Source organism: Aythya marila, assembly GCF_965140915.1.
Source record: "Aythya marila genome assembly, chromosome: 12".
NCBI classification, from domain to species: Eukaryota; Metazoa; Chordata; class Aves; order Anseriformes; family Anatidae; genus Aythya; species Aythya marila.
This window is the reverse complement of record NC_139053.1, coordinates 5,667,907-5,787,907: the sequence shown is the minus strand read 5'-3', so window position 1 is coordinate 5,787,907 and position 120,001 is coordinate 5,667,907. Positions and strand designations below refer to the sequence as shown.

Genomic DNA, 120,001 nt, shown 5'->3' with positions numbered 1-120,001 from the left:
TAAACAAGGGGAGCCCGCTGCATGCTGCCCTAGTTTCTGATGCAGCTGGGTTCTAAAATACGTGACTGAACTCGACGTTTCTCCCTTCTCTAGGAAACTCAAATCTTGTGTTGTTTTTCAGGTAGTGGTCAATTCACACAAGAACCCTTCAGCCATGGAAACCACCAATACCTTTTTCAGCCCAGAAGATGTGGCTTTATTTACGTGTTCCTCCATGCCCTCCCTCCCTCCTTATTCCCCCTCTCACAAAGCAGCAAGAAGGCTGAACATCACTAATGTCTGCAGTACACACTGTAAATGATTCAATAAAATATCATTCATCATGTCAATGGAGTAGTTCCCACTACGGGACTCGGTTCTTTATCTCCTGCTGTTTTAAGAATAAATTACAGAATTACAGCCCCCAGCATCAGCAATTTACGCAAATCTCTACTGGACCGTCCCCCACCCCCTCACTCTGGGTCCCTGAGAAGGGCAGACCTTCTGACAATAAACCACTGTTATCAGTTTTCAGAAACTTGGCTTATGAACCTGTGATGAGACAGACTTGAATTAATTTTAGATGATACTCCTAGACCATGAAAGGCCTCCACGTCTAAGTATTTCCTTGTTTTGTTCCTCCTTCCGTCACAGTGGGGAGCTGCAGCTTCCGAGCTGAGCTCGTAGGGAGGTGGCACTCCTCTGGTACACAGCTGCACATCACAGAGCACAGAACAACTCGGACATCTGCAAAGTGGGGTTGGACAACGATGAGGGAAACAGCCTCATGTTTTTTCATCTCCTGGTGACTTGAATAAGAAACTATTTTTCCTGCAAAATGCAAGAAAGGGGTAGCAAATCTTGAGGCCAAACAACAATGGCAGTGATGCACAGGCTGTAGCTGTACTGACTCCACACAGTGAAGACTAACTCAAACTTCTGAAGAGTGGCTAACATTTACCTCCTGAGAAATTAGGGGGACCCCCAGACAAGGCAGGACAGATAACAAGCAAGGTCTGACGTCCCAACAAGGCAGGTCCAAGATGACAAACTCTCAGAAGTACTACCGCAGGGAGAAACATCAACAGAAGGCTTCCTTCCAGTATTCCCCCTGGGACTGTCCCAGCACAGCCAGTTCTCCTGCTACGTCTAATGTCTTTTTGTCAGTGTGCAGAATGTTAGCAGGAGTCTTCCAGCATTTGATGTTTTACAAAAGCAAGTCTCAGTGAACGAAGACCAATGATTACGTGAAAATTTTCAGCTTCCGTTTGAAAAGGACAACGTGCTCCCCTCACAACTCTCATACGCTCATAACGAAAAAACAGAAATTACAACTTATTTAGGTTATAACTGCTGACGCATTGAAAAAACAAAGCAGTCTATGTACACTTTTTCTAGAACCAGGATTTAGAAGGCCTCCCTTAGAGCGGCAAAAAGCTGAACTGTAGACAAGCCACTTGATTTACTTGAGAGGTGTGTTAGATCAAACAACATGAAGCAGAGTTGCTGACAACAGTTACCACGTCAAAAGCTGTTCTGAGAACTGAAACAAGCTTGACGACATGCTCTAAGTATTGGTGAGCACTGGTGAAAGATTCTGACCCCAAATCTGACATCCAGTTCCCATGTATTTTCCAAACCAGCCTGCCTTACATGCAGAAGTGACAGAAGAAGGGGGTAGGCACAAGAGACATTACCTGGAACAGTACTAGCTGCACCAGTGCAATTATTCTCTTTTGCAAATCCCAGCATGACCCCAACACCCTGCAAACATACAGATGTGAAATTTGAAGTGTTCATCAACTGCAGCAGTGCAAATCCCACATTACACTGACACAGTTTGCTTATGTTAAGATATGGGTATAGTAGAACTAGGTCGGAAACTGTTTACACAGATAAATGGGTATATAAAAATACTAAACAACACATTGAGAGCAATTTACTTGGACAAAATATAACAAAAAGGACAGGAATTTGTCTGGGATGGCCTGTTAACAGCCTTATAGCTCAAATCAATGTATCCAGATGGGTTTTCAAAAAAACTTGAGCACAAGAAATTAAATACTGTTCCTCCATCCTCTGTTCCTTGGAAATCTCATTGAAGATAGATCTATTCATATTTTACTTTACAGACTAAGATGACTGAATTACAAGTTTACAGGATTATGAATATGCATTATTTTTTATTTACTCAAGTCTGTGACAGTTCTCTAATTGGCCTGTTAGAAATAAATGAAAAAATATTATTAGGGTTTCTGCAGAACTTTAAAGGAGAAAAGAAATGGATGAGAACATGAGAGCAAAGCACATACACATTTTTATCACCTGTGTAGACAGTTGAAAAAGTAGAAGCTTAGAAAGGATACATGTGATCTAGAGACAAAATTCAGAGTGGAATAAATAAGAAGGATACCACAATTCAAGTTCAGTGACACGTTAAAAACAAGAAGGCACTTGACAACCAGGAGACAATCTGCGTTCCGAAGAAGTGTCTGTACTCTGTAGGAAAAAAATGAAAAATAGTTAAGTGCTGTGTACAAAATTAAAATATATGGTAAATACATAAAGGAGTAATGCAGGGTTTTGAAAAGCAAGATTCAGAAAGGTAGTCCACTCCCAACACGCTGACCCAGGAACATTAGATGCGTTCTCATTTCTAACCAGAACCTAGACTACGTACTCCTTCCACAGCAACTCAAGGGCTGCAACAGCAGCCCATTTTGCTTGTAAGACAACAGAATATAGGAAATGGATTCAAACCAATCCCCAGAAAAAATATACAAAAGTAAAATATTTGTCTGTTGAAAAAAAAACACAAAACACAACACACATCCTAAGCTTGATTTTTTTTTTTTTAAGGCCTTAAGAGTAATTTCAGTTTCATCTATAACGCTGAGACTTACCTTTTGCTGCTCTGAGATGCACGTTTAATCATTACACAGCATTATTTTCATATATTGAGGCTGACATCATGGGTAGTCAAAGAATATGTTTAATAAAAAATAATTAAACTTCCATTTGCTCTATAGAACATCATAGAAAGTAATTCAATAAATTACAAATGACTTTTTAAGACGCTTGTTCAACTACAGAAAGCAAATTCAGACTACACAGAACACAACTGGCAAATATTGCAAATGTCCAAAAGAAAAACTGGACTAAGACTTGGATCATGAAGCCTGAAACAAGGGATAGAAATACAAGGCAATAACAGCTAAGGTTCTTTTAGTAACTACCAACACACACTTTATCATCACCTTGGATATCCTTTTAATTTTAACTTCAGTATTAGTGTAATTCTACTGAGGTTTCCTTATAACCCTTAACTTTATACAACCGTATTTGCATATAGTCTAGCTGATAGTGGGACATTTTTCCCCTTCTGGTTCAAACTGATTAAAAATAAACCCAATACATTATGTTCAAGTCTGTACCAGACTTCATTACTTGAAACTGTAATTGCCTTATTACATAGAAAGAATCACTAGAATGGTAACCAAACTCACTTGAGCATAATTAGGAAAATACTTTATTTCATAAATCTGATATAAATTAGGTTTTAGCCACAAGATTTAGGATTTCTTTTGTGGGGTAAGGGTGGGAAGTGATGGTATTGTTGACATAATCCATCAGCAAACTAAGTTAATAACTGTTTGTAGAACTTTGGCTATTTCATAGATGCATCCTAGTTAAATAAAAGTGCTATATTACAAAGGGCAAAATATTAAATATGCAATACTTTTTTCTTGTCTTTCCTTTTTTTTTTTTTTTTTTTTTTTCCATGATGAAGAATTGCTACCCCCTTCTCTTGGCAGTTTTTAATTTTCACTATTGCTAAGACACTGCATGAAGGGCCAAAAATCAGAATACTATTTGGGAAAATATGTAACCAGCACAATCCAAATGGTACTTGTATAGCTGTGTAATTACATGTAATACTGCTTCTAATCATGGGGTTATTTTGCACATAGAAACTTATATTTCATTGGTAAAGTTCTCGGTAAAAAAAAAAAACAACACAGTTGTTTTACTGTACAAGCAAGCAACAGAACTATATCAAAATATACAGTTTTTGTTTTTATTTTTAAATTTATCCCTTTGTAAAGCTTTTTCAATGACTTCTACTAGTACCTGTATCTATTTTCTCTTAACACTTGCCTTTTCTTGGACTGCAAATGATGGAACTAAGGTCAATTGAAATCTCAGTCAGTTCAGATCTTCTGTAAATGTGAATCTGGGCCTCTACTGTGTCAGAGTAATAGCAGCTTAAGAAGGAGGAGGGATCAGATCACACATCAAATATTTAGACAGATTTTATATAGTAAAGGGTTCTAAGGTTTTGGACTTCAACAGATGCTTTATGCCCTGTTACTGTTGTTTCTAGGAATAATTTATCTTCCTTACTATTCAAAGTGCTTTTTCTTTAGTGGGTAACTCAGCATAACATATGAAGTGATATCCCAATAATGATTTGGGGTAATATTTAATATTTAGTCAGATTTAAATCTGCAGAGAAGTTTAAACTCAAAAGGAGTTCAAAACTATCTATACTTTATTTACCATTATTAACTGGTAACTCCAGGAGGTTTTATGACATAAAACACAAATAGAAATCTACACAAACAAAGCAAACAAACAATTTTTACATGAAGTATGCAGTGTTGAAAGGTCTTTTCAGTGGCACTTTATGACAGTTTGCCTCTTCTGAGTCTTGGGGAAACTACTCCTCATTTGGGGACTTTTAATTCTGCGGAGGGAGCCCAAAACTTTGCAAGGTGTAAACTAAATAGATCTATATGGTGCCAAGTAGCATGAGATAAGACAGTTTTTGTTGTTATTTCCCCCTTACTGCTGTCACAGAACAGTTGTAATGATGGGGGAAAAAAAAACACCAACAGTCATAGCTCAGCTCAGATTTTAACATGATATACAGGATGTCTTTAGAAAACAAAACAAAACCTGAAAACAAGTAATAGAAACCAATGTAAACTTCCTAAACTAACTCAGCTGAGGTAACAGGTAGCCAGTTTAATTGGCTGATTGGGAAAAATTTATCTTTTTAAACACACTTGTACCTGAATTGGAAACAGCAGTGCATCACAACACTAGAGCATTTTCATGTAATTAAAGCAATGGATGGTGATGTAGATTCTACAGCTTTCATGACATTCATTAGCTGCCCAAATTATTGCTGAGTTTTGATCTGTAAATTATAAGTGTCAAGGAGGCTGTAAAACTATATTCAAATTAAATCAATAATATGCATAAAGTATTCTGTGTTCACTGCAAATATATTAAATATACAGCTCTTACTTGAGCATTATTTTCATAAAATTAACCCCCCAACAAAATTATAATGCCTTTTGTTGTAATTTTACACCATTGTGTATTTGATAGTACGTACAAGTTCAGAAACTTATGAACTTCAAGAAATATTACATGCAAAACGTCTCTGAAAGCAGTTTGCACTTCTAAACAAATACTGAAATGTTCGGTCAGTAAATCATTGATGCACTCAACACTGGGTTATTTACAATGAAATAATTAAAGAATAAATTCAAAATCAGTTCATAATTTAAGTGCAGAGTCTGGGGTCAGTCTTCATCACTAGAATCTGAATCCTCAGATGAAGATGATGTACTATCAGATCCAGATGAAGCATCTGCTTTCTCTGAACCCTCATCTGTGCTGTTTTCGTTGTGAGAGCTTGGCTCTGTTCCCCCTTTGTCTTCCTGATCTCTAACCCTAGAATTTTCCTCCTTTTCTTCTGTGGGCTTGGCTGAGCCCGTGTCATTACTTTCACTGTCCTGTACATCAAAAATATTAGACTGAGACAAAGCTGGGTTATGAAGATTAAGGCCTGGAGTGAGAAGCATCCCTGGATAAAATATGTTGGACAAAAGTAATGGGTTAAGAGAGAGAGGATTGGCAGCTGCAGCAGCAGAGGATGTCGAAGGAGAGCTCAAAACAGAGTTTTCACCACCAGTATCTGTATTTTGGTCTTCTGTCCTTTCTTTCTTTATATCCGCCTCTTTTGAATCGTTTCCCTTTTTATCCTCTGAAATAGACTCCGTAGACTTGGTTAGAAGTCCTCTCATGCCCAGCAGGTTTGGTAATCCAGCCATCCCTGACAGCAGCATGGGGAACATGGCGGCCATGTTCTTGGCGTCTCCTCCAGCAGTTAGGCCAGCCGGCATTCCCATTAGGCCCGCCGTTACTTGCAGCGACTGCAGGTTTTGCAGGTTTTGTTGTAAGGCCTGGAGACTAGGCAGATCCACTCCCGGCAGCAATCCGTTAGCTAGCAGAGGGTTAACCGACACGCTCGCAGCAGTGGCAGCGGCTGCAGCTGCTGTTGCCTTAGCAATCTCACTTTTCGGGCGCCTTCCCCTCCGGCTTACTTCTTCCCGCACAACAGGCCCAGTGAGAATACGGTCAAACATAACTTCTGGGAGAAATCCCTGCAAGAAACATTGTGTATCATCAGTGTTTTGATAGCATAAAGATCCAGAAGTAAAACCCCACAAGCATACAGTAATGGTGGCAAAGATGATTCCAGTACGCTGGCACAGCAGCTCCATCTCTAGACCACTCACTGGAATTTATGGTGGCTTTGTGCTATCACATCTCAAACATCCGAAGTGCCATTTCTACAGCCAGGTCTAAGCAGGTGTCTTCTCAGACCCATTGCTAACTCATCTTCAGACGTTCGCACATCAACCCGAATACAGCTAATTAGAGGAGCACTCATTTCAAGACCTAAAACATAGCACTGCTTTGCAATATTATCACATTCTAATCACTTAGTTTGATACCACTTAATTAAAAAAAAAAAAACAGTTAAGGTTAAATATAGACGTGTGACTGCACACAGACCAATCTCCAAGTCCTTTTTATTATTGCCTGTATCTATTTAATGTCTTTATATTTCATCTTATCCATAAACTTAAGAATAAAGACTCACTTTCAATTCTATTAAAATGGGATTCAGACCACTTCTTTTTAAGGCTTGCATACTATTTACTTCACCTCTGCAAGCCCTCATTTATGAGATGAAGTCACAGCATTATAGCACCTTCAACCAAATCTCTAATTTGGGGTTGCCAGTTACTGTCCCTTCTCTTCCGCCTACTCACAGCTGTGCCAGCAAACCACTTTAAGGAACCAAGCTGGCTGAAAAAAAAGCTAATACTGACTCATACTCCACATTTAATATAATTTAATACCAGAAATGAAACCTTGCCTTCCCCCCTACGTCACAGATATCTCATTTTGCCAATACTCACAGACTGTTTTACAACATCTCCCCATTCAGGAGCCACTCCATACTCTGGATTTTCTTTCAAGAACCTGCACAAATCCTTCAGAGGGGGAGCAAATGCACCCCCCACCTGAGAAACAGAACAGAGAAGTTAGTGAATATTTCTCTTCTGATAAGAAAAAAAGGCAACAACCATAACTGACACTGTTTCATTTTTGTCTTTCATAGAACAACACACATATAGTCTTACAATTATCAGTAAGTATAGCATAGCGTTTAATTGATTTCTGTCGGTATATGTGAGACACTCCTGATTTGTTCTCAACCTAAGCCCTAACTCCTCCATTACACTCACATGCCACAACTTCAGTATCTAACATTCATTCTACGCTAAACATCAGGAAATTATTTAGACATGTAACAAAGCAAAGAGCAACACTATGAATAGAAAATAGTGAACAAGTAATAGCAAGTTTGTAGTTATAATCTCATTTGTTCACCTTTTCATCTATTCACTAGATCACTCTTATCTCAGTCTGCTTCTAAAATACTTCCATTGGGAGGCTCTGTTTCTCTTGTGAAGTTCATGTATTTTTTCCATGCAAAGAAGGTAATTTTTGAGTTACGACTGCTAGACAGCATGTCTTAATAAAATCATATAAGCAAGGAAGCAAGCTTTCAAATTAACCAGAAGTATTACTCAGATCTATATTATTTTGTGATTCTATTCTGTGATCCAGAAAGAAAGAAGAAATGGCTGAAAGAGAGGGGAAAGACTTGCAGTATCTATTCAGCTTTGTCTATAAACTGCAGCTTAAATTCACATTTCCTAGGCTACTTATGGTCCTCCCACCCCATGTTACTAAATATGTAATTCAGAAAAGAAAATGAGAGAATATTTTGGAGAGTTCAGTGATGCAGGTAAGTCAGGGGCAGGTTATAACTGGGGAAACTGAGTAATAAGGTAACAGAGGAAGACCGCCTCAACTTGGGTGCGGAAAAGAAAAAAGCCATCATGAAAACATAGGCTCTTACAGCAAGCAAAGACCAAATCCCTCATTTGTCAGTAATCAACTTTGAAGATTCCTCAGGGCACAGCTTACTATAGAGAAGTGTTTTTCAAGAGACTAGCAACCATAGAGGTTCCTCTTCAGAGCAGCTATCCCAATGCATGGAAAGGATTAAAGACCCAAGTTCTGCCTCACTTTCCTCTACAAACACACAAAGCTTCTGACCTTAATGGCAGCATTAAAATAATAACAACAATAAAAAAACTGCTTTCCTTGCAACTACTCTCTAACAGAAACTGGCAGCAACACAGAGAAAATGCTCTAGAAGGTGATGCAATCAACACCTCGAAGACTCTCCCTGGATTGCTGCTTTAATACTACACTGACATTCAGAGACACCATCCCAAGAATCTAAATTCATTCCATAAATAACAGGAATGTTCTATATGCTTTTCTTGAGTATGGCCCTTTTGCCTTCCCCAAAGCACATTCAAGTGCATTACATCTTTTGAACTTTGACCATATATTCATATATCTGAAAACTTGTATTCAGCATCTGGCTTCCCATCTTCCACTGTTCAAATTTTAGACCAAAAAACCCAACAACCACTACTTTTGACCCCCTGATCAAAACCTAGCAATTTTATGTACAATGCATATATGCTGGTGACCCATAAAGGTTGAATGGCAGAGATAACAACAAAAATAAAGAAAAAATGCAAAATGATCCAGTACACAGGATTTAAGCAATACCAATGGGCAAGATGCTATGAGAGATGCACTACCAATCTATTTTTAATCTTTTTGAAACGCAATCATGTAAAAATGATATGGCATGCCCAGAATTTAGAATTTCTGAGAATGCTGTTATTTGATTAGAACATACAAAGAATTACACTAAAAAAAGTCAAATTTAAAAACAGGTCCTTTTTAAAAGCATTGTCTTTGCTGCTAGTCTTCAAGTAGATTAAAATTATACAGAGACTAAAAACTTTCCCTGAAAAAGTTTCTGTAACAAGTCCGACAGTTAAACTGAAATAGTGAGGTACAAAGAGTCATTTTTACAACAGAACAAAAGATTTCAGTGGCCATGCTTCTGTGTTAGTCAGTGGCACAAATACTACAATATATTGAGTGTTCAATTCACTCTCAACCACAAGGTAAGTTCCTAGCAGTATCTTGTATGTTTTCATAGTCATAAAATGCTTACTAGAAGATTGTGATCTATGTTCTTGTTCTGCGCCAAACCCCTATCAGAAAACCTTTAATTTGTACACGAAGTTACACCTGATAAAATACTAGACTTCGTTTCAGATAACTTTTAATTTGGGGAGCATATAAATGAGAAGAGCAATATGAATACCTTTCTTGCATTTCTTCTATTTATGAGCTGAACACGTTCTTCACCAGTCAAACTATTAACATCCAGTTTATTAGGGTTTCGACAACGATGTCTTTTTTGTTTGGGCCTCCCATCATGCAGCTGCGTCCTCTATTATAAAGAAATTACAAAGCCAATTATGTTTCTGATATAACTGTTTCAAAAAGTGGTAAAAATTACTTTCAGAAACATGTTAACATCAGTATTCATTTACAAATCACAACTATGTAATGAGAAGACCAAGAAACAGCTTCTATCCATTGTTTGTTTTAATATTTTTTTCAGTTTTCATCAGTGTGTTAACTAGCACAGATGCTGTTTCTTTTTGTATTATAACATCTTTCTGAAGAAATAAGGCTGTTATTCAAGATGTCATAAATAAGGCTTCTGGCATTCTGTTCAACATTAACAAATCTGAATTCAGAAGTAACTTGAGAAAAATCACGCCTACATGAAGATCACTACCATACCCTGTAACGCAGATAGGGGATACATCCCACAGTAAAGTCTAACCCCTCTTGCACATCACTAACTATGCTGCTACATGTTTTCAGCTCCCATAATTTCTCATATTACCATGATACCATTTAGCTAATTAGGTTTCTTATCTTAGATAATTTTGTAAATCCTATGTACAACTATACAAATATCAAATCTCTTTGTTTAGTATTACTTTTCTTAGCAATTACATTTGGAAGGAAGGGAAATAAATGAAAGGCTTGTAGAGCTCAAATGTGTAAGAAAAACCAGACATTTTCCTTCCTAAACAACAAAAAAGAACAAAGAAAGAAAGAGTAATTCCATGAAACATGCAGTACCAATTGAAATGTATTTTATGAGAAATGTTTTGCTGTTTCACTGAAGTAGAGCTGAAAGGAATACTCACAGGAATACAAGCTCCTAAATCTTCAACATAGCCGGGATGTTCTTTCAGCCACCTTTCTAAATCTTTCCTTTTGGGGGCATCATCACCTGCAAGCCTTGTTCCATCTTTTAGGTTAATTACAGGAACTGGACTCTCTGCATCAAGCATGCCTTGTGACTGCGTGTAGGTGAGCGCTGGGTTTATTCCTGCAGCAACTTGGCAGGAGTTAATACCTGGATTAACCTGGAGAAATTCGAAACATTCGACTAAGTTCTCCATAGAAGGCAAACCATCACAATTATTTCATGTATGATACAATGAAGGCCACAGTCCTGCAGATCATTACGCACAAACTCAAGGACTCGGGGAGACTAATTAGGTGCATAAAGATAAGCTCCCTTTAAATCCCTGTAAGATCAGGTCCCGTAACACATGAACGTGTGTAACATCAGAAGGTGTTGCTAAGACAAATATCAAGTTTTTTAATAATACATTGTTAATCAAAACAGCTTATCAAAACTAGATTTTTTTTTTTAAATTGTAATGTTTCTAATATTTTAGTAAAACTCCACCAGTTCTTATTGGTGTAGTTATACGCATCCAGTGAATAGTTTCAGAAAAAAACAGCCGTGTAATAAATTTTTCACTGAATGTTGACAACCAGTTACACTCAGGTAAGGAATTAACAGTAATCTAGGCCTTATTTTGGATACATAATGGAGTTTACTTACATGGTTAGGCTGCTTATTTCTATTTAAAAAGAGGACATCAACTCCTTCCACATTCTTTCTTCTTCCCCTTCTCTTTTTGACTGCAGGCTGACTGTCGACTATCACTCCGTTGGCGCTGGCTGTTATGTGACTGGAAGTACCTAATGAAATTACACAGCAAAATTCATGTCGATGCTTAAATTGTTCATAAGAAGAAACACTTCAATTTTATTTCCTTTTTTTCTTTTAATTCTGAAGTTGTGCTAGTGCAGATAATTTCTACATGTAATATATTTAGCAGAAAATGAAAGCTAAGGATGGTATTTTCAAAGGAGATGTTTTCATATGCATAAGCATGCAATCAATTACAGCCATTTGATCAGAATCTGGCCTAATGCAAGCACCCAATTCTAATACTACAAATATTTTAATCCAAATTTTAACTGCTAAATTCAAATGCTTTTTAAATTAGCCACATACACTTACTGTTATGAAAATAAGCTATGAGGTTTTGGCTGTAAGCCACAAACCTTCTTCTAGACTATTGTCTTCCACTGTTTCATTACATGAGACACAGGCAAGAATATGAAGAGTGCAAAGACAACACAGGCATAAGTCTAGAATTCTTCATCTTTACTTCCAAACTAGTTGTAATAAGCTGTAATTTGAACTCATTATTTACAGTGGAGACTGATGAGCTTTATAATTACTACGATCTTCTTGTGGGGGTGTTTAAAATGCAAGATGGCATCCTTCTAATAAATGAATTTTACAATTAACTGACACTGTGAGAGTACTCACAGTCTGATATCCTAACTCAGGTGCCCAGATTCCCTAACACACTGCACAGAATTCCCCTAAATAGCAGTTTAGAGCAAAAAACACTGCCAACATCTCTCTCCACTGCCTATATACATGGAGTTTAACAGAAGAACATGGAAGAAAAGATTTATTACTAATCCTCATGTCCTCCGACATTTAGGAATTCACAGTATATACCCGATTCAGGAAGTGATTTGGGGAAGTTGACGAGGCTGGTTTCTGAAGCGTTCTGGAGTTCACGTAGCCGAGCCAGGTATTGCTGCTGTCCCAATGCACCTTCCTCGCTTTCAAATGGCCTTTTCTGAGACAGTCCCTGCTTCTGAAAAGTCAATTTCAAACCACCTTCCTGTTAAATAAATCCCAGGGTTAGAAGAGTCTCTTCTGAAGCAGAACGACTACTTCATAATCAGGATTTTTGTTGTATGAGTTTCAGTTTGTATGAGAATACAAACGGTTACTCCAGAGGAGTTAATGAAGAACAAAAAACTTACATTAGACCTTAAAACTAGTCTTGATTCTCCTCCATGTAAAGGAAACTGACTGGAAATTTTGTGGAATTGCCTCTAAGAATATAGATTATATAACATCTTCATATAACATCCTAATTGAAAAATCTAGACACTAAACAGCTGCCTACCTGATAATATCCTAAACAAGTAACAAATCCAATTGCAAGAAAAAAGTTTTGTATATTTTTTACATGCTACCAACAGGTCACAAAATATAGATAAGAAAAACGTTTGAAGCTTCTAGCCTACATTCTAGCTTGAAAACATGCCTGTAATTCTCTAAAAGGCCATGAAAAAAAAACTAGTTGCTGAATAGGATATGCTGAAATGTTCAAAAAAGCCAAACAGAAATACTGTTTATTAAATCCGTTTTTTAAGGAAATGCGTAAAACAGGCTGTCTGAAGAAGCAATATAACAGCAAAATTTCAACTCAAAGAGCGAAATAGTGGTGATTCCCCTCCAGAGTTTTATGAAAACTAAAACCAACAATGAAAAAAACCCAAAAACCTCAGAAGAAGCAGACCCAAATACCCACAAACAAGTGTGTGAAGGAAGTGAGAATAAGAGCAGGCAGCCACTTGCAGGTAAAGCATGCCGCACACCGCAATCGCAATCAGGTCCTAGGGCAATAAAAATAAACATACGTCATTGATTTTCACTGTAAACTCCTTTTCTCGTACATGCTTCTTCACCTTTGACATCTGTGGTGACTGATCATATTCTTCTTTAACACCTGCAAGAGGGGGTGTTGGTGCACTGGGCTCACTGTAATCTGCAGCTGCACCCGGACTATCCAGAAGCTTGGTTGTGTAGAAAGATGCCACCGTATTGCTGTCATAGTTCCTTCTTGCTGAAGGCCATTTACCTTTCAACACTGTTTGACAAATACTATCGAGCCGGTTAATCATAACTCGATCCTAAAAACCAGAGAAAGTATTTTTGTAAGTGTAATGCTTAGTAACACTGCATACATTACATTTATGTAGTATGCAACAAACTGCTCTGCGAACTTCCTAACTATGAACCAAATCACATGGATCTTCTCTCTGACTATTGAAAAACAGCAAAAAAGCACATAACTCTCAAATGCAAAAAATATATTGTGGAAGACCGAAAAGCAAACAATCAACCACAGAATTTAAATTAGTTATGTCAGTCATAGGAATTTGGACACAACTAAAAAGCTTGAAACTATCCAGAACTTATTTCAAATAAGATGAATTTGCAGTCCATTAGTACAATTATCTTTCCACATATACTGGACTGTTTCAACATACAGAGTCACACAGTAAAACTTCTAACACGAGAGCTGTATTAGATCACTGCCTCACCCAGTCTATACTTCAGCACAACTTCAGGCTTTTACTAGGATTTTACAATGTAGCGGGAGGTGTCTGATATCCCCAAATAAAATAGTTTCTAACATGTAGCATAAATGATTTCTTGCTCTACTTTTGACATACTTTTGAACTTCTCTAAGGAATACAATCACTGACTTAAAATTCAAATACCTGATCATTTATCTCATCTACATCCAACATATGATTTCTTTCACATTCTGCTTCCCAAGTGAATGTTTTCTCATGTACAGATACAGCTCTACAACTGATGCGTAAACTGCTTAACTGCAGTTTTACTATAATTTACCCTGAAGTCAATTGTTTCCCCCCCCCCCCAAGATCTTCTGTGATGTGTTGTTAGCATATTTAATTGAATAGTAATGTATGTCACAGCCCACCTTCCTGTTTAACCTTGATTTTCAAAGTAGTACGATAAACTTGCCTTTGGCCAATAGGATGCTGCCAACATGTAGCCACCTTGTAGGAGGTAACTGGAATTTGGTGTCCCATTGTTCAGCTGGAAACTGTCCTGCGTCTCATCTTGCGTTGTACTCAGAGAAGCTACACTTTCTTCATCATATGCTTTTATATGAGCGGTTCCTTCTGCTAAATAAAACCACTAATATCACTTGATGTTGTAAGTTAAAAAATAGGCTCACAGTAAGAGGCTCAGGTAAACAACACATAAAGCAACGTTCAAAGAAAGTCCAAACTCCAAATTACACTGAACAATTAATTTATTAATTTGCAAGTTTTTTCAGTGTGACTGATGACCCTTTTCTAGGCATGTAAGTTCCATATGTATATATATATATATGTGTGTGTGTGTGTGTGTGTGTGTATATATATATATATATATATATATATATATTTCTGTTAACTTTTTGAGAGCTTAACATGCCAAATTTGAGATATTTGAAAATGGGCATGCTACACAGTAAGCTGATAGGAAGTCCTTTTTTACTTTAAAATTAGTACTTTGTTTTACAGGTAAACATATTAAAATACAGGATTAGATTGAAAAGAAAGGTATCTATTACCAGAGTGTGGCAAATCTATTGGGATACTACTTTTAAAAGTAGTATGCCATTTCATTTACTATATGGAACATTGGATGTTCTAATTTACTCATTCATATTGAAAATGCACTTCTGCATAATTGTAATTTTATTTACTTACTTATTTTAAATCATTGATTTCCCCCCTCTCCCCCACCAGTCAGTGTGTCCCCTGACTTTCTTATATTTCTCTCTTCATCTTTATTTTACTTTTGCTTCCATCTCACAATAGAGTTTCACTATGTTATAGGGAAACAGTCAAACTGGAAAAAAGGTGCTGCCTTACAAGGAAATACTACGTCAGCAAAACAAGCAGGATAATTCTACTGAACTCGTATCTGTCCTTAGCTATAGCTATGTATTCAGTGACTTGATATTATTTTACTCTCTCAAACTATGTTTCAAATATGGAAAGTACACCAAAGGTTCCGCCATACAATATATGATGCAAAAACTGGGCCTACAACTGAAAGCACAGATGAATTTCAAGAGAAGCTTTCCAGCATTTGCCAATCTCTTCAATACCAAGTTACAGTAAAATAGCCACAGAAAGAATTTAAGATTTTGCACATCTGAGGATGGCACAATTACTTGCATAAACAGACTGAGCTGGCAGAAAGCAAGACTAATATTTTGACTTGCAGCACATGTTATGGTATCCACCATCTAGAACTGAAGATCGAAGTCATGTAACCTTTCTTTTCTCTCACTGCTTTTATTTTTTTCATACAGCTGTTTCCTTTGAACATGTCCTCCCACTGCTACAGGGAGCAGCATCTTAATTATTTTGCCTAAGAGGCATTTAACTTGCCCACTTTTCCCAGTATATTAACCCTAAGGGTTCTAGCTGTCATTTCCAAAGAACAACAGGATCTATCTGATTAAATATTTTCTTTTGAGGTATCAGGAGAATAGTCAGCTTATTTAGTCATGCTGTAATGCCACAGCTTAACTTCATTCTCTTCTCTTTTCTATTACCATTTATTATCACAGAGCAGAGAAATATTTCCACATTCTGAGTCTGAACAAGGCAAAAGTCGAGTCCAAGTCAGAGTATCTAAAAGTAAGGAATGTTTCAAATAATGATTGGTTGGCTTAGTGCACATTTCAAATCACTTCACTGATCAGAGGCTTTTGTTTTTACTTTGAACCTTCCAGAAGTGTCTCTACGGGTTCTTGGGTCCTATACTCTATAATCACTGCAGTTTTGAAGTATGTATTTAAGTGTTGGAAATTTTTCAGCGCAAGTACACTGCTTGACCACCTCGAGCTTTCAAGAAAAAGCAGCTTACATCACAAACTTGTACACTTGTAGATTTCCTGAAAGAACAGTGAGGAAGCTACATATGCAGGAGAGCAAGGCTGAAAAAAAAAAAAAAAAAAAAAAAAAAAAAAGGCAAGCAAAACCAACTACCTCATCCAAAGCACTGATAAGAAGCAAAGCAAAAAGCTCTCTTGAATTTTTTCTGACTCGCTTCAGATCAAGCAAAACTTTTCTGGGATTCAATAATCTTTTTTGGACATTCTTCCATTATGAATAAATTTGTTCAATTTAAAAGTTGTATTTCAGAAATAAGACTAACAACATACCACGTTTTTGTGCCTCCTCTTCATCACTATCACTCTCTTCAGACGATGATGATGATGAGGACGATGAGGAGGATGATGAAGATGATGAGGATGAAGATGCTGAAGAACAAGATGAAGATGAAGAAGAACTAGAGCCTGATCGAGAGTGTGAACAAGATGAGGAAGACGAAGAGGATGACGAAGATGACCTGGAAGAACAGGATGATCTATCTGAGTCAGAGTCTGAGTCAGAGCTAGAGTCAGATCCTCTTTTGCTGACTCTCTGTTTTTTGGAAGCTGGGTTTGGAGTTAGAGGCTCTGTCCTTGCTGCCACCATGCGCCTGTCTGTTTCAGTCTTCACACTAGGTCTGTGGTCTGTATTTTGTACTGGTGTGCCGTTTTTTGGACTCAGAGGTTCAGATTTCATTATCGTCTGTGTCTCCTCTGTAGACATAGATTCCTCTCCAGAAGACTGAGCATCCTCTTTCAGATTTTCATTTTTCACTTTTGCATCCTCGAGAGCATTCACTTTAGCATCTGGCAATCTTGACTGCGGTGTAAGAGGAGAAGCAGCTAATGCCATCTGGTACTGATGCAAGAGCGGAGTAGAAGTCCTTGAGAGCGCCACTTTGTTCTGACTATAGTTCCTCTGGGCAGACATAAATGACAGTTCAGGATCACGAAGGATATGATAATCTGTCCTGCTAACTCCATGTTTAGCAGCTCCAATAAGCAAATCCCTGTCGTGAGTCCCACACTCCCACCAGACAGGTAAGTCTGGGTTTGGCTGACATAGCTTTAGTCGCTCAAACAGCTGGGGGTGTCTAAGGGCCTGTTCTCGCACCTTCCTTAGGAGCTCGATGCGATACAAAGTCCGGGAAGCACGCTCCTCTGTAATCGGTTGGATAAAAATGTTCGGGTCTACGAGTTCTGTTTTAAAACAAAACAAAAAGATGAGAATCTGGCAAAAAAAAAAAAAAAAAAAAAAAAAAAAAAAAAAAAAAAGCGCAAAAAACAACCACTGCAAAGCAATACTAGAAGTAGATGGCTTCAATCAGTTATGTTCCCCCATTACAAGCTTATAATTTTACGCTTCACTTAAGATCTTTACTTATTTTCTTTACCCCCATTTTTATTTCAGAATACATGAACAAAGAAGGCAATAATCAAGAAAAACACTTTAAATAAAAAGTAAAGAGAAAACTAAAGATAAAAATATATACACCCACCTTCTTTTGAGGGGAGACGACAGACCCTCCTGCACATTGACATAAAAGCATACAGGTACTTTTCTAAGCTCTCATCAGTTTTCTTATGTAGCCTAGCCATTGCTCTAAATTTGGTCCAATCAAATCGTCCCCGTTCCGGATCAAATACCACTCCAAATGTGGACACAACTCTGTAGAAATCAGCTTCTTCTCTTCTTGTCCACCTTCATGACCAAACAAACAAAAAAAAACAAACAAAAAAACACTTTAATTTTCTTCACTATATCATGTGGCTAGCAATTACTTCTCTCTAAATATATTTTAAATAAGTATGCATAAACATTTGCATTTCTATAATGCATATACCTTTGCTGTCTTTCTATCTTAGCAGCCATCTTTGGGTTTAGAGCAGCTTCTTCGTATGGAGGCTGCATCATACTAGTTTGTATTGGGAATGCTGGCTGGATCTGCTGGGCCTGCCTATTTTTACTGGTTCGTTGATAAGCTGTTATTAGGCGTCGAAGACGTGTTGTTAAGGCAGACTGGGTGGGCCAATAGATTTTGTCTCCTTCCATCATTTGTCCATCTATATTAAGACAAAATCACAGAAAAAATAAATAAATTAATCGTTGCTCGTCTCCATGGGTCTACACAAGGCAATGTCAACAAGTTTTAGTTAAGTCAGGGGAATTAAGCAACCAAAAATAAGGTGCAGATTTCAAGTTCTATCTATTTACCTCCATCTGCTATTACCAAATCACCCGGAGATGAAACATCGTCCTGTAGAAAAACAAAAGTGAAACAAAATAAATGTATCCTTCTCCAAGGATTTAGGTAAAATGCACTTCTTGTAGACAATTTACAAATAATGACAAAGAACAAGAGTAACGTGAGTTTTGGACAGGCAGCTAACAAGGCACACAACACAATTACACAGTAAATTGCTCCTGTTCCCCACCCCCTACTGCAGAGAAACAGGGAGTAAGGTCTATCAATTTTGAAAAACACAGAAAAATGTCATTATTTGCTCAAGAAAAAGATGGAAACACATTATAACATTTAACACATTTTAAGTGTGTTAAAAATAGCTATTAATAGATGGCTGTTATACCTCTATGTCATCTTTAAACAATGCTGGTGCTGGTTTATATTCCGGATCTTCTACGTCCCTGTTAAAGTTTTAACACAAAACACATTTTAACAACATTTAGGAAGACCTTACACTCTTTCAAATCAAGCAAAACCCATTTCAATTTAGTTACATACACTGTGTTTAATTTTATATTTGAAACAAGGAAAATATTTCATAACAACTTTTGCTTGAATCCTGCCCCCCCTCCCATTTACTGTCTCACTCATATTCTTTATCAGCACAGTTGCTAATATCATTGATGAAGCAATGAGTAAAGAAGTTATCTCTTTCAGAAGTTATCCAGTAATACTCGAAGTGATCTACTGGTGTCACTGGTTAACTACACATGAAAACACATCAAGGTGGCCAACCTAAAATCAAATTAAATAGATCTGTGCTATTCAGCCTCTGAAGGCTTGTACACTTCAGCATTTATTATTTCTTAAGTAGCAGCACAATGCACAATCCCTTTAACATAAAGTTGATGCATTTCTCCCTTAAACGTGAAATCCCAGATAATTAAATTTTGTCACACTTCTAATTCTGCTCAAAGTATTGTTCTTCACAACAATGACATCAAACTAGCATAAAGCTAGTTAAGAGGAGAACAAAGTACAACACACACAAATTGAGTCTTGTTTACTTTAAGTCCTTAAAACATTCATGCTCCATTTGAAGCACTCCTACCCATCAATATAATCATTTGCTCTCTGCTCAGCAGCAACCGCTTTATCATCTGGCTTGCCAACCCTTTCCAAGAAGCACAGTGCTGGGTCTGCTCTGATAGTGTTGTATTTTTCATAACCTATAAAAAAGTGGCACAGAGTCATCTTTTAAAGTAAACTATAAAAGAAAAGATGGTAGAAGTTGATATTGAGGGATGGGGAAGTACATATGCAGTCATTCATATTACTCACCATGTTTAAAAACTCCAATTAGAAGGGATTTATCTGCATCTGCATCCCACCACTCAGCAGGAACTTCTGAGTGATCTGGCTCAGGGACCCAAACATCAATTTCACTAAGGAGAATCACCAACAGCATCGACATCAGTAATATTCAGAGGCAGAAGTACATTTTAAATTTGGAATTTGTACGTTATGGAAGGTTTTCAAACTCCTCTCTTCAAAGACCCATGTACCATATTCCATGTCCAACAAAACAATTCAGAGATTATTTTGAAGGTTGTAAAGATTCTTTGGATATAAACTTTTTTTTTTAAAAGCACTTTGGTAATTAAAAGCAAGTAACAGTTAACTAATGTAGGACTATGCTACTAAGAGGTACATAAGCTACACAATACAGTATTAAACAGCAATACAAGACAGATAGCTTGGTATTTTGTATTTGGCAGAGACCAGTAACAGGGAAAGAATACAAAAACAGAAGGAGAATACAATATTCTCTTTGAATTCTGCCAATTTCTAGCAGTTTGTGTTTACCAACCTTAGTAAAACCAAATATTACCTGCTTTTGTGTTTAATAGCACGAGATGGACTACTCCATACATGTTTATAACAGCTTTCTGAACCCAACTCAAAGTTCCTATTTACTGCAAATTCTTGCAGCCATGAGCTCAAGGATTCTCACACAGAAATTCTTCCATAAAAAAATTAATGGAACTTGCAGCACTTAACTAAAGTGTGCATAAAGAAGCAAGGAAAACCTGCCAATTAGGATGTCAAACATATTTCATCTTTCACTTACTTTCTCATTCTATTTGTTTTTAATAATTTCATATAGCTAGATTCCTAAATAGGAATCAAGACTTCCTGTGTCAAGTAAATACAAAGTGTTTTGTTAACGTGGCAAATAAAAACATGTTTTCCTCACAACCTAAAAATAGAAATATTTGCTTGCAACATCTTTTATTTGGGTTTAAGACTTCCGAATTTTCATTTAATAGATTTACATCTAAGATAAACAGGCAAAAACCCTCTGTATAGTTCACCTGGCATCAATTCCTTCGAACACCTTTTGGAATTCATTACCAATGACTTCTTGTTTTAGGTAATACAGCATTCTTACTCGAAGCAAGACCCTAAAGAAAAAAAAGGTTAGATATATTAGTACTTTAAAAGCTTTCATTATTTTGTGTGACATCAGAAGGTTTACAAGCCGTTTTCCTAAAACATGCTTCCTTCAGTTATGAGAGGAGATAACCTCCAATTCAAGTCACGCTGCACTTTTTTATTGCTACTGTTTCATTGCAAAATACCTTTCAAATCCTAGAGAAAGACCAGAGCCAGCAGAATACTCACTTGCTTTATAAATTACTGCTAAGAGCAAATTTCTATTTCCCTCTTCCTACGTGGAAGATTCCCTTAAAAAGATTCCAACAGGCTGACAATAAACATCTTTCACATCCCTTTTCATTCCTCCTCACTTCAAATTTAGTTCATGACCTCAATGGTCCATGCTTTATCTCAATTTTTGTCTATAGTTGCCTGAAGTTTTCAAGCAGAGTATGACAAGCTTTGTTATAAAGAAATGCTTTATCTAAAATAACCTTGTTCATCGTTGTGAATAAGCTTTCAACAAGCAAGCCAGCTCAGATTCTCAGAAGCCTAGAAACAATACCAGGTTAGGAAAAAAAAAAAAAAAAAAGATTTAGGAGCAACAACTTCAGCACTTTCAATTTCTTTGCTAAGTGCTCTCAAGTTCCTTAGTCTTTGGCTGCTACAAGGCTCCAAAAACATGCTAGCAAGATTCTCTCTCTCTCAGGCCCCCAGCTTTGCAATGTACGAACATACAGTTTATTTAAAAAGGATAATAAGGTTATTTTTAATACAAAATATTCATTTCGCCTCATAGTATAATACAGCCCATTTGTCCTAATCAAACACACACCATGAAAACTTGTTTTTTCATAGCAACACACCAAGTACTTCCAAGTCTAAGACAACAAGGAATTAGAAGAAAAAAAATCTTTACATCAGAAGCAAAAAATATTCACACTCAACTACTGCTTACTTGTTGCAGTGGTGTTTTATGTGCTTTTTGTATCCTTCATCTTGCAACAGATGTTCTGGATTGTATTTTCGAAGCCATTCTGCTTTGTGTATGTCAAAAGTGCTAGCCTGGGTCTTCACCTTTTTTCCTTTTCTTCCTCTAGGCACAGGGGCTGATAGGCCTATATAATTTAAAATAATACAATAACAGCAACAGGTAGGTACAGAACCTGTGATATTTATAGCTACCAAATCCTATACCAGTATTGTGACCTACTAGAAAATACACCAGCCTTCCAGCTTGTGAATACAAGTTTTGTTTTGTTTGGTCTGTTAGAGCATCTCTGAACTACATTTCACAAGCTAGGGACAAAGCAGGAGATGGAGACAGAGACAAGAGCATGTTGTCACCTATATTGAAACAAAATAGGTTCTTACGAACCAAAATGAAAAAAAGCTTTAATACAGTATACCAACCCATTTGGTTAAGCAATCAAAAAACAAAGTGAAGCAGAAATGACACTTTTTCCATCAGTTGAATTAAATGGAGCTTACTCCAGATACCTATTTCAAGTAGCACGCTTTCAGAATTTTTAGCTGCTTTTATCCCATTGTCACTGGCATGCATATGTGAAGCTTTTTAACCACAAAACCACTTTGGTCCTTACCAAGGTGATTCTGCAGCTCTCGTGTTTGCCCATCTTCTGTTGGGGTAATGAGATCCCATATAAAACTTTTTATTTTCTCATCCCCTCTGTAGTGAACAAGACAGTAGGCTAAGAGAGCTCGGCAAATTATCTCCACATCCTGCTCATTTAGCTGTCTCTTGAAGCGACCATGTGACAAAATCTCTCTCCAGCGACCCCACCTAGTCCAAAGAGAATCACAGGTTAGCATGTAAAAGTGAAACACTGCAGCAGGTTTATTTTATAAAAAGAAATACTAAAAATTTTAGAGAAATTCTATTTTTTCCTTCCATTTAAATTACTGAGTGGAAATATGAAAGTAACATTTCCAACAAGACTACCCATTTAAAATGGTTTTAAACAAAAACTACATGTTTAGAAAAAAAAAGATCATTTTAGGCACAAAGCTCACTGGAACTCAATGATAACATGCAGTCATTTATCTTTTCAGGTGGATGAAAAGAACACCTAAGACTTTATTTATAAAATCACAACATCTGATATAAGAATGCTTAAAATGACTGGTTAGATTTTCAGTTCCTATTCAAACCTCACGGAAGTGCAAGATGTTCTGCAATCACGAACAAGACAGTTACCAATCCGTTCATTAGCTTATTTTAGAAATCTATGTATACAGTTTTAAGCCTGCCTGCAGTCCTTACAGTAATTTTTTTTTTTTTTTTTTTTTTTTACAAAGACTACTTGAGTGCCCATATAAGATATGTCTACCCTTCCCTGAAGAAAGCTTTTTACCTGTTTTCTTTAATATTTCTTCAACTGCAAATTGTCAGAAGGATTTATACAGGGCACATGATTATATCAAATTTATTCATAAAATAAATTCAAATTTTAAATAAAATCTCTCTATAGACACACCAGGTTATTGCAAGTTTAATCTAAAACTTGTATGTAGTTCATTTTAGCAGAACAAACAACAAAGAGGGTAGCAATTAAAACAATAAAAGCATAATAAAGATTTAAATGAGCTCCTTTAAATGTAGGGGGGAGGGAAAAAGGCAAAAATGCTATGAATGCCATCAGTACATGCTTATTCGATATTGCAATATGTATAAATATGTATACATATTGCAATACTGCAATATGTATAAATATTGCCATTTACGTTCCCATACCCAAAAGCCCCCAAAAGACCAAGGTGAATCTTAGTCTTGCTACAAAAGCAAACACCTAAAATTACAGTTGTGTGATTAGGTATATTTTACTATTCCTTAGAATTTCTGCAAAAAGTAATTCATCTTAAAATGCTTAGGATCACATCCAATGGATACGTTAAGGAAGCCATATATACAGTGTCTATGCACTATAAAAATACCTGTTTATTAACTGGTCAGGATCTGTACTTCAACAATGTAAGTTTCCCCATAAATACAATTTAGTACATGGAAAAACAATTGCTTTTTTCCCCCCTCTTTTCTCTCTTTATTTGTTTAAATTTAATTTTATTTTTTTCCTAGAACAAAGAAGGATGTACACCATACCCATAGACCAGTAGGTTTTTTTCCACCCGAAAGCACTCTGTTCTTCCATATCCATTGGAACGGTCACACGGCCTGCGGAGTTTCGGTTTATCCTCACCCTCGCTTTCCACTTCAGACAATTCAGCCAGCTCATCTTTTGTAGCACTGAAGGGCCTTGTTTGTTTTCTAATTCTTGGGGTATCAATAACCAGGCTGTTCTGCAAAATTTCCAGCAAACCATATCAGAAAAACAGTTGGAAAGTTTTCTGTAAATAGCTTGCTTTAGTTCAAAAAGGAACAACCTCTGTCTAATGTCATTAATAGGTCTTTTGCAAAGACATCATGGAAAACACCTGTAAAGCATGTAAAAACATTTTGTAGTATTTAAGGCAACAACAAGAAAAAAAGGATTTCATGCAACGATGCCAGCACACTACTTAAAAGCCATATTGAACATTTCATCTGAGCTGAATACTTCCACAGACTATGTATGACATAGCCTCTATCAGTAAAAAAGGGTTAATGAAACCTTTTTAGAGCTGACTTCATAGGAATGTCTTTGCATGTAAGTCACGACTTCCAGTATTGTAAAACCAGTAATTACAACTCTGTCTGCTGTTTTGCAGATTCCAGAACAGTTACAGCCAAAGAAACAAGGCAATCAGAACAATTACACACTTTCAATCTTTTCCAGGACTTCAACAAAAAATCAAAACCGCCCAAACCAAGGCCAAGTGCCGGGTCCTGCACCTGGGGCGCAATAACCCCAAGCAGAGCTACAGGCTGGGAGAGGAATGGTTGGAAAGCTGCCAGGCAGAGAAGGACCTGGGAGTGATGGTGGATAGTCAGCTGAATATGAGCCAGCAGTGTGCTCAGGTGGCCAAGAAGGCCAACGGCATCCTGGCTTGTATCAGGAACAGTGTGACCAGCAGGGCTAGGGAGGTGATCGTCCCCCTGGACTCAGCTCTGGTGAGGCCGCACCTCGAGTACTGTGTTCAGTTTTGGGCCCCTCGCTGCAAGAAGGACATGGAGGTGCTTGAGCGGGTGCAGAGAAGGGCGACGAAGCTGGTGAGGGGCCTGGAGAACAAGTCCTACGAGGAGCGGCTGAGGAAGCTGGGCTTGTTCAGCCTGGAGAAGAGGAGGCTCAGGGGCGACCTTATTGCTCTCTATAGGTACCTTCAAGGAGGCTGTAGCAAGGTGGGGGTTGGTCTGTTCTCCCACGTGCCTGGTGACAGGACGAGGGGGAATGGGCTTAAGTTGAGCCAGGGGAGTTTTAGGTTAGATGTTAGGAAGAACTTCTTCACTGAAAGGGTTGTGAGGCATTGGAACAGGCTGCCCAGGGAAGTGGTGGAGTCACCATCCCTGGAAGTCTTTAAAAGACGTTTAGATGTAGAGCTTAGGGATATGGTTTAGTGGGGATTGTTAGCGTTATGTAGAGGTTGGACGCAATGATCTTGAGGTCTCTTCCAACCTAGAAATTCTGTGATTCTGTGAAACTCTTTTAGGACAACAGGGAAATAAGAAATACTAAAGCTATCTGCTGGTTGATTATCCACACAAAGTAACCATCACACAAACTCTGGTTCATAGATATATTAAACAAAGAAGCACCAAAAATTTATATTGCTTTCTCAGACTTCAACAGCAAGCACATACATGGAAAAAATGATACAATATGAGAGAAATACTTACTCGGCCACTGATGGCATCTATATCTATTTCTGCTTTTTTAGCCCATTTCTGCCAAAAGTTGGGATCATCTAGTGAAATATCAGTCCTGTTTCCAGATGCAACAAAGCTAGCCTGTAAATAAAATATAATTATATATCTTACCAACAGCATTCATGAGAAGTTTGTAGAGTTGAATGCATCAGTGCGACATAACTTTATTCGATCAAAATCTCCCGAGCAGTTCTAAGCCTTTAGAAGTTACTAATGGTGCAAAGTAACTCAAAGTTCTCCTCCCCCTTCATTTTTTAAATTCATACCCATAATATATCAGAAAAATCTAATGAACTTTTATGCACCATCAGGGGAGAACTACATTAAGCAGCAAGATTATTCTGCTTCCGAGTCTGAATCTAAATTACTTGAATGGAAAAAAATAGAATCGTTTGAAGAGGCTTATCAGCATTTGGGGATTTCATCTCATGAAAAAGTACCCGCTTGAGGGAGATTTCAAAGGAGTACTTAAACTACCAACAATCAAAGCTTGAAAGCATGGAATAAGCTTAATTTCAGAAGGCCTTAAAAAAAACAACAATACACCACTTTTTGGGAAAAAAAAAAAAAAGAAGTAAATAAAGTTTTCTAATGCTTGTGATGAAAAGACAGTCATGATCATGTTCCGTAACTGGTTACATATCGCATCTTTAGAAAGTTTTTTTTTTTTTTAACTTAACTCACAAATAAGCAAGATATAAGAGATCCTCAATAAATGTGCATTTCAAAATAGTACATACACATCAGCTTAAATAGTTTTCTGTTTAACATCTTTTTTAAATGTAACAATCGCATTACTGCATTAGTGAAGGACACGTGCTCCAAGCTTGATTATACTACCTGAGACTTTTTTTCTAAATTTATCTTAATTTATATTTGTTCAGGTTCATTTTTACAAGTTTGGAAGTTAAAGGATTCAAGTTTATTCTTCATTCTTCTTGTCCAATTTTCCAGCACAGGTTTTTGGATCCCACGAAATTACTGTTTTTCCTATACCCACCACAAATTAGAAACAGAGTTTGTCCTTTTTTTTTTTTTTTTTACAGTGTTACTCTTAAGGCCTTATATTCTTATTCTTCCCTCCCCCACTTTATTCCTTTTATCTTTACTCCTAAAATATATATGTATTATTTGACTTTTCAAAACTCTTACCAAAAAAGATCAGATTCAAACTATAACCCATGTATAAATAGATTTAGAGTAAGCCTAACTATCTGTAATCTTATTAAAAAATTGTCTTATATTCATTTTCCCTTGCTCTTCATATATCTGAATATGAATTAATCTATAAACTGAAGTCTTTTAATATTCTTGGTTACTGCAGCCCATTATGTCCTTCAAGTCCCCTTTTCCAAAGCAGAACACACAACTTTCATCTTTGTTTTGTGTCTGGCATTTAGTCAAGGTGTATGTGTAAATTGGATTTTGCTACATGCACATGCTAATAATATAAATATGTACCTAACATACCTAACAAAAAATGTACCTAACATACAAATGCACATACAAAAGTCATCTGCTTTTATCCAAGTATAAATTTTTATAACATTCAATTAAGTTTACAGGCCTATGCTGTCAAAGAAAAACTTGCTGCTTCTGTACCTTGGCAAATGTGGAGCCCCTTCCTTCTGATTCAATTGTGATAGTTTTAGTACGGCGCTGCAAAATTTGATCGATGTCTTCCTCACAGAATTTAGAGCCTTCATCTTCTTCATCCATTATGGCACCATATGCACCTCTTCGGAGCAAGTCTTCAATTTCTTTTTTCGAGAGTTGTTGGATCTGAGTAAATAAAATGGGTGTTAAAAAAAATAATAGAAAAGATCTCCAAAAGTAATTCTTTCTTTCTTTCCTTCTTTCCTTCTTTCTTTCTTTCCCTTTCCAGTCTTTCTACAACCTAACAGGGTCTTGTAACTTCTGAATTTAAAATCTTTATTATTGAAGATGGAGATAAATTTAGTTAACCGCTAAAGTAATTTGCGGTCTTTGCAGTACCCACTTATACATGCACCTGTCTCTAGTTTTGGCTAGTCTCAATACTGGGATGAATATAAGGTTTAAAAACCTACCCTTTAACGCTAGATGTAAATCTCACCTTATATTGAAGTAACACTTTATATTGATACAGGAAGATAAAAGGAAAACAAGAAAGAAATTTTCCCTTTGTTTAACTTTGACATTGTTTACCTTAAGAGGCACAAAATCAAGGAAGACTTACCAGAATGACTGCTACGTTATTACTGAAATAACTTGTAAATTATTTCAACTATTCTTATCTTACATCAGAAAACGTAGATTACAAAATCAAAAGGAAAATTATGTCAGGAAGCAAGTCTACATACACCACCAACACTGTTTTCTCTTCCGCTCATACTCTGTAAGACAGCCTTATCGAGTCCCAGTTTCAGGCTTGCTCGGTCAAACATCTCTCTTTCGTATGAGTTACGAGTTATCAGTCTGTAGACCTTCACTGCTTTGTTCTGACCAATCCTGTGACAACGGGCTTGAGCCTTTTGAATGAAGGGAGAACAGTAAGAATTTAGATCGATCTAGGAATAATGTAAGATTAAGAAAATATGAACTTAAATAGAAGTCATGTGCCTATAGTTTTTCCAAAATCAGAGTAATAAGAAAAATGCAGATGAATGTGCTACTGAATGGTATTTATCTCCCAGTAGCACTAGACAAAAAAGACATGCTAACCCCAAAGTTATCTGATCTCCAGATACAAACTCTAAAAAGTTGTGACTTGAGAATGCTATTTCAGCATTCATTCCTAAATTTGATTAGTTCACTGTTCCATTATATGAATTTGTTCATTTCTATATGTTAAGTTTAAATAGAACAGTTCTATTTCTGTAAACAGTTACTCAATATATGCAGAATCTAGCCCCACTGCTGTCTCAGGTTTCATAGTGTCATCAAAATCTTAAAGATTTATAAACTCGCTGACTTAGTTTTCTTGTATTGGGCATTTAATCAGTTTGAAAGAAAAAGTTAGAACCGAACCTGAACATTTAAATGTGATACACGTGAACAACAGAGACTGAACATTCTGAGAGACCAAGTTTAATTTAATTCTATCAACCAAGTTTAATGTCTTCCATCTCAATATTAAACAAATTTACCTGCAGATCATTTTGAGGATTCCAGTCAGAATCAAAAATTATACACGTATCTGCTGCAGTCAAATTGATGCCCAAACCACCAGCTCTGGTGCACAGAAGGAACACAAAGCGATCGGAATCTGGTTTGCTGAACCGGTCAATTGCAGCTTGCCTGAGGTTACCTCGTACTCGTCCATCAATTCGTTCATATAAATATCTGGAAATTGTCACACACACAGATCACTACAAAGTTTTTCATAGTTTAAATGGGGATTAGAACAAATCTGCCTGCATATTTATTCTTTACAGTGAATAAAAGGTCACAAACTTTGATTACCAGAAATCAGGACAGAGCACGGTAGTACTAATATACATCAGGAAGTCCTAACAGCAAATATTTTAAGAGATGCTCTTCGCCCATTACAGCAAGTACCTGACTATACATACCTGGAAACATACATGTATGTTATCACGGCATTTAGTTGCACTAAAAGACACCACAAACTCAAGGCTACTGGGGGCACCTAGAAGTTTTTCCCATCCTACTCTTGGATCTCAGCCTGTGGCCACAGAAGCAGGCAGTGTACTTCTGTATTACACACCAACTTGTCTGAGCACAGGAAGGGTAACCAAGTAACCAGCACAAAGGAATACTTAGTGAGCTGGCATTCAGCAAACTGCACATCGATTCTGGCAAGACCAAGAGAAATAGAACAAAAAGGACTTCACAGCACCTCTCACTATCTTTTATCAAGGCATCAATGAATCTATGACTACTTAAACTAAAAGTGGCAAAATCAGAAGCCCAAAGTGTAATTCCCGCTTCCGTTACCTTTGATAATTACCAAGACCCCTGTAAAACTTTGGAAATGAAACAGACCCTCTCTGTCTTGCTTAAAAAGGGAGCAAATACTTCTAAACGTACATAGGGTAAGATGCCAAGTGTGTATCTAGTTAAAAAGCTTCACAACCATTTTTCTTTTAATCAGCCATAAAATGGGACAGCAGATAATCCACAGGACCACAGGCTATTTGGCAGGCAGCCATCTCCTACAGTCATGAATTCTGGTAAGTCTAATCACGTGTGCACTCTAACATTTCTAATCAAACAGCAGCATAAAGCGAGATGCAGCTTCTGTGGATATCAGAAGATTGTACCTGTACCTATCATGCACCAATCTAAATCTTGCCAGATAGTTATAAAAAATGAATAGTTTCATACTGGATTGTAAGCGCCACTATGAAGTTACAATTAGTGTACTGAAGTGAACACACACAAAATACAAAACGTTAAGCTCAGTTCGAGTAACTACATTCATGAAACAAAAAGCACAGAATCGTGTAATTTATATACAATTAAGATAAAAAGAGATACTAGTAATCTACAAACAATTTCCAATATACGTTCCAGTATTGCACTGCATGAAGGCATGTCTATTCTTTTGTTAGATGTTAACACTGTATTACTGTGCAGTTTACTGACAGATACACATTTTAAAATAGTATTTAATTTCTAACAAATAACCAGAACCTTTTTCATTTTTCAGGTTGATATAGCAGCTACTGGTTGTAGCTGAGTTTAAGGGCAGATTTTACATGCTAAGGCTTTATGTATAGTACTTAGTCATGTACATCTGTAAGTGCTTAGTTTCAGTGGAGTCGACAGTATAACCAAAGGGTGCTATTACACACGACAACACAAGGCCATCTAAGGAGCTGCATTATGTCTGGCAGTAAACAAACTGGCTTTCCGTTCTGCTGCAAAATTCAAAGCAGTACTAATTTAGGCAAGATAGGAAGCCCATTTTTCACATTAATAAAGAAATTAAACCTCCAGTTATTTCCTAGTTTGTAGTAAGGAATTGTGCTACCCATATCTGGTCCAAGTTCAGCATGATGTAAAGAACATATTATATGCTTCCTGGAGGCTGGATGGGCAGTGTTGAGCTTGAATTTGGTTGGTTTCCGATAAGTACCAACAGTGTGGATATATGTTAAAGAATGTTTAATAGAAAAAGCAACAAACTGAAGGTTTACTCAACCAGCTTCCGTTTCTCTGTGAATTTGTCCAGCTGTTGCTGAACCACAACAACGTCCAAAAATATGTCCACTGACATCAATATACTACAAAGACACAGCATGAAGTATCTTACCTTTTATGTATAAGGTAATCCTCCAAAATATCAAGGCATCGCACCATTTGAGAGAAGATAAGGACCTTGTGGCCTCCGGCTTTCATTTTTGGAAGAAGTTTATCAATAAGAACTAATTTCCCAGCAGACTGGATCATTGCTTGTAGATGGAAGTCAGGGGCACTTGGGCTGTAAGTTTCTTTAAACTCTCCAAGGATTTTCTCTTCAGCACCTATCAAAGAATAAATCTGTGTCTACCAGCATACCTACACAAATATCTCCATATACATAGAAGAATAAGTTACCAAAATCAATGCTTGTACTAATCAAAGTTCCCTGATTAGCCAAGGCTGGAGACAGAACAGAGTTCTGGATGGATCTCAAGTCTAACAAGATTTATTTCTATGCTCTTTGAAAAGAAGTCTTGTATTTTTAAGCAGAACACAGAAAAAAATATCTAAAATTAGATGAATAACCCCAAATTGCAAAATCAAAAATACAACTCCAAGTGTTGTGTAAAAAAGTAATTTAAAAAACCAAAACAAGTCCATTTACCTCTGTAATATTTCAAGTGGGACATGAGTCTTAAGAACAGTATTTTGAAAACCTTTTTTAAAGTCCCACTATGTTTGAAAACATAGCAAAAACATTAAGAACTTAAGGTGTATTTTCTTGCAAGCGGGAAAAAACATCTAAAATGAGCAACAAAAGCAACAAACACCAAAACAGACTGTATCTATTGCAAGTAGTAAAACTTCAAAAGTTCGCTTTAGAAGCATTCATTCATACTGCTTTTAAAGTCAAGTAACACTTTCATAAGGTAATCAGTTCTAAATGTTCTGTGGAATTGTACAAAACAACAAGCTCACATTTCACGTCTCAAATATGCAACTGCCTCACAGCTTTGCCTTACATCTGTCAAATAACATTTCCTCCTAACCCAGTACTTCATAAGTCTGATAAAAATTTTAAAGATTGCCAGCAAAAGTTGTTATATAATTCCAATAAAAGTAGAAAAGTATATACCTTTGATGAGATAAGGATGATTACAACATTTTCTGAGTTCCATCATAGTGTTAACCAGATTTGGTACATTTGCTTGCCCTGCTCCTTTGGATAAGAAAGCGAAATTTTTCTCTAGAATTGCTCGATAATATTTCTTCTGAATATTAGTTAGTTCTACTTCAATTATAGTTTCCTCCTTAGGAGCCAGCTTTTTTTCTACATCTTCTTTTAACCGTCTGAGCATCATGGGTTTCAGGATAGCTTGTAGTTTCTGAACCTGAATGAATCAAGTTTGTCGGGGAAAAAAAATTGAACTCAGCATCACTTTTCATTTCTGGACTTATATATTCTATCTGGAAGATATTTCATAGTCTCATTTTTAAACTTTAAATTACTAAAGAAATGTTTGATGTACTTCAAAAAAGAAAGGGGTATCTTTTTAGCATTTGTTTGCAAACTGTCCACAAAGCCAGAAAACTTCAGGTTTTATTATTCTCCCTGTTTACTTCCTATACTTATAAAATCAATCTAAAAATGTAAACACAGTTCTTTAACATTAACTGAAATTCTGCAATTTATACTCTGCTTTCAAATTTATCAGTGTTTTTCCCCAAAAATATTAAGCTCTAACTAAATTCCCAATAAACATAAATGACATCTGAGAAATATTTTTAAATTGTGATTTTTTTTTCAGAATGTCCCTAACACACCGTCTTGACATGTTTAATAACTTCAAAATAGTATACTTAACTACATTCTTCTGCCTGCATGATTTAGGAATATTATATGCATGACAAAAAAACAACTGATATGTTACATAGGAAGGGGCAAGGGGAGAAGCAATAATGGTTCCTATACAAAACAAGAGTCTCTCCTACAAATCACCCATTCAGATACTGAAACTCAAACCAAACTAATTCAATTTCCAATACCTGTTCCTCTGTTTTAAGGTCTCCAAATTCTTGCATGAAGGTAGATTCAGCAGGGAAACGCAATGGTTCAAGAAAATGAAGGAGACTAAATAATTCTTCTACTGTGTTCTGCAGTGGTGTGCCAGTTAGCAGCACTTTATGCTCCTATAAAAGGAAACAAAAAAGTCTCATAACTTAAGTGCAAACACTTGCTAGAATTTTTTTTTTTGTCAAGTCTGACTGTCATAACTTCAAATGACCAGCTCTGCGTGTCACTAAGTACAAAGGTAATACAGATAAAAGAATCCATAGAAGAAGAATGGTATTTTCAAATAGCTTTTCTTTAAATCTGTCTTTCTTCATGTGTAATGAATGACTGAATACTTCAACTTTTCCCTGTACTATTCACCCATATAATCCCCTCTCTTCATACTACAGAAAATATACACTTAAGATTCATTGTAGTGTTTTTAAAATCTTCCACTGTATCAAGCAAAATCTGAACTACAGTATTAGAAAACGACTATACCTTAATAAATAACAGGAATTTATTCCTAGCATTGCTTGCTTTTATTGTTAACTAACTTGTTTTTTTAAAAAAGCTATAAGGTAGTTTAAACATTAATTAATGTAAAAACATTTGCATTAAAAACATTTTAGTATTACAAACACCATCTTAAATGAAGTCAGCATTGTAATCTAAACAGGGTATAGAATAGGATCATCAGGAATAGACTGCTTACAGTTAGAGCTTTTCACGCTTTCTTTTCCATCAGAAACATACCAGTATCAGGTTTCAAAAATACAGGCAGCATTCAAAGAGAGCATCAGGAACAGGTATTTCCATAGAAAGACTGCTCAAGGCCTCTTTTTGACAGATAAGCAAGCTTGTGATTTATCATCATATCGTACATAACTATTTGTACAGGAAACAAATAGAATCAAACAACAGAAGTAAAATAAAGTTACTCACAAGGTTCATTAATTTTAGTCCTTCCAAGAGTTTGCAATTTTTATTCTTCAGCCTGTGTGCTTCATCAATTATAACGCATCGCCATTCAATTGCATTTAGCTCTGGACAGCCACCAAGAATCATTTCGAAGGTTGTGATAATGGCTTGGAATCGGTAGGTACCTCGAACAATACGTCCCTGTAGAGATTCATCAACACAAAACTTATATTATCTCGAACCTACTCATTTCAAAGAATTTGTCGCTGAAATCTTATCCAAAGCCAGACATTAGTTCTTACATTATAGATAAATGTGTATGGGATGACAAAATGTTCTAACACTGCAATTAATACTAACAATTATTCACCACCAGGAATTCAATATTGTCTAGCCAACAGTCATGTTCTAACCACTTCAAAATTACTGATATAGCCCATATAATAAAAACATCTTCTCAGGTGTTTGTTGACAATACTACATTTCTGAATCTGTGAAAATCTGAAAGACTCTCTAACAGAAAAAAACAGTCAGTAAAAATATGGCAGCAATACATTTAACTGTCACACAGTTACGTAATAAAAATATCAGCTAACAACTAAACAAACACCTTTTATCTAGTTTGCTTTACTCCACTGGTCTGATAAAGAATACGGAAAGCCTTCGATAAGACAGTTAGTATAAAGTAACTCCCTAGAGAAACAAGACTTAATTTTAGTATCTAATATCTAGGACTGCTTTAAAAAAAAGGTTTCCAGCCTTATCAATTTCACAGAACTGCCTTGTTTTTTTAAAAATAAATTGTTTGTCTATGCAGAATACATAGACAAGGAAAAAAACTGTTAAAAAGTCAGATTTCAGGTCTTTTTTCTTATCAATTAACGTAAAGTAATTAAGACAGAAAAGCAAACTGTACATGGGCAAGGCTAGTTTACAGTAGGGAAAGGAAATTAACAGCTACATAAAGGCAACAGAGCTTAATCGGCTGTATTTTTGTTCATACTGCTCTTCACATTAAGGGCCCAACTGCAACCATCTGCATACACTTTAATCTCCACACGTGTATCAGCATCACTGTTATTCAATTGCAAAATCACTCAGCATACTGAAACAACATATATCTTGCTGCAACCACTTTCACAAAACTTACTCAGTAAGCATATGTTAAAGATTTAGGCAAGCAAAAAGCTTTAAAATGCATCATGGGGCGTACAATGACTTTCTCAGTCTATGTACAGATAATGTAAAACGTACTTTTCATTCCTACTACCTGAGGCAGTCTTTGGGTTAGATAGTTAATGCAAGCAACATTACAATACCTGGGAGTCCCTGAAGTACATTTCGTACTGCTGAATCATCTGCCTGCTGATCATACTTCCATGATACACTACAACATTAAGGTCAGTCCACGTGCGGAATTCTCTTTCCCAATTTGTTATAGTGGAAAGCGGAGCTATGATCAGAAAAGGCCCTCTTATACCAGACAGGAGGATTTCATAGAGGAATGTAATTGACTGAATGGTTTTGCCAAGACCCATTTCATCCGCTAAAATGCAATTTCGCCTGAAAGTAAAATATATTTATTTGTTATTAAGGTCAAAGAAAGTGCAGTATTCAAGCTATTATTCAAATGGATAAAAATATAAAAGCAAAGCTCAACTATACCAGTTTAAAACAATAGTCAAAATCAAAGTACTGCAGAAGATGCTCCTAAATGTTCCCTGTTTAAGGGCAAAGAATATATTTGGCACAAAAAACCACAAGCTTTCAGTTCCATTTAGCACTGGCAAAACCATAGGAATGGAATGTTCTGTGACATTCTCCTAGAAAATTACTCCAAATATTCTTCTGGGACCGTATCTGTCCCAATTAAAGGAATTTAAATTAATTGGATTTCCTATATGTGTGTTCACCTTGACAAGTCTGCTAGAAATCAGTGAAGATTCCATAATAGTCACAGATGGCAAGTATCCCAGCTACCCTCACATTAACAGAGGATATCCTAACAGCACAGCCAAACTTCCCCCACGTTTCCCAAACTCAGACAGATGCATATAACCAAATTACTATGCAAAGAACCACTAGCTGCTCACCCTCAGCCATGTATTCCAACCCTTCACTGTTTGCATAGGTGCTCATACTGCTATAGAGTGCCTTACACAGAGCTTAAGGCAATTTTTTTTTTTGCACATCATAGAACTTATGTGGTAAAATGGTATGCTCACTGACACTGCCTCTAAAGCACAAGCAACAGATGCTTTGAAAAGAAAGCAAGCAGGACAATGCATGAATAGATATCTGAACTAGATACAGAGACATGCTTCTGGAAAAAATCCTGAAAGCACTTATACTCCAGTTAATACCATACTGTATTTATGAACGGAAGTTAAATTAGCTTCTAATGTAAGGAAATAATTATTTACTAGTCTTATGTTTGAAAAGAGGTAACTATATTTGAAACATATACTAATTCTAGAAAATATTTTGCAAGATGAAAGTGCAGCAGTGAGACTATAATTTTTTTTATAGAAGTAATTTTATTTGGGTATTTTGATAGAGAATAACACAAAATTATATTCCAGTTCCAAAAATTCTCAAAGTTTGTACTTTGGTGGAAGTTTTTTTTTTTTTGTTTGTTTTTAATAATTCCTCAAGCTATTGAAAATTTATGTTCAGTTAGGTTAGTTTTTCTCTTTACCATTTTTTTTTGTTGCCATTATTGATAAAAAACATAGCTGTATACACAGCTTCAAAGGAAGAAAATTTCCCATTTCTTCCAGTTATACCTTTTTAGCTGTGAGCAGAGAAGCTAAGATATATTTAGTCAAAACATTATTCAACCCCGTAGCACTTGTTCACCCCCATATTTAAAATTTGCATTAAAAAAGATCTATGAATATACCTGTTGTACCAGTTGAATAGGAGCCAGTTAAGTCCTTCCAGTTGATATTCCCTGAGCTGATTGCCATTTTTATATTCCCTGGAGTGTTCTATCTTCTTCCAGGAGTTTGGAGGCGGTCGGTCCTTCAAGGGAAAAACACACATGCAAATTGGCACACTTTTTTTCTTCCCCAAAACAGTTCTACCCACTACTTCTCCAGTCTAACAGCTGAGATTTACAATGTAATTATTCACTCTTAATATTGGGAAGGTGTCACTGTTGAAATTACTTGCTAATAAGTAGTTTGCTGAAACCTGAAATTCATATTTTATTTATTTAAATTAATATTTTTAAAATTATTGAGATAATAATACCAAGCAATTGATTTCTAAAATTAAACATACAAATAGCTTGGCCCTGCTAATTTGAAACACTAATTCATTCAGATGAGCCTTCAGAGAACCCTGTAAGAATCTCTGAAGTTTGACTTGGTAAGCTCTAAGAAGAGCTGTCCCACAACTACAGGCACCTGAATACTTAGGTGATATTTCTCAAGATCACCAGTCTGAGTAAGTTTGAAATAGCTTGGGCAGTCTACAGAGTTAACTGTGATCTTGCCCTTTCCTCTCAGAACTTGCCACAACCATCAATGATCAGAGTCAGCTAGTTCAGAAAGCCAATGCTGGGAATACAAAAAGGTTGTGTAAATACAGGGAGGTTTAGTTCCCTGAATCAGTTTCACCACGAGATCGGATGAAAGACAGCATCAGCATAGGCAGGATCATGATACCGTGGGCATGACACAACAGACCTGTAACCGTATCAAGGTGCATTATCTTCATCTCCCTAGCAAACTAGAAGACAGCTGAGAGGCTACACAGACAGCCTAGCTCCAAGCTTGAATGCTCAACAGGGTGGCAACTAGCTCATAGCAGGCAACTGAGAAAAGACAAACTGCTGCTAGGTGGGATTGCAGCAGAAGACTCTCTTGAGGTAGATTCTAAGTTTCAGTGTCAAAGTCAAGCAAAATAACTCTTCCTAAAAGCTTCTCTGATCAGCTGTGCTTTTGACATCACTCAGGATTTCTAAAAGCTCGCTGTTGCTCCACGCTGATGCGGCCTTATCTGACGAATCTGAACTGCAGACGTGCAATTGGTGCGCCTGTTGCCAGCATCAGCAGCATCTGCCCCCACGTCCCCGCGGCAGCGGCTGGCCTTCCCCAGCAGCTGCAGCTTCCTCCCCTCGCGCACAAGCAGCCATCTGGCCGCTGCCCAGCCCCAGGAGCGGCCGCGCTGCCGCTCGCAGGGCTGCAGTCAGCACATACTTCCTCGTACGTGCCGGAGCCTGGGACAAAACCCGCTTGCTGCTGATGCCGAGATGCCTATCGGTTGGACGGTTGCGCTTTAATCATCTTTTTTCTCCCCGAGCCAAATACGGTAACGGAGATGTGTAAAGCCCTTCTTCCCGCACGCCAAAATGGCAGGATTTTAAATAAATGTTAGAAAAATAATATAATGTAATCTGAAGAGGTTAACTACAACCTCTGTCATTATATGAACATAAAAGAAAAGAGAAATATAAAATCCAAAGCCTATAGAAGAAGATACTGTGCATATTCAGATATGTAAAATAAATTAGAACAAGCGCACTACAACACACTGGATATGTCTTAAATACAAGTAAGCTACGACCAATAACACACAGAACTTTAAATAGAAAAAGTATTTTTTTCCCCCTCCTTCTCTAAGACAGAAGATTGATAATTTAAAGACAACATGAATTTCCTCATTAGAAGTATTTTTCTTCCTTTCAGCTAGCCCTTGATTAAAAGAGGAAAAATAAAAGCAGGAAGCAATTATGGAATCTGTTTGACAGGCCTGTTTGCTAATTTCCTTCAGTGTTGAAGCACAAGACTTAACCGTTCTCCGCAAGAGGATGTTTTCATTTTATTCCGTTCTCTCCTCATCTTAATGGTGTTTAGATTCTGTAATAGCCAGATTCAATGTGGTGTTCATCACTCAGTTAAAAGCTCAGCAAGTTCTAACACTTCATATTTTCTCCTAAACAAAAAACTTTTATTTTTTTAATCCAAGTAACAATTTAGATATTTATCTATGCCTACGTGAAAACATTATTATTCCTAGCTAACAAGGCACACAGATCCTTTACACAGATTGTCAATAAGCCTTACATTTTAAACACAGAAGTTTACAGTCAGGAAAATCAAATCCAATTTGCCAAGACAGACAGGTAAATTAGGTATAATTTTACCAATCTCCTTGAATCAGGCCTGGAAGCTTGCAATTGTTCAAATTCTTCTATTTTTGCTTGATCTACATCTTCTTTCAGCTCCCACGTACTGTCTTCATATGGCAACGAACACCATTTTACTAAATAGTAAATAACAGGCTGCAGAAGAAAATTCTGAATGTTATCAGCTTTTAATTTAGTATACATACTAATATACCTTAGTTAATATACCTTACTATTTGAGGACCTAACTTAGGTGACAGACCCAGAAACAAAAATACATGTCTGATACTTTTTACGGTGTTTTGTGGAGGCTCTTTTTTAACTACCTACTTATCCTTGGCTTCTCATACTCTTCTACTTGGTGTAGACCCCCAGAGTACTTTTCAATTTCACCTTCCCACAAATAAGTTTCAGTCTTTGGGAAGATAAATTACTACAGTGTGATGTTTGAAGAAACAGGAAAAAAAAGAATTTAACACAGAGGTACCACACAATATGAAGTAATTTTAACCCTCAACCTTCTTTTAAGATTACAGCTGAAATCACTGTTTAAAAGTCTGCTCAGTTTGTTATCTGAAAGAACAGATTAAATTATTACAGCTATTCCAACACCCTTAAATAGACAAATTTACTGTCTTTGGTTTCTGCTTGCCACTCACACACTTTCTGAATTTTGGCACTTCATTTGCTTGACGGGTTTTTCTTTTTTGATTTTTTAAAACTTGCATTCTTGGTCTGTAATAGCTTTCCAGGAGAGGTACGCTGGGTAACAAGGGTTTTGATAAATACAGAGAAAAAGGTTCACTGATAGCCACACTGGTGGCTATCAAAAAACCTCTAGATCACTGATTGTCTAAAGGCTAGGGATAGAATTAGAGAGGAAGAAGGTATCACCACTGGACCTATTTATGGCCTGCCTTCTTGCGCTTCTTTCAGCAGATCCCTCATCACTATCAGAGGCAGGACTGTGCATGGGATCAGTCTTTTGTCTGAACTCACATGGTTCTTACCAAAACTTGCATTTATATTAATAACCACCTAAGCTTTATTTACTCTTATATATTAATACTAATAAAAAGAGAAGCCATTGCACTTTGTGATTTCTATTTCAAAAAAAAAAAAACACGACTAGCATAGGAAATGACAAGATTGACATGGCTCATTAAATATATCTTCAAAGCTTAAAATCATGAAAATGTTACCCCAAAACCTGCTAGAAATACAATTATCAGAGGTGCACCTTCTAGATTTGCTTTAGGATATATTTACCTCACCAGTGTCCTTATCTTCACAAAGAGAGACTTCTAATACCCGGTCTACTTCAACATAGTCAGGATTAAAAGGTTCTTCTTCCATCTGCAATGCAAGATTAATAAAATTAGTTGAGAGGCCAAAAAAAGATGGCACATGCTGAGACTTGGTCCCATCATACACAAAATCCGATCGGGTATGTATGAATGCCATAGTTATGGACTAATGAGGCTTTTGCAACTCCACCCTGCCCTCACCCTTTTCAAGAGACAACTGGCACTGAAGAAGGATCTGGCATTACGCAGATTCATTTAGGCATGAAGTGCTCTCTTGGAAGCAGAGAACCTCGCCACACTAAAATATCCCTTCCCTCCTTATCACTTAAGTAGTAACCCAAATAATCCTCTATTTAAAACATGCAAGTCAGGTTAGCTCAGTGACTCCAGGAGAGTTGCTCTTAGAATTATGTTAAACAAGCCACCTCCTGCTGCAACCCAACACCCAGTCGTGATGGCTAAAATTCACTTTTCAGCATTCAGTTCTTGTATTTTAAAAACTAATATTAATCACAATTTTGACAAGGAAAAAAGCAGCTTATTTTAATTGCATATTTCATACTCACATCTGCAAAAAAGTGAGCTCTTTGTGCTTGCCTTAGTTTGAACCGTTTTATTTTCTGCTGGATTCTCTTATCCTTTAAAAGCTGCTGTTCTGTGGCCCACTCACAGTGGAGATAAGAGCTAAAATTACAAAGATTAACATTAATATATTAGTGTAAGCCAAAGCTTACTATCTATTTTTAACACACAGTTCAAATAATATAGTTTATAAACCAGAATTTCACTCAAATAAGAGACTATTTTACCATTTAAGACAGAATTCACTGTAAAGATTAAAGATTTTTTCTTCCGAATAATCATATTAAAGCATCTAGTTAAGGTGGCATATTTTTGTTCTAAGATCCAAAGAACTCTATGGATTCCTAAATCTCTTTCAAGTGATCTGAGAAGAAAAGCATGGCCATTTAACATGAACTTAAATGAAGTTAAATAAAGGTCTTTTAGAGTACCTGACACTCCAAAAACACGTGAATCCAGAAACGCTTAAGTTACATTTATCAGCAAGAATCTAATAAAATTAGTCACACAGGTAAAATAAAAAAAAAAAACGTAAAATTTTAAGTTTACAAAGAAAAATGTGAAAAAGACAAAAAAACAATGACAAGTAATCTCCAAATAACACAAAACTTTTGTAGATGAATATGGTCCATACTATAGTCAACAGCTCCAGTGAAACAACTCTAATACTTACTAGTTCTTATATTTTACAAAAAACTCTTCTGTTTCTACAGTCATCCCAGCAGATATCTAGAAAGGAAATTTCAGAGAATTGTAAAATGATGAAGCAAAACCCATTTTCAAATATGCAATTTCATCCAATGACAATCACTTACTTCTTTCTTTATTATCCTAGAGGATAAGATTTTGTCTACAATTGCTGCATCTTCTTCACTTGGATTCTCCTATAAACGTAGAAAACCCATGACATCATTATAAATAGCAGTAAATGCTCTCTCTTCAAGCTGATCAGGCTTAAAGGTTTCATCAGCACCAATGGCTTGTTAAAAGATCAACAGCAAGGGTAAATAGGAACTTTATCAGTAGCAGTCTCTACCATACTGGCAGACAAATTTAAAGTACGATGAATATTACTCCTTTAACATAGATTAAATGGAAAGGCAAAAGCAGATGAGTATGGTTGTCATTATGTTATTTAATATTAGTATTTGATTACTACTATTTAGGCCAAGAAAATATGTTCCCATACTAAACCAAAATATTTTTCTTAGGATGCAGGAGGTTAACTGCCAGATGTTTATCTTAAAAGGAAGGCCAATATCTATCCAGAGAGAAATATAAGTAAAAGTTCAGTTCATCTTCCAAAGACCAGACGACTCAGTGCTCACCTGCCATACACACTCACTGTGCAAGCAATGGTGATTTCCAGACACAGACTCACTGTGTGTGCCCTGTTAAATTAATCTGATAACCTGAGCTTCATTACACAGAGATGGAGAAGCAAGAACTCTAGTAGACAGGTTAAAAAAATTAGTAAAATGAAAACCTTGTAGCATAATATGTCAAGCATAGATTTACTCTAAACACAGATAGCAGAACTATGCTGTGGAATCAGACAGACAAGGTCATGCCTGTGAATTCCAGCAGGGCTTAGGTGTGCGACAGACAGTGGATTATTTAGCTCTGCCAACACTCAAGCTGTGGTCCCAGAGACAGTGAGCCCATGTTTAAAGGTTGCTTCCAATAAGGTCAACCTCCCTCCTGTCCGACTTGTTCCCAACCACAGCATCTCCCTTACAGCTTGGACATTCTTTCAATTGTCTCAAGAACACTTTTGTAAAATGTATATCCTGCCACTTTATTTACCTGGAATTGTTCAACACCAAGTTCAAGTACCAGAATTGGCACAAGTTAAACACTGAAGTGTGAACCTGAGGGGAGAATGAGGAAGGAAAGGAGCACCCTTCTTAAAATCTTGCTAAGCGGAGGTCCCCGTAGGCTCAACTAATTTTATATTTTGGGAAGTCATGATAACAGTAGTGCACAGCTTTATCCTGTACCAACAAAGCACAGCACATTACTCCAGCCATACCTATCCTTTGTCTTACCTTTATGCTTATCCCTAACTTCTGTTAAGTCAGCAAATGCTTTTAACAGAAAAAGAAAATGGCTCTAAGTCATTTATTTCAATTCTTAAGACCTTGGCAAGATGTCACATTGAATGAACTGCAGATTAGTAATGATAATTCTGAGCTTTATTCACTGAACTCCTTGAGACAACTGGGCAGTTCCTACTACTGACCAAGGTAGATTTTACTTACCACAAATAACTGTAAAGGCTGTTCAGCAGGTAAAGGAGCTGAATTCTTTTTCATTTTCACAGAAACTTTAGCTTCTTCTTCTGACTGCTTTCCTTCTCCTTCTTCAGCATACTTTTTCCGTTTAACTTGACGATTTGATCTTCTCTTCTGCATGGAGTAGAATAAAACTAAGAGGCTTTACCAAAAACTTCCTTCAACACAAACTGCAATTTTCAGGGTTCTTTAAGCAATACTTCAGCTCTATCTAAAATCAGTGGACAAAATCTGATGGAATACATCAAGCATGTGAACCACAGGGTAAAGAAGTAGCCAAATCCTATTTTGGACCAATTAGACTTTTTTTTTTTCCCTAATGCTTTTCACAGGAACATTTGATGCTTTTATTTTTAGCATTCACAAGCAAACACAGATCAGTAATTTGAGGGTGGGTGAACTAAACTGACACATAATAGATCTCCCTTAAGAAAGCATCAGTATTTCAACAGCAGTTGAAACAGTAAACAGCGGAACAGCTGTATGTTCTTGTCTAATTCAAGAATCTCAGTGAAAGATGCAAAATATGCTTTCTCTGTTAAACAACTGTAATATGAAAATTAAGAAGATATTCAAAAACAGTAAGAGGAAAGATTATTAGATGTTGTTGGTCAAATTGTTGATCAACTCTGATTTGATTGTTAATAGCTTGTTTCTTTATTCATTTTTCTGCTTTCTCCTCCACCTTGATCAAACCTATTTATCGCAGCATTTTGCCTACTCAGCTTTTTTGCTATCTTCCACTCTTGTTTCAGCTGAGGACAACAAGCTCCAGCTGGAGAAATAATGTTATATTATATTAAAGAAATACTGTCTAGGACAGCAATTTCTTCTCATGTCTCTGTTTAAGCGTCAAAAACTTAGATTACCTTCAGGTATCCTTTCCTTCCCCCATAGCACAAATTTATAGGACACTGCAAGTGTCCTAAACAAAAGTCAATCCTATGATTGACTTGTAAACCTACTGCATAAATAGTGATAGCAGGATCATGACAGTCAGTTAACATACAGCCACTAACATTTGAAAACATTGCGATCTGCTTTAAAGAACTCATCATCACAAATAAAATCTATGTAGAAGAGCTTACATTAATAAAATTTACTATACTGAGCTACACAGAAAGCATATTGTTGTTTAGGAAAAGCCACTGCTGGTTGCAGTATACTGCAGTAACCAGCTGGAAAAGAAAAAGTTGTGGATAGACCAAACCCCAACATCCTGTGGTCATGCTGGCCTCTCCAGAGCAGAAATGAAGCAACGGTACGATTGCAGCACAGGAACTTTCTTCCTGACTGTTAAACTCAAGCCTTGGTCTGGCTGCTCTCTGGTAAAAGACGTTTCTATACTTTAACAACTATTTGAGAAGTATTTTAGTAAGGTAGAAGTTGTAAAATATATACAATACAGTAAACATCAAAGAATGAGCATCCGACCATTCTTCCGTAGAAACTAAATGTGCATAAAACAGTCAACTTGCCACGAGAAAAACAACCAGACTAGCTATTCATTGATACTAAGTGTGCATGGGGGGTAGTTTGAGGCAAAAATAAACTTCAGGTTTAAACAGACTCTAAGAATGTGACCGTATAGTTTAAATCAACAATACTTTGAAGAAAGTAGGCAAGCTTTTATACAAATGGCTAGTTAATAGAAGCAATGCAAAATGATGCACGAATTAAGAACAAAAGGGTTAAGAACTAGGTTCAAGTTTTACTCATTAAGTCGTCGTTGATATTTTATTTAAGTTATTGAGTCATTAAAATGTATTTTCAATCCTTTTCAGTATGTCTTTTCTGAATTTATAAAATGATTAACAAAACATCTACAAACCTACATTCTCCAAAGTATTTATATAACCTCTTTTGTTTGAAAGAGGCTGTATACTTCCCTGTGCTGAGAAGTATGGTCATAAAAATGATACAAGGAACAAAATAAAGTAGTACTGAACATTTTTCCAACACATAAATCAACATACTAAAGGAATACACTTACTGAGAAACTAAACATACCAAATGAATTAGGGCAAATTACCTAAAAATACACTAACCTTCCCCACCTGGGTTAAAATAGAAAGCTACTTGCAACAGGAAAAGAAAATCACGTTCAAATATTTAACGGAGAATGAATTAAAGCAGAGACTTAAGTAAAGCAACGGATGTCTTTCCTGTTATGCTCCCTAACTCTTGTATGTAGGCAGAGCAGTGTTACGTGACATTCTGCAGCATGACTTTTTGCTGTCCCATTCCACCCGTCAGTGTCTCCACGCTCTGTTCCCTTCATACAAGGATCATTTAATACCAAAAATCAAATAGCTAAAAAAACCTTCCAAAACAATAACCAAAAAGGAATGAACTTCAGTCTTTTGTATTAAAGTTGTTGACCCAAAGGATTATATTCATGTGTTTACAGAACTCTGTTGGTAAGTTGCAGTACTTCAGAACCATGAAACCTTTCACCTCCTCTCAAGTCTGCTAAATAGGCCTTCCACACCAAGACAAATACCCTGAGGAATAAATCATTCCACAGTCTCTTCCAGGTAACCTTTACCTAGGGCACTTCATCATTTAAATTAATAAAAAGCCATTCTTGGAAATGGCTTTGGATCCTCTTTTCCCCAGCATTATCATCTGCAAAATACTAAAGGTCAGCTCTGCAATTCATGATTATTTTCTGACATTGTCATCAGATCACGCAATTAATTTTTACTCAGCAACTTATTATGAATATTGATTACATCCCCTTCAATGAAATTGCTACAGAATAAAAACCTGTGCATCTTCAGAATGAAATCTTAGGTTTTAATGCTGTCCACCCAAAGGAACAGAGTTGCAATTCTGTTACTAATCTGCATATAAATAGGGTACTATCTCTTACACAGTTCATATTTCTTTGTGCATAAAGTTTGTAAATGATCAAATGACTATACCAGGGCAATCTATTAAAAAATGAAGACAGAAAAGTTACAAGGGAGAGATGCCAGGAGAGAATGACCCCACCCCTTCAGTTCTCAATCCTGCACTTCCTTCAGGTGCATTTCAGAAGCAACTAGAGCCTGCCAGCACACTGAGCATAGCTCCTTCTGATCCAACACTGTAAAAAAGTAATTCTTCAGTTTCTACAGAAGCAGTGCTCAGAAAAAGCGCAAAGTTTGCCACAGGCCTTTTAAATGTTCTCCAAGAACCGGTATGACTGATAAATGCCCCTTCTATTGGGCAGTTACCACATTCTCCCCTTCTTATGACAATGTCACCCACAGTAGGCATCAGGTCTAACAGCCAACTCAATAGATGAGTACTTACAGTCTCAAATCTACACACTTCTGTACTGAAATGCAGCAGATGCAAGCAGGACATTGATGTCCCATTACTACAGAGGGACTCCAACCTACAGGATTCTCTTATTTCAAAAAGGGAAAAGTAGACGATAATGTGAGGATTGTATCTATGAGAGACACATATTACAGAGAGAGAGAAAGACAGTAACTCATGATACCAACAGAAATATAATTCTTTGAAGAGACAGGAAAAAGAAAGCCTATAGACATAAGAGCACATACAAATTAAAGAGAAAAACCCTGACTGCTTACCTGTGAGTCTTCATCTTTCACTGGCCGCTGCGGAGTCTGCTTAGCATCAGACAACTCATCTGAAGATTCATTTTTTCTTTTCTGCTTCTTACCCAGTGTGATGATTAGCTTTCTGTTAGGGAAAAAAAAAAAAAAGAAAAAGAAAAAAAAAAAGTGAATGCTATATACTAAGTTTACTTACCTTCAAGAGTAAAAACAATGCCACAGATTAGCAATTCCATTACTCGTTACTATAAAAATAAGGAAGCACCACGCCCTTAAAAAGGAAAAATACTTCTCAAAACAAAAAGCTACAATTTGACACTAGGTATTTTCTACTCATGTGTCTGGGTTTCTCTACAAGAAAGCAGTTATCCTCTATCAAATACTTTATATCTATAAATGAATAACTGAAATGTAAAATCTAACATTTAAACTAACTGACAATGGTAAATTATCCAGACAAAAACGGGCATACCTATCATCTGCAGGTGATGACAGTAAATAACTTGCTGCAAATAACTTCTCATTGTAAACTGTATCTTTTCTTATCAATATTTAATAGATTAGCTAGTGACAACAATCTAAAACAATTCAAAGCTGTCTGACTTGCAAAGCTTGTATGCTTAATCTAGTCATTTAATGGTGAAAGTGAGAGAATTACACGCATCCTTTTTGCCTTTAAGAAAATTAAAAAGAAGCTGTATTCAAGCCCCAGTAGTTTTGTCTCCTCTAAGAACTCAGTATACTCTGAGAGCCAACACTGCGCTGAAGAAATTGGCTAAATTCTAATGAAAAGCACCAATTATTTCTCAGTTGAGCTTTAAAGGTTATACTACAAATTATGGTACCAATGTCATCTAATTTGTTTGTATTTAAAAGGTGTCAAAATATTTCTTTTTTCATATTTGAGATGTGCCAAACACTAGTCTTCAAATATGTTTTCAGTGGAATAATCACAGAATGATTACAAACTACCCAAAAACACAGACATAAAAATCTGTCCTAAAACACATATTTCACATAGTATCTGATCATCAGCTCTGTGTACCAGAGAAAGAGACAACTGTTCCGGCACACACGTCTCTGCTATTTACGGCACAAATTAAATGGCTGACAATAGCTTTTAGACAGACAATTCAAGTTATTTTATGCCAAAGTAGCATCCAATACATTGGCCACCTGAAAAAACACTGATGAGAATGCGGTGGTGGTTGAAACACTTATCTCATGTGTTTTGGGTTTTCTTTTTTGGAAGTGTCCAAAAAAAAAAAAAACAAAAAACAAACTATCACTTATTTACTACAACCAAACCAGCACTCCAAAATATTATGGGTAGGATTAAACAACATGGCTGCCAAAATATTACAGACATTTTTTAAAACACTGAACATTTTCATGTTTTCAGTATTTAGCCGCTAAGTGTGGAAAGATCAAAAAAATAAAGAAAATATTTTCCACTCCCGTTTTTTTTTGTTTCATTATGAACTGAACAGCACTGGAAAACGCGCAATGAAATTACATTGCAATGAGCGTGATCACAGAGCTGCCTGCTCAGAGGGAAATCCTGGTCTTCAAGTCCTTGCTTTTCATTAGGCATCCTCAGCTTGGTATTTAGAAAACACTTATCATAATTGCTGGAAATAATTTCAACAATGAATACAATGGTTTTCCCCACTGTATATGAGAACTGGCTCTTGGATTTTTCCATTGCTTTTCCATCTCTAATGAGGAGTTTATTTATGTATTGATACTGTTGGATCCTCAGATATTTGTTAAATATGCTTCTTTCTGGAGGTAGGCTTGGATAAACCACTTCCTTCCTTTTTAATCTCACTTTCTTTTGTAGAATTTAAAGGTGTTATATCAGCACTTATCAGATACCGTGCCCAATTAGCTAATATTTTTGGAAGTGGTATTGGCAAGGCACACCAACTGACTTGCTGAACCTAGTTATACCGAGTTGCAGATACTACCATTTACCACTGATTTAAAGGGAAATACGACAAACTGGTGGGATAGAATTTGTTGGAAGACCAGCAAACTGACAAAACCATCCCTACCCCACCAAGTTCTTGAGCTGCAAATTTGGAGTTTGGGAAAACATGAAGAAGCATCGGGAATGCTTCTCCTGCTCCTGAATCCTGCCTGTCGCATCTGCTTCTGACCGTGGCTGGAGACGGAATACCAGGCTAGCTGAGACTCCGGGCAGACCTGGCCAGGCACTATTCTAAGCTTTGCCCTTCTGCTACCAGTAAGTGGAACACACTGGGCTCATCTCTAGCTGTTCCTTGCTGATCTTTTCACTGAAATACCGGACATAGAATGTATTCAGACTAATGAACTCATAATTTGTAGATTATTATTTTTCTCCAATACAAATCTTTTCATTAACTAAGTGCTGAATACAAGTGAAGCTGGACAGGGTCTTGGCAGAACATTTGGTCCAATTCCTGCTCAAAGCCATGGGCAGACAGGACCTTGCCCTGCCAAGCACTGCCCATCTCCACAGCTGATACCTCTCTGGCCAACCTAATCCAAATCTGGACTCTTTCTACGTAACAGTGAGTTAAAATATTTCCTAAATGCATGCTGCCACGTTAAACATTTGTACCTGTGCAACTAGGTTCATCCTTGTTTCATACCCTAGTGCCTAACATTCTAGGTTCAGGTTCCTTTTGGGTTCAAGCAGCACAGTGTGATGGAAGGCCATGACCATTTTCCTACAGCTTCTAGTGTTATCCACGGAATAGCAGATATCCAGCTTTAGAACATGGGCTTGTTTGGGGATTACAGACTTCTCTACATCTTTTCCTGCACATTTTTCACTTCCTTCTCTGTAGTTTTGGTCTCCCTGTGTGCTTACCTCTTGACCTGTCCCTGCAGTCTTATAAATATTCCACTTGTCCATCAGCTGTTATTTTCTCTTAATCTTGTATTCCCTACCCTCGGTACTTTTCTTCACATGCATCTCCCTGAAATGTTCTTAACATTATCTTTACACATTACTGATCAGAACGTTTCATCCTCCATGTGGATACGATGCCAATGAGGAATAATTGCAGTTTCACTTCCTTCTGATCCAGTGCCCAGAACTACCATGCACTTTGCTATCAAAAGTTGCTGAATGACAGTATGGTGCTGAAGTCATGCGTTTCTCTTAGTAAAAATGCAATCTGCTCATATTTTGGCCAAAACCTTCTAAAAAAATCTGCTATGTGAAAACAATGACTTTCAGAAGCTTGTAAACTGGATCAATTCTGTGAAATTTTTTCATTGACAGAGCAAGTTGCCTTGCCAGTTTATAGATTTCTGCAGGAAAGCATAAAGATCCTTGGCTAAAATCCCTTTTTCCATGCTGAAACAAACTGTTCTGAACAGAAACTATCTATTCTGTTTCTATGAAAAGGAAGCAGCACACTGTAGACACAGAATAAATAATGCCACTCGACCCCATTCCAATTTCATTTTTTCTCGCCTTCTTAAACTTAAAATCTGATTACATAACATCTAGAAATACTGTAGTTTGCTTCAACGTGTTTTTTTTTCTTCTGTATCTTCAAAGTAAACCAAAAATGTTGAGCAATGTATACAAACGGAAGAGATTAGAAAGAAGCCATCTGAGGAGCCAGTATTACTCTTGATCCCTAGCACATAACTCTTGACTTAGGTCTCAAAACTAACAGAAGCCATCAGCAAGAGCACCAGGAACCACTATTTGAGGAACAAATCTCTGGACAGTGTAACTACTTTCCTATAAATTAAGAGCTAATTAGAATCTGGTCCATTCCTCCTGTTTAATAGCAGAAGAACGTGATGGAAGAGCTGTCAGCACTTTTAACAGCTTTAAAATTATGAGAACAAATCTCAAGGCCTTCAAAATATTGAATGTGAGCAAGTATGATAGAGGAAAAAAAAGGAAAACAGCAAATTTGTATTAGGGGTGTAAGAAACAGAAAGATATTGCTGACTTTTAAAGTATCATTTCAGCTCTGTTTTCTCAAAACCAAGAAACACTAAATAACTAATCATTAGTATCCGAACAGCCACCTCCCAAATACTTCATTTGCAGTCGAAGCATTTTATTAACTCATGAGTAATAAAATGCTGTTTATCTACATCATTAGTGTTTATCACCAAAAACTTAGCTAAAAATCCAATTTATTGGCAAAACAGAAAGCAGGTATTTCCTTGACAAGATAGCATATCCTCTTAAAATGAGAAGTATATTGATGGTATGAAAACAGTTGCTCTCATCCTTTTAACATGTTTAATAAATAATATCAACACCTTAATATTAGCCACTGTCTCCTCCAAATATGTCTCCAATTAGTAACTTTTGAATTGGAGACAGATTTTTAAAACACTCATCTAGTCTTACTTGGAACAGGCAGCCATTTCAAGCTCAGACAGAACTGGAATAATAATGCAAGAGAAAAAACAAGTGTGTTGTTTTTTTGTTGTTGTTAATAAGACCATATTGTTTGGCATTCAAGTACTTCGTAGTAGGTTAGCAGACTTCAGATTCTGTCACTTAAACACAACTGGTGCATCAAAACTAGAGTTTGGGAGCAGAGAAAACTACGCCAATGAGTCACAGCTCAATGCAAACACATCCCAGGAAGATGATCGAATCTGAAATGTGTGTGATTTCTAGTCACGAAAAAAGAGGGTTATGATCTGACGGAACAAAGACATTCAGTGACATCTCCTCTACTTGAGCATAGATCATACAGCCTGCATTTCCCGACTTATATAAAACATACAAGACAATTGACAATGTCTACTTTCTAGGAAATTGACTTCAAGTTCTTGCATTTAACCTTAAATGATGCAGGATCAGCTAATAGGTGAATCACTTCCGTTTTCTTTTCCATCCCCACATCTCCTGCTGCTGAGTTTAGAAAGGATTCAAACCCTCTGGACAGTACCATATCAACAAGTGATAATGTAAAGATTTTTCTACCAGGGTCTTGGGTCCTAAAAAGGCTCTGTACTGTAAAAAGTACATCTGAGACCCATTTCAAGGCAATAACAATATTTACTATGTGAATAGGATCATGTAGGACTTCCTGGATTCATTATTATGCAATTTAAGGGTTAATACAAAAAGCTTCAACACTGTCCTTTTTAGCACATGAAAGGATACACCCATTTCTGGTAACGGGAAACAGTTTTGAACTTATGGGCTATGACCCCCAACTGAACTTTTGTAAACCTAATTTCTATGGTTTGGGGAAATGTATTTAGTTATTTATTTGAAAACAAATAAAAAATGACCTCATGATTAAAAAAATCCTAAATATAGTCTAATGATATTGCCCTTTATATCACTATTGCTGAGCTACTGCTTTTAATCAGGACCATGATATTTAATTTTGTGTTTGAGTAGGTGGGAGTACATTGAGAGCTATAAATCTAAATGCCAATCTACTTTCTTGAACAACAGAACGTTCACAAATTCCTAATTCTTCTATCCTTTACGTAAAATGCTGAAGGTAGACTTTCGAGTTTAAATATGTATCACCGTAAATGGAAGAACTGGAATCATAAGCAGCTCAAATGCTTGTAAATACATACAAGTTCTATGCAAAAATATTAAGTATTTAGATTTCTAAAACTCAATATGCTTTGCTAAATCAACAGTACATGAGAAGCAGTTCTGCAGTCCTGAGAAACCACTAAAGTAACTTAATTTTTAAACAATTAGCTTTATCAGTAATGAACACCCAAAGATAACCATTTCCATATCTGGTAATACTAAATACATTATACATGCATCCTTATACTGCTAATAATTTGTCATACACTTATGACACTTTTGGTAATAAAGGAATTTAGTCATTTATCTTCAGCAATGCTTACAGCATCAAAGCTTTACTAATTATTGATTCTATTTCTAAACCAGAGGACTGAAATGAACAAGTCTTGTTTCTTTGACTTCAACGGGTCAGAGGATAAAAAACCTTAATCGGAACCTTTAGAAATAAAATATAGCCTGCCTAGAAAGTAATTCCTAGTAGTTTATAACTAGCAGTGATCAATTGAAAACAATTACTGTGGCTTTTATTTTTTTTATATACCTGTATATCTCAAAGGAATCATGACAGAAGAGGTAAACAGCTAACATGAAGCCCCCAAAGACATACCAATTAATTATGCTTAATTAGGAAGAAAAAGATTAAAATCATGCTGTCCCTGATATCCAGAAACACGGTAGCTAAAACTTATCTTGATCCTAGATGAGGGCTACTCAATGCCAGTAACAGTTATATTGCACTATATTTAAATGCACATTTTTTCTTTTTTCCTTTTTACTAAAGCCTGTTGGCTAGCAGGCCATTTTAACGAGGTCTGTCCAGCAACTAGTGTGCCAGCTCCAGCTCTGCCAGGTGAGCCAGGCAGAGCATATCATTTTCACAGCTGAGTAACTGTACCTCTCTCAATCCTCCTCAAGAGGAGCACACAACATGCTACACGGTCGGGACCTAAGATCCTCGTTAAATCCTTGATCCCAATCTGTGTACGAGCTTGCTGTTTGAGTACTGGACCAGAGAAGGTACACGGTACACTTGTGCTTGTATTGGACAGGCTATGTCTGATGCATGAAGGATGTGAGAGATGAGATTAAAGACAAACAGGAGTCACCTGGAAAATGAGTGCGACTTCACATCTCTCAAGCACTCACAGCTCCACACCACCTCCCAGACACAAAGTTCTCACGGAATTCAAGTCCTCCTGTCTCCTTGCCCAATAAAGGGCTCAATCTTCTAAAAGTATTACTTGAACACAGTAGAGCTTTTTCCCAAGATTCAATGGGAGCTTGTTTTATTTTAAGATAAAGGGGAAAATGGATGTAGCAACCCACACATTTAAAATCCTAATACTATTTTGATGTCACAATTTGCAGAATGTGCTGAGATTCATTAAGAAGTATTTTTCTAATAATGTAAGACAGGAAGAAACCTTTAGAAAACGTGTTTTAATCATCTAAAACCCTTATGAATTATTGGATTTCATTTCATTCTTCCCTAGGTAAAACAAATTTTATTAAAAACCTTGGTAACCACACTTTCTTAATCACCTTCGAATAGCCAGTTTTAGCCATACTATAGTAAGTGTTCTACTTCCGTAAGATCAATAGGTACAATTACAAAGAAAACAGAATCTGGTAGGATTATTTTAAAACAGAAAACAGAGCCTGCTTGCAATTAGTGCTATTCAGTGTGTGTGCTATTCCCTATGGTATACACTCATGCTAAACACTTGGTATTTTATTTATATAAAGATATGTATTTATTTATAAAACTGTAAAATAGTGCTAACCCAACATAAAACCACATCAAGCTATTCAGATACAAAAATGAAGCACATGGACATCCAGAAGCATTAGATTTACAGCAGTCCACTAAAGCATATGGAAATTTGGTAGAATCCCTAAATTGTGGCTCTAGAAGACTTTCACAGCTCTCCAATATGACCTGACTCCTCATTCTTCAGGTATCTGTCCCACGTTGTTAACTGAACTTACCCATGCTGCAAGGTTGCATGCTGCTGGGGCATTACTCGATTAGACTGGTAAATAGCAGGGAGGGAAACCTTCGCAGCTCAATGCAAAATTACACAGAGTTGACTGTACCGAATTAAAGCTGTCTGCCAGCTTCAGCGTACTTGGGATCAAGCACAAACATCACTTAAAAACCCAGTTTGACAAATGTCTGCTTGTCATTTGATACTACCTTGTGCAATCTTGAGAACTGATGCAAATTGATGTGCACAGCGAAGCATTTCATGAAGATAGAAAACCGAACGCAGAAGTGTTAATCAAAGGTAAAAGCTCGTTTCACTATTCTGACTAAAAAGCAGCAAAAATATTACGGGAATTATGTATCATATCATAAGGATTCTTTTTCAGTATGTTTTGTTAATTACCTAGAGAAACGGCTACAAAGCACCTAGAGCAATTCACATAAAGGTTCCAGAATCTGACAGTAGCTAAACAACAGTGTGCAAGTTTCCTGGTTAGAAAGACCCACAAAACGCCTACCTGTTATAGAACACGAGTAAATTCAGAAACGTGAAAGGGAAATCAACTTTGGAAGTACATATCCAACTCGCCCGCCTTTAAGCGAGACCGGAGGGGTGAAGGGGGAGAGCAGGAGAAAGAACCACAATGAAGTGCTAACAAGTATAAGCAGCATTCTTTTGCAAACCCTTAAGTTGAAGGGAAAGAAATTAAGACCAGGAAAGTTCAGGTTAAGAATCAAGTTATATTTAGAGTAGTAACCTTTATACTATCGGGTAACTTCTCAAGGAAGTGGTTTGTTTGGAGCATGCAAGCAGAGAAATAGGCTGATTAAAAGAGCATTCATTTCTCCTCCGTATAAATGAAAATATACATATGCATATGAGACATTTAAATATGGACAGACATGCCAGTTCCTACGTCTGTTACTGAAAAAAGGGCATACCATTTCAAACAAAAATCTAATCGTAGCTAAAATTTCCCTTTCAAGTCCTGACTGACACACATTAACATTAGAAATCACATTGTTTCCTTTAAAAGTATTCTGGAGAACTAGGTTAGCTCTGAAGTCAGGAGGAGCGCCATGTATCAAATGTTCTGCAGCGCTCTAACACCTAACATGTCTTTTGAAGGCTTCTCACCCCCAGGGCATCAACCCAGCTTGATCCAGCTGAGTCTGCAAAATCTTTAAGAGGGCAGATTAAGTCGATATGACTGAAGGCTACAAAGTACTTAGAATTCAAATTTTCCAATATGCACTTTACTTATAATACCCCGTGTGGTATCTGTAAGAATATTCAAAGTATCACACATTGAAGATATATACCAGAATTGATAAAGACAGCATTTATAATACCAGATGAACTTAATTTGGAGTCGGAACCGATTACAACAGTAGGCGAAAAGATACTAAGATACTTTGGTGTTGTTTATCCTTCAAAATAAGTATAAAGAAATGTAGGAAATGGATTTGAAACACAGAAGCCATTCCTTTCAAAGGACAGTTCTAAAATGATTTTATCTGAAAGGAAAACAAAGCATTCTTGTTCCTGAACAACAAAGTCCACACATGGACTTAATTAGGAAGAATTTTGTGTAGGCAGCGAAGGAGAATATTATCAGTAAGCAGTTTTCATTTTAATCACAGATATGCAATCTGAGGAGAAGACAACATTTAAATCTACTTACCCAATTTTTGTTTTCTCTTTAATTTTGGTTGAGGAACCAGTTTTTGGTTTTTTGGTCTCCTTGTCCTTGGGTTTGGTTTTAACTTTTCTGCCTTTCTTTTCCTCTTTTCCTTCAGCTGAAACACTGGGGAAGTTTTCAGGACTCATTACTCGTGGAATGTTTCTCTCTCCTCTCTCTTTTGCTTTTGCAATTGCTTCAGATATTATGCGATTTGCCTTCTCTTGTTTACTTTCAGAGTCTGCTTTTTTCTTCTGCTTCTTTTCAGACATTGCCCTCACCTGGGTATTCTGCAACTTAGTATATGATCCTGAACCATCAGTCTTCTTGGAGGAAGGAGGCTGTAGACAGAGACAAAGTAAACAAAATCCCCTTATTTTAACAATCTGAATTATTTCTTAAAAGAAAAAAAAAAATGTTTTTAATCTAGAATCACATATAAAAAAATTAAACTGGCAGAGACTTATACAGACACAACAAAGAAGAAATTCTGTTTTTACCACAGAACGGCGTGGGTTTCAGAATAAGTACATCAATTGTTGGTTTTACACAAGCAGTCTGCATACCGAAAAACAGGAAAAAAAAATCTTCACAAAATTCTCTCCGCGTTCTTTCCTCCTCTGTGGTTAGACACACCGATCCCTAACCTTCCAAGCATTCCCATACGTTTGACACAAATCTCAGACATCTCCAGTAGATATTCTTCTCATAAAATCTGAGAAAGCCAAGAACTCCCAAAGGTAACAGCATCAGTATTTCTTCTTCGGTATGATACCAGGACCACATAGATCTTATGGTAGACATAATATCCACAAGACAACTCAGTGCTAACCAGAATTGATGCCGAACAAAATCAAGATTAAAAAAGACAAAACCAAAACTAAGCCCATGCAGCTCTGTATCAACCCAAAAATACTGCTTTCTGATCATTTTATTTAGATCAACATAGTACGTTCGCTCGAAAATGCACGTCTTGTTTTTGCTTTCGGGTTTTTAAGCACTATTTCATCGATGCAGGTTGTTTACGCAAAGAATTCAATTCCAAATGAGCAGCCGCTCTTTAAAGGGAGCAGAAGACATGTTTTTGCTTTCTTCCCTCCTGCCCCCGCCCCCCTTTGAGGAATGGAAAGAATTTCCTATTCAAACAGACAAAAAAAAAAAAAAAACAACCAGCAGATAACAGTTATGTTACATTCTCACCCGTAAATGCGCCTCTGACTACAGCACGAAGAAAAGCCACCAGGAATTTCCAAACACATTTTCAGGCCAAATCCAGTGCACTTCACTGGATACATTTTCTATACGTGCCTCATCAAAGGCTTAATAGCAGTGCTGCGGCAGCAGGAAGGAGGCAGGGTTTAGGATCACTCTCTAAAATGCCACCTTAAGGCCTACAGGCTATAACAAATAACCAAGACTCGAGAAAACAGCCACAAGCTCAAGATGGCGATGCAGCACGGCTCCCGCAGCAGCAGCCAGTAATAAGGAAGGTTATTCAATCCCATTAGCCTTTTAGCCCAAAGAACCCCTCCTCCTCCCACTCATTCAGGCTTTCACTTACCCTTCCTCTTGGCCTCTTCACTGAAGACATTTTTGGCGTCAGACAAAGGCTTGCCCTCTGCTTTTTCAGCACCCCAGGCAGTGCTCAAGAGAAAAGCATTGAAAGAAGATTGCTAAATGGCCTATTTAGCAAGCTGCAGCCAAGATATGCACAACCCTCCACAAACACACATTGGGATTTATCAACATATTTCTCCCTTGGCAGGCGTCCGTCCACCGATCGTCCAACTCAGGTAGGGCACAGCCCGCCTGCCGCCCCTCAGCAGCGGGGCTTCCAGCTGGGCCGTAAGCAGATAGCCAGATTCCAACAAAGCACAGAAAGAAATGAATGCACAAAGCATCAAAATGCATCAGCATGAATATTAGAGATGTCGTTAAAAATACTGACTCCTTCTGCGGAAGTAGGCCAGCAGATGGTGCTACCAGTTATTATTCCATTAGGCTCTGCAATTTAACCCCCAACGGACTGCTCTTCCCTACATGTGGTACAGGGATTAACTCTTCCCCTTCCACCGCTCGCCGTACACCGCTGCTGTGCCTGGCTTCGGGCTGGAAACCGGGGGCACGGAGCGTTTGTGGGGCCGGGGCTTCCCTGAAGCGCTCCAGGTCTCGCATCGACGCGGGGGGCGGCGACGCACACTGCACTCCGAGCCTCGGGCCTCAAAGCCAGTTTGTCCTCCGACATACCTTGCTCTTTTTTCCCCCCTTCCAAAGGCAGTTCAGCACTGTAAGCAAGCACCAGTGACCACATCAGGACTCGTTTACAGGCTTCGCTGCTTCCTAGAGAAGGAAGAAATCCTGAACGGGATCTCAGCCTCACCCCCAGCCCAGGTCTACGCACACCTTGTGGTGAGGGCCCCCCCAGTTACATGGGACATGGCTTTATGGAAAAGTCCTCCTCATTTTAAGGTTGTTTCAAGTGCTATTTTAAAAGAACAGACACATTTTTACATGTGTTCTCAAAAAACACAAAAGTTACTAAAGAATAACTCTCCAGAGTTATTTAACCCCCCTTTGTCATCACAGCTACTCCCTAACAAAACCTCCGTTTATTCTTTTCCTCCTCAGAAGCCCACTAAAAAAGAATCAAGAAATAGCTCAAGATATGATTTCTGTTAGGATTTTGACTGTTAAGACTAGGTCTTACACTTGACCAGGATTTTACTTCTATTTAAGATTCACTTCAAAATGAACCTCAATTGGTACACTAGCGGTACCGGCACATGAAACAATCCTTTAGTTAACAGTATCACCTAAATTCAGAAGGTATTTCTGCACATATGCAGCTTCACTACAGAGACAATTATTAAATTTTAATTTTGCTTTTAGAACCCTAGCCAAGATGCTTTCACGTTATGGTTATGCAATATATAACAGAAACTGCTGTCATTTATCTTGCAGAGTTACCATTTCATAACTCAGGACGATGCTAAATAATGCACTATTTTAGCTTTTTGAGATCAGTTAAACAAAAAAAGTTTCCTAAGGCACTCACAGTATGATTTCAGCTCTAAGCCAAATGCTACTGAAGTTGGTACGGTTAGAGGACTTTGAGAATGAACAGATGCCTTCCTGAACCATTCTAGGGCTGCAAACAAACAAAAAAAGCGTGCCCGATAATTAAGTGGGCAAGAATAACCATGGTAGCTTTTGGGTAATTCTTCTGAAATCCTCTTCCTAAGTGTTTTGTTACTTTAGGATGAAATTTCTCAGGCTACATCTCCTCAGAGCTGCCCCGCAAGTTATTCCTCAACAACTTGTTTTACTGTCTTTTTGTAAAATCCTGAGCATGCTGGACGAGGCTACTGTGTGTTTTAATTCCTGGGGCTGGCCCACTGCTTCGTGCTCCATAGTATTCCTTCTGTTTTTAAGTTACATCTCCTGCACTCCACCAACAGTAAGCCAGCTGCTGGTTAGAGGGCTGAGAACGTACTCTTTCGGTTTTGCTGTGCCACTTCTCACCATACTGGAATGACACTGACGAAGATACCGGAAGGCTCCAGCCAGCCATTCTGAGCTAAATAAAGCCGTAGTGAAACCTCCATCAGGGAAGTCACATAGGTCACAAAACACAAAACTGGAAAGCAATGCAACTGAGTTGAGATTAGAAGACCCAGAACCACCCGTGCATTACAAAGGACAACGTCTGCATGTACTTAGCAACCACAGCGACATAAAGGATCTGATGCTGCAGAGGTCTTTTCTTTCAATTACCAATTCATCCTGAAATAAACTCATAAGCAGTTACAAAATCATGCACACTGGAAATAAATTCTGAAAGCTACACAGCATCCACAAGGAAAAGGACAAAGCCTTTTGCCAAGCCAAAAACACCCCTTCCCCCTCGCTCCGAGGGGACGCCGATCAAACACCCTCAAGGAGCACGTCCTTTTGCCAGTGGCTTACAAACCTATTTCATCTATCAGCATTGAGAAAGAAATGCTTAGCTGACAAATGTGTAGGAGAAGGTGGAAAGAAAAACCCTGAGGCAGACGCATTTAAAAACTGAATATTTTGTTCAGAAAAATATGCTTTTAGTTTTCGTGGCTGCAAAGATAATCATCCCGATAGAGCCAAACGTAAACCAACGTGATGTTGTCTCAAGCCTGCACAGAGCAAGCTCCAGGGTGTGTGGTGCTGCTGACAGCTTTGGCGAGCAGCAGCACAAGGACACCACCGAGCTCCTGCCAGTTCCCTGTTGCTGCTCTGAGAGCTGTGGCAGCAGGGAGACGTGGGGAACCACGTCAATCCCGTGTCGGCTTCACGCTGCCACCCACTAAAGCCATTATCAGCAGCAGGTACGGGCTGCCTGCTGGTCACGTGGAAGAGCTATCCCTAAGAAATATTAAGGGTGGAACAGATAAAACAAGAGCTGTAGGCTTCCCCACATATGCCTTGATTCACAGCTGCCAGCAAAGCATCTTCCCTTCAGCGGCACTGAAAAGACACTGATGTGGTGTCTTACAGGGGCAGAAGGTACTCGACACGTCTGATTGGTATCTTAATTAAACTCACGTAAAAACAATCAAACTACCAGATGATACCCAGAAACAATCGTGACAGCAGTCTTCCGGATAGCTGGGAATACTGTACCAGGGAGGCTTTTCACAGGAAGGAGTTTCTGCAACACTTCAGCGTGGCTTTCATCAGCCCAGCACTTCTCTGGCCTAACAGCATTTCCCACAGCAAGGACAAACCTCTGCTTGTGCTTGTCTTTCTTTTTTTTTTTTTTTTTTCTCTCCTCCCCTTCAAGACCTAAATGCACTTTGAATTTGCTCCATGACAACACACAGTTTCTCCACATCCCCTGCATATCACTACAAAGGAAGTCCCAAGAAGAAAAAAAGGAGTTTAATATAACAAAAGCTTCTATCTCCTAGAAAACCCTCCCAGGCGCTGCCTTACCTGCTCCATGAACAAGGCGTTGCTTCTACTGTATGAAACCCTGCCTGGCGGTAGGCATGGGCACCATGCTGGAGCAGTATGGCTCTCCCTTCTGTGCGCACACAGTCTTCAAGACCAAATTTCTCTCTTGAGTTGTGTCCATTCTTGATGTACTTACTCTAAGGCCTAGTGATGCCTTTCCCTGGTATTTTCATTAGTCACACATTCCTGACTACAATTATACAACCCCCTTCCTTTTTTTTTTTTTTTTTTTAATAATTATTTTCACTTGTGGATCAGCTCACCCAAACAGCAACTACCACTACAAAATAAATTATGATCCCAACCATCCTAAAAAATAGAAAACTAAGGGTCACATTCGCAATGCCTTGAAAGTCTCTTCCTTCTACTGGCAGCAGACATCTGCAGGAAGATGCAGAAGATCTGCAAGCACGAGGTCCTGTATGGCAACAAGTCCTGTATGGCAACAAGTTTTTGCTAGTCTACCAGGTCATTAGGCAAATCAAGATGACCTTGACATCAACTGCACTGAAAGCAGCTAAAATTAGCCACCTGGAAACCTGATCTTCACGCATTACCACTTCATCATCTTTGTCCCTGTTTATTACTAAACAAGGAATCCCTTTGTGCACGTCAAGCCACCAAAATAGTATCAATATCCCGGCTGTGACACAAATATAGGAAGAATAGTAAAAATGATCGTGATCAGTATTGTTTCTATTTCTGTTCAAATTAGATTGTCGTATATTTTCCTATTAGAATCACATCAGAATTCGGAAACTGCAAGTGCTTTAAGCTACCCCAGAGAAAACTCTTAAAGGAACATACATTTATCATTTGAATCACAAAACTGTAGTTAGGAATGCAAATCAAAAACTGCATGAACTCAATTCAATGACTTCTGAATTCCATTTGAGTATTCTAAAATCTTTTTCTCTACAGAAGCCTGCATAATTAACTCTAGTGGTGGTTTTATGACAGTTTTATAATCAAAAAGAAATCTATTAAAAAAGAAGATACCAGCTCACTCCCTGTACAGAGTCTATTTGTAGAAGATCGCTTACAAGACAAATGCGTCACCCCACGTGCACGCAGAATCCTCTGCTGAATGGCAATTCCAGAAGAGGCAGTGATTTGTCTTTTGATGACTTACTGTGACAAAAACTTCAGTTAAATCAAGCTGCTTCCACACAACTGACAGAAAGATCATCTAAACATGCACGAGGGTTTCTTTTCTCCAGAAAACCTTTTTTTTCCTCCCTTTCGGAGTTCCTTCTGACTTGCTTGTTATTTTCTGCTCAACAGTTGCCCCATACCATCTGTTGGATTGCTCTACAGAACTAAGAGCACTGTTGAACGAAGATCCATGGGGTTCTATAATTTTTCCTTCCTTTTTGGTGTATATATGGAACTAATAGGACAGTCAATGAAGCATTCTAAATTGCGATTCTTTCATTATGCTGAGAATACTCCACACTCTGCTTGGATCTTATTATCAGCTCTTATAAATGATTCAGTGTTTCAGGGATATAGAATTTTAGAGATAGATATATGAAACCTAACCCGAATTAACATTGAAGTGTTACAAATAGATTTAAAAAAAAAAAAAAAAAAAAAAAGATACAGGGAAAAAAATTACCTTTGCTGTCTCCCATATTTGTTACCTGTAACGTTGATAAATGAATGGCTGACAACTACAGCAAAGTGACGAGCCAACAGTCTGTGTCTGTATAATAGGCACTTTTGAATGTAAATTTGGCTACTGTACGTCATACCTTACCCCACGTTTAGCACTGGGCTTATGATAAATTTTCAATTTACGTAGAAATGAAAACATTTATGTAAAGGCCAGCAACCTTAGTCATCTTCCTATGAAGAAAGAAGCAAGTGCTTCTCATGTCACACACGCATACCAGCAGGTTGTTGCTACAAAGGCAGCATCTGATACTGGAGAATGAATCTGTAGTGTGCATTTTTGTGTGTGGAAGATTTTGTTTGAGCAGAGGCATTTTGGGGCTCAGCACCAAACAGGGTGAATTGTTTTTCTGACTATTCAGTAGTGGTATAAAAACCATCTCCCAGTATATCTTAAAGGAAGCACTATGTAATGGAGCGTGTTAAACTGCCAGGAAATGAAAGAAATTGAGAACCTCATCCTGCTCACCCTGCCAAGCTACTGCACTGGATGCGTGTCAGCTTTCAGTGGCCTGCAGTGCTGTGCCTATCACGTACCGATTTCTTTTGTTCTAGTCTGTAGCACCGAACACAGCTATTTGGAAAATGACATACACCAACAAAACCAACTTCCTCGGCAGCGTTTCTCAGGTGCTGTCTGTCATATGCCCAACTAGCAGCAGCACTGAGTACTTGCACTGATCCCAGGCTGATGCACGGCAGGGGTTTTGCTGCAGCCACAGGGCGGGCACCCTGCCAGAAGAACCGCTGCGCTCAGTGTGAGCCTCAACGCCCTGCTCCTACGTATGAGAAAAGTAACGACCACATTCAAGTCAACTGGACTTGTGAATGCGCTGTAGATTTGAATTACTCAAGTTCAGAGCAGTTTTGGAGCCATGCCATACCTCTGCAGATTTTCTAAAGCTTCTAATGCCAGTCCTCTGGATCCAAAAGTCTTAGCTTTATTCCCCCAAATACGTGAATGTTTCCAACAAAAAAAGCACCCCTACTTGGATTCTTTCTTATATTCTCGACTGAGCTCACCTGCCAATTTTTACAATTACTTAACCTCTTAAAAAAAAAGTTCACTTAACTCAATACTCTATAAAAGGAATGTCACGTTTCACCCCACTGGTTTCACACAGGACCTGTGCAAGTATCTGGAAATAGATGTGTAATATAATTTGCCAAATACAGACAAGAAAACAATGCAGATCTTTCTGATTTTAAAGAGACTGGACATTAGAGTACAAAACCCCCAAACGAAGCCCTACAAATGTATTGATCCACTGAAATCTCAAAACATCAAAGATATTCTTAAAAAGTACAGGTAAAAGGCAGCTTCTGCTGGAACATACTCCTGGTTTTGCAATAGGACAACTTTTATTTAACCGGTCAAGGAAGTCTAATAGCTTCTGTAACAGTGTGGAGCAGAATGCTGCAAAGCAGCAAAATGGAACAGCTCTCTCCAACTTACCTATTTTTTATTTTATTTTTTTAAAGTCCTTTGTACTCCATAAAAATATATTATTAACCCAAACTGCAGTGATTTTTAGTCTTTCACCACTGAACATGGGTTAGTTAAAATCATCTCTCATTCCAGCACAAGCAGTGCTTCAAGAACCTGCTAAGTAACAATATGGGAGCAAAGCAGAATAAGCTGCTAATTTTGTTCTGTACAAAACTTTTCTCTGACAAGATTGAATTCAGTTGAATTTTACATTATATTGTAGATCCAAAGTAAGGGGACTCCCGGTACAGATATTACATGTAAATATAAAACGCTGTTAGGGAAGGTAAGAAATAATTTTTACCGTACTGAATGTAAGCTTTCCTTTAGACAAAAATACTCTAACATCTCCAATTTCAAAAATGAAGAAAGCTTACTGAGCTTGTGTTCTCTGTTCAAAAAAAAATGGAATAAGATTACACTTTATTTCCTAACTTTCATAATGCTGATAAAGGAAAAACAAAACCACATCACAAAATGGAAGCAAGCAACAGGAAACCCCTAAATGACTTAACTGAAGGGTGTTTTTTGGTTTTTAGTTTTGTTTTTTTCTTCCCACAAGGTAAGTCATCTTTTCAGACATTTTCCTGGAGTTATTTTTGGAGGCTTTGCAAAAAGAGATAAATATACAAATACTTATTATAAAATTTCATAAACAATCACCACCAAAATAAATACACAAATAGAAATTGAATTCTCCTCCAGGAGAATGATTCAGTATTCCCTCTTTCCTGTTTGCAAACACCAGGTCTCTTGAAAATATAGCACGTAGCAACACAATGTAGCAAGTAAAAGCTTACTGTGGAACATTTTCTATTCCTGCTACTATGTGCTGAATTGCTAAAAAGCAGCCTGGTGGTGCCATGAGCAAGTAGAGCCGAAATGCCAGCATCACAACTGTTCGCTGAAAGCAAGCACGCTGCAGGCACCGCCAGACCTGGTCCCACTGCTCCTCATCCAACACATCCCGTGGCAGCCAGAACCCTACCGAGGCAGCCTCAGTAATCACACACTCTTTGACTTGTGTCTTAAAAGGAAGATTGAGCTTTAAAACATTCAGCGAGGCTGCTGCCCAGCTCACAGCTGCTCAGTTTTCCTCCAGCTTGTTTAAAAAAAAAAAAAAAAAAAAAAAAAAGCAAGGCTACACAACCACGTCATACCAGGTTGTGCATTTACGCCTCCAAGTTCTCGGTAATTTCTAGCCCATCGATCAAGTTTAGCCAAATTAGGTACATCTCTGAGATAGCTGTTCTTTGGCAACTGGCATGAAGCACACAGGATTTAAGCAGGATCTGGGGCAAGGAAAATGAGCTCAGTCCTCCTTAGACCTCCGAGCATCCACTTGAGATGCTCTAGGTGTTGGGACCACCAGCTGCAAAAGGCAGCCCTTCGACACCACATCATCTTCTCATTCTTCCCTTTGTCCCTACTCCAACCAAAGAAACCTTCAACTTCCCTCTGCTTGAGAGCAGTCTGCAATTCTCCAAGCAGTCTCCTCGCTACCTCCCTCCTCTCCCCCCTATCCCAGAAGCCATTCCAGTGCATCAAAAGGAAAGAACCACGGATACCCTATTGGGACCCAGATTTCTCCAGCAGCTGTTTGGTCTGAGTGGCCAAAATCTCCATCTTTCACACCCGGTTTGTTACTCCTGCTGTAAACTCAAGCTGAGCAGTGTTCACATCACCTTGAGCTTCCTGGTCCTCCTTCCCAGCAGCTCATCGGAGCACCTCCAACCTGCCCAACTGACGGGACAGTTGAACTGCCCACGTTACGGAACGGCTGAACTCTTGGAAAACAGCAAAGGCTGTAGTGTACAGGCCTATTTCTTACAATGTTTAAGCTACTGGTCCTGTTGTGAAGGCCTGACTGATATAAGCATAGTATCGCTCTCTAGAATTAACACGTGATTGAGAAGGAACTTTACAATGTATAAATTAAAATAAACCAATTCTAGAGATTCAAGAAAATTATGTATTCACAGAAACACAGGGCTTATCACTCCTCCCTCTCTCAAAAAAAAAAAAAAATAAAAAAAAAAATAAAGGTTTAATACAGGAAATGCAGGAAATATAAGATTTAGGATAATATATCATGAAAAAAATTAATTTCTGTACTTCCATCCTGATTACTCAAATTTACTTCAATTCTCTATGCATAATAACATAACAAAACAAAGAGAAGAGTGCTGTAGATAGTTTCCTGTCAGTTTCAGAAACTACTACTTTCTACACTTTTTTTCTTTTGATGTTTTATCGCTCCCACCCTGAAAGGGTGATAAACTCACAAGTTTGGCTGTCTGAAGTCAGGAAGAATTCACATGCACAGATTTAAATGCAGAGACAAGTCTGATGCAGTGGTCTAGAACTTAATTTTATTTTTTTTAAATTATTTTATTTTTTTTACTGCCAGAAAGGAAGTTAGTCTCCGATGGGAAAGAATCTTTCAGAAAGTGCCTCTCTGGAAAGGAACAAGATCTGCCATAATGCAGCAGCTTACTTGGAGGCCTTATGAGTCAGAAGAGGAAGCTAGCTAAGCATTTGCATTTTTCCAAAACTGCAAGAACCATCAAAAAGCAAAACAAAAAGCCAAATAAAATCCAAGCTTGTTTTTTCTCAGAAACTCAGAAAGACTTTTAGTGTTCTGTAATCAGAGTCTTATGAATAATAAATTCAATCTCTAACTAAAATAAAAGTGAAAAATTAACACCTGAAATAAGATACACCCCAACCACAACATACGACAAAAAGACATTTGTACACAGGATACACTGAACTCTTCCAGTTTTCCTTTTCACCAAAAGCTTCCATTTTTATTTATTTATTTTTAAGACAATTTTGACAGCAGCTCAAATAAGCTGGCACCAATCCACTGGAACTCTGTTACTAACCAGCTCAAAGACCATCCCTTGAAAGTCTATCAAGCAGACGCAGGCTAGTTGTTCAACAGCCCAACTTCTGGGTGTTCCAGAGAAGAAACCACGTGAGCCAACCCACAGGTGAAGCAGAGCAGCAATCCTGCCCCACAGCACCTATGTGCTGTTGTCCAGGCAGCCAAGTAATAGAATTCAAGTCAATGACTTGGTAGCAAAACAGATAGGAACTACTGCGTGTACTGTGAAATAAACACTGTGAAAACTGAAGACGCAATTATGTTTGATCCTTGCAGCTGTAAGCACTTACAGACATGCCTGCCATTCGCCATTTCTGTGTATAAAACTACCCCACGTTAAAACTGACACGAGGGCGGGCGTTACAAAGGTGTGCAAACTCAGGCAGGTTGAATACGCTGAGACAGCTTTTATCCAACCTTTTCACTGCAATTTAAACAACAGAGGCCCTACTCAGATTTATAGCCTTCAGTCAATTTCCATATTACTTGAAAAGTATTCACGTTTGGGCTTCTGGGTCTTATATGAAGCCATTTTGTTTCTGTTTAGAAACTATAAAGAACCGCAAAACCCTTAAAAATGCTGATTTCAATGTAAAACTACAAAGATTTGGCTGCAAAAGCCTGAAGAAGAGAGAAAACAATTACAAACAAGGGGGAAAAAAGCAGAGCTCTCCACTTGCCATTTTGCCAAGTTGCTGCCTGCCCACTCATGTTCTAAGTTGCCACCACTTCTGTGCGCTGCCGAGAGATTTTCTCCTGCTTTTCTTTACCAACCAGAGGGAGGACAAAGAGACCAAACAAAGACAACCCCAAGCCATCCAAATAACCCCCCAAAAGAACACGAGGAGCTTTTTGATCACCTTGGTGATCCACACCTACCGCCAGCAAGCAGCACGGCCCGCATACAGCTCACAGCAACAAACCGCGCGGCCCGAAGGGTGGCTGCTTCTGGTCACAACTCCATTTCACATCAAGTGCTCCTTTTCTACACCTTCTGCTGATGCGAATGGCCTCATAAGAGAAGATTTTTATAATTAAAACCCAACCCCCTTTCATCCTTATGGAAAGGATGCCACTGTTTCCTCATGCTCTTCCCCCCAAAGCCCTCAGGTTTGCCTGCCCCACAGCCTGAGGCGCGTAAGCACTGCAGCCAGGCAGCCGCAGGCGAGGGCGGCAGACACGGAGCCGTCCCCACTCTCATTTCTGCACTCTGCTTCTTCAGCAGAGCCACTCAGCCTGCCGGGGCGATGGGAGCGAAGGGCAGGAGGCAGCAGCTCCACTGAACTAGCGTGAACCTGCCCTCCTCTTGTCTCCACACCTCACTGCAATTACTGACAGAAAGGCAGGCTGGGCTAGGCCCCAGGAGCAACTGCGGATTAACCGAAGCACAGACACGGGCTCTCTTCCATCAGATGTTTTCACAGCGTAGCTTACCAAACCCAACTCAAATTTCGTAACGCAGAATGGATGCAGCCTTACAGTTCACTTGGAGGCGAAGCCGAGCAGCTCATTGAGAACATGAAGGCCGCTGGAGCTGCAACCAATCGTTGTCTCGGGCAATGTCAGGAAATGATTCTGTGATAGCACCCTCTTTTTTTTATTATTATTATTTAAAAACAGCATGTACTTTCACTGCTTGTTGATGACAAAAAAAAAATCAAGTGCTGTGAAAGAGATAACAGATGTGAAAAAGATATGATTTAATTCCACATGAACAGGAAAATGCTGATCATAAACTATCTGTGAATTGAAACAAGCTACATCTTCAGTAAGTCTTACATGCAAGACTTCTTTATTTACAAATAAGGAGTTTATTCATTAAAAGCACTTAAGTTTAGAAGTTCACTCAATCTGTGAGCATGGCATTTTTGTAGGATTCCTTGATACCTAACAGAGTAACCAAAATGTCTTCAATGCTTGCAATTTCAGTGAAACAAAAAAAATGAGCATTTTCGGTACATTAGAAGACACTGACACAAATTGGGAAAAGCAATTTATTTTTAACATTACCAGCTAGGAAGTCACATATCATTAAAACCAGTGCTGACTGCACAGCATATTTCCATTTAAATCAAAGGGGGACATACTTCTTCCTCTTCAATTCAAACTAACTTGCATATCTGCTGTGTCAGCTTCAAGGAATTACTTTGATGGCTTTCTCTACCAAGGTGCTAGAATATCCAAGGTAAAAGAAGAGCACTTTAGCATATATATAAGCCTAACAAAACTACTCCTGCATACAGGTTTCTCAAATGTTCCTGAAAAAACCCACTCCTCTCAATGAATAGGGAAAACCAGACGCCCACAGAAAAGGCATTTATTAAAAAGAGGTGCTGGTTTGAAAACAATGCTCACAAGTTGAGGGATACTATAGGGGACCAGCAGGATTCAATTTCAGGCAAAGGAAAAAACAAGCTGTTGTTTTCCCAGAAGTGTCTTAAAAGAGAGAGAGAGAGAGAGAGAGAGAGAGAGAGAGAGAGAGAGAGAGAGAGAGAGAGAGAGAACATAGCACCCAAGAGCTTCACTGGGTTAACCACAAAAACCAGTAGTGAGTAGGAACTTTTGGTAGGGACCAAACAAAGTTTTAAGACAGCTCACTAGAAGGAAGCCTAGCAGTCATTTTCTATCTCAGCCAAAGCTGGCTATTTGCACAAGATACAAGACTAGGTGTAGGGCTCAAGACAAATGAAATTTTTATCATCTTTAACGGAGTTTGAGTCAACAGCAACTGCTGTTAACCATACACAGAAAGACAGGCTGGCTAGAGATGGCCGCGTGCTGCCAAGGACATCCTGTGGCACAGCCAGGACACCAGCACCCTCCTGCCTCCATCCCCGACCAGGAAGGTTCGCTCACCATGTCCCCAGATCTCCCAGAGTCAGTGAAAGCCCACTCACACTTGCAGTTAAACTCTATTAAGTGAAAGCGCCCAGCAGGCTGGCACCATAAAATATGCCTCTTGTACAGTATCAGGAGCTTGATCAGATTTCAGAGTAAAAAATGACTGCAGGTGAAAGAATCCTCCACGGGATGACAGAGGTAAGAGCTCCAACACAGAAACTTCAAAATAAATCTTTTTTTTTCAAAATTGTTCTTACCAATCTTATAGACAGTAAGACACACTTCTGATTTTGCCTCTGTTTACTTAAAATAAAACAAACTTTAGGAAACTTTGTTAAGCTTGTACACATAAATCTCTCTCTGGAATCCTACCAACAATGAGAAGATGTTAAAGACACCTTTCCCTATCCACATAGGGATGCATATTCATGTCACACGATGATGCTTTCAGTCATGCCACTTAGCTTCCTGGACAGATCTCATTTCAGATGGCTATAATTGGCAGGACTTTGAAAAAAACACACATCAAAAGCCACATAAAACAGGGAGGCAGGGGGTAGAACAGAAGAGCACATATTCAGGTTATGCCTGGAACATCACCTCTTAATTCTGACATGGTTTTTATCCCAGAACAAAATCCCCAAAGGAAGAGATAAAGCAACACTTGGCCTACAGAACAGGAACTGAGCTCCCATGCATCGACAATCCCTTGCTCAAGCACAGGCTAAGTGATAATTTCAGCAGGAGAGATACTGCTCTGGTCTGAATATGCTGAACTCAAACTTACATTTTTACTGGTGAATTTAATCATACTAAAACCAAGACAGCACGACTTAAAATCAGCGGTCCCTAAGCGTAAAGCTTGCAGAAAAATCACAACAATACACAGACCATGGAAAAGCTGGCACTTCCCTCTGTGTACTCCTCTCCCATAATAAATCATGACAGGCCAGATGTTAAAACCATACTTCAATTTCACAGCTCCATCTGAGTATTATTAAAGCATTCAGCACTGTAACACTTCCCGACTCCAAAAACATTTTGGAGAGCATCTCTGTGTCTGTGTGCACGGGGCTCTGTGTTGTGTTTAAGCAATCCCTGACACAGTTCTGTCTATGAGTACGAATGCTGAACTGCAGCCTGCTGACCTGCCAGTTGTTAACGCTACAGCTGGAGAGAAAGGCTCCTGGAACCTCTGAACAAACACAGGGCTTCAAGCCTGGGGTTAGAATTCAGAAATTCTCCTTCTGAAACAATCTTTCCAAGCACAACAAAAGAAGCAAACAAAATGCTCTGAACGACAAGAAGTGAGATATCTTCTTCAACATTAAGGGCAATACTTCTTTCCAGCATATAAACTGGAACTCAGTTGTGATGTTATGAACATCTCCTACAGTAGGTCTTTCTACTAATCTATGAAACTAGTTCTGGCTTGCTGTTCAATAGCATTTTGTATGCATATGCAGGATGCTACTAACATGGAAATTACCTTACCACCTCCTGAAAAGGCACTACAGAAAAGATTGGAACATTTTCCTAGAATATACATTAAAATGCTAGCCTTCACAGTAAGACATCAAGAGAGCAAAAAACCAAAGTAAGTGCAAGCACAAGCTAAATAACCCACGCAAAAGAAAGCCTACCACAGTTATGAAAGAAACATGAATAAGTAGACTACAAATTACACTATGCTCAAAAAATACAGGACTTGTCAACTGTTCCTAGCCTAAAGCTATGTTCCTAGATTCATTTATCAAATTTATTCAAATCAAAATATTAATTCTCAGCCCCACCACCCTCGAAGCCCACTCACTTGTATTTACTTTCTTTAAGAGTTGCCAAATTCAATCCCCTCTCAGCACATAAGGATAGATACTGCCTTGGGAATCCATGCAGCTAGGAGCTTGTGCAAATTTTTTATCTAGATAAACTACAAAGTAAACAATACCCCCCCAGTTCTGGAAGGCTATTGAGTGGACAAAGTGCTGGGAATTGTTTTGGTTTCTCTATATATTTAGACTTAACGTTACAGCTAAAAGAAATTGTAAAACCTGAGTGAACATAACACACTGACACCTGTATAAAAGCCACATGGATTCCAAATGTACTTAAGATTCTTTGGCTTCAAAAGCAGGCCACTGGTTAACATCTTTAAAAGCTCTGCTTCTCTTTTGGCAGTAAGATTTCACTAACGCTTTAGAAACACACTGATCTTCTACAAAATGTCTCAAGGTGGAATGGCATTCTGGAAGTTTTGGAGGCAAAGCTATGTCTTAAGCCTTTTGGAAAAAAAACAAAAACAAAAACAAAAACATATCAGGCTTTAGCTAACAGCACTGGACAGCTGGTCTCCGCCAGTACCAAGGGAGAGTTCCCCTGTGAGCCCACTGATGTCCTCTGAGCCTCTGAGGCGCGTGACAGCACACAGTTGGTTGCCTTACTGCAGCACAAGGTGCTTCCCAGCTCATCACGCCTTCCTCTCCTGCTGCCGCTGTCTCTAGCGTGTGCAGTTTTGTCCAACTACGCAGCAAACCAAGTCAGCAACTCGTATTCTCAAGAAACAGCTCTGGCAACAAAAAGCCATTTCGCAGCTCCTGAATCAGTTTTGCAGTTCAGTTCACAGCACAAATGGTTGAATTAACACATGATGTAAGAAGGGAGCTTTTTCCCCATAAAGTTTTTCCCTTAATCTAATGGTATTTTAAACAGACACTGAACTACTGCTTCAACAGTCTACAGTATGGACTGCTGTCTTTAGAGGACGATTCAAGACAAGTTTTATTTTCCTTTTTTCTCCCTTTCTAATTAGGCACCAAGCTCAGACACTGAGCTTGCACCATTGCATCATTACTCATTGCTTTACGGTTCTTCAGTGTTAACAAGACATCTGTTTGCAAATAAGTATTTAGATATTCAATCTTACTTATTTGTGCATTTTTTTAACATCATCTATTTTACTTGCTTCTGTCAACCTGTCTCACCCTGGAGGATTACCCCTGTAAGCTGAGCTAGACAGAAGCTTCCTGCCTGTGCCTGCCACCCATTAACAACTTTTTACAAAAAGGTTTCTCTTTTGGAGCATTTTGAAGACAATTATTACAGTCATTTAACAAGTGTGCAATTATCTCAGGAAAGATTACATTCTTAAATTGTAACAATCATTACAACAGCAGGTATTGCTTTTTAAATAAGAAATGTACGCAAAGAATTGGACAGCCTAATTATTTGACAACTGAGGAAGGTTCAGAGAGACTTCAAAAAAAAGAACAAGCATTAGCAACAGCTAGCATGATTCAAAACTGAATGAGAAGAATGATTAAACATTTTAACTGGTGGAAATGTTAGCTACTGACAAACTCATAAAGCTTATAAAATGCTAAAGCAGATAGCCTGGTACATTTTTCCAGCAATTCTGTCCTTCCCTTGTTATGCAGCTGTATTTCCTAAAGAAAAGCAAGGCAAATGAAAAAATGGATGAAAGTTAAATATATCAACAAATATTCATCAGTAAATGTGTTACAAGCCAATTTCATACACACATACTTCCTTTCCCCCATCCTATGCAATTTCTCGTTTTAAAAAGAAATAGGGAGTATAAAATGCTTACCTAAAATTTGTATAAAAAATATAAAAAACAAAATTCTTTGTATACATCCAACTGTAAAGCTAGCAAAATATTGCTGTCTTGAGTGATGAAGACATCCATGACAAAAAGCCACAGATTGGTTTTGAAACACATATTAAATACAGTTAGAGTCTGAAAGAGTTTGCTCATTCCAGGAACTGTGCTACTCAGCTCCAAGATGATGCCCTACTCATCTCATTAACTCTATACACTTGACACAGCTTTGCCACTTTCCACTTTCACTTCCTCCCATTTGTGTGGGCCCTACTGAAAATAGAAAGCGAAAAAGCAGGGAAATACAGTGCAAAAAAGGTCAGCGGAGGGAGTACTTTGTTACTTGTACAGACATGATAAACCTGCTAGGTGCTGGGAGATGACAACTGAATTCTGCTGCCTCACAGTGGCAGACAATTCATTAAGCTGCTACAGCTACAAGGAAGGTGAAAATTGTTCCTCAAACACAGAAGTAAATCCAGAGCATGCAACTCCTAGAAATGTTTAAAAGGCAAGTTCAAACAGATTTCCATTTGTTAACGTGGTGACATCACCCATAAAATTAACCATAATTAAAAGGAACGAGTACAATATAAATACAATGGATATGCTTAACAGCATTTTAGAAGAAAATGAGGTTTTTAGGGCTCTCTTTGGGTGGGGGGAAGGAAGGGCTTTAAAAAAAAAAAAACACACAAAAAACCACACCAGTTGCAGATTACAAGCTAATGCCCCACCAAATACAAGTGCTTTCAATACACCAGATGTCTAGATTTCAGTTCTCAGATAATGCAAAACAGGGCAAATTTTGAGTCACAGATTTTATTATGCTTAGCCCCACTGAAAACTGTCATACACTGCTTCACAAACAACGTTAATAACAGGATCGTAATTTTACAACATGGTCTCGTAAGAACACTTAAGAGCAATAAGCTTACTATGCAGAAAAGCCGGTCTCTGCTACGAAGAATTTAAATACAGCCCCACCAGTTCAGGATTTGAAAATATTTCTCATTGTGGGCTCTCTTAAAAATAAACTACGTGGAATTTCAGAAACGCATTCTGAAAAATACTCTAGCCCTCATTTCTATACATCTTCCTTAAGTGCACGTTGCAATGAATTGGCTTGTTGGGCCAACCATAGCTACCCGAGACAACACATCACTGCTTCCTAGGCATGTCTTGCATTTGCGATCTGGTATATGAATAGAATGGCAATCAAGAGCAGAGCAAGAGGTTTTTGAGTGGGATAATCCCAGGGATACTTGCAAAGCCAAATTTAGAGCCGATACAAAAGGGAGGGAGCTGCTAACATGGGTGAAAGGCTGCGACCACGCAGGGTGTGCATCTCAGCCGCACCAAAGCCTGTGCCCTGTGCTCTGATCAGGTGAAACTTCCACCTCTGACAATACCCTCATGCATCAAGTTACACCATTCTGACGTATGGTCAATATTTCTTCCTAAGCTTTCAATAAGGACAAGATAAATTCTCTCCAAAAGCAGCGTCACCTGTCGCTCTGAAACAAGCGGTAGGAAAGCAAGCACTTGCCAGCAGAACAGCACTTTCAAGTTTCAAGTCAGTTTCAAAACAACAACAAAACAAAACAAATGCAAACGTCAGATGCAAGATAGTGGACTTCATGAATACACTGAATTATCAAGTTAGGTGCCAAACATTTAGTCACAAAAGGGGTAGAAAAAAGATTCAGCTGATACCAAGAGCTGAGATCAACACCTTGTCGTGTAGCGCTTCCAACCATTAATGAAGTATTATTTTCCAGGCCAATCTCCATTAAGCTTTGAGATATGTAGCCAGAGGAGCACCGGGGCCCCCAGCCTAAGGACGTGGACTTGAATCAGGTCCAGAGGAGGCCGTGAGGACGCTCAGAGGACTGGAGCCCTGCTCCTACAAGGAGGAGCTGAGGGAGCTGGGGCTGCTCAGCCTTGCGAAGGCAAGGCCCCGAGGTGACCTTACAGTGGCAACCTTCTCTCAGGCCACTACAAACCTCAGAATATCACCTCAACTTCCTTTTCTTCTAAGCGTACAGAACTGAACATGGATACCTACATTTGTCACCTTCTTTCACACTCATGAAAAGCAAAGAGAATATTTTCAAAACAGTTTTAAGAAGAGGCAAAAAGATCAGAAGCGTTTTATTAGTCGAGGGTGAGACTACACGGATCTCCAGTGTATTCCTTCACTTCATTTCGCTCCCATAATCAAACTATGATGAAAAATGCATGATGTAAAATTAAGAGGCACGATATATTTACAATTATAATCTAATTACAGCAAGCATAGAAAGTATAACAGCAGCATAAGACATTTTAGATTGTTTTTAATTGTGCACTATTACACTGAACTATTAATTTTTAAATTAATTTGTACTGAGAGAATAGCTTTACAAGTTACACTGCGATAAGCATGCTTCCTTTCAAACAACGGAGTAACAAGTATTTCATCTTGTCTCATTTTTAAGTGATCTTAGTGTAACTGCAGTTGGGGATGTTTGGTTGTCTAATGTTGGGTCCACTCCAATAGCCACAGATCATCAACTACTTCATAAAATTTAAAAATAGTTCTTTTTCAAAACCCCTCAATCGTTATCAAAGCAAAACTGCTGAAAACAACTAAATCCACTAGTAATTGTTTCCTCCAGTTGCCATACTATTACTAAGTCATATTACGCACGCTGCAGGCTCAGAGAGGCTTGCACACGGTTTGCTCCTATCATTCCCCCATCGATGGGCTCCTCGCAGCTGTATGACAGCTCCCACTGCACAACCAGTTCCTGGAGGAAACACTAAACATCTCTTCTGTTAGATAAACTTAAAGTCTGAAACCAATTTATACCATTTATTGCATACCCTAGAATCATAATAAAAAACAACCCAGCAGCTGATATGCCTACCTGGTTTCTGCCAGTGTTATTTCAAAGTTCCAGAAAGAAGTAAGAAGGATGAAACAAAGAGCTGAAATCCTGTGAAGATGCGTCCTTCTCCTGCTGCTACCAAAACCAAAGCAACCCTCCCAAACACTTGAACACTCTGCACAGGTCTCAGAACTTTCCCTCTGTTCCAGGCTACAAAACAAGGCACTGACGGTGATGTCAGTGGGGCTGATGCAGTCTTAAAAAGGTTCTGATGTACGCTACAGAAAAATTACAGCACCAGAAAACATCTTGAGACCTACTTTTCACTGCCTGGCTTATATGCCACATGCTCCTCACAAACTATCCCAACGCATGCATTTCTTGCCACTGCCACTTTTCCAGGAAGCCACATCCCGCCCGTACCGATGGGAGACCCGAGGGTGCAGCTAACAGCTCTGGCTTCTGCCCTGCAGCCCCATGGCAGGGAATTGGGCTCTGTTGCTCTAGCAGAACCCAGCAGTACCTCAGTGCCCTACCAGCAGCCCAGCTCCGTGCCCGTGTTAGGGGCTCATATCGGACAGAACCAACACAAGGAGCCACGTAGGCTGTGCCCTCCTCTACTCACTCCCTACCCCCAGAAAAAGAAAAAAAGAAAGTACATCAGCACCAACAGGTTGCACCTACCGCATCATTCGATCCATCGAGCTCATCTGAAGTACACTGCTGTATGCATACCCTACGGGCAACACGCCAGCACTACACCAACTGAAGCACCAAAAGTTTCGCTCATAGGAAATGAAAATCACATGCTCCATGCACATCAGCCCAGGTTGTAACGGAGGAGAGGTCATCTACTGAACCAGGCCCAGAGATTCAAGTGTGAAAGCCTCATCTCTCTGCCAATGCCACGAAGCAATGGCACATTTTACAATGCCTCCTTCATAGGACATGTGTCTTGCAAGCTAACTAAAGCAAGTCTCAGCCACTGAGTTCCTTTCCTTCCCAACAACTCTTCCAACAGGACACCAATCCATACTGTAAGGTACAGAGCGCATCCGTAAAGAGAACAGAGAAGTAACACAACAGTTGTAGCTTTTTAAGGCCACATGCACGTACGTATTTGATGTTAGTTGCCTCTATTTTGAAATGCACAGATGGAAAACCAGAAAACATTGGTATTTCCTCTCTCCTTTCCCAACTAGAAGCTAAATTCCTACTAGAATTTAAAACACCATTTAAAAATCTTCCCATTTTTACTGCTCAGATGCACACAGACTTGAACAGACATCCTCATGCTTTTGGAAGCCCCAGATTACCAGCAAGAGCGGCTGAATATGTAGATGCATCATACAGAAGCTGCAGCTCCTGCTGCCAAACCATTAGTAGGAGTTTCAGTCATTCCTGTCAAATCAAATTCGGGCCTGAAGCTACCAAGCAGTGCCAAAAGGCAACAGCACTCAGGAACTAACTTACAGCTAATGCAGCGATGGCACTCAAAGAAAGCCTTAACAATGGAAAGTCACTAAACCAGTCTCACAAACGGCAGCACCAGCTTAAATGACTTACAGATTTTAAATAGTTCTTTGTGTATTTGGTTACCACATCTCTATTATATTCAAGATACAATTTATTTTGAAATACATTTTTTTGTGTGCTGAAAATTCCTGCAATCTTGCACAATGAGTTTTCCAATAACTGTAATCAAAACAAATGATTTTGCTGGTTACAGAGTTGTGAACAGAGAACTTTTACGAGCTGCTTCAACAGGTATTTGTTGTTCTTGTTAGTTATTGAAAAGTTTAGCTACTCTCAGAAGAGAAAATACCAGTCTATACTTCAATTTATTACTGCTCACACACCTCCAACAAAAGACAAGGTGATACAGATGAAGATAGGGGTCAGTGTTGGGGGGGGGGCGGAGGGGGGAAAAAAAAGAACTTACTATCACAATCAGTTAAAACTACTTGAAAATTCACTAGGCTCACTAGAGAAAACATTAAAAATAAGTCTATAAAACCTTGCATTTCATATATTCATGTCACTGCAAGATTGGTTTTCTAAACTTTTCAATGTTCATACAATTTTTATCTTATAAGATAATATGAAAACCATTGTCTGCAAAGTTAATTTCTCTTGTATGCCATTAGAACAGTACAAGATAATTTGTGTGCTTTCATGTCCTCCATACCACGGGCTTTAATACATGTAGTAGATGCAGATGTTATGCAAGAACAACTGCACATTTTTTTCTTTTACCCAAAAGTAATGAAATAAATAGCTATAGCCGTTTCTATTATTGCTGATCATATAAAAACAAACAAAAAACCTGTATTTTTAGTTAATGACAATGAGCACAAAGTTACCAAGCAAAGGACAAAAGCCAATCAGCCACACCAGTACCTCTTATTAAAGCTCTTAAAAATGCACTGCTATGAGTACTTTAACAGACAATAAGCCACAAGATTTACATCTGAAGCATAAAACAACTGTTCTTCTCTGCTGTACTTAGGAAATACATGCAGTAGAAGGGCTGGCTCCATTTTCTCTGAAAAACTATCTCAGGTCATATAAATCTGGTTTTCTACAATGCTAAGAAAACAGGAGAAGAGAAAGCAGGCTTGCATCGACAGTTTTTTCATAAACCACGAGTTACGCAGACTTCTTGAGGACCAATTACCAACAAAAGCTCAGTATCTCCAGTCACCCTGCTTTGGCACAAGTACCAATACCAGAGCAGCCAAACCAGGCAGCTCAAAACCCCATCCCCTAAACCCCCACATACCTGTCCTTGTAAGGTTATACGACTTCTCTCTTGCAGATGCTGACTGGAAACTGCAGAATGCCAGGGATGAATCTGACTTTGCGACTGTGCCCGACCAATATCAGACGCCTGTGTTACTTGATGGGGGCTTATATGGTGTTCTAGGTCATGCTCTAAAACATGGCTTGTGCTATCCTGAACAAACGCAGAGTCATCAAACTGTGGCAGAAGGTCTTCCTGAAGGAGGTCATCTGGGTCAAGTCCTGTAAACGGTTCGTTTGGAGCATCAACTTGATGAAGTAAGTTCTCATCCAGAGACGTAAAACCATTGCTCTCAATAGGGTCTGTGAAATGGCTTATCTGAGAAGCAGAACCAGCAGAAGCTGGAAAATTAATATTCACAGGAGAAAGTTTTGAACTACTAAAGTTGCCCTGAGGATGCGCAGAATGCAACATTTGAAAACTACTTGAATTCAAAGGTGTATTAGGATTCAACATGTGCTCCGTTGTTTCTTGCTTGGTCCCTGTTTGAGATGTAAAGGCATCGCTTCCAGTGAAGTCAGAGATGGGGTGTGTCTGCTGGCTACTAGAAAGAGCTGTTGTAGACTGAAGAAGGCTGGTAGGAGAAATGTGGTTATTAGAGTACGAATAAGGAGATGAAAATTGTTGGCTATTATTGACAGAACACGGAGTAATAGTTGGGGACTGTCCATCAAAAGTTCCTTCTTGATTCCCACAAAAATGTATTGAAGCACTTGCAGTCTGAGAAAACTGTTGAACAGACAGAGGCTGCTGTGAAGTTGAAGGATTAGAAACTGGAGGTGGGTGGTTAACATTGACTCTGTGAGAAGTAGATACATTAACTTCCAGGAAGTCTTTTGGCTGACTCAGAGCATCTTGCCCCGTGTTGTTCCTGCTTTGTTGAGATCGTAGTGAGGCACACTGATGCTGCGGTTCATTAGCCTGAAATAAGGCAAAGTCATGGTGTGCTACAAAGCTTTTGTTTTGCTGCATAGACTGAGAATGTCCTTGGTGAAAGGGGGACCCATTTTGATTCGAAACAGTCGTGGCAGTTTGGTGACCCCACATAGGACTACCATCAGCCACATCTGGAAACATCCCATTAGACTGGGTTTGTGGATGAATTGGTGAACAGTTGAATTGAGAGTGTGGCGATAAGACGTTGTCTGCTGAGCTATTGAAAGACGTACTTACTTGGTGAAGTTTCAAAGAATCAAACTGATTCAGCGGCTCAAACTCACTTATCTTTTGTTGATTCTGAGCATCTTGCACATGGTTCAAGGAGTCTATGTGCAAAGGTTCAAATTCTGCACCTAAATTCAATTCATCAACAAGTGAAACAGGTCCAGGTTGAACAAAGGCATCATCTGACAAACCTTCTAAGGTCTCGCTAAAAAGATTGGCATCATCAAAAAAATCCATCATAGGATCAGTCATCTTGGTAGGTCTGTACTGCTAACTTCTCTCAACTCCAAAAGGAGTCAGTTTTGGCTCTCTGCAGTGAACAGAAACAGATTACATCCAGTGGTCACCACCTTATCCAAGGCATGCCAGCATCCATTAGTGCTTCTGATGAAATGTTCGTCTTAAAGTGTTAAAGCATCCTATGGGAGAGGAAAAAAAGAGAAGCATAATTACACACAATTGCTTTGTATTTCAAGTCATTCCTCATACCTCCTTCCCCTTCCCGATATTGCTATGGATTTTTGACATTTCATTCATAATTTTAATAGTTTAGGTAAAGCACAAATCACTTAAGAGTTATTTTTTGCTTTTAGCAAATGTCCTCTACAGCTCTTATAGTTTAAGCCTTATGCATCTGACTTTTTAAATACATGGGTTTCTAATTGTTTCCCGTTTGCTGTTATCTAAGCACAAATTCAGATTCTCCTATGCCACTTTCATTAAAGCTACCAAATTGTAACACTCGTGTTTCTCAGTAGTCCAGAAGTAAAATAAATTTGCTTATGATCATATTCAACAGAATGACAACTTCCCCCATTCCAAACACCATCAGACAGATAAGCCAACACTAGGATCCATGCGGATGACGTATTTTACAACACTTTTTGTTTTAATCAAGGCAGTAGTGTTTCCCAATAGAAAGTGACCTAGTAAGGCAACTATCTATATTTGATGGAATTTCAACGTATCATCTAGTAAGGATTTTAACTATAATTATTTTTCTGCACTTTTATTAAAAGATCCATGTTCAGGTACTTCCACCTCTGAACTATTTCACTATTCTAGCTAGGTAATTCAACTAGGCTACGCCAAGATGAATTAGATGAGCTCCTATATCCCCTAGTCAGTAAAAGATATAGAATAAAACAGACCTACTGAACACACACATTTTTCAGAAAAGTACCAAAAAAGATGAGGAAAGATCTCTATCTGCATTTCTCCAAACCAACACCTCCGAAAACCTGCATTGTTTTCAAGCATTTGTAGCATTTCTAATAGAATCATCTCTCATCTTAGGATATTTCAACTCAAAAGATAAGTTGGGGGACAAAGCTATTTTAACTAAGAAAATAAAACCAAGTAAGATTAGTTACAGGGAAAGAATATTGTAGCCACAGAATAATCTAATTTAATAGATGCCCACCTGTGGAAAAATAGATGGTAATTAAAGTAGCCATGTGTAAAATGTCAAGTTCCAGGTTATCGAGGACTCAACTGTTAAAAACTCAGCTTTGAAGCCTGTAACAATATAAATTTACATACTGGGACTGAGCATAACCATCTCACCAGACTGACGTAGCTCCTTGGTTATGCCCAGATAGACTCTGTTTCACTGTGACTCATAAGAAAGGCTATTCAGTTTGTACTAACAACTTGAGGGGAAAAAAAAAATTTCTTCTGTCTTTAGTGATACCGATACAACCAGATGTACAATAGTTTTATGTGGGGTAAGTGATGTACAGTTCAGCAACTCCACAGTAAATATTATACACACTCTTGAGTTTAATTATACAATGGCCTAGAAGTATCAAACAGGAGTAACAATGGCCATGTATTGAAAAAGCACGTACCAGACAATCTCTCCATGTTTTATTGCTGAATAACTTAAAAAAAATAAATAAATAGCAAATATCATTACAGTCATGGCACTGTAACTCTGAGCTTGCCTCATGGCAATTTTCTTCTTCGCTCAAAAGACAAGAAATGCTTCCCATCCCTCCCTGTTCTTCCAACTTCCTTACAAGACAATGAAAAAAAGTAAGAAATAAAGAGACTACAAAACTTTTCTAATATAAACAGCCCTTTTAAGATGCAAAGGGTTTATAAAACAAAAAGTCTTCGTATATGTAAAAAGAAAAGGTAACCTGAAGATGTCAGCATCAAGCATCCAAACAAGATGGACTTCCAAATGAGAAATCTGAAGGCTAGACACACGAGAAACTTCTCCAGGCTACGCAGATGCACATAAATACATCATGACAAAAGTTGTTATGTAGACAAGAAATGATCAAGTGGGAAAAAATAAAAATAAACACTTTATTTTCAAAAGAACACCACTGCAGATAGCCTGAACACAACTCTGTTGCAAAGACACCTTGTCTTTTGACCAGAGAAGTACTTTTACACTTAGCTTTTTAATTCACTGTCCATAAAATGCATCGTGTTTCTTCAGCCCAAAGAAAAGCATACCTGGGAACTTCAGCAATACCTGATTGGGATAAACTAGCCCTTACACTCAGTCATCTTCCAGACTTACTTAGTGACTATGCTTCTTGTGTCTCTGCTGTACTTATATATGAAAACGTTAAATGCTCAGCTTGCAAATCATGAAGGGACATGAAGGCAAACCGCAGCACACTTCTGATTTAAACTGGCACATAAGCATGATTTTCCGTCCCTACCTTGAAAAAAATTTCTACCTTCTCACGTCCAACTTAATGAAATATTAAGATTCTCACACGGAAACTTTCACATGCTGTAAGTGCTTCTCTTCCCCTATTTTGCTCCCCCTTACCCAGAAAATGATAGCAGCTACAGTTAGGTTTTAGCACACTTTCATCCAGCCTTTTCTTTTCCCCAACAACTCTATTGTATGAAGTTGAATTTTGGACATTCTTTTACCTCTGGCTGGCAGAAGAACATTTTAGGAAATACGTGTTTTTAAGACTTTCATCTATTGTACTTGACAACCAAAGGTTTAACAATGCAAGTGCAAGTGCAAGTGCAGACAGTATTTTATGAGTATTTTTCCAAAACCCTTCTCACTCAAGACAAGTTCCTCTTGCAGTCACATTCTAATCAGAATGGGGAAACCAGTTTTGAATCCCTACTCAATGAAGCAAACTACAGTAACAAGAGGCAGAATGTAAAAAACAAATAAAAAATACAACCAAGCAAACAAATCCCACCCAAAATCCCAACACTGTTTTGTTAAAACTATTTACTTCCCATCAAGCAAACACTGTTACGGTTAATAATTCTATTTTACAGCAATCCAGTTTGATTTCTCTTCATAAATAAAATTCAACATCCACGTGCCCCTTATACCCCGAATTTGTGATAATCACACTTGCTATAGAAACTAAGATAACTGTAATACTTTGTATTTCTCAATTCACCATTATTTTATACTGATTTAACATTAATCTCAACCCAGCTTAAAGTCATTAAGATCCTTCTACAACAGCAAAGTCTAAGACCTACTTGGAGAAATTCTAGAAAATAAAAAGGGCACCACACCAGAGGTACAACCTGACAAAGCAATCAGAAGACCACAGTCTCTTTACTTGAGTTTAAGAAATTACTGCCCCCCTATGAGCTGGAATTGCTTCAACAGCATTTACCAAGTATAGGACATTAGGTATACTTGTAATTTTCCACAGTGTTGCACTTTTTTTTTTTTTTTAATATAGTTTAACCCAGAGACATCCAACAGTATTTCTTACTAGCATTTAGTTTCTTTCTTTCTAACCTCTCAATTTTGTATCAAGCTGATTTATGCAAGAAAACGGAACAAGAGCTAAGAAAAAACATCAAATGTGTTCTTCAGACATGCTGAAACACATTTCAAGGTTTGTCATCCTTGTATATTCTAAAGCATTTCTCGTTTAAACATTAAATTTCTCCAACTGCTAACTCTACAATTTTACCTCATACAAAGCACAGCATGCAAGTATCAAGTTATTCTGCAAACATACCTGAATTAAAACAAAAACATCTTCCAGCTTCTATTTTTATCACTTCACTACTCATTAAACAGAACACTTATAATTTATTAGTTCTTAGCATAAGCTTTATAGTAGAGATCTAAACCAAAGTTTTAAAACAGAAGAAATGGTATTAAAATGGATCTTACAAGTCCAAGTGAATGAAAATATACTCACTTCTGCATAGCTCATGTTTTTCATTTAAAAGTACACAACTTGGTAACCTAGATGTTTGTAAAAACATCTTTTCTATTACAAACAATATAAATCAATTAACTACTCCTGTTCCTTTTAATTTGCAAAATCAGCTCATTTACTTTTTCTGTAATTCTAACTTCTTTAAACTTTACATCTTTCTCAAGTTTTATTTATATCCAAAACCACTTAGAAATGAAGCTGGGTACACTCAGCCCTATTTGATCCTTTTCATTAAAAAGTCCGTGTGCAACAAGACAGAATCGATACCCGAGCAGAGGTTAGGAAACGGAGGTTTCAAGTGAAAAAGGTTAATGCAACTTCTTGCAAAGGGAAAAAAAAAAAAAAAAAAAACTTTCTCCATTCTGGCTGTCCATCAGAGTTTAGTAACAACCTTTTTTTGCTCTAGTCAGAGAGAAAGGCCAAGAAGAAATAAAGACAGCCTGAAAGTCTCAAAGAGATGAATTTCTTTTAGAGTAGATTAGTGTGTGGAAGGTAACAGTTGCAAAAAGACAAGCTATAGCTATAGGAACAAGTGAGAGCAGAAATGAAGGCAATGGTAGAAGATACAATAAGCAGACAAAAAGTACAGCAAAATGTATTTTATCACATATATCAAAAAAAGAATGAACTTGTAAGAAAAAGACAATTTTTCCTTGCAAGAAGAGAAGTAGTAGTCAATGAAGAGTAGCAGTAAAATGGAAAATAAAACCTGATTATTTCATTAATTGCATTGTTGATTACTAACGATGAAGTGACAACTGCAAACTAGCTGCTTTAGTTATGAGCACGCCAAACAGGTAAAGATTCAGACATTACTAATGACATCTCCTCTTTCATCCTTTGAGGGACTGAGTATCGCAGCTTCACATGACAGATGTATGACAGCATCACAGATAATAGGAAGCAGGTGACTTTGATGGACATTTTTTATGTGAGAAGCTGAAATAATGGCTATCCAGACACAGAATAAAAGCTGCTTCAGAAATAAGTTGGGGACAAGTTAGTAGAAGAGATTAGAACTGAAGTCATCGAAGCATAACAGAACAGAAATCCAGATTACATATAAAGGAAATAGAAGAGGTAAACACAGATGGCCATAACTAGGGAGGAGTTTTACATTATATGCATGGACAGGTTGGCTTTTTGTTGTTGTTTTGTTTTATTTGTTTTAAAGCAAGACAACAAAGCATAACAGACTTGCTTCCAAACAAGATCTGTGAAAGACTGAAAAATAGTTTTGTTTGCTAAATTTTATGTAGTATACAACAGCATGACAGGCAGGTGGATTTGTATCATTTGCCCATCTAATAGATGAAACACTATGTCAAAAGAGGTATACTGTGGTAGAAAAAATACTGAAAAATCTGATCACTTCTGCATGATATTCAGAAGTGATAGAGCTCTTCCCTCCCCCAATATTAAAAATAAATTACATTTACACTATCGTTATTTATCTGATTTAATTATAACCAAAGCTTTGGCTGAGTTCAAAAAGCTGCAGTAAATTAAATACAGAAGTAATTTCCCAGTGATGCTCAATATAAATGATAGTATATTATAGATTTTAAGATCAATGTGCATGTTAAATTTAAAATGCACAAAGGAACAGAACAATTCGCTCAAATTCAAGAAATACAGAGCATAGAAAAAGAATATTTAGACATTTAGTAGAAATGAACTGTTTTAGTCTCTAACAGAAAGAGAGAAGCAAGTCTTTGAATAAGAATGCTACGGTACCTATAGCAAATATGGATCAAAGAGGTGAGTTTTCTCTTTCTTGTATCACTAAAATCAGTAAAAAGTTTGCTTGGGTAGTCTGTTTCATTGAACAGAGAATAAACATCCACATTTTAATTTATACAATGCATATTATATTAGTATGTTGTGTATTATATCTATACATGCACGTGTATGTATATATATATAAATATGCATTTTTAATTTTAAAATTGCCTTTCATATATATGCATTTCTAACTATTTTGGAATAATAAGCTGTACCTTAAATAAAGTCACACCCTCAACATGATACTTTTGTTTAGAACTCTATTCTACTAAAGAGTTCAGAGACATTATATTAAATACTCAAAAGATAAGTCCTTCATATTTTGATTTGAAGGTCAGAAAAAGATTTGAAACTGCTTTAAATTCTCAGGGGATTCCTGTCCACGGCTACGGCTCCAACTCTGAGTAAGAGCATACAACCAGAGCACACTGACTGGGGTGTACTTGCCATATGGATACAGGGTGGTCTGGTTGCATATCTGCACTTATTTTGCTTACACCAAATACTTCATATCACTAACTGCTCCCCCTTGTACCCTTCACAAATGCAATAACTGCCATCTAACACCTCTCCTCCTTTCCCCTAAGCAGGTAGCCTCTGGGAAATAAATATTGAAGGTTTACAGGAAAAAATAAATGACAAATGACAATTACACACTTTCAAAGTTTTTATATAAAAAGTTCAAGCGAACCAACGTGACAAAGGACATCTCACATGGAAATGAAACATCTTTCAATGCAATTAATGCCAAATTTCTACCATTAGCAAAGAGATTGGCAGGCTCTACGTATGGGACAGATCCTTCATGGAGAACAGCTTTGCTTAAGCTCAGAGCAAAACCACACCAAAGAGAAAGTGTATCACAAAATTTTTATATATAAAATTCCATGACTTCATGCAATGATATCACCAATGTTTGTGGTACTTCATGTACTTCTTCAAGGATCCATTAATTTATAACTCAAGTTTAATTTATAACATTAATTTATAACTCAAGTTTATTTTATAGTCTCAAAATGATATTTCAACAAGCAGTGCCTAATATATGAAGGGAACACATTATACCAAATTCTGCAACATATGAAGTTATCTTAGCTGTTTTATTTAGAGACCTACAAAAATTAAAATATTAGTAACATTTAGAAAAACTCCCATTCTCTAGTTGGATTTTTGCAAGCTTTTTGTTTCTACTTTTTTGAAGTAGGAGTAACACCCCAAAATTTCTTCAGATGAGATACAGCTTTTACTGCTTAAAAACTGTTTTTGTTTTTTTAATTACATACAATTCACATCTATTTTTGTTTGTTGTTTTCTTTTCTTTCTAGAGCTCCAAATTCAAAAGATGCATGGTAAATGTCTAATGAAAGCCAGTAGAACTGTTGTATATATCCAAAAAGGAATCAAAACTCACTGACCAATTTGTAATTATTTAGAATTATTGTTCACCTATATACAAAAACTCTGTCCCACTATCTAACCAAAAGTTAATGTAATATGAAAGTCAGACCACTGATATTTAGGTATTAGAACTCCTAAGTTGCATGAATAGCTTGGGTCAAAATTAAGAGCCCATACATGCACCTAAGGAGCTCTATACTGAGTAACTGATGAACCCGTAAAACACCAGTTGCTAAAATCTTAGAAATTAACAATATACCACAACATACTACATAAAAGCATGCAAGTTAAGATGAAACTCCTTACCCATGAATACAGAACACATCTCTTTAACGAAGAATTGAGTTCAGAGATGCTCTTTATGGCCAGATGAGCACCTCATCATTAGAGACCTGAAAATGAAACATATTAAACAAGTCACACAAAACCAATTTTAAGATTATACTTGAAATAACAGTATATTATTATGCAAATACAATAGTTGGAACTTTATTATTTAATAGATACCATAAAAACAAGAACACCAGAATTAATGTACAATCAGCAACAGCCATGCTGTTATAGACATCTCATAAATAAGGAAGTGAAGTGCCTATTTTTACTAACTCTGGGAGAAAAAAAAACCTGCAACATCCCAGTAATTTTTTTTTTCCTGAATACTATTACTACATTTATCCTTTTATGTAATGTCAAATAGATCTCCCATTATGCAAAAAGTCCTCTTCACACCCAGATGTTAGAATCAAGTTCAAAATTATTCAACTGTCAAGTACTATGCAGCATTTCAAAATATACTTTAATTCCTAAACTTGTTTATTTAAAAGTTGTTGTACAATATATAAATTAATTGAATAAAAGCTTGAAAAATATTATTTATTATATTGCAATCAAGTAATTGCTCCTACATGTGAAAGCGAAGCAGTAAAAACCAGAAGTCTAATTAACCTGTAACTACTATACAAGACAAGCACTATCTTAAATTCCTTGCTATCAGAAAACATAGCTGTCCTCCCTGAAGCAGTGTGTTCAGAAATCTTCAAAACAAAAAGATACTACTTACTCTTCAGGCCAGCTTCCTTGAACAGCTTCCAATATGGAGACAACTGTGGAGTACTTAGCAGTTTGAAATATCCTATGTTGAAAAGAAGAAAAAACGTATGTAAATAGAAGAACAGAACTACGATACATTATTCTAACAGTAAAATATAAGTAGTATTTCATACAGAGAAGGAATCATTGATGATTGCACTGAGTGCCGAAGAAAAACACATGCAAAAGGAACTTAAAGCTTTCTTAAGATGCAAAACAAGGTCTGTCTCCCCAGATTCTCAACTAAGCTATGTTGTACGCGAGCTTTAAATTACACAACTATATACATGTCTGTATGGTTAAAAAAAGTTCTGCAAAGTTTCCTTCTTTGAAGCATGGTCTTAATTCTTCTTCTAAATCTCAAATTGTGAAAATTTGCTGATACGTGAGGAAGCTTATATTAAATAGAACCAGAACTAAAGTTATGTAGGACTAGATGCAGAGATATTAGGCTATCTTAGAAACTTTTTTTGTTTTTATTTTCCACTGACCAACTAACATAACCTCATCATAAAATACTCAAAAACCATGCACTTCCCTATGGGCACAAGGATTTTCTTATGTTCTTGACGGAATCCTAGAGAACTAGGATTCCGCACAAGATTTTGAACAATAACCACCTTTCTCATTTTAGACCCAAAATGCAGACTTTTATACGCATTACTGCAACAGGATATAAGCTGTGCATTTCAAATAGTGTAAAATAATCATTTTAACCCTAAGTTCCACTTCTTAGTGCGCCATCCTAGATTTAATTAAAGAGTGTATTAAGTTTTATACAAAATCCTTGTGTGTTTTTGTCTTAGGTCTTTGGCAAATACCCTTTAGAGAACTTAGCAGCAGCAGATTGAGAAATTATTCTTTTCAACTCCTTCTTTCACCCTATCTGCCAAAGGTTACTGCCCTCAAATCACATTGCTCAGAACAAAACACGTACATGTGCCTCTGCTGCTTCGGTGCATAGTGTCTCAGCTCAGATTTAACCTAGCCTTTTGGCGTTAGACATTGCATTAAAATGGCTGAGGTGTACACACACTTTCCATTTTCTCATTTATATTTTGCAGGCATTAATTTCAACAGAGGAACAATAACAAAGGCGGTACGGAGAAGGGCAACATGGTACAATTGTTCGGGAGCTTGGAAGATGGCTAGAGTTTCAAGAAGCATCTTGTAAAGAGTGTAAGGCTTATCCTTGAGCCAGTTTATTTTACTGAACATAAATGTTAGAAAGTTCAAGGGTTCTGCCACAAGACTACTGAAGGAAGCTATTCTAATAACTTGCTGTGCTCTTTAAGCATTACCATCATTCTGCTTCTCCAAAGGGAAGAGTCAAATTTCAGAACTTCAGAGGTGCTGCTTATTTTGCTAATACAGCTCACAGAATTTCCCAGTCTTCTCTTCTTCAGGTGCAAATACCACTCTGCAGAGTAACTTCTCTTTAAGAGATCTGCCCACAAATCTCAGCATAGCCGCACTGAATAGGAACGGGCTCTTTAGTTCTCAGAAGAGTTAGAACAAGATATTCAGTGTAACGTCCCTGTAACCTACACGTCTGATCACTGGAAAGGCAGTTGCACAGGCTTCCCTCTAAATTTAAAAAGAAAAACCTCTTGGTGCTCTCTAAATTTCTCGTGTGTGCAATTAGAGGGTTTCTAATTATTTGCCAGCTGCTTTTATCATGAACTCCAGCATTATACCCGAGACTCGTTTCTGAATTCCACTATCTTCCTGAGGAACTTTACTGCAGTTTTTAAGAGGTAGAGAAATGAATGCGCTGAAAACCAGAAAAAAGCGTTCTCCTTTTCACAGGGCCTAAAACCAGATTTCGTAAGGAACCTTCAGAGACAGAAAGACTTCACAGCACAGCCCTCTTTCAGCTCACAATCTGTTAGTATATTAACTCCCAACAATTCCCATGTTCTCATCTGATAAGCATCTTTATGAACTACTGCAATTTTATGACCTGGATGTACCAACTAGAACAATTCAAAGGCTCGCGTCTGTTCTACAAATGAGCTGTGAGTACAGACCAACAGTAGCAAAGACTTGACACTGACAGAGAGAAACTCCTAAAAATTTGCAAAAAAAAACACACCAAACAACACAAATTGAAGTCTGGACACCACCAGCTGAGGACATAAGAGGACCATGGACATCAGTGCCATGACAGCGCTCTGCTCAACAGAACAGGTTGGGACGATCAGGTTCATGCTACACAAGCTGGCATCAAGTGTTTCACCTATTACACTCATCTGTATCTTTCAGAAACAAAGCTGCATGTAATTTTTCTCCTTTAAAACTATTTTCAAGCAAATTTGGTATCCAAGTTTCTCAAAAAAGTCCCTCCCAAGCACATGCTAAGCAAAACCTTCTGAGTTTGTGACTAGTTTAACATACTATTCTTAAGAAAATGATGAAAAATGATATTATCTCAAGCAAAATAACATTTATCATCTTGTTTCATTGTTTCACAAACATGTTCTTGAATTCACTTACAATAGACTGCCAGAGAATCTGGGCTCCTGCTGTAACACCAATCCTTTGCCACAAGCATGTGACAACGCGGGCTTCTAAAACACTTCCCCTGCTGAAATGGGACAATACTCATCTGTCTCTCAAGGGCAACCGAGCGTTAATTCTTAAAAAACTTTCCTGAAATTCTGGCTCTGAACCTAGATTTTAGCCTACCTTCTGCAAAACAGCAAAAAAAAAAACAAACAAAACTTCCAAACCCTGGATACTGAAACCAGCAGCACGGCGCCCCATGGCATCAGGCCCGATCTCTTCCCCAACACGTGCCAATGCTGGTGGAAGCCACCCACTGCCGTGGCTTCGCTACAAGGTAAGGGAAAACAAAAATGGCCAATTTACCTCTCAGATTCCCCCTAAAAAAATGGAGTATCAGAGGCAAATTTCATGCCACTACACAGACCTAAACTCTATGAAACTTAAATTTTTCTTTGTTCAGACGTTAAGGACCAAATGTAATAAAAGAATTTGCTCTATAAAAGCCATCTGCAGAATAAATTGTGGAAAACTCCCTCAATTTTAGTGACCAGAACACAACTGAGCTTTCTAATACTGCTCGTGCAACACAAGGAAAAATGCCCAACAGGACACTGCAGAAGGAAACCATTTGGTAACCAGAGTTATTAAATTTTCTGAATATGACTCAGATAAAGAACAAAGTCAAAAAATATTATTTGTCTTCAGAAAAAAAAAAAAAAAAAAAAAAGATAGGAAATTTTTCTATCTAGCTGCAAACTTTAACTGTTGATTTAAGATGAAAACAAAAATATTTACCTTAAGTTATTTTCTTTAAAAAAAAATAAAAGTAATATGCATTTACTACTATTTCATGTCTAAAGACATGAAAACTTGACTTCTCCTTGGTAAATCCTAAGAGAGAAGTTGAAGATCAATGCATTGGCTCATTGACAGATGTCACATCCTATCAATATTTCTGCTGAATTCTGAGTTAAAAGAACTGCCTTTTCTTGTAGCCTCGTAACAAAGCAAAGGCAGCACTAAAGGAGAACTCAACCCAACAGTAGCCTTTCACTTCAGCACTAAAGCTGGTTCTCTAAAGCTGTGTATCCATATGAATACTACTACACATGCATTTTGAAAGTGTTACTGAGATGCTAAAAGGTTCTGAAGTTGAGCTACAGCTTTGCTAACCACACCATTTTAAAAGTGTTTGATTTAAAGCTCATCTTCCGCAAGTTTTGAACTCTGCAGTTCCTCGAAAACATGGTCATTGCAAACCACATCATACTTCGTCATGCAATACTTAAAAGAAAAAAAACTGCTTAAAAAAGACCTCTCTTCACGCCCTTGTAAACTAGGAAAGTCCTCTGTTCAGCCTTTCTGACATCCGGCCAGCTCACGTTTATGGATTGATTACATGGGGCAAAAAAAAAACAGAGAATCCTGCCATTCCTTCATTCAAAGAAAGAGCTGCAAACCATTTCTGGTGGTAGCTGTATGGCCAAAAGAATTAAACCTTAGCACAATAGCTTATATTGCTGAATGGGAAAGAGTTATTACTTCCAATACCGTCCTAAAATATTTCCAGTAATGCTATCAGTTCTTGAATGTTTGGCTTAAGAGACAACTGGTTTCTCCATCCCCCATTTACACATACACATTACCATTGCATTCCTGACACCAACTGCAGGAAGAGCACTAGAAAACGGAATTAGAGCACATAAGATAAGCCTGGGAGCGGGAGATTTCTAGGTGCTCATTAAGCACACTGTTTGATAGAAGAGGCTATAGAAAAGGACAAATGAAGGCAGCTGAGCAGAATACAACCTATCTGCCGAACTAGTTTGGTTAGAAAAGAAACTGAGTGTGAAAGTTACCAGATCTCAGGTAAACCCAAAAACATACTTCAACTGAACAATTTAAGAACCTAGGGCCCAAAGTTGACTGACACCTTAGTTAACAACAGCAGTAGAAAGAAGTCTAATACTGCAATCCCAAACTGTGTCGGCTCATGCCGCTTGACTCCATCAGATCCAACTTCTCATCCTAAACTGCATGAACAGTATCCAAGAAAGAAATGTGTCTGAACACCAGGCCATTATCTACAAGACTGATACCAAGGAAAAAGAAGAAAAGGGAACTGCATTGTAAGAAATTCAGACCCATGAAATGCATGCATAATTGTCCAGCTTACCTTTACTGCTGAAGTATCTGAAGGATTAATATACTTAAATCTTAGTATTATAGATTTGTGAGATACACAAAAATATCTTACATCTAGCCCTCTAAGACAAGAACAAAAGTGCATCCATTTACTTTATGGGTTGCACAAACAAGGTAATTTTAAAGCATCATGTGGATGTTTTTGTTTTAATCCACCTGCATCGCTAACTTTTCCTTCTCTTTATACAGGGAAACAAATGAACAATGTCTGTTTTAGGGCTTCTGTAGTCTCCTAGTACTGGCTCATGTCATACATCACTTAGATAACATCACTAAAAATAGTTTTTAAAAACAACACTCTGCCTTCATCAACATTTCTCCACGACTGTACCCTTGGAGGAATCTTCAGGAGCATTTAGCACCAGCAGCTCTGAGTAGGTGCTGAGATCCCTCAAAATCCTTGAAAAATTATGGGGCTTAAAATCCCAGTTCTTCCTCCAGCCAAAATAACAGCTTTAATCTGAGGGAGAGGAGTTTGCACACCTTCACCATGAAGAGCAGCATAAATTCTTACAAATGGGACTACCTGGTTAAACACAAACCAGTAAGCACAAAGTAAACCAGCAGAGACATTGTAACCACCTATGTGCCTGTCCTTATCATACTATAAATGCACAGTAAACTGAGGCAGTTTGCCCCCCTCTTTCTCATTAAAAAGAGAAAGCTCCCTCACATTTAGTGTAAGGTTAGAGGGTTCACAGTGGGCTGTAATTGGGCAGCTACTGATACCTCAGGCTTGAAGTCCACTCTATTTCCCACCAATTTCTCTGTGTGCCCTCGCCTGGCACACAGTTCCCTGCATTGGTTAACTTTCAAGGCCATGTATATTAATTTTTGCTCTTTGGATGACAAAAACTGCATATTTAAGTCCGTGGTGCTTTGGAAGTCCCATCTGCCAGATGCAGGAACAATGAAAAAGTCATTATTAAGCCTGAAAGAAAAAAGTATAAATGGGAGGTGGTAGAAACTCTGTCGGTCGATAAAACCAAAAGATATTAACTGCTGCTACTCATTCTTTAATAGTTAACAAAGTATACAAAAGGAATAATTACTAATTTAAAAATATTTATCCTATGGAAGAATCTAGCAAAAAGTTGATCTACGTACCAAGCCATCAAAACTCGGAGCCAGGTAAAAACCCAGGTATTTCTCAAGGATGACTGAATGTTAACATTCTGCCTTGAATGCTAACCGTGCAATCATTTGTATGCAAATATAAGTGAAAGAATGATTTTACCTCACACCTACCAAATAGGAGCTCGATGGTGTCAAATGACACAGCTTGAAAGAGATGCATAAAGGTCTCACACTTGATGGGCCTAATCTTCCTGAGAGGCGAATTACTTTTCATGGCTACTTCTCGCACTCTCGAAAAAGACACGCAAGGAGAACTAAAAACCTTCTCTATGAATGTAGATTGCTGTTTTGTGCCCCGTGAGTATGCACAGTGCTGCTAAAGGGTTCAGATTTCTTCTGCGTAAGGCAGGAAGACCGAGCTCTATTTCCTCACAGTGCTGAAGTTGAACAACTTTCACGAACTGAAGGAAGTTTGTAGTTGCTGAAGATTTATGGCACTTATACGAAGACAGTGAGGAGTGCAAAATACTTCTTGAGAACTGAAAGTGCACACATCAACCTTCGTGTCAGAGCCATGCAACCAAGCGAGAGAAGCCTGCTCTCCTCACCTGCCTCGTGTCCCTGCCCACAAAAACGTGTCCCTGCCCACAAAAACGTGTGCGAAGAGGGAACGACGAGGTTTTCACATCTCACCGCTTTATGCTTCAGGAAGAACCAGCACAATGTCTCCCCTTTAGTGGGGAATGATGCACGCCACCAATTCACCCAGCGTGATTTGCAGTGCTGAGCTGGCCTTGAAATCCTCCCCTTGTCATCCCACAAGGAAGTCAGCCTGCTACCTGGGAAACGCCAGCCAACAGATCCCAGCCCCGTGCTCCCACCGGCTGCTCTCAGCTCCCACCCATGCAGCAGGGACCTGCGGCCAGGAGCCCCGGGCTGCCCTGGCAGCAGCGACCCCCAGCCCAGCAGAGCCCAGGGCCGCTCTCCCCAGCACCCGGCCTTCCCCTGCCCCACTCCCACCTCCTGCTGCCGTGGATGCAGCCCAGGGGCTGCCACAGCCGCCTCCTTTTTTCCCCTTTCTGCTTTCCCCGCCTGGCAAACCCTTTTTTTCTGCCCACCTGGGCGGGGAGCGAGGGGGGGGCGCCCCGCTGCCCACCCTGGGGGTGCCGCACCCCAGCTCCCCTCAACCAAGGAGCTGTGGGGGGGAGCCCTCCCCTCCCTTTCCCTTCCCTTCCCCCTCCTTGCCGGGGGGGCCGAGGCGCATCCAGCCCCGTCCTCGCCCTCCCCGCGGCGGGCAGCGCCCCCTGCCCTTCCCCTCACCTGGCAGCGCCCAGGCCCCGGGGCCAGGCCCCGTTCTCCCCCTCCAAACTTTGCGGCCGCCGCATCCCTGCCCCTCCTGCCCCTCACCCCCGGCAGCGGCCGGGCCCGGCCCCCCCCCCCTCCCTCCCCTCGGCGGCGGCCCCGGGCCGGGCCGGGCCGTGCCGGCCGAGGGGCGGAAGCAGGGGCAGAGCCGTGCGGGGAGCAGGCCGCGCCGAGCCTCCCGGCGGCAGCAGCGGGAGGAAGGAGGGGCCGGGGCCGCCGCCGGGGCCGGGGCCGGGGCCGGTGCGCCCGGAGCGCGGCCTGCTCGGCGGGGCGCAGCCCGGCCCCTCTCGCACGTACTCACCGCCGGGTTCGCCATTACGCCAAGGCGGCGGCGGCGGCGCCCGGAGCCTCCCCCCGCTGCCCGGCACGCACGGGCGGCTGCGGGGGGAGGGAGCGGAGCGGGGCGGCGGGGGATGCCCCGCGCCTGACAGCTCCCCACCGGGCCGGCCGCGGGCACGCGCAGCCCGGCGGCGGCGGCGGCTTCCCGGCGGCCCCACGCCCCCCTCCCCGGGCTCCCCGCGGGCGCTTACCGGGGCCGCGCCGGCTGCCGGGGCCGCGCCGGGGCCGTGCCGGGGCCGTGCCGAAGTTTCAGCCGCTCGCCGCCGCCGCGACCCCACCGGCCCCAGCGAGCCCGCGGGGCCGGGCCGGGGGGCTCATTTGCATATTTCTCAGCCCCGCGCTGATTGGCCGCGGCGCGCGGGGGCCGCCGCGCGCTGACACGGCGGGAGGGGAGGGGAGGGAGAGGAGGAGGGGGGGGGGGGAGCGGGAGCGGCGGCGGCGGCGGCGGCGCGGGGCTGAGGGGACCCGCGGGTGGGAGGAAAAGGGGGCGGGGCCAGCGCGCGGGGCGGGGCGCGGGGGGGGGCGGGCTTCCTGCCCCCGGCCCTGGCTGAGGGGAGGCGGTGGCAGTGGAGGGGAGGGGAGGGGAGGGGGGGGAAGGAGGGGATAAAATGGAGCGCGGGCGGCGGGGCCGGGCCAGCCAACATGGCCCCCTCGGCGCGCTGCGGCCAATCCCCGCCGCCTTTACTCGGCAGGCCCCGGCGGGGGGGGAGCGGGGATGGGGAGTCCCGGGGCGCTCCCGGATGAGCCCCTCAGAGGGGGGGGGTCGGGGCTGTGAGGGGCGGTTGCTGCCCGCACTGTGAGGGTGCTGGGGGTGGGTGCGGGTCGTGGCCCCGGTCGTGGTCCTGGCGTGGCAGCCCCGGCCCTGCGGGGGTGGGTGGGTGAAGGCAGCGCCGCCACGGCCTCGGACACGCCGCTAAAGGCCCTTTTTTTTTTCCACAGGGGGTTCCTCGGGTGTGCCAGCGCGGCGCGTGGGGCTCCCCTGCCACACTGACTGACAGCTGTGGCAGGCACGCAAAACCAAGTACTTCACACGTCCAATATTGATTTGGGGATCCAAATCGAGACGTAGCAGCTCACAAAACGCTTAGAGCTCGTATCACTGAGGTGACTCTTAACAGGTCGTGGGTAGGAGTCGTTAGGGGATCGCCTCCGGGAAGGGGCACCCGGCTGGGGGGCTCCTGCTGCCTCACCGGGAGCAGCAGGGGGAGAAAAAGCTCCACAGGTGAGCGGTTATGCAGCTCTTCAGAGGAGGCCTCAGCACGAAGATTTGGTTCCCCCGAGGACTGAAGATGCAAAGCAGTGCGGGGGGATTCCCAGAGTCGCCCTCCCCTCAGCGTGGTGCCCAGGAGGACTGCATGGGCTGTGCGGGGACGGGCAGCAGGGATCTGCCCCTTCGGCATCCTCTGCAGCCTGCTGAAGAGAACTAGGGACGCGCTTCTGGTTCTCTGCAACCTGTTGCTTATGTCTTCTAAAAAGAGTTTTTATTATTATAGCCAATATCAGGTTTCTTACGTACTTCAGATAACTACATGTTGTAATAAATGGATTTTAGGATCTCTAGCTCAAATATGCTTATATTGATAGAAGTGTAAGATAGGTTTTCATTCCGCATTACTTCAAAACGCAAATCCTCAAGCAATTTATTTAAGTTTCAGCTTTCTAATATTCTATTTCCCTTCTTCCCCTTCCTTCATTGCTAAAGCTTTAATTTTTTTCTCTCAGACTGCTTTTAACAGTTATGCTAAAGTTGTCTTAGAAGTTCTCTTCTTTTAGCCAGCCCTATAGGTTTTACTTTTGTACGTTTTCTCTGATGAACAATGGAAGATAACTTCAAAAAATAAACGTGCCTGTTTTTTTTTTTTTTTTTTTTTTGCATGTCTTCATGGTTTTGAGAAGAAAGCACATATGTCTCTACTTTTCTCTTCTCTCTGAAGAAGTGTTCCTTCAAAAGAAAGGCAACCTTTATCTTCTTAGTACAATTAGCCAGCCAATCATAGTGCATCCTTAATAAAGCTATCAATGCAATTATAACAGTGTGAAGGGCTTTCAGATGTAGATAGTTTGAATGGTAATGTCATAAGTTGAAAACACAGGCTTAGAATGATAAATCACATGAATGACTGAAAATGGGATCACGGGACTGGTTATTCTGTTGCTGAAAAAGAAAATTGAATCTCATGAACCTCTTAGAATTTAGACAAAAGAAAAAAACACAGATTGTTTAAATGTGCGGAGTTAAATGTAGATTTTTGTTTGGGGTTTCATTTTCTTAAACATATCATCAGTTCTGGGGATCACTGTCACAAAAGTTCTGCAGAGTGCTAAATGTTTTCTTTCAATTTCTCTAAACTTCTGTCACTTTATATCACCATCCAAAAGGCTACCAGTATTTAAAGCAATTATAATTTTAGCTGGTTTCATACATCTTGTGAGATCTTTGTTTTCTCACCACTGCTGTTCCCTCACAAGCTAGTTGCAATGCTTTGATCTATCAATACATACAGATGACTCTTCTAAAATGTTGGGTTTGATAAAGTAGGAAGAATACGGTGTGTCTCCCCTCCTTTATGGATGTCCTACCTACAGCAGTTAGAGCACACGCATGTTTGTGTTCTGGATTACCACAGAACTCCAGCAGCTCGTTCTGCCTTGGGACCTACCACTCGCATGCATCATAGGCTGTAGGGGGAGAAGTCCCACACTTTACGGAATGCTCATCTTTTATCCTGTCTGGGTGCGGGATAAAATTTTCCAAGAAAAAAAAAAAAAAAAAAAAAAAGGAAATTGATTACTGCACTTGCCTGGTTTCCTGTCCTTTGATTATCCATGGAAGCTGCTGTAGGGGTATTGAGGTCAGGACTGGAATGAGGTCCGCAGGCACTGCATCAGCCGCTGAGATCCCATTGTTGCCACAGTGACTGCTTTGATCCTTCTCTGTAGCCACTCTGTGGGACTTGGGAAAGCAAAGAGCGGCTGCCTGCACAGACTGCAGCTATTAGAGCAACTCTTCATATGTCTCTGTCGACACTCTCTAGAAGCCTGGTAGGAATCTGTGATGCAGGTGAGGACTTGCAGTGCCACGCAGACTGGGCCTTGGTTGATGTCTCGTGGCTGCTCAGTGCGCTGCCTTTACAACACGCTGCACGAACGTGGAAGAGAACACTTTCAGATCACTTTTGGAGCCCTTAACAAATCTGCAGGGTGAGGGTAAGCTCGTGTTATTTTACCTCTGAACATATTTACAGTCATAGGTTCCCATACAGTTCAAGCTGGGGAGGTCTACTTTGTTTTGTTGTGTTGTCGGCTGGCAGTTTGTAAACACGTTTGATCTGAAATATACACGGGAGCTCCTGCAAGGAGGAGCTGTGCTCCACACCTGCAGATGTGAAACACTGCAGATGCAAAGTGAGTGCGTAGAGGCAGATGGTTTCTCTCATGGCCTTGCAGAGGCAGATGTAAACCAGACTATAGTTATAAATCTTTTTAGGTTAGCACTAAGTTTAATTCTTTTGACTGTGTGTGGGGGGACAATTGCATCCAAAGGTCTGGATCAAAAAGAGATGGAATATTGTCATAAATAACCGCAAATAAAAATCTGTTTGCTATTTATACTTGCAGGCAACCTATTTTGTAACATGGAAACCTCTCGGCACCCAAACTACTTGATTCTGAGTGATATGTCCTAGAAGCTTGCCTGGCAGTTGGAAACTACTGATGTGAATTGAGTAACCCTGCAGCTGGGATATCAGAATGCTGCTCCCACTGCTGTTTCTCCAACACCTACATCCGTAGTTTGGTTCTCCGCTTGCCACAATGACAGCCACGAGTACACTGCTAGCTGATAAAAACATAATTGTAGTACTAAAATGAAGTCTGCCATGAAACAGGCAGTATGAGAGGAGAACGTTTGAGAATCTGAACTTAAGTCCTGTTTTCAGTAAGAAAATAAAAAAGCCCCCCCCCCCTTTTTTTTTTTAGGGATTTTTTGGTAGTAACCAGTTTTGTGGACTTTTTTTTTTTTTTAACCGTTTGCTGTGCTCCTTTTTGGGAGAATCACTCATCTCTTGGTAGACTGAGAATACTTACTTTGTGAGTCTGGGTGCTGAGATGAGATTTTTGAGTCAGGGTTTAAAGCATAGTCTGCAAAGATCATGTCTAAACAGGAACTGTGGTAAAGAACCACTGCTAAACATTTGTGTTAGGAAGAAAGTAGCTGATTCAAGAACAGAACTGGAGGTTTTGATGACCAGGTAGAGCACAGGACTGAGGGTCACCTGTCTCTCATTGCGCTACATAAGACAGCACTGAAGCCTTACTGCTTTTTTTTTTTTGATAGAGGAGTCAAATGGGGAGGAGTTTTCAAGAGAAAGAAAGTAAAGATAATCACTTTAGAAATAGCAAGTAAGGAGATGTTATTGAAGTAGAAACATGTTAGAGATGCATAAGTCCAGAAGTATCTTGGAAGTGGCTACGATGATCTGAAAATAGCCATGAGTATTTAAAATCATGTTAGTAGACCAGTTGTTGAGAACATGTAGTAAAAAAATAAATAAATAATAATTATTTTTATTGTTGTATTTTTCTTGTTTTCATGCTCTATTTTCTGTTTCTTTACGTTACCAAAAATTGAATGGATATGGTATTACCTGATATTTGACTGCAGGGTTTAAAGTAAGTGTAGTATTTTATTTGAAATCTTATGCCCTTGAAGATTCTTTATTACGAGTGTCTTACTCTAAGACTCACATTTGTTGTCTGTGGACTGGCTTTAAACTTACAGAATGAGAAGAAAGAAAAATAGTATGTAAGGGATTTGAAGTCTAGCTATGGGGTACAGTGGTTTTTTGTTGTTGTTGTTGGTTTTTTTTTGTTTGTTTGTTTTTTTAAATAAAACATTTTTCTGGAGGTCATTTCGCAGCTATGAGATGATAGCGGGTCTCCTACTAAAATAGGTATTTTGTTTGTTTGTTTTTGCTTCTGTTCTCTTTTGCCACTTGTCCTGGTAATAGAAATCTTACTTTGATAGTAAAAAAAAGCACAGTTGTTTTCAGGTGTTATAAGACAAGAAAATCTATTGAAATCTATTGGGAAAACTACTTCAAAGATTATAGCCACAGGGTTTTCTTTTTAGAGATGGGCAGGGGTTTAGTGGTAGCTTCTACTCCCTGGTGAGGGTTTTTGGTTCTCTTACTCATGTGAAAACAGTGAGTTCATACTATAGGAAAATCAGATACATCTTAAGGACTTGCGGCTTCTGATGAAAGATTGGGAAGGAGTGGGAAGACAGGTCAGTGCCAGTGTAGGGCTTTATCTCATTTTGAGTACTGAATAAGGAAACACTTCAGACTACTTAAAAAGGAGGCTTGGACAACTCTTCAGGTAGCTTGAGTGTACAAAACAGAGTAAGTTACTACCTTGTCAGCTGCTGTATTCGTGGACTGCTGTAGGGAAGCAACTCTCTTGAAGGAGTAACAAAACTATCATCTGGAAGTTACCCCATAAATAGAGTTACTGCTTTAGGGTAACTACACACTACTGCTGATAGGCTTGTGGCACTTCCCTGTGTAGCTCCACTAACCATACTAGGGTTCTAGCTTTGGGACTGCTGTTGTGGTCTAAAACTAGTTGTAAAACCAATTGTTAGTATTGTGCCCCCCTGAAAACTTGCCATGAAACATACTAACTCTGGTGCTGGTGTGATCCGTGTACCGGCTTTTCTTAGGCACCTCTGAACTTTGAGTCCCATATATACTTTGTAAAAGAAATTCATGTTAGTGTCATCAGTTGTGAGTGGCATATGAAGTAAACTCCTAAAACATTAAGTTTTAGTGCAGTCTTCTGGCGTAAAATGCTATTTATTCTTCTTTCTATGTGAAGTGTACTATAACAAATAGTGAACTGCTGATAATAACTCTGTAACTCTTTATTTCCTTTTCTTTTTTTTTTTTTTTCTGTAATACCAAGCCAGTGAAATACACTCTGAAAACTGAATTGTGTATGGAAAGCTCTACCGCCACAGGCAGGTGTTGGAAGAACTTGGATTTGGTACCTCAGTTTTGTGTGAGGCGTTCATCTGATGGGACTGGGAGCTGCAGAGCCTGACTGGGCTGCGTGAGCTGGTGCTCAAACCAGCCGCATGGCTTAACTTTGTATGTGTGGAAAGCTTCTGCTGCCCTCTTGTGATGGTTCTGGAGATAACTGTGTAGCTGTTAGAAGCCCATTTTCTTTTAAAGCTGTGTTTTAGCTGGTAATGAAGTTAAAGATGTCCTTTTACTGGTAAGCAAGAGCTTCTAATCTTATAGGCTACAAAGCATTCTTTTTAAGGTAAAATTGCCAGTGGATGTCATTTATCTTACCTTTAGAGAGGCTTTTCATACGATCTCCTGCAATACTCAAATGCCTAAGGATTTTATGCTCTACATGGACAAAAACTATTTTTTTTTTTTTTGGACTTTAAGAAAATAAAAACTGTCTGGATGATCAGGTGTGGAGTACTTAGTACTCAGCGCAAATGCTGGTAATGAATAAAATACTCCAGGGATCCATGGTGGAACTAGTTGTGTTTAACACCTGTGTTGGAAGATGCTGAAGTGAGAAGGACAGGCTGCATTGCTCAAAGACAGGGCTGCCACTGAGAGACCTGGACAGCCTGGGGGACTGGCAGGAGCTTCCTTTCTCGAAGCTTGCTTTCTAACCTCAGATCCCTAGAACATATTCAGAAACCTCCTGTGCAATCTTCAACATATTCAGGCATCTGTTTTATAAATCCAGATGATGTAACATGCCAAGCCAATTGTTCTGCTGCCTGACAACAGGAATGTGGCTTATCATAGGTTTTTTGGTAAAACTGACGATGAAGCGGTAATTCAGTCTCTTGTCAGTGTTGACTTTGGGTAAGTCATCCTCAAACTTGCTCTGAGGTAATACTGAAGTAATCACGAAACTGAAAGTGAGAATGTGTTCTCTGTAGTTCTGTATTTGTAACCTTGGGGTGAAACTCACCTGGTCTTAGACAACTTTTAACTTTGGACTTTTTTCTTTTTGGTGTATGCATTGTATCTTTTAAGTGAACTTGGCCTGGTATATGTTAGACACAAGATTTGGTGTTCAAGTTACCTGTAAAATAAATTTGGTACTGTGTGAACTTCATTGTTTCCATTTAGCTTGTCACAAGACAAATCATCATCCTGTGAGCTATTGAGGTATCAGGGAGTAGCTGCTAACGTCACTGATTTCTGTGAGTTGTGCAGTTGAGCACCCGAAACATACACCCTGCAGAAATCATCCTGTCTAGACCAGAGACCGCGTTGGTTCATGTAGTGCAAAGCAGCAGTGGCTCTGCTCAGCCTGCCCTGCAATTTTAAGTATGGAACAAGTAAGGGAGGGTGCAGCTTGCAAACAGAAAGTTTTACATCTCTTTGCTTGAGGACAAATTCAGGGTAGGCTGTGTGGGATTCAGCAGTCATTTGGTCCCAGGGATTTCGTCAATCCCTAGTGATCCCAGCGTGCTGTAAGAGCAATGCAAGCAGGCAGCAGCAGCTCTCCCCATCTGCAGTGCTGAAACCCTCAACTGGGGAGCTGAAGGTAGAACAGAGATGTGGCTGTCTGCCAGAGGTTTTAGGAAGTCGCTGAAGAGTGCTTTCGTTTCACTGGGGTTTTGCAGCAATTTGGACCCGTGCACCTAAATTCAGTTAAAATGATTCTTTGGATCTGTGCCTGAACAAACGAAGCTCCTTTGGACCTTGACTCTCTGGGCTGAAATCAAATATTTAATATCAGCTTAGAAGTGATTACTTGATGTGGTAAGATGAACTTTTAAGAACTTTTGAATGTTTTGGCTTGTGTTTCTCATGCTAAGCTTAATTTCTGTGAAACTACTAGTCATGAAGTGCAAGAATATGGCAAAATTAAGCTTAAAGGTCTTTTAAAACATTACCTCGGGAGACTGTAGGGAAACATTGTGGAGGTTAAACATAGCAGTGATTGTCTTCATTGAATTGTTGACTATTACTGTGCATAGGAAACCAGCTCTGTGCACAAGAAACAAAATTTGCATTTTCTAACAAAATACATATTGGCAAAGACTGCTGCATTTCAGAAAGTTAATTCTAATGTGTGGATCCTAGGTGATAGCACTTGTGAGGTACTGTTTCTGAGCTTTCTGTCACTGGTCTAGTTTGTGACTGATGCCACAAAACTAAAGCAAATATCCAGATATTTGTACTTGTATTTCCTAAAGATGTATAATAAAAATTGGATTTTGTGATGACAGAGCGCTGACTTTTGGGAACTTCTAACTGTCTGTTCTATCTGAGTAGCCTTCCTTTATCTGCACAGACTTTAATTGACATCTCCTGATGCTTTCCTCACAGCCATCTAGGAATTAGGATTGCATTTGGCTGTACTGGCTTGTTTGTTCAACTGCTTTATTGCTTTTTCACTACTTATTAGAACATCCTCCCTCCCTTTTTGTTTTAAACTTCCAACAATAGTTGCTGTAACCTCCAGCACCTCATCACTTGTTACCTAATGCTTAAATTGTAGGGAAAGCTTCTTGCATATGTGTGTGTACATGCTAGTGTTTTTTTTTTTTTTTTTTTTTTTTTTTTAATGGTATTTAATAAAACAAGATTGTGGCCAGTAATAGCAGCTTGAAGCAATTGGTATCGATTTTTCATATTTCAAAGTTTTGAAGGGATAAATGAATGAATCTATTCCCCTGTTTCTTAAGTTCAATTGATTTTAAATATTATTTAACTTTTTATACAAATATCTTCATTGGTTTCAGGTATGCTAGAAGCAGGAGAACTCTGTGTGTGTCTATATGTAGGTAACCAGTTAAAAAGTATAATGCTTCTACTTTGGCTCAGTTTGTAGCATTAATGCTGCACCCCCCTCACCCTATCACTGCTGAAAGTACTTCTGCAAAAATGAGATTTGACTGCTCACAAGAGGGCACTGCAACTTTACTTTTGTGCACGTTCTTGTGAGATGTAAGCATTGCTCTGAGGTCTAGCAACAGAAGGTAAATAATATTGTTACTGTCTAGCCTCAATCATTTTAAAACCTAGTTCTTAGCACTAAAAATTGCAAACTCTTTTTAAACACAACATGAAATTGAAGTTAGTGGAAGTAATGGAGAAAGTTGAGTGTAGAAGTTTGAAAAGGAGTGTCTGTGTTAGCTTTTGGGTCCAAGAATTGTAGCTGCTGATGACTGAAGTAAGGAGAGCCACATAATAATCTATGAGCTCATTTAAAGAAGAAGAGGGACTGTAATGAACTAATTTATTTACTTATCAAAGCCTTAATTGTTCTTTGACAGCTCAGTAGACAAATCATCATAAGAGGAGTGTTCACTTAGTGGAGATTAATTATAGCCTCCAGCATATCAAGTTTATTATGTCCAATAAGTATGGCAAACAGCAGTAAGAACATGTTTGTCGTTACACTTGATAGCATTCTTTTGCCTCAAGGCTTGACTCCTGTAAGAATGATTAGATGTGGGTGAATTGCTCCTAATTCTGCAAACTGCTTTTTTTTTTTTTTTTTTTTTTTTTTTTTTCTGGGGGGGGGGGTGCATTTAATCCTGTCCCTTAAAGCAAAATGAAAGTATAGGGTCTAATACTGAAGTTATCAATACATAACTGTTTGAACTCTAAAGGAGAGACTTTTTGTTGTTGCTGTTGTTGTTTTGTTGATTTTTTTTGTTGTTGTTTTGTTTTTGTTTTTTTGTATTGGTTACCTTTAGTCCATGCACTTTTTGGATTTAAAGAGGCTTTAAACTTTTGGTCTAGAATGATTTTCCTCAGTGGAAAATGGAAGACAGGCAACCCAAAGAATGGCTGTTTTTTTAGGGACTGCCTGCTGAAGAAATGTGTTTTAACAAAGTGTTTTTCCAATTTGCCATAGTGACTTTCAGCTCTGAAATTGTTTCCTACTGGTTAGCACAGAAACTTGTGAGTTGTGTTAGGGAAAAGCATGTATTGCTGAATAGGCAAGGCATATTCAGAGCTGAATTACGTGAATAGCTAATGGAGTCATAAGAATCTGCTGGGGAAAAGCTGTACTTATATGTAATTTTTTTATTTCTTTTTGAGAAGCATACACACTACAGGATTATGACTCAAGCTGGGAGGAGGGGAATTACAAAAGCTAATGAAGTCATTTAAATAGTGAGAAAAAGGGTTACAGAGGAAATGAATAGACAGTGTAGAGTCTTTCAGCAGACTAAGAAAAGCCTTCTGATAACTAAGGTAAAATAAATTTGTGATCTCTAGAATAGGTTTTAACTGAAGAATATAAACTTGCTTTTTATTCAGTTCTCTGATGGACATATCAAAAAGGGAGACTTCTTTTAAAACAATGAGAACTTGATATCCCAGTGACAATTACTGAGTTCTGGCAGTTCAGACTGAGCTGTGGGGATGTGAGCAATTGTCTTCAAGTCAAGGTGATTGTAACATCAAAGCCAGATACCACTTGCTGTGTGCCATGTTGAGTCCTTTTAAAAAATATTCTGTAACTGTTGTCCAGGGGAAGTGTGTGTGACCCACCAAATTTGATATTATCCCATGTGGTGAGCATTTAACTACATCAGAGTGTTACGGTGAATTTGTAAAGGTAGGCAGTCCGAGTGGTATGGTCTGACTTGGCAGTACTAGCTAGCCCAAGTAGCTGGCTCCTTGTGAAGGCTGGCTCCTACTAGCTGGCTACTATTAACAGTCAGTTATATGAGGACTGGAGCCTGAATTCCAGATCATAAACCAAAGTTGGAAATAGGGGCTTATGCTCTAGACCCCAAAGCCCTGCTGCAGCTGCTTGCCGCATGGTAGTGTTGTGCCCTGCCCCAGTTCAGGCCTGTCCCAAACTGGGCTGTTTCAAGATGGAAATAGGAATCACTTGAATTAAACATGATGCCTCTCTGTTATTGTAGGGAAGAGCTCAGTGTAAAATGGGAGGAGGGGAACACCAGTCCCTTAAAGCAGGGAGGAGGCTCTTCACCTGTGATACAGACAAATGTGTTTTGTAATCTTGGGGTATTTATCTTTGAAACTTTCTGATCTATGTTCAGATGCTGTTAGAGAAGAACTGTTTGCTTAGATTGCTTTAAAATGGTACTGTCTGGTGCTCTGACCTACTTGTTGCCTTTGCTCTTTCAGACTCGAGTGGTCCTGGTCCTGGTCGTTGCTGTTGGCCATATCCTGCCAGACAGATGCTTGCACACGTAGAACGTTTGTTCTGAGTTGAGAATGGGATGCTTGCAGGGCTTGGAACTGGTGTGTTTAGAAGTTTTGTTCTTAACCTTCAAGAGAATGATTTAATAAGTACTGTGCCTATGTCAATAGTCATATTGACTATGTCAATAGCAACTAACAACACCAGTTGGATAATATCAAATTTGTTGTTGCACAGAGCTGAGCAGACTCTCAAATATAAAAGAAGGCACAGAGAAGTACTCTGTGCTGCTCTTTATTCTTCTAAATTTACTTCTGTTCAGTTTTTCAGTAGCTTAGTTACAAAATTCTGCTGTGTCTACTCTGGATCCTTGCACCCTCAACTCCTAAATAATCTTATTTCTATATAGTGGTGTATATAATTGTGTTGTAAGGATTCGAAAGCAGTGGCCATAATTCTTATGGGCAGCTGGAGCTTCTGGGCATGGAAGAACAAGAGCAGAGCTTGGTGACTATGAACATAGCTACACTGGCCAAAGCATGGGGGAGTGTTTGGTGAGGAAAAAGGTAGCAGTGGACAGAAGATAGGATTGGATAAATTAAATAACAGAAAGGAGAGACTAAGCAGCTATTTACAAAGGGATAAAAGAAAATAACCCTCTACTTGGAAGGGTATTGATTGTGTTGACATGAGCTGTTAACCTGTAGCTCTTTCATGAACGTGCTGAACCAACAGCATTTTAAATGTCTGATGTCTGTTTAACCTATGTGTATCTTAATGTTTTTAACCAGTGTCATTGTTGGGTTTGAACATGCTTATTTCCAGCTGTACAGGTTGACCCCTTCAATATACAAGCTGCTTGACTTGGAATAAATTGGGTTGAATACTGCTGCTCTAGCTTACAAACACAAAACAAAATCTCCCACTTGACAAAAGTGAATGTTAAGGTACTCATTGGTCTTGGAATTAATTTGTGAATTTGTCATCTTGATATTTACTTTTAATGAGTCTTTAGGTGATTTCCATACTTAAAGCCTTGGTTCACAGCTTTGCAGTCGGTATAAGATCTCAGCTGGACTCAAACTTGCAATAGAACGGGCTTAGGTTACGTTTTATTCCTACTTAGGGCCTTTCATCTGGTGGGGGTATCAGGCTGCTTAGGAATGCTGCCTCTAAACTACAAAGAGTATGTTTGATATGGCTGCTTATATTAATAACTACTGCTCGTGAACTTCTAATAATTTTAAATAATGGAACAACTGGAGTCACAAATAAGCTCAGCTAGATAAGGTACTATGCAAAATATATTACAACAATTTTAGAAGCTCTGAACAGCAGGTTTGTGGAATTTGTTACTTGCTTGTGCTAATATTTTAACAGGCTTTTACACTTAGTTGTGCAGATTGCTAAGCCTCTAGACCCCCCAAATGCTGCTACTGTAGCAGTGGATGCCTGGGCAATAACTCTTTATTTCTGAGGTAGATAAAGCAATACTTATGTGTGAAGGGAAACTGGGAAGGCACTTGAGAGTTGTGTGCATTGAGAGGAGTGCAGAATGGGAATTCCCAGGTTATGAAGCTGTGCTCTAAGATCCTGCTGTGATCTTCTGGAGGCTTGAAATAATTGGGTTCATGTGTTTGCACCCCAGCACCCCCCTGCCCCTTAGAAACTTCCCAGCTCTTTCATGAGCTACAGGAAAAGCAGCACTTGCTCATCATTATCAGCCTGTGCTTTAGTTTGAATCTCCCAGCCTGAGCTCTGTATTTTTTCTCTTTTCTTTTTGATTATACTTTCTGTCCCCAGTATAAGACCTGCCTCCATGCTGCATTTTTTTTACCTTGGTAATTTGGAACAAAGACCATGATTTCAGTTTGTTAATCTAAAATGTTTGCTTTCTGCTTCATTGTTACAGGAAGTTATGCCATTTAGTTAACTATTAGAACAGTCTAAATTAAAAGGGATTTAATTTCTAAGTGTGTGCCTTGTTAACATCTCTAATAAATACAGTTATTCACTTCTAAAGTGTTTGTTCTTGCATCTGTTTGCAGGTACTGATTTGACACGATTTGTATTTGACATAGTATTATAGGTATTGAGGTAGTACTTGAATATCCAGCTTCTCACTTCTGCAATGCTGAGCTGTGTAACAGCCTGTTAATTCTCTGCTCTAATGCAGATTTTGGAATTAGGGCACATGAATCTAAGCTTCAGGATTGCTCAAAAAACTTTGTGCATTATCTAGGATTCATTAGCTGCCAAGAGGAGACTGGTTTCTTTTCTTGTGAAATTGCACTTAAGGTGCAATGCTGTCCCTGATATTTAAAGATCCTGAAGAGTTCTCCTACTACTCAATGTGTAAGGAAGCTGTGTGATCTGGCTGGTTACTTGTGAAATCATTAATAGATGCAATTTTGAGTTGGCAATTTCAGACTATGAAACAAGACTGTCAGTGCAACAGGAAACAGGCTTATGACAGATACCCATTTAGTGCAGGAAATTGGCAGTCCTTTTTTATGTAGACTTAAGTCTTCTGGAGAAAGAGGAAAAAGCTTACACTCTCCGGTCCTTAGCTCTGTCATGTCTCATTGCAGATGTGCTGCTTCTCTCCCTCACCTAGCAGATAGCAGGAATTTGGCATCTACCACTACAACGATACCTCCCTTTCTGATGTTCATGAAGCATACAATACAGGCTCAGAGAGTGACATAGCTCATTCAAATTCCAAAAGCTCATTTCTTAAACTTAGTTTGGTAAAATTGTCAAGTACTGTAACATATTTACTAGCTTGACAGACTTTTTTTTCTTAGCCAGCCAAACACAGCTTGTGTTTTTTCAAGAGAACAGATTGTCGTGGTTCCTCCTTCTTGGTGTACAGCAACATGGGCGTGTGTGACAGCAACAGAACAGCAGCTAGGACTCAGAGGCAAGGAGGGCTGGGGATCCAGGGAGTCATTTCTTGTCCAACTACTGAATATCTGCTCCTTATGTTAATAGCAAGTAGGAACGCCTTTGAGAACATTTACTAAATTAATCCTGGTTATCTACTAATTTTAAACGAAGAAATAGTCTATTATGTAGCTATTTGGATCTTAAAGATTAAGTTGAAAGACTGAAATTTTATAGCAAAATGTATCAAAGGTACTTATCTGAGGTCAGCAGACCTCTTAAGGAGCCATAATTAATATAAGGCTGGAGTGTCACCGTTCCAGCTGAGCCATTCAATTTCAGAAATCTCTGGTAAAGAAATGGAGGGGTGACAGCATGTGCTGTGCCACTGGAAATTTTAACACTTCTTATTTGCAAAGGAAGCACAGAGCACAGCAGTGGGGAAGTCATACCTTATGGTAACCCCAAAACTAAAATAACTTGATTATGTACCTGCATGTGGAGGCTGTCTTCTGTTGATAAACTCACATCTTAAAAGAAGCACTGAGATGTCCTTCTAAATGAGGTTTACCTAGGCAGCCTTTCCACCTTGGAGAAGGTATATTACTTATGAGTTTAATGAGGTGATCTCCTTTATTTCTATGGGAAGAAAAGAGTATGAATATACTCATTTAAGGCAGCACAGCATGCTCAGTATATTGCAATGTGCAGCTTGCTTTGTTGCTTTTAGGGTATTTCTGTAAAGTAGTTCATAAATAATATTTTGTTACTAGACAGACAAAGGAAAAAGACTTTGTTTTAGCTTATTAATCCAATATAGATGGGGTGAAGCAATATTCAGAACTTACTGTGCAGTAGACTTTCCTATTTGCCTGGTTATTACGCATTTCAAGTTTTTTAAAGGAAACATGGGATGGAAAGCTAGTAGTGTTGCTATGGGAACAAGAATTTGCTGCAGTGGTGTAGTTGTTGAAGTTTGTAGCACATCGGTATGTTGACTGCTGCTCAGATGTGAAAACAATGCGCGGCCAGTTTGAAGAGGGCCCAGAAACTTGAGGAATGGGTTAGAAATGTAATTAATACACCTCAAGCCTTCTTCAAACACTTGTAGATAACCTTCTGCATTTATTGTCCAGTTCTAATATGTGACGTTTGCTATCTGAATTGCACTGAACTTGAGCCTGCTGCTACAAGCAGGACACGAGTACTTCAGCTGAATGATTGATTGCTTGTTCTGAAGAAACCTGTTGTGGAATTTTACAATATTAATTTTGGGGGTTGTAATGAAGAGCTTTCCAGAAAATGTTATCTTTTAACAGTGGAAGGAAGTAAATATGTTAAATCAAGATCTTCTAAAGATTTCTGATGGCAAAAGCTGGCAAACAGGCATTTGTTCACTATCACAAACAGAACAGACTGAACCAATTGATCTGTGATGAGACCAAAGTAGACTTAAGTAGCAGGACAGTGTAATTATCTTTGTGCCTCTTATCCAAACCTGCTTTCTGTTGAGAAAGAAAAAGAAAGAAAAAGGACTTAGATGTTGCCAAAAAATAATGAAGACTATTTTTAAAAGTGATAGCGAAAGGTGCACGTATAGCCGTTCAAGGAAGTTGAAATGGTGTAGGCTTGTTGTCTGTAAGCACCGTAGCTTCCTTACAGGCAATGAAGCCACAACCTGCAGGCTGGTCTGAAGGGTTGTCTGTACTACCCCTTCGTGTACAGCCCCTATAAGAAGGGTTCTTGCTGCACCTAGACTACTGGTTCTAACAGGGCGCAGGGGGGTGGGTGCATTCAGTTCAGAAAGGCTGCAGTGCCAAGCTCTCTGTTCTCTCTTGTAACCAGAATGGTATCTAGGTCTGGGCCTAAACTTGTTATGTTCAGTACAACAGACTTAGACTTCATGTCTCAAGTACAAAAATTAAGGTTCTCATACTAACAAAGCTTTTAGGGTCCATGGCTTCTGGCTGCTAACCTTGGAAACAAATGATTTGAGAACTGAGAGCGTCTACAGTTTGCTTGCATGTTGTGATGGGTATTCATGCCTGAGAGCATTTGGACAGTTTTTTCCCTCCCACCTAAACTGATTTTATCCTACTTCCTGTAGTACCCCCTCCCTTATTTTCTGAAACATATATGATGAAGCCATCTGTGACAAGAACATACAAGGTACATTTTTAGCAAGATCTACCATTTTGATGAAGCCCATGCTCACATAAAGAGACTCACTGGTGCCAAAGGCATGACATTAATGGATTTCACTTCCTGGTTCAAAACTTCTGTGAAATGTAAATCAGTCAATATTTAAGACAGTGCCACCTCTGGAAAGGTTTTATTTTTCTTAAAAGATATTGGGAGTAATCCTTTAAAAATTATAATCAGGTGCAACTCCTAGGGCTACTCTAGGCTGTGTAATACTGCAGAATCAGCGTAGTATTCAGCTACCATCTAGTGGGGAATTTGAGGTAGTGTTCTGAAAACGTGGAGCAGTAAATGCTCCAGAATCGTTAATTCCTACATAGGCAGACTTAAGGAGTTCTGGGAATCAGTTTTTGCCCGATTCTTTTACATCCTTATAACTATTCTGCTTTCATGGGAGTAATCATGTTCAAGGGAGGAAGTATACTAATGTGGATTAAGCACTCAAATACAGAAATACAGAAGTGTAGAGTTATATTCCTGTTTTCCTACAAACCCAGAAAATACAGTCGTGCCTTCAGATTCTGAATAGCTCCATCTTCCTCTCATTTTATCAGACATTCTGGCTTAAATCAATCTGGCAGGTACAAATTCTATAGTGTAGTGACTAGGTTATGGTTGCTCTGGTGTCTATGCTGCACATGCAATTAAATGCCAAGAGTAACAGTAGAAATTCAACTAGCAAATCATACCTGAGGAGCACACAAGTTTATATAATATTCTTTTAAATAACTTTTTCCTGCTCTGTAACTTGGCTTATCAATGCTTGTAAAGATAAGTGGGTGTTCCTAATGTTAGCTGAATAAAATGGGAGGTAGTAAATGTAAAGTAAAACAAAACACCCTCTTGCCTAACAGCCGTTAGTAAAAGGGAACATAACACAAAAGCCTTGAAGCAGAGAGCAATGTCCCTGGTGGTAGCTGGGCAGCAGTAGTCATCTGAGAAGCACTGAGTCGTGCAGTTAAACTGCGTGGTGGTGCTTGGACTTGCTTCAGATGCACAAGTCTGATTCTCCTGAATTTGGGGGGAATCTTAAATATCATGCAATATATTTAGCCTCTGCCTCAAAGGAACAGTGAGCAACTTTCCCTTTATTTCTGCTGAGCATGTTTGAGGCACCTGTACCCTGTTCCCCATATGGACATCCTTCACATTAAGACAGCTCACCTTAATGTACCTCTATTACTGTTTGCAAGCATATGCAGATCAACATCCAGTAATGAAGTTTACTGCTGTTTTTTTTTCTAGGTCTAGAAAATAAGGGCCTATTTCGTTGTGTACCGGCAACCCTGCAACTGTGGTCCCAATGCTTGTTATATTAAGAGTAGCTGATTATTAAAGATCAAGTCAATTAATGAGGGGTTCCATTTGTGGCTATAAGGTCTAGTACTGTTGAGCACTTACCTACTATGTAGTTGTGTGAAATATCAATATGATTTTTTAGCTAAACATATCTCTGCATTTTTTTTTAAATAACTCACTTGTTTCATAGGGGGAAACACACCAATGAAGTTGACCTGCGCGTGGAGGTACTACTGGCTTTAGTTTGTAGTGGATGGATGATAGGAGTCAGCCAGTCACTGTGAGCTCATTGTATGTAAGTTTTTATTATAAAATTGTTTGAATGTTGGGTTAGAATGCAAGTTGGCTTATTGGTTTAGCTTCTGGTAGAGACCTGCTGTTTTTGGCATGCTTGAGTTCTGAGTGTATTCATTTACTCCTGCTTTTCAGCTGAAAACTTTCAGCTACTTCAGTGAGATTTTTGGGGTGCTTTTTTTTTGTTTTGTACTAGACTTAATATTCAAGCTGATATTTTAAGTGTTTTTGGGCACATGGATTTGTATAACTTCAGAGCTTTCTATTCAAGACTAGTGTCTTAAGTCAGGTGTCTACATAACCTAGTAGTATAGATTACAATACTGAAAATGCTTAGAAAAATATGTAGACTTGCTGCTGTGACTATTTTTTTTTTTGTGTGTGTAGCAAGGCATTGTTTCCTAGTAACTAAACTATAGGGTGTTTAGAAGTTAAAATTAAATAGGCTTCCTTGGGCAAAGCAATCATGAGTTACTCATCTAGGAAAAATACGAGTGAAGAACAGTTTCATAGTCTTTTTAGAAAGGCAGCAAAAATTGTCTTTTGCTGGCTGCATTAAACTGTAGCTCTTTATTGGCCAGTGCTTGATTAGCAGGATCAGTGTGTTGTCACAGAAACCAAACATACTTGCTCTTAACAATACAATAGGGAAAGCTATTTAGCTAGGAGTTCGTTTCCTTGTTCTTCATTCCCTCCATGCAGTGAGCCTTCTATAGACTTCTACCAAAAAATCACAGAACCTTCATTGACTGAGACCAAAATGGGCTGCAATACCAGTAAGAGCACAGCAGTTGTGGAATCTTCCCAAAAACCTGGAGAACAGCCTGAGGAAGAAGAAAAAGATGACCCTTGCACGGAAACAACTGCTGATGCTGCCCAGAATTCGGCTTTGAAGGACAGTGCTTGTGACAGAACGAGTTGAAATAGGATATTGATGTACTTCAAATACAAACTGCAGCTATGAAGTAAGCAACTTAATTATTGGTGTTCTGTGCTTGAAGGGATTGATCTTTGTATTACTGACAGACTGTGCAGATCAAGTCAAGTTTCATACAGGATTTGAAGGAAGTCTGTATTTACTGCCGATGGTGCGATATGCCATTGAATTTGATGGATTCCCTGTGTGAATACCCAGGAGTTTGTGTGTTGCAGAAGAAGCAAGCCATCAACATTGCTTCCTGGAAATTTGCACTGAAGTCTGAAGTAATCTCATGGAAATCAATGGAGCCCTAAATCTAAGGCATTAACTGATTTTTTTTTTTTTTTTTTTTTTTAATGTATGTGTATGTATCTGTCAATTTTGACTCTGACAAAGTTTGTATTGTAATAAGTAGAAATAGCAATAATATATGTTGAATAATCTGAAAGTGTTATGTGATAAACACAAATGTACTTCAGTATATACAAATTCAACTACATGTGAAGTTTTGTCTATTCTCCAAACTGTGCATGTTGATCCATTGATGTACCTTCATATTTACTACAGTTCATTATGATCTGATGTGTTGGAATTTTGAGCAGTTTAAAAATCCTGATTATAATCAGTCTTCAGTCTTGTTGATGCAAAGATGTGCAACAATTCCTGTGCTTGAAGATGTAAACCAAGTAAATTAATGTTGTAACATATTTGGTTCTTCCAGTTCTGAACACGTGCAGTAAGAGATGTTCACATGCTTAGACATGCACACACCTTGGTGTACAGTTCTTTGTGGGCTGACCTATACTTAACTTTGGACTGTTAATTAAAAGACAGTCTGGCATTTCCTAGTTTTCTCATGATTTAAGCACTTGTGAATAGTGTTTATATATGTCCATTCTGAGAAGACGAAATCTTTATTGTATGTCCACTAAACGGTGGATGGTGTGCATCTTTAACGAAGTATGGCACTCACTTTACAAGAAAGGCTGAATGCCTGCTCTGTAATAGCACTGAAATGTTCTTGATTGCCATATGTAACAGGTCAAGAACAGTATATTCTGGAACTTTTTTTCATAAATAAGGCAGACTTTAAAGTTATTTCAGTAGCCTATTCATCTGAGTTTGGTGTCTGATAGTTTTACCTCATTCTACTTACCTATTTTAATTGCTTCGAACTATTCTAGCTTGAGAGCAAATGAGTTGATTGAAAACAAGTAAGGTGAGAGGAAAATAAACTTCTAGCTGTTTCTGAATTGTGGATAAACTCTAGAAAAGAAGAGGATCTGGCTTCAACTCTCAAAGGGGCATATATATGATATATTTGGTCATCTGCCTAAATTTCTGAGGGATGGCAGTGTAGCACTTCAAACTGACTAGAGGGTAAAGCTGGGTGTTTAAGACACTTCTGTTAACTAAATTCATGTACTTCTGAGCTAAAAAAGTTGTTTGCTGTTTCTGCTTTTTCAGATGTGCTTTGTCAGTGTTCTTTGCTTAAAAACTTAGCTTCTTTTAAATCCTGTGTCTTACACAAATGAAAACCTGCTGTCTCTTAAGGGGTAACACTAACTGTTGGGTAGAGAAGGAATAACAGAAGGTGACTCCTCTCTGAAGGGTCTGTTTCTTGCTGCGGTGGGTATCTAACATGGAGATGTATATTCAATGAGTAGTCTGAGTTCAGTAAATATAATTTATTCAATACGCCTGTTGGGCATACCTCAGTTGGCATGGAGGTGGTGGTGGGAAGCAGGAAAGATCAGATCTGTTACTACTTGCTGTGTATTCATTATAGCCTCAAAAGCCAGTGAAGACAAGTTAAAGGGGGTTGGCGCTTCCAAATGGGAACTTGACACTTGGCAGAATTAAGCCATAATTCAGCAGATTGTTAGAGCTTTTCTTTAGCCAAATGCATGTTAGTTGGTGTTTTTGTATGTCTACATTAGCATATCTTGTTTAAATGCTGGCGACGCTCATTTGAGAGTATGAAATATAGCTGCTTTCACTGTGTAAACTGAGAATTTAGCTAGAGCAACCTGTGCATAATTTCTCTGCCAGTGTGTAGGCTACCAGACCGTGTTTGTACGTGGGTACACCTAGCAACCTGAAGCTCCTGGGGGTCAAATCCAGAAGTTTACAACAGGAGTTACCGTCACTGTAAGGATGTCTAACTGCTACACTTGCAGAGGGGCTAGTGTCTTACCTTAGAGTACTATGGGATGATTAGTTTGAGAAGTTCCGAAAATACTTTGCAGGTGGTTCTTCATCCGAGTGACTGGTGGTACCCATGGCATTTCAAAGGTGCATGCAGTGTGGCTGGGAGTGGCAGGTGGCCAATGTAAACAGCAGCCTGTTGCTGTTGCTTGCATATATGGTACGTATGCATTCTTCTCTCACACACTGGATCCTATATTCTTAGTGGTAGCTTGGGACCTGAGGTAGGTATCTTTATTTTAATGGTCATGTGGAGAACTTCATGTCCTTTGCTCTCCCAGTGACCCAGTGCAGTGTTCCCTAAAGTGGTATATTTACAGCTTTACTCCCTGATGGGAGGGCAATGTTGTGCTTCCAGAACAATTGTACTTCTTTCTGTTGGGACTACCAGTTCAGTTCCCGCACTTCACAGCTGGCATTTCTAACATGAATTTTTAAAATGGCACTTGATCCTCAAGTACTTAGCTTAAGGCATTGGCCAGATAATGATTTAGCACTTCTTGATACAGACTTCAAGTTGCAGAACTTACTATGTACACACTACAAACTACTAGTACGGAAATTATTTATAATGTTCTAAGCATATTACATTTCTGATTCTTACATCCTGGAAGTTAAACAGAGGATGGCATAAGTTACCAAGCTAGTGGTACTCAACATCCTGTAGTTTCTCTTTAACATTGGATACAATACCTAGTTTCCTCTTTTCCCTGGGAGATTATCCTATAACTGCTTTTTGGCTTCCTTCAACTCAGACTTAGGTAATTTTCAACAGTGTCTCCCTTTCCTCACAAAAAAGGCTTATAAAATGTTGGCCTACCATGTTCTTCATGATTTACTCAGTAGCATAGCTAGTCTGCACATGTCAGAGGAACTGCTCTGCAGAGCTAGGGATTTTGGGTCTAGGCTGTTGTAATAGATGAACTGTAGTGATACTGTCAGGGAGATTCAGATCCATTTGTTCATATCTGAAATGATATTGAGAACTGGACCACATGCAGCAGCATGGAGCCCTGGGCAGGGCTAGCTAGCTGTCCTGCTAGCAATGTGTGTACTAGCTCAGAAGGTTGTGCATTGTGCTATGATGCACCACAAACACTGAAGGAAAGGAAAGCTGTGTGGTAGGCACATGATCTTGGAGTCTGGTGTGAGAGTACTTGACCTCCAAACATCAAGGGTTTTGTTGGTTTTGTTTTCACTCTTCCTGCACTCTTCCTATCTACCCTATTATGTAATCTTATCTCTGAGAGTTGCTATATGCCCTTATGTTGAGCTTTCTGTTTTTCCCATCGCTTCTCTGTCTCTGGGAAGGAAAAACGGTTGGTTTATTGCTTTACATTCAAAGGAGGAGGAAAACAATTACTTGGACAAGTGTTAGTAAATATCTATTGAGCAAGTCTTTGATAAGCAAACAGTTGCGGAGATGACTGAAAACTCCCTTGTGAGCAGGTGCTGGGGCTGTGTGGTCTTTTGTGTCCTGCTGCCCTCAAAATAACACCATTTTTTATAACGATGCTGAGAGCACGTTCTTTGAATTTTGGCATGTGGATAATTGATTATGAAAGCTACAGAGTGGCAAATGGGACAGAACAGTTAATAGAAAGTCTATGGAGTCTTGCCAGTGATCCCAGAAATAAAATATTTGCCACAATTTTGGAAACCAGAGCTGATCTGGGGATTGGAAAATGCAAAATAACTTTCTTCTATGCAACCTTCAGTGATCATCCAACTTCCCATCTCATGCAAGGAAGTTGATCCATCTCCCAAGGATCTATAATCATACCTCCCTCACTCCTGAAATGGAGTGTCTTCACTTATGAGTTCGGTCTCTCACCTGTAACCATTCTTATCCTATTTTCTGTGCAGTTTTTACTTTCCACTGTTGTCTATTATGAATAAAAATATATTATGAAAGCTTTTTGCTGATCCAGATCAAAAATACCACAAATCACTGTTGGAGCATATGGAATTCTGATGTTAAAAAAAAAAAAAGGAACATGCTTAGGGAAAGCTTGCAATTGTATTTATGGATAAGACTAAAAAAAATAACATGCTACATCGTAGGTAGGCAGGATATTTAATTTAGCTTTGGGTGTCATGGAACAGGATTAATTTTTAGAGCTGAAATCACACAGAAATGGTTGTTTTGTCTTTTTACTTAGCTGGTTATAAAATATTAACATGCTTTTGACTCATGGTATCACTGTCTTTGCAATTAGATTCTTACTGGGCATTATGTAAATCCACTATACTATCTAGCAGGGGGAGGAGAGTAATGGGAAGGAGGTTTGTAATGTTTTGTAACAGATGGCCTTCATCTTGCATATGTAATTACAGATACTCCTCACTTAGATGTTGCTGTGTCCCAGTAGTACCTGCTTTTTGGAAATTAAAAAAAAAAATAAAAAAATAAAAAAAATACTGCCTCAGTGCTTGTTTTTCCTCATTTGCCATCTAGTAGTGGTGGACAACCACTTACATTTCTCAAATACTTACCTGTATCCTGAATCCTTAAGTGTGTGCCCACATATTTGTATGTATAAAATTATATAAACAACCCCTTTTTAATATAAAAACTTTGCGTTCTGTAGTAAAATCAGTTTAAGATTGGGTTGTTGAGCCTGCAGAAGAGAAGATTCCCGGGAGGCCTCACAGAGGCCTTCAGTACCAAAAGGGGGCTACTGGGAAGCTGGGGAGGGGTTTTTGTCAGGGGGTGTAGTGACAGGACAGGGGGAATGGTCTTAACTAAAAAAGGGTAGATTTAGATTAGGTATTAGGAAGAAATTACTGTGAGGGTAGTGAGGCCTTGGCCCAGGCTGCCCAGAGAAGCTGTGGATGCCCCATCCCTGAAGTGC

The 120,001-nt window shown here is 38.8% G+C and overlaps 1 protein-coding gene and 1 long non-coding RNA gene across 8 annotated transcripts; one reads left to right on the top strand and one right to left on the bottom strand.

The window, feature by feature from the left end:
- Nucleotides 1–2,959: 2,959 nt before the first annotated feature.
- Nucleotides 2,960–96,495, bottom strand: CHD9 (chromodomain helicase DNA binding protein 9). 7 transcript variants are annotated; one of them, XM_082769927.1, is made up of 41 exons: nt 96,355–96,495; nt 88,644–88,715; nt 87,890–87,975; nt 79,032–80,635; nt 55,881–56,218; nt 46,688–46,799; nt 43,068–43,214; nt 41,622–41,690; nt 41,480–41,535; nt 40,791–40,908; nt 40,187–40,273; nt 38,936–39,073; nt 36,686–36,807; nt 35,103–35,346; nt 33,808–33,984; nt 32,856–32,999; nt 31,945–32,200; nt 30,940–31,150; nt 28,808–29,003; nt 28,022–28,189; nt 27,282–27,461; nt 25,650–25,760; nt 23,979–24,175; nt 22,462–22,661; nt 21,816–21,975; nt 20,794–20,883; nt 19,760–19,863; nt 19,530–19,647; nt 18,822–18,879; nt 18,448–18,490; nt 18,077–18,296; nt 17,732–17,934; nt 16,524–17,432; nt 14,318–14,481; nt 13,180–13,452; nt 12,203–12,371; nt 11,225–11,364; nt 10,515–10,736; nt 9,611–9,739; nt 7,263–7,367; nt 2,960–6,437 (listed from the first exon to the last, which is right to left on the bottom strand). In XM_082769927.1, the coding sequence occupies exons 4-41, from the start codon at nt 80,466–80,468 to the stop codon at nt 5,574–5,576; spliced, it is 8,679 nt and encodes a 2,892-aa protein (XP_082626053.1). In that variant the 5' UTR covers nt 80,469–80,635; nt 87,890–87,975; nt 88,644–88,715; nt 96,355–96,495; the 3' UTR covers nt 2,960–5,573. The 7 variants fall into 7 exon arrangements, 6 of the variants coding, with proteins under 6 accessions (XP_082626053.1, XP_082626055.1, XP_082626056.1 ...); XM_082769929.1 differs by having other exon boundaries at nt 12,203–12,344; XM_082769930.1 differs by having other exon boundaries at nt 13,228–13,452.
- A 7,334-nt stretch (nt 96,496–103,829) lies between these two features.
- On the top strand, nt 103,830–115,619 carry LOC309882516. Its single transcript, XR_014318308.1, has 3 exons — nt 103,830–103,965; nt 107,323–107,439; nt 114,722–115,619. It is a non-coding gene; the product is annotated as an uncharacterized lncRNA (long non-coding RNA).
- Nucleotides 115,620–120,001: the final 4,382 nt, after the last annotated feature.

Coding starts and splice junctions, on each gene's coding strand:
- CHD9 (XM_082769927.1), bottom strand. CDS start 80,468: ATGACTGATCCTATGATGGATTTTTTTGATGATGCCAATCTTTTTAGC. Junction 39,074..40,186: donor AAGATAAGGACACTGGTGAG/GTAAATATATCC, acceptor TTTCTTCTGCAG/CCTGTTATTTACTATTTAGT. Junction 18,880..19,529: donor GCAAATGATTATATTGATGG/GTAGGAGTGCTT, acceptor AAACTTTAACAG/GGACGTAGAAGATCCGGAAT.